The sequence below is a fragment of the Neovison vison genome, chromosome 12 (assembly GCF_020171115.1).
Source record: "Neovison vison isolate M4711 chromosome 12, ASM_NN_V1, whole genome shotgun sequence".
NCBI lineage: Eukaryota > Metazoa > Chordata > Mammalia > Carnivora > Mustelidae > Neogale > Neogale vison.
In genome coordinates this window covers 143678916-143823094 of record NC_058102.1, presented here as the reverse complement: position 1 = coordinate 143823094, position 144179 = coordinate 143678916, and the positions used below count along the sequence as shown (strand labels likewise).

Sequence of the window (144179 nt, the reverse complement as noted above, 5' to 3'; positions counted from 1 at the left end):
AAATAAATAAAATCTTTTAAAAAAAAAAAAGAAAATTAAACATTTTTATCATACAGTCCGTCAATCATGTTCCTTGATATTTACCTAAAGGAACTGAAAACTTGTGTCCACACAAAATCCTGCACACAAATATTTAGAGGAGTTTTATTCATTATTGCCCAAACCTGGAAGCACCCATGATGTCCTTCAGAGGGCGAATGAATAAATAACAAGCTATGGCCCATCCAGACAATGGAATGTACTTCATTACTAAAAACAAATGGACCATCAAGCCTGAAAAGACATTGAGGAACCTTAATTGCATATTACCGAATGGAAGAAGTCCATCTGAAAAGGCTGCACACTTCGTAACTCCAATCATGTGACATCCTGGAAAAGGCAGAACTAGGAAGACCATGAAAAGATTCCAAAGGGTGCCATGGAAGAGAGAGGAAGGGATGAATAGTTGGGGGACAGGGGATTTTTGGAACAATGAGATGGTTAAGTAGGATGTTGTAATGGCAGATACACGTCATTACACATTTGTCCAAACCCACAGAACATGTGACACCAAGAGTGACCCTGATGTACCCTGTGGGCTCTAGGAGAATGCGTACCCTATGCTTTAGAAACTCACGGGTGTTTGTGAACTAGACATCCTAGACAGTGCTGGAGTTGGGAGGTCCAGGCATTCTGATACCTTCTGAGCGCCTTATGGAGGAACGGAAGAGGAGGTCTGGTCCACTACGAACACAGGCAGCCTGGTGTATATATGCTCCACATATTATGGTTCTAAGTAAACTTGCATTTGATAAAATAGTTTCTCTGCTTTGGACAAACCAAACAGGAAAGGGAGAAACTGAAAACCACTTACGGTCTCATCACCTCTCTTTCTGAACCTAAAGTACGTATTTCATTTTTAAGAACAAAGCAAAGGAAGTGCTACTTTACACAGCAGGCAGCCAGGTGGTGGAACTTGTTTCCCTTGGAGGTGTCAGAGATTGAAAATCACCACGGTTCACACACCTCGCTCACATATTTACTGTCTACTCCATGCCAGGGTTACAGTGTCAATAAAATATGCATGATTCTTACTGCATGGAGCTTATATTTTTAAACAGAGATGAAAGAAAATCATACATAAAGCCCACAATTAGCAAAGAAAAGAAGGGATGTCTTCCCACAAAACATCTAAGTCTAGACCATGAACTTCAATCTCCTAGAGGCTGTAACAACCTAGCTCGCTTTTCTTATTGCCCAAAGCACCCAAAACTTTAGAAGGAAAGAATTCTGGCAGTATTTGAATTGGAGCCATCCCTGCACACGATTAAGCTGATCTGGTTTATCTCAAGTTGACCCTTAGCTCCTCTTCCTCCTCCCAGATAGGCTTTGTCCTACTACCTCCTGGTTTAGCTCTTCAAGCCCCCTTGCTGGTGAAGGCAAGATGGATTTTATTGGGCATTTACTCAGTTTGGGTTTCTGGAAGACTGACAAGCTTCAAGCCTCAGAGCAGAAAATCTCTAATGATTTGATTCCAGACACCAGGATTGTCACAACAAGATCATCCAATTCTGAGCTAAGCTCCCAAAGTTAGACCACAGTGTGCACTGACTTCTCTCAAGTCTCCTATGATGGGGACACCCACCCCAGGTCCCCTTGGGGACCGAACACATTAGTATTGCTTGTGAACCTCCTGTAGGGTAGGAGGATTCCATCTCAGGATTCCATCCTCACTGTAAGTTCTATTATGAATCCTTTCCGTGAAGCCTTACCCCACCCCAGCTTCACTGAGTACCACTTCCTCTCCCTGTTAAAGCTGATGGAAACGCCTGGCAAACTTCAGGACTTGAATGAGTTTTTCTGTTCCTCAGTGATCTGATTTGACTCTGATTTGGTTTCTGACAGCAGAGAACACAGCTGAGTCATCACACTGTGCCTAATACAACTGTAGTCCTTGTTTCTGGCCCACGTTCAGATAGGAGGGAAACTGGAGGGGCTTGGGGAGGGGGGGTGTAGAATGGGGAGGGTAGAGAAAATTTTAAGTCTGTCCAGTCATCCCAGAAGGGGGAACAAGGTATAAAATGACCTACTTGCCTTTCTGCCTTCACTTGAAACCACAAACATGGCAGGAGATCGACACCTGCCTTCCCCAGGGACTAGGAGGCTGAGAAGCACTCCTAGGTCCCTACCTGCCCCGCCCCTCCCTGCCAGCCCTCCTTAGCTCCAGCACATCAGCTTGCTCCCCTGGTCAAGGTCGTAGCCACCTGAATCAGTCTTCTCCCCGCTGTTGATACCTTTCCAGTTTGACTGTGGACGCCGGTTTTTCCTGCTTCTCAATTCCTTCCACCCCCAGAGTGGCTGGCCCAACAAGATTCTGAACTGGTACCTGTCCTGACCTGCCTCAGTGGGCTTCCTTATTCAGTCTCTACCTCCTTGTGCCCACATCTGTCCACACTTTGGTCAAACTCCACAGCTCAGATAGGTCCGGATGTGGATAGTGCTGATACATTGGCTTGTTCTCTGACTCTTCTTCAAATTTTTTTTTAAGTTTTCTTTACATTTCATTTCTCATAATCTCTACACCCAACGTGGGTCTTGAACTCAAAACCATGAGATCAATAGTCACATGTTCCTCCGACTGAGCCAGCTAGGCACCCCGCTCTTGCTTCTTTTCTTTAATAGGAGAATATACTGGAGAGGCCCCAGGGACAAGGGGAGGACGAACTCGCCCAGGCCAACAGCCAGTGGACCCCCAGACCTGTAACCGAGCTTAGTCAGGACCCCAAACCACAAGCCTAAATCACTGACCCACAGAACTGAGCTAAATGTATGGTTAGGATTTTAAACCAATTGGGGTTTGGGGTAATACATAACACTAGTTGTGCAATCAGTAATTGCGAATATTCCCCCAACATCGTGTTCAAAGTTTTATTTAAATTTCCTTCTATTTATAAGCTCCTTGGTATTTTTCTGTTTTTATTACTGACTTCTGTGCATTTCATCTCCTTCAAAGCAAGTAAGCCATATCCCCAATCTTTCTCCTTCCCCACCACGCACCAGCATTTTAAAACAAAACAAAACAAAAAAACGGGGTGCCTGGGTGGCTCATTCCGTCAAGCACACTCTTGATTTCCACTCGGGTCGATGGATCGAGCCCTGGGTCTGGGAGTCTGCTTCAGGATTCTCTCTCCCTCTACACCCCTGCCCCTGCTGTCCCTAAAATGAATAAATAAATGTTGAAAAAAATTTTTAAAATTGTAAAGTCTAATACAAGGTTTTGAAAGAATACTCAAAGGACTGCTGGAAGAAATAGCTTAGAAGTAAAAACTGCTTACAGAGGATCAAGTATTTGAGTTTCAAAAATGGGAGTGACAGTGCGGATTGGAACAATCAGGGGATGGAAACGTGTAACCTACAGTCCTAAATAGCTAAAAATCTTGAAACTGAGGAGAATAAAACCAGTTCTTGTGAAATGATTAGAACACAACGCTGTGCTGATTTGCACGATAAAGACTAGTTGTACAACGTGAGTTTGAGGAGGAGAACAGAGGTAGAAGAAGGAGGACAGCTCTTTCCTCAGCAGTGAGGAGGAAGAAGAACGGGGTTCGGGAAGGGGGGGTAGGAACGCTGAGATCAAAGACAAAGAAGCAGGAGTAAGTTTCAGGACCTTGAACATGGCGGGAAAGCCTGCGATCAGGGGGGACGTGCGGGGGGTGGGGGAGACGGTCCCACTAAACACATAGCATGTGTTGGTAAAGACTGAAGAAAGACACTGAGTTTGGGGGGCAGATCTTCTCAGGGAGTTGGTTGTCCCCCCAGTTGCCAGCGAGAGCGGCGGTCACAGTGCTATGCCTTTGAGTCATGAAATCCCATCTTGGGAACTTCTTCCCAAGCCAGTAATTCAAAAGCGGAAAAAAGCTATATCCATAACGATATTTTGTGCTAAGGCAGTCACAGGAGGGAAAAAACTTTCCGTAGAAAATGTCCAGCAACTGACCACTGACAAAGTCTAGCAACCTCAGGGAATCTTCCACAACAACTTTAAAAAGACACATGGAGAGTAGAGATGCCACAATGTGCTTATAATATAGAAACAGAGTATATGTGCTTTATAATTATCGTACAAGTGTTCATAGGGGAGTATACGAGAAGGATATTTAAATAATTGAAACAGATGTGAGTTTGAGACAAATATTTAAACTTCTAAAGTGTTCTATAACTGAGAGGTGAATAAGAGCCATGTCTTGAATTTAGAACAGTTGAGTTATACAGAAGAGGTGACATAATAAAGGTGGGAAATTTTGGCCAAACTGGCCCGGACAGCTCTGAGTTCGTATTTTCGAGTGGCACATAATCCTACGAGCTTGTGTTTGACTTTCCCAACCTCTGTGGCTTTTCTTTTAACTACTTGTTGTTTTTAATGACTCCCTAGACACCCCTAAGACACATTTATAGCTCAGGCCACCCCAGAATCATACCCCTGAGCTGCCATTCCTGGTGATGGCTTCAGAGGCACTGGTTCCAACCTTCTTGTTTGTTTATGGGATTTAATTTAGAACTGCTTCTCAGTTTAGACCACTAGAATTCTCCCTGCTGTCAGAGGGATTTTAATTTTGTGTCTACAATACAGACCCATAAATGTAATGGCTAAAAATAACAAATTCACCTAACAAATATATATTAAATAACACACCATGAACTAGACTGTATTCCTATACTTCTCTCTCAACAAGGCTTTGATATTTTTTTAAGATAGATTTATTTATTTATTTATTTGTGTGAGAGAGAAAGAGAGAGTGTGCATGTGCATATGAGCGGGGGAGGGACAGAGGGAGGGAGAGAATCTCAGGCAGACTCCCCAAATTCACCAAGCTGCTATCCCTTCACCTAAAATGACTTGGACTATATCTTCTCTATATTAATTGCTTTCCTTGTTAATTCATTTGTTCATATAGTAACCAATTATTTTTTGGAGACCTACTGTTTATGCATCTGCCCTGGGGCCAGGTTCTGGGGCTATCACACAACTCCACCGCCTGACGGAGACACAAGTCAAGAGGAAAAGTACGGCGAGTAGGCATGCTGCTGTTCCTGCCTGCCCTCATTCCACGCCCGCACTCTGCTCCTCTGCACCCTGGTCTGCGGCCCCAGAGGCTGACCTGGTGGACTCCATCAACAGGCTCCTGGGCCCTGCCTTCCAGTTGCATTTGGCCAAGGAACAGCAAGACAGTATACTTCAGCTAGTCCTTAAGCTTCGTTTGTCCCCATTGCCTTACGAGACATTGAGATGATCAAGCGAGATCATTTATTTCTTCAGCCATTAGTTTTGAGTGCCTGGTGGGTCATTTCTATGTAGGGCTGGCTTCATGGGCATAGCTGCCGATGGTACTACGCTAAGAACCCCATGCTTAGTTTAACACTTAACTCACTGTCTTGAAAATCTTAAGAATTTTTTTAACAGGGAGCCCCAGGATTTCATTTTGCAAGTATATAGCTGGGTCTGCTCCTATATATGCTCTTCTGAGAGCTGGGGAGACAGCAGTGAATGAAACAGAAACAAACCCTGCCTTACACGGAGCTTACAGTCTCCATCTGTTCATTCATGTCACAAATACTGATTGATCACATCCTACAGGAGAAGAGAATTGCATAAGCAAACAGCTTAGGTGGGAAGACATGTGCATGTTAAAAGAAGGGGTCGAAGGGGCCAAAGGGGTCCCTGAGTGGCTCAGTCCTTGAGCCTGTGTCTTCTGGCTCAGGTCATGATCCCCAGAGTCCTAGGATTGAGTTCCCACAGGGAGCCTGCTTCTCCTTTTCACTCTGCCTGCTGCTCCCCCTACTTGTGCTCTCTCTCTCTGCCAAGTATGTGTGTGTGTGTGTGTGTGTGTATGTATATACATGTATATGTATATATATATATGTGTGTGTATACATGTATGTGTGTGTGTGTGTGTGTGTGTGTGTGTGTGTGTATCCTTAAAAAAGGGAAAAGGGCAAAACAATATGCTGGTATTCCTTTTTTTTTTTTTTTTCTTATGGCATTGTGGAGGACCCCAGTATAATGCTGAATAGAAGCAGTGCTCATAGTCACTCTTGTTTTGTTCCTGATTTTAAAAGGAATGCTTCTATTATTTCTCAGTTTAGGTTTATGGTTTTTACAACCTTTATTCCATTAAAGAAAGTCTTTTTTTATTCTTAATTGAACCAGAGTTTTTTTTTAATTCAAAATTTATGGTAAGTATTATTAAATGCATTTCCTGTAACTATTGAAATCATCTCTGTACGTTTATAGATTTTTTTTTAAAGATTCCAAATATATCTTGAAGATCAGGTTGACAGGATTTGCTGACAGATCAGATGTGAGACAGGAGAGAAGGAAAAGTCAAGTATGAAGCTAAAAGTTTTGGCCTAAGCAAGTGAGTAAATAAAATTGCTATTAATCCAAACAGGGGGAAACTTCAGAGAAAGTTTGATGTTTTTTGGTGGGGTAGGAGGGTTCCAGATCAGAGGCTCGGTTTTGTATGGTGAAATGTGACATGCCTGGAAGACCATAAACTGAGAGACAAAGCTGGTGAATATACACCGTAGTAGAGTTAGAAGCCAGACTCGGGCTGCAGGTGGGAACTTACACATTTGGGAATCATCAGCATTTGAGGGAAAGGAGGAAGGAAATGGAAGGAAACACTCAAGAATGTACAAACCCAAGAGTAAGTACATCTCAGGATCCCTTGCAACACACTGTTCCTTCTTTGTTTGGGAGAATGCGCACACACAGGACATCTACCGTGTGTTGTTATTATCCAGCGCCTCCTGTCGCTCTGGGCTTCAGTGACGTTCCTCACCACACGTGTGAAGTTTTTCCTCTAGCAGTTATTTTATCTGGTAGGTTGCCTTTGGGAGTCTATTGATCTGCAGAATGATATGGAAACTCTGCAATCTGGCAAGCAAGCCTGAGAGAGATCACACACACACACACACACACACACACACCAGTTATACTATATGTAAACTTAAATATATGTTTTTTAAAATGCTCTAGCCTCAAAAGTTCTGCCTTTGAGGTTCTGCAAAGCCACCAATCAGCCGAAAGAGAAGGAATGATCCCTTCAGGTAAAAGGGAAGGTGCTGATGTTATAAAGGGGGTGGTCTAGGACTACGAGCTTCTCCTTCTGAGCCAGAGGAAAAGTCCTCTCATTCCATTGGTTCTTGGATCTAAAGTTATAGCATCAAAACTAAAGCCTAGAAGTCATCTTCAAAAATTGCCCAGTTACTTAGAAACCCATTCATTGTCCTGCCCCCAAGGGACACATTAAGCCACCCTAGACTGAAATGTCAGACTGTCTCCTAGGATTATTGCAAGAGTCAAATAAGGAACAATTTAAGAGCTTGGCGAGTGGAAAGCATTCTTCTCTCCTTTCTCTGTGAATCCAAACTCACCATTCCTATCCTACAGATAAGGAAGCCATGGTCATATAGTAGTTATCAGTAAGGAATCTACTTCTTTAACATTTAGCAGGGAGTCCTGCACAGTTGCCCTGTTGTCCTAGCTTCAACACTACTTTGCTTCCCCTCCAAAATCCGGCAAATTTATTGGATTCCTGATGATATTACCCTTTGACACATACATCTTACTTGTGCACATGCCATCCTTGACTGACTGATGTGTGCCCTTTTTGGACTGAATTATTAAAACCAGGAATGGTTTGACTGCTTCTGATTACTGACACGTGCCAGTTGGTCTGTGGCATTTATCAAGTTCCCGTTAGTCTGGATGAGGATACTTCCGGCACTGATTTAAGCTCCACAAATTCATTTTCCTTATCTAGCTTTAGCTCATCTCCAACAGTCCTAGCTAATAAGCTCCTAATGAGTTTGCCATAGAGTATCTAGCAAAAAGAAATACACAAGAATTAGTGAGTATTTAACAAAGTTACAAGCTATTGAACTTTTAGGAAACAATGTCCGTGGAGTCCAGAGCACTACTGCATGCAGTGCCCTCCTCCAGAAGGGGCTGGGGTGGCAGGAAGTTGCGTTACCCCTGGGGTTGGGGGTCTTATATTCTCCTTCCATTAACCCTAACCACATGCTATGTCTGTGTTTAAGATGACTTCTGATAAATCCAGAGCCCAAAAGAAGAAAGGCATACGTCAATGTGAAATACTTGGGAAGCTGACTCACACACACCCCTGAGAAAACTCAGGCTGATCTTTCCACTTAACTTCAAGGAGCTTTAGAGAGTTTGAGACAAGAGTCTTGCTTTAGAAGTCAGAAGGTATAAGGTGCTACTATCTGTTGGGCAAATCATGTAACCCCTTCATCTTGGGTCCAGCTACCTCTTCAGTAAAATAAGGGTAATAAAACCTTACCTGCTCCCCAAAACAAGGTTTGTTCAGATAAATTCTGCCCAACATCTTGTCTAAGATTGAAAGGTAGGGGCCCCAGAGACTTGACTTGGGTGCTGTCCTAAGTCAAGTACTCACGTCCTTCCTGATTTTGCTCATTTTCAGAGTGGGAGGTCTAAAACTTCCTTCCACCATGACGGGAGGGGTTTGGCGGCATCATGGCGGAGAGCAGAAAGGATGGTTTTCATGCACAACCAGCCAAACTCTTCCAGTTCTGGAAGGGAAATGCTTCCGTGATCAAAACCAAAACTCAACTCTCCCCCTAGGTCTGAACAGAGAAGTGGTAGTTAGGAGAAGCTGTAGCTGCCAGGAAAGAGAATGGATTGAGTAAGCAGGTAGGTGCTGGCACTTTCTTCCCATGGCTCTGCCTTCCTCCAGAAGGACCCTCGGACTCAGATCTTGTCATGCCATCAAAGTTGACAGCCAAAAACATTGTGTTCCTCCTAACATCCACTCTCATTCAATGAGCACTTACTAAGAGCTTGTAGCCCGTAAATCCTGGCTGTGGGATAAAGGTCCTGGGGTAGACTGGGCACAATCCCTGCTCTTAGAAAACTCACAACTAGGGAGAGGAGTAAGCTGGGTAGAGGTAGTCGCAGTAAAATGTGATGTGACATTGTGATAGCACACACAGGATGTGAACGAAGAATCCTGCAGAAAACTTTCACAGAGGAAGTAACTTTTCTACTGTGTCTCAAAGGATGAACCAGAAGGTGCTTTGTACTCCCAGAGGACCTGTGCTTGTCCCTGGCATCGCACTTACCACCCTGTGAGTGTGTGTGGTCATTAATTTACTGGTCTCCTTCACCAGACTGTGAGCTCCTTGAAGGTAAGGACTGTCTTGTTCATAGCCCCCGCACTTTGTCCAGTTCCTGGGAGGTGGGAGGCCGTCCAACCAAAGGTTGATAGATAACTCAATGTGTAAGGAACAAATGCATACATTCCTCTCTTGAACAGCATGGTTATCCAAAATAAAAGAATGAGAGAAAAGCAACTAAAGCAAGATCCAGGGCCCAGCAGCGGGAAGGAGGGTTTGATTTTTCCAGTAACTTGTAATCTTGCTTGAGACCATAGATTGAGGGGTAAGAGCTAGAGGTAAAATACGTACAGATGCAGAGGTAAAACAATGAAGGGAAGGGGATACTTGGAGAGGTGAAGGGATCAGCTCATGGGTGAAGTAGAACTTCGAAACAGAGGCTGAAAACCACTGACTCAGCATAAGAGCAAAGGGGACGGGAACAGAGAAATGCACTGATCAATGTGGAAGACTAGTCTGATAGGATGGCACACAAGGAAGCAGGAATCGAGAAACTCCTGTTTCTCTGCGAAGGAGAAGCACTAACATGTGCTGGGGTAGACAGGTGGTGGTTGGATTAGACGTGCCGACTCAGATCTGGTTCTCAGAATCAGCCCTTATCCTCTGAACAGCTTGAGAAATGTGCCTGTTTCAGGAATCAAGTTGACAGAACGCTTTCCATCAAGTCCTTCCCAAGATGGCGTCTGAAAGGGTCTAAGTGTTCGAAACACGACAATGGTCCCAATCTCAATGTCTTGAGAACCAGCTCTTTGCACCTGCAAATCTGAAAATAAGCTTGGCTGGAAAGAAGCTCTCATGTCCCTTATAGATGAGGTCCTCTCCGATTTTCCTGTAGAATGCCACCGCGTGTATTCACTATCGGTGGTCAATCGGAACAGTTCTTAGACAATATAACATATCATGTGTGTGTGTGCAGTGCACCTTCATGACCTCATGCCAGGCCAATTCCGAACATGGGCTATATGGCAAAGCCCTTAGACTGGGCATTAAGAGGCAAAAAGGCTTTCCTTCACTCTCCCACTTCAGCTTTCAAGAATGACCATTTTTTTCTGCCTGAGTCATTCCGTGTAGGACATACATGAGCTTCCAACAGAGCTGATCATCACGGGCCCCTGGGGGCTGGGGGCTCAGCACAGAAAGGGGAGCAGAGCCAAGAACTGCAGAGTCCTAGAAGTGGGGAGCACATAATTACCAGTCAGCTGCACTGTTGGACCCTCCCTTCCTCACGTCTGCCGAGTCCCACAGGAGCCCCAAGCAGAGTATCTCATAAAGGCATCTGGAAATATTGAAGCCCTAAGAAGGAATTAAAGGTTCTAGATCAGTCCCAAGGTGGGAAAAACCTTCAGCCCACATGAGCCCAAGTAAAGTGTGTTTACTTTTAGGCTGAGAAGGGTATACGATCTCTTTCCTTGCCCTCCAATCCCACACATATTTTTTTAACCTCTGTTGATAACAAGCCAGAGGTGGTTTTGTTTTTGTTTTTAATTCTAAGTTTTGTTAATGTCCCTTCTCAGTTCTTCATCAGTAAGCTCCCCTTCTGCATAAGGGAGCTAAAGATCCTAGTTCATCCTTTCTTTCCTTCTCTCCTTTTGTGTCCACTATGGGCCAGGAACCCTGCCACATTCTCCAGACCACTTCTCTCCATCCCTCTGAAGGTAAATCACCTCTGATTTACCGTACACATTTCGAATCTTTGATGTGCATGGCACTGTGCTAGGTACCAGGAGTGTGTTCATCCTTCATATTTACTGAAATGAGTGGCAGCCTCATACCCCATTCCCTTCCAACAACCTCCCCTCCGCCACCCATGTTTTCTTCATCTGGTAATCCCTATCTCCAAGCACTTTCTAGTCTAGTCTGTGATCAGTGGTTCCAACCCCTTCTTTCGCTGGTAGACATTTGCTCCTGGGAAGTTTGTATCCTGCCCTGAGCTGCCAATCTCTGTGTTTTAAATGTCATCACCAAATACTATTTTTAAACCACAGTTTAATGAATGGGAACTATATTTAGCCTTTTATAAAGCTACATAGTTTACATAAACAGTTCTTACCCTTCTTGGAGTTTTGGATGCTATCATCTTAATAATATTAAAATAATAGTAATATATAATAACGAAAAAAGCAAACAATTATCAGACACGTCTATGTGTCTACCTTCTCAGGTAGTTATGGGATTAAAGAAGTGGGTCTTGTGGGAGAGGTGGAAATTGAACGCTATATTAAATAAATGTTGAGGTGGTGGCATTATTAATCCCATTACAAGAGAGGAACTGAAGACTGACTCTTCTTTCCACAGTCACACAGCCAGACAGGACCAGAACTAGCACTTGAACTCATCTCTCGGCTGCCCGCTTATGCACCTGACCTCTCTGCCACGTTACTCTCGGCTTAGGTTGGGTGGCAGTTTGATCCAACTTCTCTCACCCATCAGTTCTGCCCCTCCACCCCCAAAAGCATCAGCGTGCATTGACTTAAGCCTTAGCACATAGCTGCTGACGCGTATTAGAGATATAATTTTTAGAGCTGAGTGGGACCATATTTTCAATCCAAGTAATTTACAGTATGGGTTTACGTGGTGACAACAGGCGCAACTTCATCTTTAGGAATCCTGAAACCAAACAACCCACATGATGCTCATCTTAAAAGATATAATGCTGTTTGCTCCCGGTGCTGCTGCCCTAGAAAAGATCTCATTACCTTTCCTGAAATTTGTGTGGCCCTCATGGGTCTCACTCTTCCTGTGTTCCCCTTCCCCAATATTAACCCTGACAGTTATCTTCCTAAACACAGCCGGGAGCACACCACAAATCCTACTCAGCCATTAACTCTACATTACAGAAACCCCTCGAAAAATGGCCTCCCCCCAAAAGTCCTATCTTTCCAGTCTTATCCATCTGTACATCCCAACACTCCAGCCCAAGCACACTGTCCTGTTCCATGAACACCCTGGGCTTCTACCCATCTTCTTCTCTCTACAGAGAATGCTTCCCACACCCATGATCTTTGCCTTTCAAAATTCTGCTTGGATGTCAAGATCTTAACAAAACACCCTCCACCATGAAGCTTTCAATACCTTCTTATTCAAATATGATATGTCCTCCTTTGAGCCCCCATATCACTTTGTTGTGAAATTCTCCTGTGACCCTTTTCTTATTAGCCTTGTAACCCTGGGAAAGTCACTCAAGCATGAAGCCAGACTAACACCAACCTTACGTGGCTGTAGAAAGAACTAGATGAGGGTAAAAAGAATTTTGAGTAGTGCCTGGAGTATAGAAAATGCCCAGTCTATGATAGATTTCTGGTGAGTTTTTGTCCCTGATCACTCATACTCACACACACAAACACATACACACAAACACACACACACACACACACACACACACTATAAGCCCTTAAGGACAAGTGCTAAGCCCTATTTATCTCTGTATCCCTAGTAGAAAATTTCACGTGGTATGGCCTCAAAAAGCCTTGGTTGAACTGAAAATACCAACGTCCCATAGGGAGACAGCAATACTTAATACCCAGATAGGAAGATGGTTGGAGAAGAGGAAATAACTCCCCTACTGTGTTGATGCACCTAGCTTTAGTAAACACACTTCTCTGTTTCCTTTGTGAGTAGTTGGTTGGTGACAGACTAGGTACTGTCTTTCCAAACAAAGGCTCTGGCATACATCCAAATGATATGCTAATATAACATTTTAAAAATGTGGTATTTCTCATGGACTTAATTATGTTATTTCTATTTTCTCCATCTGTGTCCAGATCATGGAAGACAGTAGGGAGGCCATACCATAGGTGTTTTTGGTATCCCCAGGCCCTAACATAGAACCTGGTACAAAATTTTTGTTCCAGGAAATGCTTCCTGAATATTGTTGAACCGTATCCTTGCTTTGTTTTGTGGTGAAGCGACTAAAGAGGGAGAAGCAGGAGATCAGTCTTGGCACACGGAGCTCAGCTAAGCCCGACAATTTCTCTACCGCTTCAGTCTTCTTACTACTGCATTATCCTCAGGACAATTTGATCAGGTTTATTTCTGCACAGGCCAGTTAGGGGCGAGGGCTCTTGGGTATCTTGAAGATGTCGGGACTATATTAAGATTTGTAGTGAAGGCTTGACAGAGCGTACTGCAGAAGGTTTTGTGTTCACAAAGTTCTTCTGCTTTGTTAATCAATGTATCAGAAGCTGATGCAAGAAGAGGATATTCAACAACCCATCAAAAATCTTTACTTCTCTGCTTGAGGGAAACCCAGGCATGATGAATATATTTCTCTTGCCTTCTAACTCCTGAAGTTCCTGCCCCCAGGTTCTCACCTGCTGTGTGAAACTTCAAAGTATTTTTCTAAACCAAGACAATTTCTGCTCTAAGAGGATATCCAACATCGCTACTGAGATTTTTTTTCCCACCCACTAGCAAAAGTGGAATTTTTTTTCCCTACCCACTAGAAAAGAATTTTAGGGCCAAAAAAATGAGTTGGATTTCAGCAACAATGCTTAGCCCCTGTGCAGAGGACTGGAGGGGAAGTCATGTTGGAGAACAAGATGCAAGCAGTTTGGACAAGAATATTAAGGAGTAAGTTCATCTCATCTTGCAGCTGCTTACTTGAGAGCTGGGAATAAGAGGGTGATCAAGGATCTGTTCCAGCATCTGGCCAAGCAGTAGGGTCAGTAACAGAGTTAGGGAACACTGAAGAGGGAAGATAATGAGCTTAGATTTGGAAATGTTGACTTCGATGTGCTTCTAGAACACTAGAGTGGAGACACCAAGTGGACAATTGGATGTGCAGTCTGGGGGCCTGGATGGAGAACTGTCTGAGCTGTAAATACACATCGAAGGTCATCCTTGGGAGGAAGAACCCACAGCTTCCAGAATTCTCCAGGAAGAGTACGCATGACAAGGCAAGCTTGACTAAAAGATTTCTGTGAAAGGAGACTGAGAGACTGTAGGGAAGGTGGAGAACCAGCACACATTTGTCCCAAAAGCCAAGAGATCATTCTTTTTAAAAAAAAAAAAAAAAAAAGATTTTATTTATTTGTTTGACAGACAGAGATCACAAGTAGGCAGACAGGCAGGCAGAGAGAGGGAGAGGAGGAAGAAGGCTCCCTGTTGAGCAGAGAGCCTGATGCAGGACTCGATCCCAGGACCCTGAGATCATGACCTGAGCCAAAGGCAGCGGCTTAACCCACTGAGCCACCCACGCGCCCCCAAGAGATCATTCTTAAGGGGGAAGGGACAAGTGACAGAGAGACTGAATGAAAGAGATTTGGAGAAGTTGAGGAAATTATTTAACATTCCATTATTTTAGCTTGAAAATGGGGTGATGTCAAGACAGCATGGTACTGGCATAAAAACAGACACATAGATCAGTGGAACAGAGTGGAGATCCCAGATATGGACCCTCAACTCTATGGTCAAATAATCTTCAACAAAGCAGGAAAAAATATATAGTGGAAAAAAGACAGTCTCTTCAATAAATGGTGCTGGGAAAACTGGGCAGCTATATGTAGAAGAATGAAACTCGACCATTCTCTTACACCGTACACAAAGATCAACTCAAAATGGATAAAAGACCTCAACGTGAGACAGGAATCCATCAGAATCCTAGAGGAGAACATAGGCAATAACCTATTCAATATCAACCACAGCAGCTTCTTTCAAGATATGTCTCCAAAGGCAAAGGAAACAAAAGCGAAAAAGAACTTTTAGGACTTCATCAAGATCAAAATCTTCTGCACAGCAAAGGAAACAGTCAACAAAACAAAGAGGCAACCCATGGAATGGGAGAAGATACTTGCAAATGACAGTACAGACAAAAGGTTGATATCCAGGATCTATAAAGAACTTCTCAAACTCAACACACACAAAACAGATAATCAAGTCAAAAAATGGGCAGAAGACATGAACAGACACTTCTCCAATGAAGACATACAAATGGCTATCAGACACATGAAAAAATGTTCATCATCACTAGCCATCAGGGAGATTCAAATTAAAACCACATTGAGATACCACATTACACCAGTAAGAATGGCCAAAATTAACAAGACAGGAAACAACATGTGTTGGAGGGGATGTGGAGAAAGGGGAACCCTCTTACACTGTTGGTGGGAATGCAAGTTGGTGGAGCCACTTTGGAGAACAGTGTGGAGATTCCTCAAGAAATTAAATAGAGCTTCCCTATGACCCTGCAATTGCACTACTGGGTATTTACCCCAAAGATACAGATGTAGTGAAAAGAAGGGCCATCTGTACCCCAATGTTTATAGCAGCAATGGCCATGGTTGCCAAACTGTGGAAAGAACCAAGATGCCCTTCAACGGATGAATGGATAAGGAAGATGTGGTCCATATACACTATGAAGTATTGTGCCTCCATCAGAAAGGATGAATACCCAACTTTTGTATCAACATGGGTGGAACTGAAAGAGATTATGGTGACTGAAATAAGTCAAACAGAGAGAGTCAATTATCATATGGTTTCACTTATTTGTGGAGCATAACAAATAGCATGGAGGACATAACAAATAGATGGAGAGGAGAAGGGAGTTGAGGGAAATTGGAAGGGGAGGTGAACCATGAGAGAGTATGGACTCTGAAAAACAACCTGAGGGTTTTGAAGGGGCGGGGGGGTGGGAGGTTGGGGGAACCAGGTGGTGGGTATTACGGAGGGCACGGATTGCATGGAGCACTGGGTGTGGTGCATAAACAATGAATTCTGTTACACTGAAAAGAAATTAAAAAAAGAAAATGGGGTAATGATATCCACCCTGGAGGTTTGTCGGGAGAAGTAAATGCAAACACCACACAGAAATGCCCAGTCACAAGACAGCCATGGCAACAGCCCAGCCCTTTGCTTCCTGGTCCAGTGCTCATTTCTCCACATTGTGCCTTTCTCAATCTGGCATTTCATCTGCAATGGAACAGCTACATAAAGAACTGTGCTTTAGCAAACATTTATTAAACATCTATTACTTTCTTTTTATGCACTACACACTATGATACAGAGAACAGGACACAGCTCCTGCTCTGGCTGAGAAAGCCAACAAGTAAACCAACAATCATAACCCACATCAGGATGGAAATCTGGCCAGCTGTTTAGAATAGAAAAAGTAAAAGCATCTATGAGTTTGCCAGTGAAGGTGAACTCAAGGAAATCAGCTAGGATGACTTTCACTGAAGAGCTGAGAGGAAACAGATGAGGGAGAAGACATGGTCCCTTTAGGGATGATAATGTGAAGCACAGGGTATTTAAGGAGCAATTTGGAGGAGGATTTTAGGGAGTTTGCTCTGGTGCAGAGGTCCATTACAAGTTTTTGTACTTGGCAAGTTTTTAAGAAACTCCAACACTGGAAGGCATATCCCAAATGGCTTAAATCAGATTCTGAGCCGATAGCATCCAGGCAAGAATATTTTGTAAATCACTCCAAGTGATGATTTCTTTTTTCTTTTTAAATTTTTATTTATTTATCTGACAGAGAGAGAGAGAGATCACACATAGGCAGAGAGGCAGGCAGAGGAAGAGCAGGAAGCAGGCTCCCTACTGAGCAGAGAGAGCCCAATATGGGGCTTGATCCCAGGATTCTGGGATCATGACCTGAGCCAAAGGTAGACTGAGCTTAACTGACTAAGCCACCTGGGCACCCCTTCTCCAAGTACTGATTTCAGTAGGGCATCCAACATTGAGAACCAGTGGTTTTCAAGGTGTGGTCTCCAGACCAGCCAACCAGCATTGGCATTACCTAGGAATTTAGGAATGAAAATTCTCCGCTCCTTCCCTCCCCACCACTGTGATTGAGTGGGCCCTCAAGTGGTTCAAATGCACTTTAAAGTTAGAAAAACTCTGGCATTAGAGGAATGCCAGAGGGGAACCAATCACCTTTATTCAGGTAATGAGGGAGGCTTGAATCAAGCCGAGGACATGGAGAAGGCACAGAGGAAAGGTCTGCCAGAGATGACCGGGGTTGAGTTTGATGTGGGATCCAGGAGTGAATCCTCAAGAAAAAATTCTTGAGATATTTTCAGGGCAAAAATGGTGATTCTATTAAGGCGCAAGGACAGGAACATGGGCAGAAAGAGTCAGAAAGGGGTCATGAGAAGCCATTGAGTGATTGATAAACTTTTAAGTTGGGGGTAAGGGGTAGATACAAAGGAAGTTTCCAAAAGGATTTTCCTATGTTAAGACTTACAGGATCCTGGAAGCCTGGCTATTGTCAAGCTGAGGTTGTTTTTTCCCTCTAACAAGGCATTAACATTAAGACAGTTGGGAGTCCTGGGGGAATGTCAGCCTCCGCCTGTCTCAAGTATTTGTCAAGGGGCTGCAAGTTGTGATATTTGATTTCATGTACATTTCTTTTGTCTTTGTTCTCCACATCAAGTTGACCCTATTTACTCACGGAAATGAAGATGAGCAGTGACAGAAATTGCCATCAACACAAATAATACCAAATAATTTTTCATTACGCCCTTATAATGATGCAACCATATATTGAGTACTTACCTTGTCCCAGGTGCTCTGCTAAGAATTTATACACCTTATCTCATTTTGACCTTTACAATAAGCCCATGAGAGAGAAACTATTATGGTGAGAATGGTGAGTAAGGGACAGGCGGGGCAGGGTAGGAAGAAATAGGTAGGGGGCTGTGGGATCAGGCTCACAAAATTCCAAAAATGTGGAGGCATAAGGAAACCAGAGATAAGGGAACAAACCAAACCATCTTCCCTGTCAGAGGTGGGGTCTTGTTCCAACAGTTACTTGTGACCAACAAAGGGTTCCTAGACCCTAAAAGGAAGTGAGCCACTGAAGGTGTTATCACTAGTCCTTATCAATGGTAAAATCAATAAAAATGTTAAAAGGATCAAGGTTCCCTGGTCAGCCTTCAATAAAAGACCAACCCTAAAAGCCCTCAGTGGCCTGTCCTAACCCTTCTCCCTCCTGAGAGAGTTTTCTGTAACCTCACTTAATAAACTCTTGACTCACTCTCCTTCGTCAGCAAGATTCATTCGACTCCATGAGACTAGAACCTTGCTCTCCCACTTCACCCTGAAGCCAATCCTGATAGAGCCCTTGGTGCTTTCCCACCAAAAAAAAAAAAAAAAAAGACTGCATTTGTGCCTTGAAGGAGGCTTCACAGACCTGCTTTATGGTACCTGACCCTCTCTCCAACCCCTAGCCAAGTATGAACACAGTAGGAATGCTTCATCTGTCGGGAGAGATTTGGCGGGCCAGGGAGCCTCTCCTTCTGAGACTTGGGGGCAATGTCTCGCTTTCGCAGAGACCTGACATGCAGACTTCCAGGCAGAAGGGCCTTCCATCCTGGAGCAGCAAAGCCCCTTGTGACTTACATGCACCAGGGACTTGAGCACCTTATCTGGACCAGCCAAGGGGTGAACAATAGTCAGGAATGATTTGTTACCACCCTGTACACACCCCCGAGGAAGCCCAGAAATATTTAGGGAAAAAGTTCATAAAAGACTGACTTTTTACAGTCAGCTGGAGCTGATGGCCAATGAGAATCTCGTGTTATTAATGGCAGTGATTTTAAAGTCCCACAGTGACTGAGCCTGAGAATGTTGGTATAATAAGGTAAAACACAACTTTAGTATAAAACTCACATTGTATTTGTGAGTTTTGACAAAAACTTATGATGACATTTGTTGCAGCTCAGGTGCAATTTCTGTGGCTGGCTAGAGCAGCCATATTAAGCCAGTCCCAGCAGGTACAGCTCAGGTCTGACCGCGTGGGAAGTGTCCACCCCCACGGCATTGCACTTATCAGAAAGCCAAGGGCTTGCTACTGGTGTGTAATCACGTCCTCCAAGTCCTATCGCCAAAGTTCTAGTCTTGGGGCCTCAGGCTGCGTTCTTATATATTCCTATCGAGAGTGTAAGTTGATAGACTCTCTATGACGGCAAATCTGGCAACTTTTTTCAAATGATAAAAGTATAGATTCTTTGATCCAGTAATTCCACTCCTAGGAAATTATCTTATAGATAATATGGAAGCATGTGTTTAATAGCAAAAGATTGACCATCAGTCAGAGACTGATTTAATCAATTATGGTACATGAGGAAGCACTATAGCTCTTTAACACTGTAAAAGAGGAGGAAAAATTGTATATGTACAATATAAAAAATTATATATATATAAACTATACTATATATTTATATATATATATAAATATATTTTTATATATTTATATACAGCATTATATATCTATACTTGATACACATACATATGATTTACTTGTTTTCTGCATGAAATATCTCTGGAAGGAAGCACAAGAAATGTGTAAGTTTGGGGGCGCCTGGGTGGCTCAGTGGGTTAAGCCGCTGCCTTCGGCTCAGGTCATGATCTCGGGGTCCTGGGATCGAGTCCCGCATCGGGCTCTCTGCTCTGCAGGGAGCCTGCTTCCTCATCTCTCTCTCTCTCTCTCTCTGCCTGCCTCTCTGCCTACTTGTGATCTCTCTCTCTGTCAAATAAATAAATAAAATCTTTAAAAAAAAAAAAAAAAGAAATGTGTAAGTTTGGTTTCCTCCAGAGGGAAATCTCAGTGGACTCAGGGACAGGGTGAAAGGGACAGTTTTCACTGTGTACCTTTGTGTATCCTGAATCGTGCGAATGAGTTACTTACTATAAACAAATACTTCTAAATTGCATATTATCTTTGCTCATGATGCAACAAGCAACACACCTCTAAATTTGCCAAGAACCTTCCCAGGACTTCTCCTTGCTTCTCTTCTGGTGGGCAGCATCAGAGAAGCCTCCCATGTAGAAAGGAACGTTAGATCCTGAACAAGACCACACCATCTCGCAAAGTTAACCATGACCTCATTTCCTGTCGAGAATGAATAATTCTTCTTCATCCTTCCACTGTCCTTTGACTAAGTGTGAGCTTTGATGTCTAGGAATCTTTGGGTGGCACCCAAGACTGGACAAGGAGCCTCCGGGGACGTCCCCATAGTACCCTGGCCTCCGCTCTTGTGCGCTGTCCTGCCGCTGCCCATTTATCCATCTTCAGCCCAGCCCAGCTCACCTGGCGGGTATTCAGACTCCATGGACCTTAACTTCCATTCCCCTATAATTCTATTAAGAGGACAAACTGGAGTGCGCCTGGGTGGCTCAGTGGGTTAAAGCCTCTGGCTTCAGCTTAGGTCATGATCCCAGGGTCCTGGGATCAAGTCCCGCATCGGGGGTCTCTGCTCAGTGGGGAGCCTGCTTCCTCCTCTCTCTGCCTGCCTCTCCGCCTACTTGTGATCTCTGTCTGTCAGGTAAATAAATAAACTCTTAAAAAAAAAAGAGTACAAATTGGTACAATCACTATAGAGGACAATTAGCAATATTTTTCTGGTATTACAGTATCTTTTAAAATCATAAAAGTAACAGCTCCTCCCAACCAGCAGTTCTTAGACACTTAACCTAACACTAATCTGAGAATTCAAGCATGAATAGGAATTATCCCTTCTTAACAGTAAATGAGCTTGTTCCGAGAGACGCTACTTTGAGCTCTGAGCTCTGAATCATGACTGTCCCACTCCATTTTTAATCTCCAGAAGTCAACACAGCCCCTCACAGCCATAGACATTCAATGAATATTTAAGTGGATAAATGACTGTACCCAAAACGCAGATTTTCTTCATTATATGAAATTTATTTTTAAAAGCCCAGCATGTTCTTCTTCCAAATGGGACAATTAACCAGTCCTATAATTTTGAAATGGCAAAGCAGAGCATCTCTGAAGCACTTCCTTTGTTGAAAACTGATATGTATTTATTACTGACATTTAGCTTTTTCTCCCACCCACTCCCTACTAACAAGTATTTCTGAAGAAAATCCATTTCTGGCTAGATTTATCCTCATTTACATCAAATGCTCTTCAGACTACACTCAGTGGAGGAGTGTTCGATAAAGGTTAGGACAGTGGGAAAGGTGACAACCAAAGAATCAAGTAAATGCAGAGTTTTAATCAACAATTAGTCAGAACGGAGGAAGAGAGAAAGGAACCAGACGCCTATTCCAACAGGCAGCGAAGAACTACCCACCGTGACTGAGAGTTGCAGAGAACACGCGGAAGGGATTTCTTGTCCTTTTAGGCTTGTCCTTCCTAAACTACAGATCCATGGCCACATCCAAGCCAGAAAAAGTCTCAAGGTAGCACTGGAACAGGTGAGCACAATAGGAAGACACTCACTAATACGGTCGGAACCAAAGCATTCCCGGCTTTTCTGACTCATCTGGGAGGATACGCCTTCCTCTCACTTAGCATCATTCTAGAATAAAATCCTTGTAAAGCACTTACCCTGCTAGATACGTGGTGTTGCCTACGAATCTCATAAATGACAGTAGGGACAAATTTGCATTGAAGGGCCCTCTGAGAGCCAGCACCAGCCAGCATCTAACGAAAACTGAACTGAAAATAAAAAAAAGAAAACTGAACTGACCTGAAACCAAAGAGCCTTTCCCCACAGAACACTAGAATAAAACAATTATAGCAAATGCTGGCCCTGAACTTCAATACGTACTGTCTATAATAGCAACAACCTTTTTGCTCTCAGGACACATTCACACTCTAAAGGGAATACCATCAGTATCTGTCATAGTAAACCTTAAAACAGGGAAATTCTAAAAATGTGTATTCATCCATTTAAAAATAATAATAATAAACCCATTACCCCTTAACATAAATAACCATGCTTATGAAAAACAACTATATTATCCAAAACAAAACTAAATTTAGAAAAAAGTGGCATTTTTTACAGGGTTGCAAATCTTAATATTTAAGAGATTTCTTTTATAAACACCAAATCCAATTTCTTTTTCGGAAATGTGATTTGCAAATATTTTCTCCTGGTCTGTGTCTTGTCTTTTCATTCTCTTATTAGTGATCTTGAGATCAGAAGTTTTCAATCTTACTAAAGTTTGACTTAACATTTTTTTTTCTTTTATTGAATCATGATTTGGGCATTGTATCTTAGAAATCTTTGCCTAACTTTTCCAAATTCATAAGAAATTATTTCCTACATTTTCTCCTGGAGTTTTATAGTTTTAGGTTTTACATTTAGAAGTATGATTAATTTTGAGCTGATTTTTTTAAATGGTATAATGTAGTAGTCCTTTGTTGCAAATGGATATCCAGTTTTTCTAGTAGCATTTGTTGAAAAGGTGGTCTATTCTCCATTGAGCTGCATTTGCTCCTTTACTAAATATCCACTGATCATATATGTATGGGTGAATTTCTAGTTCTATTAACCTATATGTCTATCTTTTCTCTAGAATCATATTCCTTTGATTACCATGGCTATATTACTAACACTTGAAATCAATTACAGTGAGTCTTCTAACTTTGCTCTTCATTTTCAAATTTGGTTTGGCAATTCTAACTTCTTAACATTTCATATACATTAGAATTGGCTCACTGATCTCTTAAAAAAAAAATCCTGCTGGGATTTTAATTGGAATTTTGTTGTTCAACTGGTCAATATAAGAAAAATTGACATCTTTACTACCTATAGTCTTCCAATCCATGAACATGGTATATCTGTACATTTATTAAGGCATTATTGAGTTGTATCATCAATGTTTTATAGTTGTCAACATATGCACTTCACATATAATTATTTCTATGTCTAAGTAGCTTTTTAAAAATTTTTGTCGTTGAAAATGGTACTCTTTAATTACTAATTGTTCATTTGCTAATACATAGAAATAATTGACCTTGCATGTTGACCTTGTATCTAATAATTTTACTAAACTAACTTGTTTTCATATAGATTCTCTGGGATTTTTAGTATAGAAATCATGTCAGCTGTGAATGTTGTTTTATTTATTCCCCTTTACTTTCTGCATGTTTTTCTTTCTTTTTTTAAAAGATTTTATTTATTTATTTGACAGACAGAGATCACAAGCAGGCAGAGATGCTTCTCTGCAGAGAGAGAGGGGGAAGCAGGTTCCCCACCGAGGAGGGAGCCCGATGCAGGGCTCAGTCCCAGGACCCTGGATCACGACCTGAGCCAAAGGCAGAGGCTTTAGCCCACTAGCCAACTAGGCATCCCTGTATGTTTTTATTTCTTTACTTTGACTTACTGTGCTTGAATTATTCTAATACAATTTTGAATAAAAAGACTGACAGCAGATATCCTTTGTTCACCATCTTAAAGGAAAGCATTCAGTTTCTCACCATGAAATATAATGTTGACATAGATGGCATTTATTAGGTTGAAGTAGTTCCCTTCTGTTACTAGTTTGCTGAGAGTTTTTAATTATGAAGAAATGCTGAGTTTTGTCAAAGGGTTTTTCTGAATCTATTAAAATGATCTGATGGTTTTTCTTCTTTAGTCTGTTGATATGGTAAATTGATGGATTTTCAAATGTCAAACCAGCCTTTCATTCCTAGGCTAAATTCTACTTGGTCATGATGTAATACCCTTTTAAAAATATTGTTGGATTTGATTTGCTAGTATTTGAAGATTTTTGCCTCTATATTACTAAGGGATATTAGTTTGTAGTTGCCCTTTCTTGTAGGATTTATAGAGTGAATTGGAGGTTTGTTCTCCACAGGGCTGGGACCAGGGTGAGAAATCTAGGTGCAAAAAATTCTGCACCACAAAAAATTAGGAGAGTTATAGAGGAACAACAACAACAACAACAAAAATCAACACATTTTCAAGAGTCAAAGCAATCATTGGAACTAGACGTGCATATAACATGGATGTTGGAACTACTAGAATTTAAAGTAAATGAATAAAATGTTAAGGGCTCTAGGGGAAAAGACAGGTGACATTACATGATCAGATGGGGAACTTTAACAGCGAGATATAGGCTATAAGAACAAACCAAATGGAAATGTAAGAAATACAAAAGCATGGTAACAGTGATGAAGGATGCTTTTCACAGAGCTGAATATAGCCAAGGAGAGAGTTTATTTCCCAGAGTTCAGCATCACTTATAGTTTGCCTCCCTCTCAATTTTCATCTTATTTTCCATTCCTATTTTTGTAGAAAAAAGTATTTTTCCTGCCATCTTGAAAGATAATTTTCCTGGTTGTAGAATTCTGCATTAACAGTTTTCTTCCCCAGTACTTTAAAGATGTCTCCCTGTTGTCTTCTGAGTTACATATTTTGTATAGGACAGCAGAGATGCAGGTAAATGATATCTATGTCTGAAAACACACAGACCTCTGTGCTAATCTTTCATTGGGGTGGAGGGGAGTGAGTACTTTGAGGTAGGGTTTGGGATTTGTTGTTGCTATTACCCTCAGTGTACATGAGCCTCTAATTCCTCTAACATCATCTGTGTCGGGGCAGAAGCTGGATTGTCAGAGTGTTTACCCCTGTCTGCTCCTCCCTCAGTTTCACTTCTTCTTTTGCACCTGCACCTTGGAGAAGACCTCTCTCCACATTCGTGACCTTGCCCAACAGTAGACGTACTGCTTGTTCCTTTACTGCTTGCTAACTTTATAGTGATGGGCACAGGGAAGTGTTCTCTGTTGGTCTGGTCCAGCTTTGGGATTAGATGGGCCTCAGGGCTGGGGTCTGCTCAGTGACTCTGCCTTTCCCTTAGTGATAGGGAACTTCTGTGGAGCTGGACCCAGCACATTTCCCTGCCCTATCCTAACAGTGTAGAGCTTTTGTCCTGTGGGTGCAGTAAAACAAAGGATTTGTGTCTTTCCCATAGTGGTTTCTCCAAGCCTCCATCAAGAAATAGTCTTTCTCCCTATCTCACTCTGCCTGGTCTTTCTCATGATCACCCAGTCAGGCTCAAGAAAGAGTCTATAATCATCTCTCTTTGGAGGTTGCTATGGTCTGAGTTTTTGTGGCACCCCAAAATTCATAGGTTGAAATCCTAACTCCCATGGTTAGACACTGGTAAGTGGGGCCTTTGGAAGGTGCTTAAGTCATGAGAGTGGGGCCCTCATTAACGGGATTAGTGTCTTGACAAAAGAGAGAGACACCAGAGAGCTCCCTCATTTTTTAGACCATGTGAGGATAAAAGTATCAGCTATGAGCCAGATAAAGGGCTCTTACGAGAGTGTGACCATACTGGTACCTTGATCTTGAACTTTCCAGACTCTAGTACTGTGAAAAATAAATGTTTATTGTTTATAAGCCACTGAGTCTGTGGTATCCTGTTAAAGCTGCTGAAACACACACAGATAGAAGTACCTGTTTTTGTTAGATTAGATCTCTATATTCTAAGCAGAAGCTGGAAGTCTTTTAATTTGGATTTAATTTGCATTTTTCTGATGATTAATACTGATGACAACTTTGCCAACCTCATATTACCACTTTTATATCTTGTTTTGTGAAATGTCTATTGAAGGCTTTTGCCAATTTTTACTGGGTTTTGTTTTCACTGTAGAGTTGTAGGCATTGTTTATGTATTCTGGACCTATACCCTTTGTCAAATATATATTTTGCGAATTTTTTTCCAGTCTATGACTTACCTTTTCATTTTCTTAACAATGTCTTTTGAGGGCGCCTAGGTGGCTCAATGGATTAAGCCTCTGCCTTTGCCTCAGGTCACAATCTCAGGGTCCTGGGATCGAGTCCCACATCAGGCTCTCTGCTTGGCGGGGAGCCTGCTTTCCCCCTCTCTCTGTCTGCCTCTCTGCCTACCTGTCATCTCTCTCTCTCTCTCTGTGTCAAATAAATAAATTAAAATCTTTTAAAAAAATATGGCTTTTGAGAAACAGATTTTTTTCTTTTCAGATTTTATTGATTTATTTGAGAGAGTAAAAGAAAGCAGGAGAAGGAAGGTCAGAGGGAGAAGCAGACTCCCCACAGATCCCGATGCAGGACTTGATCTGAGGACTCCGGGATCATGATCTGAGTTGAAGGCAGTCCCTTAACCAACTGAGCTATCCAGGTGCCCATAAGCAGATTTTTTTCAACTTTAATTCAATGTGCCTATTTTTCCATTATGGTTTATGCTTTTTGGTTCCTAAGAAATCTTTGTCCAATATAAGTTCATAAAGATAGTCTCCCATGTTTATTTATAGAAACATCATATTATAAGCTTTTATGTTTAGGTTTATGGGCCATATAAAAATCTTTTTTGTGTGTCTGATGGGAGGTAAGAGTTGAAGTTAATTTTTCTCCAATTATCTAGTTGCTCCAGCACCATGTGCTGAGGAGATCTGCCCTCCCATTGAACTGATTTTGTGTGTTTGTCAAAAATCGGTTGGCCATATATGTGCGGGTTCATTTCTAAACTCTCCCTACTGTGCCATTGATCTAGATTTTGATTCATAACATCTAGTATTACAGCTTTACAGTAGGTCTTGAACCTAGTAGTGTTAAGTTCTTAAACTTTGTTCTTCTTTTCAATATTGTTTTAACTATTCTAGGCCCTTTGCCTTTTCAAAGAAAATCCTTGCTGGGGCTTTTTATTGGATTTGTGCTGATCCTATAAATCCACTTGGGAAGGATTTGTGATTCCCTTAAGTCTACTTCCTAGCTAACACTATAGAAAGAGCCTAAAAACAGTGATCCCCTATAGCCAGAGGTATATCTGGAGTTCTCCACTATAGACATTTTTTTAAAGATTTATTTACTTATTTATTTAAGAGAGAGAATGAGAACATGTATGCAAGCAGGAGGAGGGGCAGAGAGAAGGAATATCCAAGTAGACTCCTACTGAGCACAGTGTCTGAGGCAGGTTTGCTGGACCTCATGACCCTGAGATGATGACCTGAGCTGAAACCAAGAGCTGGACACTTAGCTGCTGAGTCCCCCACACGGTCCCACTAAATATCGTTTCGAAACACCATTCCCCACTAAAAAGAACAGGGCTGCTTGGAACAAGGTTTGATCCCAGTCCTCTGATAGTGAAATTATAAGCCTATAGTATCGTCTTACCAGAAAGTAAGGATGTATTTAAAAAATTAAAAAAAAGAAACTAATAGGGAGATGTCAAAAGACCCAGGAGCTAGCCTGAAGGACTACCATTGGACACAATTTGAATAACTCAAGAATAAAAAAATTAGAGTAATGGATAATAACACCAGGAATTTAAAAAAGAATCTCTAAGTCTGTGCTGATTTGCACATGAGAGTGGAAGAGAGGGAGAAATGAGAAATGAGAGAGAGGGAGAGAGAAAGGTGGGAAGCTGAGGGTGGGGAGTCCTTCTCCACTGAGAAATGCCAGCCAATAAAAGTGGAACAAATTAAAGATTTAGAAAGTCACTGTTTTCATCCTCTATGATAAGATTTATCAGATGGTGTCAGTCAATGCTAAAACCGAGCGAAATGTTACCAGGAAACAAGCTATTCACATGCTCTCAAAATATCAACACAGATTACTTATTGACTAGAAAGAGGGAAAGGGGCTTTACAATCAAGAACACTAGGAAAACCACGTTGACGAAGTGATCAAAAGTCATAGAAGCAGTGATGGAACAAGTTGTTGTCACACACTTCTTTTTTTAAAGATTTTATTTAAGTATTTGACGGAGCTCACAAGTAGGCAGAAAGGCAGGCAGAGAGAGGGGAAGGGAAGCAGGCTTCCTGCTGAGCAGAGAGCCCAATGCGGGACTCCATCCCAGGACCCTGGGATCATGACCTGAGCCGAAGGCAGAGGTTTTAACCCACTGAGACCCCAGGCGCCCCTGTCACACACTTCTTGATGTGATGCTGTAGGAAGGTACATCATGTCATTGATGTGCTATTCTTGTCAGAAGTGTTTAACCTAAATCAAACACGAGGAAACTGATCCAGCATGTGGGGCATTTTACAAGATACGTGGCTTGGATTGTGTAACACACACAATGTTAACAACTGGTTATCTTAGGTAAATTGTATACCAGTGTTCATTGAGCTCTGATTTCTACTTTTCTGGAGATTTAGAAAATTTTCCAAACTAAAAGGTTCAGGTTCAAAGAGAGTGCATAAGAAGTCATTTGGGCAACCCTGCATTTTACACAAGGGATGGTGGTGTTATCCTCGGGGCAGAGCCCTGGACACAATGGCCACGTCTTCAGTAACAAGCTCAAGTGTTTGAAAAACAGCCTGGGAGGGAAGGATGAGCAGTTGTGAATGCACGATGAATTACTGTTGGGGGAAATCTCATTTTCACCTCTGAGCTGGAGCAGGAAGACTCTAGAGAAAAGTGATGTTCTCATTAGCAGCCCAGGTTCGGCTCAGATGGCCACGTGTTGTACACCGCATGGCACCAGCAGTCTCGCTGCAGATGACAGTTCCTGAGCGAGTGCCTGCTGCTTACCAAGATGACTGTTCCAACCTCCCTCTCCCAAGGGGGAGCGGGAAGGGTGTGTGCCGCGCAGCGAGCCATCCGCCTGACACACAGAGTGTGAAATGAAGAGAAGAATGTCGTTATCCCCGGAACAGTGCAAAAGTGAGTCTTGGATGAGCAAAAAGGGAAGTCGACTTTTAAATGTTCAAAAGTGTGGTGGGTAGGGGGAAATGGCAGAATATAAAGTAATATCTATTCTATGACCACAAATCCATGGAACCCGGTTTCTCAGGCTACAAATCCAGGTGCCCGTGTCCTTGTCTGAAGAGCTATTTCTGGGGGTGTCTTATGCGAACTCCTGAAGAGGACTCTTTCTTCTTTCATTTCCAGCCCCCCACCAGGATCACACAGATGTCCTTCCCAAAGCTACTGACGCTGATGGGACCAGAGTGACATCATTCCCCTCAGCTTTCACTGGGGTAAAGGTAAAGGTGTGTTCCACAAAGAGTTAAAAGCTGGTCATTTCTATTCTTCTTGGAGGCTCACCTCCCATTCAATCACCTGACTCCTCAAACTTATCTACAAATGTTTTCCTATAAGAAAGCCATTTATTGGTGCTCCCATCACTGCTCTTCTTGCCTGAGACTCTTGTTAAACTGCACGTTCTGGTTCGTTAGGACTGGGGTGAGAGCTGAGACCCTGCACTTGTCTAGAAAGCTCCTGGGGATGCTGAGGCTGCTGGTCCAGCGACCACACTTTGAGCAGGAGGCTCGCATAGTACTTAGTACTAAGTCCTATTAACTTAGCACCTACGTTCCTCATACTTAGCATGTATCCAGTAAACACACTCGGGGCGGTGGGGGAGGGGTGACTACATCTAGGGATGTTTTGACAATAGTAGAATAAAGCAGAAAATCTTTATCAAAACATCTGCTTTTCTTCCCACTCCCGAGCCTCTTTTATCTTGGAGTAAAAAAGCTGGGGCATTCTTAGGCAGAAGCAGAACTGGCAAAGGCAGGTTTGTAAGAAAACGCCTCACGAATCGAGGGGCTCTCCATTCTGCCTGATGATCCCGCGTCCTAGGCAGGGCGTGATGCCTCTGCTTTTAGCAGTTTCCATCCCCACCTACGGAGCAATTGTCGCTCAAAGTCATAGATTTACCCACTGTTGACTCTTCCCTACTTTCCCTATCTTGAATACATACGTACAAGCAAACTCCTTTTAATTTAAATGGCTCCTTCTGCCTCTATAATGAAAATGAGCTGTTCGAGTTTACATTACCCAAAGCAAACGATCAGTGGTATTCCTGCCTTCTAACCTAGCCTCAGACCTACATAAAGCAAGACACACATTCTTCATCCTTCTTTGACTATTAGAGATAAAATGTCATCTCAATGTGATCTGACTCCCTGCACTTGTCTTTTTGAATAAAGATCTAATGATCTCTCATTTCTATTTCATTTCAATAATACGATCTTCAGTCATAGGCACGTCTAAAACACTCACTCACTCTCAAGGCTAAGTTCTGGTCCCTCCACGCGGTTGAAAAGGCAGCACCATCTGGCTTAGCTACAAAGACGACCCTCAAAAATGTTTGTGGCCGAAGGGCTGAGCTCTCGCAGTAAGCTGTGTGCGACTCCATCTAAGTGACTGAACTAAACTATAAAGTTTCTTGGGCCAAATTGTCTATGATTCTAGAAAAGTTCACAGAAGCAAAAGCACTTAAAATACCTAAAGAATAGAGTGTCTGTTCAGGCCTATGTGATTGACTGTGATGGTGTGTTTGTGTGTGTGTATGTGTGTGTACACTCAATGTTCAGCCTCATTTATGCATATACAAAAAATATACATATATATAATGTGTATATGTCATATACATGCATATAAATTATACACATATATGTTATATATATTGCAACATATACAAGTATTAATTTTTGCTATATGTATACACATATATACATATGCATATGTAAAATTTTGCTAATTCTACCTTGTTCTAGATTTCACACAGGTCTAGGAGTCAAATGGCTTGCATTTCCTCACTCTGCCAGGGATTTCCAGTGTAATCCTCAAGAAGAGTTATACACACCACACACACACACACACACACACACCAGCACCAGCGACAACACTGCACCCACCAGATTTCTGCTTCCATTGGCCCGATCCGTCTTAAGCAGCAGCATTTTCAGACCTGGGGCTTAGAAGACTTGTTGGGTTTGGAGTTTTCCTTCATTTTATTTGTTATGATAGTTATGTTATGATAAGAGCTTGGTTTTAAACAAAATTAGGTACAAAGCCCAGTACAGAAAACAAAAGTCGACTCTGTGGTTAAAGCAGGGAAAGCAATCTGAAACGCTACCTTCCCCGTCACCCTTCACTCTCACGCCCCTCCTGCCCTTTAAGAAGCAGCCCAACATTTCAGCACGCTAGCTGAGCCATCATTTTGTCAAGGCTCTCTTCCACTCCAGGAGACTTTGCTCCTTTTTTCCCATGGGGTGAGGGGGAAGTCTAAGAGCTTCAAAACCAAGAAAATGGTGACCCTCAAAAATTCTTATTCATGAAACCTCTTTCTGTCAGCTGGAATCACACTGAGAAAAGAAAGCTACACCTTCCTCCCTATGAAGCCTTCCAAGGGGAGTGACCATTTCTCTCTTCTGTCTCCTTCGGATGAAACCGCCCCCACTGATTTGGCTCTTGTGCTGTACTTCAGGTCTCTCATCCCCTCATGCCACCTCTTCATTCACATTCCAGTTTATCCACATCACTTTAAATATGTAATACAAAACCCAGTGATTTCTCCACAGATGCGGGTCTTCAGCAGCACTCTCCAACGAGACGAGCGTTGTGGTTTCCACCATCCTGCTCCCCAGAGCTTCCCTCTCTCGGAGTGGACACCAGAACTCGAAGCATTAGTAAGCGTCAGACTGTGCCAGGAAAAATATCCTACCCGTTCAGGATCTCTGGGGGATACCTTGGCAAATATCCATTTTTGTATTCATCATGCAATTCTGGAAACCGAGCTCCATTTTGTTTCTTTGCTCATTGTGGAAGCAGGTTGGTGATGCTTAGATTTTGGTTTTCAGTCTGTGGCGAACACACAGTCCTGAGTCCTTGTCCACTGGTCCCAGCCTCGGTGCTCTTTGTAGAGGATAAGCATTAGGATATGCCATTAAAATGTCTTCCCTCTGTGACAGAGAATTTCCTCCATGCTATCTCCACTCTACCATCCAAACAATCAATATTTGCTGTGTAGAGAACAGTACAGATCTTCACCACAGTATATGAAGGAAATTAATTGCTCTGCAGCCAGATGGGATTTGTTTATGTATGTATGTATTTAAGTTTCTTCCTTCCTTCCTTCCTTCCTTCCTTCTTTCAAGAGATAATTCCTACCAACACACACCTGAATCCCCTGTACAGATGGGTTCTGCTGTCCTGTTGGATTCAGGAGAAGCAGTAAGAGAATGCTGATTTAAGGAACAGTGGTATCTTCATTTTAAGGAGCACAGACCACTACCAGTGAAATAATATTTATATTTATAATATTTAATATAATTATGTATTAGCTACCTATCTGAATCATTTAGTTAACATACCATTATAGTAAGCCCTATATGAGAAAAAATAGATAAAGTAACATACAGCCAAATGGGATCTCTGAGGAAGTGACGGAGAGTTTACCCAACAAAGGTCTCGCTCCCACACATCTATGTAATAGGTGTAGTGCACTAATATCTTTTGATTATTATTTTTCCCCTCACAATCGTATGTTTTTCTTTCCCCATCTCCTATTTAATTGGTTGGACTGGCCTGCTGTCAGTTACTCAGGGGAGGGATGAGACAGGCAGGTAAGTGAGAAGTTTTCTTGGCTTTGATTTCCAAAGACCCAAGCATAAAAGGGAAAAGAAGGGACTTCTAGCATAAAACAAGTGTTTGAGAGAATGACAAATAGTCACAATAAAGGTCTCCGTTACAAAAATGTCACTAGGTTAAGAGCAGGGCATGGGTGGAAGGCAGAGGGGGAGTGGAGGGGGAGGGGTGAGAACAGAAAGGTTAGGGGGATGCAATATGAAAGGGATGGACATGAAGGCAAAGAGCCACCAGCAACCCAGGCTCAGTGCCCGCGGGCCCCGGGCAACCTCCTCCCAGCCCCTAGGGCCACACAGCTGCCTCTCCCACCTCCCCTCTGCTTGCTGGTAGAAACAACATTCTAATCTGAGACTTAGTGTTAAAAAAAAAAAAAAAAAGATTTATTCATTTATTTGAGAAAGAGAGAGAGGGTAGGATAGGGGCAGAGGCAGGGAGAGAATCTTGAGCAGGCTCCCCACTGAGTGCAGAGCCCGACCTGGGGCTTGACCCCAGGACCCTGAGATCATGACCTGAGCTGAAACCAAGAGTCAGATGCTTAACCGACTGAGTCACCAGGCATCCCGAGACTTAGCCATTTTAACCTGATCTAAAAAGTGAAGATTGCCGGACATACCCCGGATTCTTAAAACATGCATCTCAGCCCTTATCTCGATTATATTGGAAAAATATTTGAAGAAAAGAAACTGAATAAAAGTATAAACTTTTTAAAGATTCTTGAAAGATCATTTCAGAAAACTTTCACACTACCCCCAGCGGTGTTGGGAAAATGTTCAGCCTCATTAACACGAAGAAAAGCAAATTAAAACAAACAGGATAAACATTTTTATAATATTCAAAGCTGATAAGGGTAATGAAGAGATGTGTTCCCTCATGCACGGTGACGTTACTGGCTGAAGTTAATAGACTTTTTATTTCAGTTGCCAAGAAGAAATGGAGGAAATTTACATCTTTAAGCACCTTTCTTAGGCTAGGTACTGTGCTAGGTGATAATACACATGACCTCACGTAATGTCACTATATCCAACGGGGTGGGATTGATAAGTAACCACATTTTTAAAGAAGAAAAAAAAAACTAAGTGAAATTAGTTTGAATAATATAGTTTGAATAAGGGAATAGTTTGAATCATACATTTTACCTAACCGAATATATCCAAAATGTTATTTCAACACATAAGATTATAAAAAAATTGATGAGATCTTTACACCGTTCAATACTAAGTCATTGAAACAGAGTGTGTGTTTCACACTCAGAGCCCACCTCGATGGAGATTAAACACGTTTCAAGGGTTTGATAGCCACAGGTGGCTAGGAGTGCCCACACAGGACGGCGCAGAGTTGGAGAGGCCAAATTTTCTCTGAAGGACTGTGATAAGGGGCTTTCCGTATAGACCCGCATTTAGCGCAGCCTTCCAAATCACAGGGAGGACACCCTACAATGGTAAACTATTTTCACCGAGCCATTCGCTTCTCACAAAGACCCAGTTTGGCTCTTGAGGCATTCTAAAGTTCTTTCCATTTCTACATTGATTTATCTATCCCATAGAAAGATTTTTGCGGGCATCTCAGTTCTAAAACTACCTTTGAGAGGCTCCAAGCCCCTCTTGTCTGGTCCCACGTGGATGTTAAAACCAATGCCCCTGACTCCTAGGCCCAGCAGTCACCCCCCGAGGTGCATGTGGCATCCATTTATGTGTTTGTAATTTGATTTTTAGTCCCTTTGTGTCTTGGTGCCAGAAGACGCTCTCCGACCCCCCCTTCCTCCTTGTGAGCTCAGAAATGCATTTTTCAATGATTTTTTTAAAAAGATTTTATTTATTTATTTGACAGAGAGAGAGAGATCACGAGCAGGCAGAGAGGCAGGCAGAGAGAGGAGGAAGCAGGCTCCCTGTTGAGCAGAGAGCCCGATGCGGGGCTCGATCCCAGGACCCGGAGATCATGACCTGAGCGGAAGGCAGAGGATTAACCCACTGAGCCACCCAGGCGCCCCTGATTTTTTTTTTTTTTAAAATCCAGAATTTCTATATGGCCAGAGTTGGAGGTTTGGGGTCATTGTAGTCTGCCTTCCTTACCCGAGTTGTGAGGGCTTCTCTGTCGTACTTTCCGTTCTACCACGAGAGAGGCAGAAAGGAAGAGGGAAGTTGTTAGGAAGGAAATTCTCGCTGTCCTGCTTCTGGCTTCCTGTTTCCATTCATTCATTCGGCACATGGAGCTGGTCCTTGTGATTGGCGGATTCCGTACCGCAGCTTGTTCCCTGTATTATAAATGTTGTAGGCACTTGAAAGAACACGTGCACGATTTTCTGTATATTATGATGTTTGGTCATCCTGAAGAAACTTTCCAGGTGGGAGACACTGACTGCTTTCCTGGGGCTAGGCAGTCCTTCGAGATAGGACACCTGTGGTCTGAAAACTACCCAGTCCTGAACCAGGCCTCTCCATGGGGTCTGTGCACCACAGGAGGCAACGCCCCTCTGCTTCCATCATCCCAGGGCTGGGGGCCAAGTGATCAGGACGCACCTACAGCCCAGAGCCTACTGAGCTGTTCACTATCTTGTCTTTCCTTTCCTGCAGAAACCCCAAAAAAGGCCATGGCTAAACATTTTCCTTGCTCCAGTTTCCTGCCTCCTGACTTCCATGCAGCTTCTCCATGTGGCCTTGTATGGTGGCCGTGTCTCCTATCTGCAGGACCTTTGAGTACAATAAACTTCGCTTTCCTGAGTCCTTCCTGGATCTCCTCCTATAGCTGCACCTGACCGACCAGCTTATAAAAGAAGACAAAACACTTACTTGGGGGGCCTGGTTGGCTCAGTCAGTTAAGCATCTGCCTTCGGTTCAGGTCAGGGTCCCAGGGTCCTGACATTGAGCCCTGAGTATGGCACCCACTCAGCAGGGAGGCTGCTTCTTTCTCTCCCTCTGGCCCTCTCCTTACTTGTGTGTTTTCTCTCTCTCTCAAATAAATAAAATGTTAAAAAATAAACCACTTACTTACTACAACTTACTTGTAACCCCAAAATTAATACCCGTGGGCCTTTCGGGGTCATTCAGGCACATGTGCCTGGGCAGAGGGGTGAAAGGTTTGAGTCCCCCAAAGCACACGTTCCTGTCTCAGGTTGAGCAAGGTGACGCTACCTCCTGCGTCCAGCTCCCCTGCTGCAAAGGCATGCCCTTTTTGCAACATATTTACTGCTGCATGTTAGCACACGTGTGCTTTCTGTTGTTGATTTTGCTGTTTAAAACGGCGCGTATCGTCAGGTGGTCCTATGAGCAGGAGCCCTGCCACGCGCCCTACGGAGAAGATACGTGTTAGATGAAGCCGCAGTCAGACAAGACGTGGCACCATCAGCCCCGTCAGCTCCGAGTCCAGTGTCTGCTCCGAGTCCAGTGTCCGTTCCGAGTCCAGTGTCCGTTCCGAGTCCAGTGTCCGCTCCGAGTCCAGTGTCCGCTCCGAGTCCAGTGTCCGCTCCGAGTCCAGTGTTAACCACGGCCGGCTACAGAGCACACCCTCGCCCAGGGAAACAGATCAGAATTCCCAGCAGACAGGAATATGCTGGGTTTTCTTTCTCATTGATGATGAGATCATTGATGGAGCTTCGTACCTGATGAAACTGCAGGCGTGCAGACGGGTTCTGAAGTGCATCTAGTCAGCAGGGCGGCTGGAAGGGAAGAAGGGGGACAGGTGCACTTATGGCTCTTGGAGGAATGGCGTCTGCTTGGCCACCATCCCCGCGGGCCGTGCTTCCACGCACATGTGGAGGAGCGTGCTGTCCATTCCCCTGCCTTTGGGTCATGTTTCAGAGAGTTCTTATTTCCTTTGTCACTAGAGAAAACGTCTATCCCCTATGTGGATCGGGCGCTATTGATTCCTTAGTGTGCCCACCACGTAAATAGCCCCCCAAGTTTGGGAAGATCGCAGTGGAACAGGCACACAAGTCTATCTGAGAAGGTGCACATCAGCCCCTTCTTGGAGAAAGAGAAAGCTTTCGATTCTTTGTTCCACACGGCCCTGGCCCCCAGGAGATTTGCTCCATGAATCAGCCAGCTACCCAAACTCCATTAGAGAGGGCCATAAACTGTCTGACACATCACCAAGGTGCCTAGATATGGAGACGAGCCAGAACTCTCCCCACCTGCTCCCACTGCTGCTGGTTGCAAGATGGATACAAAGTCCAGTGAAAAGAGTGTGTCACAGATCCACGGAGGGGGTGTTGCCGACAGCTCCTAGCAAGGACTGGACGTTACTGCGGCGTAATGGGCCTGCTAGTATTGCAGAAGTACTCACTATTAGCAATTAAATCTGTCCAGCTTGTTGCAAGAAACAGAGGTCAAAGCCCATCTGCCCTCCCCAACAGATAGAACGATTTTACCAGGTTAAGAGTGGGCTCTTCATTTTTTCTGGGATGCAGGGAAATCAGGGCTCCAGGGAAACATGGTGGTTTTGCATGCTTATATTATAAACTAACAGAAGGGCAAATGAAAATGAAGAATTAATCCAGCAGAATACAGACGAGGAAAAACCCTGGGCAAATAGAAAGCCCAATGTAAGACAGCAGAAAATAATCCCAGTACATCCTTAACTACTATTTGTACAAGCATGTTAAAGGCCCTGTTAAAATACAGGTTATGAGACCAGGTTTTAAAATCTAAATGTGTACCATTGACAAAATAAATGTTGATGCAGAAAAGACTGGAAAAGTGCACCAAGTGAATGTTACCCAATAGAAAACTGGAACAGCCATTTGGAAGTCAAGCAAAGCAGACTTCAAGACAATCAGCGTTATTTGGCTTGAAGGGGTCGAAAGTCATCTGATGAAACAGACATTTGCACGTACAGAATGTATCCCAAAAGAGCAAAAAATGGAGGGACCCGCAAACAGACTGGGACATTAACACACACACACCTGTCAGACACGGAGGAGTCAGGTTAGCTGAGAATCAGGGAAAGTGAGGGGAGGACTGCACAGTGAGGCTCACCATACTGTTGTGCGTCCGTGTAACTCACCATACTGTTGTGTGTCCGTGTAACTCACCACACTGTTGTGCGTCCGTGTAACTCACCATACTGTTGTGCGTCCGTGTAACTCACCATACTGTCGTGTGTCCGTGTAACTCACCATACTGTTGTGCGTCCGTGTAAGCCTGCATCAAGTCCTTACGAATGCCATCTTGACACCAACCTTGTTAGAAAAACAAGGAAGGCTCACGAATCTACATTTCATCAGAGGGAATCGGAAGAGCAGAGAATGCAAACAACCCAAACAAATCTCCACAGGGGAAATCCCCTCCCTGTAAAGCAAGAGTTCTCGCAATTCCAACTCCTTTCCCTGCCTTTTTCTTTGGCTGCCTGGCTCAGAAGTTGAGAGACTAATTGTGTTACTACGGGGAACTGCTCTGAGCCTTCAGAGACACGAGCGTTGTAAACGTGAGCCAGTTCTGTTTGAGCGTGAAGCTGTCCAGCGTGTTCCGCAGGCGCCCTACGTCCCTATCCGACGTCCTGGTGCTGAATCCACGGAAGAGGCCGATGGCTCGCCAGGGCTGGAGAGCAGCACAAGATAACACACAGCCCCTGCGCGGCAGCAGAGGGACAGAAGGGAGACGGCCGTTTGCCAGGAAGGACACCCTGGGTCCTTCTGCTCACCAGTTGGCTTCCTTCTGTCCACTGCTCGCCCCAGGCCTCCATCAGATGCAGCCAGAAGCAGCTGTGCAGTTGTAAAGCAAACACAATGCTCTTGTGGTTTTAATCCCTAAGAAAAGCACCTTGAGGACCAGGGCTGGGCAGACCCCACGTGGGACCCTCCTCCTCCCAGGCCAAGAGCTCCCGGGAGCCATGGGCCAACCCCAGGACCAGCCCAGATGGCCAGGTGGGGACTCATGAGCCCTCCTCTGTCTGCAGAAAGGACAGTGCGCTCAAGGACAGCCACTAGCCCCTGACATAGAGAGGCTCCATGGTCCTGTGGTCCTTCAGACTCAGGTAGAGAGATTTTTTTAGGAAGTTGGGAGGAGACAGGGCAGATGAGCAAAATGAGAAGCTGGTGACTGTGATCTCTCTTTCTAAATCTCATCTTCTAGGGCAGTCGTTCTCAACTGGGGCAGTTTTGTCCCCAGGAGACCTAGCTGGAGACCATTTTGGTTATCACAGCTGGGCAAGGGAGGGTGTGTTCTGGAATGTCATAAGGAAAGGAAAAGGATGATGCTGCTGACGCCCTACGATGGTCAGAACAGCCCCCCATAACATCATCCGGCTCCAAATGTCAGTAGAGCCAAGGCTGCGAACCCCCACTCTAAGGGTAGCAATGTTGGGTATCTTCCCGAGACCACCTCCCCTGGATTCCATAGCTCAAAAAAGGCAGAGAAGGAGTTAAAGACTCAGATTTCTAACTAGGTACCCCTCAACCTACAGAAACTCCATTACTGCCTCATTATCTGAAATGGGGAAAAGAAAATTCCTCCCGAAGATGAATACATGAGGGAGTGAACAGTAAGCAAAAGAGTTTGGATCAGGGGCGCCTGGGTGGCTCAGTGGGTTGAGCCTCTGCCCTCGGCTCAGGTCATGATCCCAGGGTCCCGGGATCGAGCCCCACATCGGGCTCTCTGCTTAGCGGAGAGCCTGCTTCCTCTCTCTCCCCACCTGCCTCTCTGCCTACTTGTGATCTCTGTCTGTCAAATATATAAATGAAATCTTTAAAAAAAAAAAAAAAAGAGTTTGGATCAGATCTCTAGCTCCATGTAGACTGTCATCCCAAGAGAACCCCAGCCCGGCAGCTCCAGAAGGCACAGTGAGGTCCAGTCCTGCGGGTCCACAATGAAGGCTGAGACTCTGGGAGGCATCGCATCCTTCCCTGCAAGGCTTTCCACTTGTTCCCCCAAAGTACCTGCGGGCATGAAGACTTGGGATAGTTCCAGAAGTCCACTTAGTGCTTCGTCTAGATGAATTTCAGGAGGTGAGAATGTCCATGGAGGATGGGGAGCTGTGGTCCGGCCTCGAGGCTGGACACAGTGTGGGTCTTGCATGGCTCTTCCAACTGGTTCAGCCCGAGGCTCAAAGAGCTCTGCCCTCACAAGAGACCCGGATTCTCACCCTGACTCTGTCCTCTGTGTCCTGATCCTGAAAGCAGGGGCTTCTACATCTTCAACATTGTATTTGGCTTCTACATCTTCAACATTCAAATTGAATGAAATTAAAACCCCCTCACCTGGGTGTTGGGTGCCTCCCAGTGTCCTGCCGCAGCACTGGCCGCCTGCCTCCCCTGACCTTGGGCCTCCTCCTCGCTGGTTCCCTCCCTGTCAAACCTCCTTTCAGTCTGGACCTCTGCTCTCCTCTCCTGGTGCCCCTTACCTGTCTTGAGGCTCCAGGATGGAGAGGTGCCTGTGAAAACAGCGTTCTCAACATCTTTAAATTCCTCAGGGCCCTGCCAATACCAGGCACACAGCAGGGGCTCTAAAAATATTGAATGAATGGATGAAAAAAAATGGGTAAAATTCAAATTTCTGATTTTCCATCAGAAGCTCTAGGTACACGGTGCCTGCCCCCTCATGTGCCCTTTGATGAACACAGCCTTACCAGGCTCTGTGTGTAGCGGGAGATAATGCAGCAGGTCAGGACCCACAAGAACCACAAGACAACAGGTGAACTTCAAGTCACCTTCCATACTTTCAAAGCAGGTCCTGCGTCCCTTCCCAAAAGGAGGGGTAGAGAGCTGAGGGCATAGGAAGACTGGAATCAGGAAGAACTAAGATCAGTAATAAAACTCTTCAAAGGAGCTGCTTCTCAATTTAACAGACCGTTTTATTCTTTTTATCAATGAGCAAGTTGCTAGGGCAGGAGGGGAAGTGGGCGGCGATAGGAGGGCCAGTGGGGAGGCGTGTGGGAGGCGTCAAGGATACAGAGTGCCTATCATCTCCATGACGCGGACAGCTGGTCCGGTTGTATTTTAAATGCAATCGCATCCCAGTGTAGACACCACGTCTGGAATTACAATCCACCCCGTGATCTGTCACTTTTATATATAAACACGAGGGAGTGGAGTGGTTTCCATAGAGAGGAAATATCACGGCCCACTTAGGAACAGTACAAGAAGAGAAGGAGCAGTGACCCCAGCAGAGACAGGAGTTCAAGGGGATGTTTCTGGGGCAGACCTCCTGGTCCTGAAGCTGCCGCCTGCCTCGCTGAGGGTTTCGACTCCAGAGCGAAGGCCACTCACAGGTAAGGTTTGGGCTGGGGACTCGTCCATGAAGGATGAATGTACTGGTCCTGGTTAAGCAGGACATGCTGGGGACCAGAGAGGGGTGAGAGACCAAGGCGGCAAGCGCCCCTACTCACAGCCCAGGGAGCAGGGTGCGGAACCCCACAGTGTGCGTCTGAGGTAAGTAGAAGCCCATCCTCCCTTTGCTGGTACAGAGAGACCTGCTTTACAAGGGTAATAGATTGGAGGCAGAACAGGTTCTTGCAAATGTATGTTTCCGAAGAAATGGGGAGGTGCGTGTGAATACAAAGCCGTCATTCCCCACGTTCCTGCCCAGGAGCAGGAGGGTGCTGGCCTGGATTGACCGGTTCCTCTCTGCACACCTGCGGGGCAGGGAATGTCTCCTTCTCGGGCTGTGGCCGCGCGGAGAGGCTCAGTGATTGATTCACCCCGGGGCAGTTGGGGGGGAGAGGGTAGTTTCAAATCCAGGTCCTCTGCCTTCAACACCCAGAGTCCTTTGTCCCTTGCCAAATTGGGGACATTAGAGGAAGGGGACAGACACCCGTAATGACTTGGTGCTGCCTGAGAAGGGGAGGGAACATAAAGATGGATTTTGATGTCTCTGATGTCCAAGTTCTCTGAGAAGTCGTGTTTGCAATTTTCTCCTCAAACATGGCAATCTAGTGGCGATCACACACACACACACACATGCACATACACACACATGCGTGCGCGCACCCCACTTCTGAGAATGGGTTAAATAAGGTGACTCTGAACGCTGCCAGGACACGTTCTCTATATCATGTCTGATTCTCCTTGCTGTTCCTCCCTCTTCGGGGAAAGCAGCCTTTCACGCAGAAACCCTCCTTGGAGGCTCACTTGGAGGGTGAGCTGCTAGCCTTTCTGTGGGGATGTGTGTGACACACATACACACTTCCAGGAGTCCACTGTAAGAAAACAGCTCCTTACTCTGACACGTGTTGACATGCATAAAACTCTAGATTCGGCAGCCACGGTTTTATAAAATGGTTTTTAAATTCAGCTGCTTGACAGTGTTTGCAGACCAAGGGGTAAAACGGGGCGGGGGTGGGGGTGCTTGTAATACGGGGACTCACCCCGCCTTCCTCACCTCCGGAAAATGGGCTGGCACAGGGCGGTGACGCTGTTTGCCTCTGGCTTTACCACCTGTACCTTTCCCCCTTGGAGCACCCTCTCCCTGGGGGTGCTCTGCCCCAGGCTGGCGCAGGTCCCTTGCGGCCTCAGGTCCTCGGGCGGGACTCTGGGACAGCTCTGAGAAGCACCCCGAGACGTCCTTGCTGGAACCCAAAAGAAGGGGAGTTTCAGGTACCCAAACCCGAAAAGCACAGCCGGAGAGCTCTGTCCTCTTCCATCTAACTAGAGGGGAGGCTGGCTTTCACAGCAGGTAGCAGGGACCGCCTAAACCTTTGTGATGGCTCACTAGGGGTGACCGCGAAAGAATCCAGAGAATGTAGGAGGGGAAGCTTGCTCCTGAATCAGACTTGACTGAGGAGCACAGGGCTTCTCTCTGCCCTGGAGACCTTCTTCCCTCCTGCCCTGAAAACCCTAAACTCTCTCCACAACCTCCCTGCCAGCATTAACCCTTTCTCTGGGAACCGGCTTTTTGAGTCTTTAAATCCTTTCCATCTTACAAGCCCTTGAAACTGCTCCAAAGTTCCAGATGCCTCCATGCAGTAAGGCAGCTAAAGCCAAGATTCATCCTATGTTTACACAAAACAACCAGGAACTAGCTGGGTAAATGAGAAAGCCGGTGTCTGGTTATTGAACACAATATTAAAAGACATTAAAAGAAAAGAGTCCATTTTCCCACAGAGATAGTCCATACGCCCCCTGGTCGAATGCTCTCCGGGAATTCTAAGGAGCTCGCCGGAGGACAGGGGGCGCTCACAGGGGCGGTTCTCACGGTGCTGTCCCCGGATCCCCCCTGTCCCTGTCCTCCAGGAGCACGTTAGAGAGGCAGAAGCTCAGGCCTCTTCCCAAACCTACTGACCTGGAAGCCCCCGGGACAGCGCCCTGCAGCCCACGTTTGAACAACCCCCCACGTGGTTCTGAGCGCCTGGAAAAGCTGACAGCAGCTGACCGAGATGGAGTTTAGGGCCGGGGGAGCCTGCCGGGCTGAGGACAGAGAAAACGGGAGAACGGCCAAAACCTAAAAGCCAGAAATACAACACAATAAAGGGATTGGTCTGCAGGGTCAAACGAGTGGGACAAAGTCACCGGCACGTCGAGATGTAGATGTAGAGAGAGACACAGATAAAAAGATGCAGGTGTGGCTTCCGAGACGGTTACACGTGGATTGAATCCTATCCTCATTGGAACTGGAGAGGATTCGTGTGTAAACGGAGAGGAAGTGGCCTCCTTTATTAAGTAGCTGTCTAGAGCAAGCGCATTTTCCACCTCAAGTTCATCTTTCTTTCGTGTAAGCTCTATGAGGCAGTTAGCGCTGTCTCCATCTGTCAGATGAGGAAGTGGAAAGGCACAGAGGTCAAGCACCCTGCCCACGGGGTTGGGCAAAGGACGAGGAGGATTTGAACCTGGGTCCCTGTAACCCCAGAGTCCGTGTTGATTTCTCTGCACAACACCACATGCCCAGACCCGGGGGTAGGAGGGCATGCATTTGGAGCACATAAAGCAAGGATCACCTATTTTTTTTCATAACTGTCGGATAAAATAAACTTGAAATTTTTAAGATGTAAAAACAAATAACAGATGAACAAATCCAGCTGGTTTCTTAAGGGAAAGAAAAAGGAAGGCGGTAGGCACAATGTGGAGTGTCCAGGAAAACTCTAGGCTTCTAAGGAACACCTGCCAGGTCCGTGTGCGGGTGAGGCCTCCCAGGATTCTCCTTTAGAGAGAGAACGGGGCTCGGGTACTTCAGGCTCAGCTCTGGCCCCATCCGTTCACAGCCTGAAGAAGCTGGGACGGCAGTGTGGGTTCATTCCCTCTCTGTTTCTGGGAAATGACCTGCTCCAGGTCATGTTGGCGATGATCTGCAGAGCTGAGGCTAGCCCTCAGCCTCGGACAGCCCGCTGCCCCCCCACCTCTCCCTGTCACCACAGAAAACAGAAGGATCCTGTGCTAGTCCAGCCTTCTTAACGCCCAGAAGGAACCCAGGTTGATTTCTTTATCCAATTTGTTTCGCTTCCTCAAAAACTACCTTATAGGAGCGGCCCCCAAGTTCGACAGCTAACCACACCTTTCTTGCTTTCTTATGTGGGAACCAAGGATGTCTCAGGCAGAAAATAAACTCCAGGTTCAGGTAAAGCAGCCCAAGGGCAACCCTTCACTCTTTGTGCCTCCTGGGAGGGGGTGAGGGGGTCAGCATGTCGGGGTGCCCAGCACAGCCAGCGGTCCTTCCTGGGGGAGGGGAGTTGATGAAATCCCACACCTTTGACCTCACATTTTTTACTCACGCTTCATAGAAGGAGACGGTGAAGTCAATGAACCTTGCATCCTTGGTCCAGAGCTGGAGAGAGTGCAGACAGGACAGACCACAGGGGCTGGGGTGCAGGGCAGGTTTGGTCCTAGTACGCAGGAGGTGAATTCTGTCCACTTCACCATTTGCCTGAGGCCCAGTGACCACACCCAACCCAAATTCAGATGGTCAGCGGGGAGCTGTTGCTGCAAAGGAGGCAGGGCAGAGGGGTGGCAATGACCGCGCTCAAGCCCGTGTCCCTGCTGGGTCAGCACAGTGTCGCAGTGGCCCGACAACCATGATGGCTTCAAACCCGAAGTCCAGGGTGCAGGAGGGACACCGAGCTGGACGTTGTCATGGCCACACATGCTGCCTACACTAAATTTAGGGTTTTTCCTTTTCTTTCTTGCTTTTTTTAAATAAAAGACTAAATGCAAATGGTCGCTAAAGACTATCGTCCTTCCGTGGCTCTGAGCATCGCTGCTGGCCCGGGACCACAGCGCAGCTCCCCTGTGTTTGAAGGCCCCGACCCACTCCCGGAGCGGCACGTCCTCGGACATGGGTGTCCCTGGGTTGGCTCTCAGACCATGTCTCTCTCACTCAGCCAAACAGATAACCAAGAACTTCCACATCATAGGGACAGCCGGTCGTTTCAGGATTGAGGTCGTATCAGTCTTCGACACTAGAACACACAGGTGTTTTTTGTGAAGTACTTAACACCTCTACACAGAGACCAGACTGAATTTCACTTCATAAATTCTGTGGTAAAACCAAACAAATTCAGTGGGTTAAGCCGCTGCCTTCGGCTCAGGTCATGATCTCAGGGTCCTGGGATCGAGTCCCGCATCGGGCTCTCTGCTCAGCGGGGAGCCTGCTTCCTCCTCTCTCTCTCTCTGCCTGCCTCTCTGCCTACTTGTGATCTCTCTCTGTCAAATAAATAAATAAAATCTTAAAAAAAATAAAAATAAAATAAAAATTAAAAAAAAAAATTCACAACTGTTTGCTCCCGAGGAATACTGACAGCCCCGCAGGGGGGCGGGTCTTCCCGACCAGCCTCGGACACACTGACCGGACGGCCTCGGACACACTGACCGGACGGCCCACCACACTGACCGGACAGCCTCGGACACACTGACCGGACGGCCCACCACACTGACCGGACAGCCTCGGACACACTGACCGGACGGCCCACCACACTGACCGGACGGCCCACCACAGTCTTTAAGCAATAGGGATGCACTGCGTCAGCAGCGCTGAGGACAAGAGAACTAAAAGCCATCAACCCCAGTAAGCCACGGAACGCTCCCCCGGCACACTCGCCGTTCATCTCGCAGGGCCGGCAGCGGCCAGCAAAGCTGAACGAAACAGAAGTCATCAATACCAGCCCATCGATGGCGCTCAGACTTCACCGACCATCAGAATCACCTGAAGACTTGATTAAACTCAGATCCCTGGCCCCGGACTTTTGGATCTAGTCATTCTGGGGGCAAGACCTGAGAATTCTTTGCATTTCTAACCAACTTCCCGATGCTGCTGCTGGCCCCGCGTGCCCACTTTGAGAACTGTTGTAGACTATGACCAAAGCCCTCTTGAGTTTTAACCCCTGTCCTCCTGAGCACTGAACCCTTCTCACACCCCTGTTCTCGCCCCCAGGGAGAGATGCTGAAGCCAGCCCACCTCCTGCTGTTGCTGCTGCTGTTCCCAGGGGCCCCCCGGCCGGGCCTCTCCCAGAAGCTGTACAGAGCCAAGTCCTTCTTCAGCTGTATCAACACGGCCCTGTCGGAAGCCAGGAGGAGCTCGCTGGAGGATGTACCACCGCTGAGCAAGAGAGGCTTCCCCTACCTGCCCAGCCAAGACCCCTCCTCAGGAGAGGACGAGGAGAAGGAGGAGGAGGAAGAGGGCAAGAAGAAGAGGACCTTCCCAGGCTCCGGGGGCAGCAGTGGAGCGGGAAGTGCCCGGTACAAATACCTCCCCCCAGCTCAGCTCAAGGGCAGGCCGCACCAGGACAAGGCCAAGAGTGACCGGCACACCAAGTTCACGCTGTCCCTTGATGTCCCCACAAATATCATGAACATCCTCTTCAACATTGCCAAGGCCAAGAACCTGCAGGCCAAGGCAGCTGCCAACGCACTCCTGATGGCACAGATTGGGCGTAAGAAGTAGAAGCAGAGACCAGCAGGAGGGCGGCGGCACACCAGGGACAGGGACGGGGGGCGGGGTGGAGGGCGAGGGGCTGCCCATTCAGCCGGTTTATATTTTGAGGGCTGGGTCCTGTTCTCGAGGCTGCTTCAGTGCTCGGCCCCTCTGCTCCTTCCTGCCTCCAGCCCGGCCCCCTCCTCTGCACACATGCACACAGGGCGTACCGTCCTACCCACACAGACACGAGCCCCTTCATGTCTCTCCCTAGATTCTGCATCTGCTTTCTTCTTCCCTGCTACGAGAGGCAAAATCCCGCTGTCCTGCTCTCCACGCTCTTCCTTCATGGCCCATGCCTGGGGAGAGGGCGGGAAGCACTCCTTCCTGCCCACCCCCATCCACGGCTCACCATCCTGACTTCAGACCCCATCCCTTCCCTCTCTCAACCCCATTAAAACCAATGGCTTCTGCAACCCTTGGGCTGGTTTCAGTTTCTTTTCCTTCAGCCAGTGGCCTTCACGTCTCTGAGCATGGAAAAGGGGAGGCGGACGAGGGAGGTAGCCGCCGAGTCTGTTCCTGGTCTCTCCCGGGGTGGACAGGTTCTTGGAGGTCCTAAGAGGGGTAAGGAAAGGCTTGTAAAAGCCAAGCTGGCAGGACTCTGGCAAACATTGCTTAGGTTAGAGCCATGTGCACGGACTGGTCCGGCCCAGGAGGCCTAGTCGAGGGTCTGCTCTAGAGTGGGCACTGGGTTAGGTGGGGAGGGGGCTTCCAGTTACTCCTCTGTGCTGTCCTGAACTCCGCCACGGCTGGGCATGGGGGCCCATTTCTTAGCCCCTCAGCGATGGCCCAGCCGATGCCGGGCCTGGTGGCAGGGGCCGGTGGTGGGTGAGGCAAGTCCTCTGCTCTCCTTGAGTCTGCACACTGAGTGAGGATCGAAACAAATACCACCGAGGGCTGTATGTGCGACCAGTGGCTAAGCGAGGGCAACCGGCGTAAAGAACTGTATGAGGGATTCGGAGATGAGAAGGTTTAATACGAGTGAAAGTCCAGTAAAAGGGGACACTGGCAAGAACTCGGATGGCCTCTGGCTGCAAAACCCAAGGGCCAGATTCCCAAAGAGGGACTGTGGTTCTACTCCCTCCTGTGGGGGGAGAAGCCGTGAGTAACAGGACAGGAACCTCCACGTGTTGCCATTACTTGACGATAAGTGACGACATGTGGGCAGCCAGTGCCACCACTGCCCCCAGAGGCAAAGTCCAAACCCAGATGCAAAACAGATTAGAAAAATGCTTACGGCTCATACAAAAGACCAAGGGCTTACCAATCAAATGCATAGCTGCTCCACACTGAGGAGAAAAGGACCGTTCCCCCAAACAAGCAAGGACAGGGGCAGATTTTTCTCTCCTCTCTCTCTCACACATATTCAAATGATCTTTACACATGTAAGGAAAGGCTAAACTTCATTCCTCTGAGAACTGCACTCATAGACAATTTCTCACCCATCAGACCAGCGAAAGTCCCCAAGCGTGATGATTAACCTAGACTCCACAGAGGATGATGGGGGGTAATAATGAGTTCACGTTAGTGAAAATTCCCAACACAATCTCTGTTGGATAATTTGTGTTGATTTGAGCTCCCTTGAAAAAAATCATTGAAACTCTCTTTTTAAAAATAAAACAAGGCTCAAAAGCCAAGTGAACCTCCTCCAGTAGACAAGAACAGTGGATGCACGATGGGACCTCAAACGTCCCGCCACATAAGAAGCAAAGGGACCTGCTTTCTGACAGTGGCATGACTTTGGAGCTATAACTAAATAACCAGGGAAAGCTGAGCCCACCCCAAATTCTGTCAGATATTTCATAAAATTCCAAAAAAAACACTTGTTCTGCTTTTGCTTTGTCTTATTGATGAGAGCCTGGTGAATTCACCCCACTGCTCTGTCCCTACACTCTGAAGCTGAACACAACCTAACACGTACGCACACACTCAGGCACACGTACTCATCCACACACACGCACGCACACAATCACCAAGCTCACCTTACAGTCCCGACAAGCCCTTCACGGAGCTCAGCAAAGACACTGCCGTCCTTCCACTCCCGCCCCGACTACCCGAGGCGCGCACTCATTTTCTTCTCTCCTCAGACTTCACAGATTTCCTCCCCGTGTTCCCATCGCAGCTGGAGACCTCGATTTTCATTTCACTAAGAAAATCAGATGCTTCTGAAGCAAAATTTCACAAACCCCAGGCATCACCATCCACACACTCTGCCTTCTACTCTAAGCTGGACGCACCACTCGTGGGCCCCGTGTCATGCCCAAAGTTCCCGTCGCCTTTGGCCACTGTGAGACACTGACCCAACAACGCTTCCTCCTTTCTGCCGCGCATCAGCATTGCCCCCTCCACCGCACCAGTCACAGCAGCACACAAACCCACTTCACTTTTCCTGTGTTGAAAGCAAACCCCCCAAATCCTTTTTTTTTAAGGGTTTTATTTATTTATTCGACAGAGAGAGATCACAAGTAGGCAGAGAGGCAGACAGAGAGAGAGGGAAGCAGGCTCCCTGCTGAGCAGAGAGCCCGATGCGGGGCTTGATCCCAGGACCCTGAGATCATGACCTGAGCCAAAGACAGAGGCTTTAACCCACTGAGCCACCCAGGTACCCCAAACGCCCTGAATCCTTAACTGCCACTCTTTCCACATCGTAGCGGACCACGCAGCTCCTCCTCTGACCATCCACTGCGGGCAGTTATCTCTCGGGACTGTCTCTCACACTTTCTCAGGTTCCCATCCCTACCATTTCTCTGGATGGTCTTTTCTGAGTGTGTGCATTCACACACACACAGGCACGCATGCACACACACACACACACACACACAAATGTCCTTCAGAAGAGCAAAACAATGATAGGAACTGAGGGGTTAGTTAAGCGTTTACTCGTGCCCTCTGGTGTCTGAAGAGAGAAACAACACATGCACATAGAACTAGTAAAAGTCCAATAGTTCAAGACTCAATATAGGATATACACATGAAAATATATATGTAATTCATTAATGAGTATTTTTTTAAGATTTTATTTATTTATTTGACAGACAGAGATCTGTAAGCAGAGAGGCAGGCAGAGAGGGGGAAGCAGGCTCCCTGCTGAGCAGAGAGCCCGATGTGGGGCTCGATCCCAGGACCATGGGATCATGACCTGAGCGGAAGGCAGAGGCTCTAACCCACTGAGCCACCCAGGCGCCCCTCAAATGAATGTTTACTACATTATTTCTACTGCAGTGAGAGATTTCACAGTGTATCCCAAATGCCTCTAATCCTGGGGTGGGCGCCAATGGATACCCGAGAAGCTTCACGGGACAGGTGCACTGGGTTTGAAGGAAGTGTTCTATCACTCAGCCACAGAAGGAAAGAAGAAAGAAGCAGCAAGAAGGAGCAAAGGCAGAGGAGAGGGAAGAACGGGTGCTCGAAGTAGTGAGCTCCCCAGTGTGGATGGAATGCCGGGTGGCACAGGGAAGGATGGGACTGGAAGTTTAAGTTGGAACTAGTGGGGACAGGGCTCTGCACGCCATGAGCAGGGATTTAGACTTCATACTTAAGAAGATGGGAATCATTAAAGCTTTGAGCAAGGGGGCGAAATAACGCAAGCTGTGCTTTGGAATATCATCACAGGTGTGCTGGGTGGGGCAGCGCGACAAAGGGAAAGGCAGAAAAGCCTTTGGACGCTCGTGTGCAGGCCTGAGCTAGCATGGCTTCCACAGGAAGACAAGGAAGCGAACGGATCCTGGAATCATCACCGAAGTAGGATTGTTAAGACCCTGGCTCTGTAGAAAGACAGAAGGCAGTCAAAAATGACAGCATTGTTTAGAATCTGGGATGATGACAGAAATAGACAAGACAGAGCACTCAGGGAAGAGCAGGTTTCTTTGGAGGTATAGTGGTAAGCTTTCCTTGGAAGAAGCTAAATTTAAGTGCAGGCAAGGCCATCGGAGAAGACAGCAGGTAGGCGGAAGTTTCGGTAGAGAACTCCAGAGAGAAGGAACACTTAGCGTCTTCTCAGTCACTCACAGGAAGCGAATGTGGTTGTGGACAAGGTAAGTGAGAGCCAGAGAAAGGCACCAACAGCATCTCCACCAGACATGGTGCAAGAGAAGGCTGCACATGGGTATGTGATGTGAATGGAACTCTTGAAGCCACATCCCAGGGCAGTGATGTTAGTACGTAAGCGCATCGGCCAGGAGGCCGTGAGAGGTGGAGTCCCCGTGCCAGCCAGGTCCACGTGATAAGAAGGTGGTCGCGCTACAGCCTGGCAAAGCTCTCGGTATGACCCTCAACTTGATGCCTTCAGCCAAGGATTTCGTGCAATCACCCTCAGATTATCTACCTGAACCCAACACCCTGACCATGTTAGGCAAAGAGGGTACAGATGGAGGACTAGGGCTGCAAGGTAAACACTACAGCTGAACGAGGCACCTGGAAAATATCTACCATCAGCTCAAGAGCAACACGTAAGGCCAAGCAAGTACCTTGGCAGGGTCTAGTTCACCTGAAGGCTGGTGACTAGTCAGACTAAAATAAACATCATGAATAATAAAAATGTGGCTGATGGCTTTAATGCATTTATAACTACTTCTTCCACTTTAAGTTATAACTTGTTTGAAAGTAGGATAGTTTAATTCCAAAAATGAATTCCTTCAAGTGTGTTTTTTAAACTTCAGATTCTTAGGTCATGCCCCCTCCAATCCCCAGAGCTTCTGTACCTCAAGAATCTACATTTTTTTAAATTTAATTTTTTTATTTTTAAGTAATCTCTACAGCCCCAAGATCAAGCATCACATACGCTACCCACGGAGTCGGCCAGGTGCCCCAAGAATCTGTATTTTTTTTTCCTAAACCTCTCCACTGGTTCCAATGCAGGGTTCTGCTGGCTACACTTTGAGAACATCTCTTCAGGGACAGGGAGCTGAGAGAGATCCTTCTCACCTTCTGACCCACAGGAACACAGATGTAAATTTTTGAAAGACCCAAGAATATTCTTGCTTTTTGTTTGCATAAAAAAAAAAAAACTGAGACTTTAAAGCCTACCTTTGAAAGAAAGAAAGAATGATACTGAAATATTCATTATTTAATCAATGTACAAAACATAGACATGGGGGAAATAACATTAATAATTAACATATGCTCCTTTACACCACAGGAAAGGGAATGGGAAAGCACTGACTTTAGGGTTTCATCATTTTTTGAAGGAGCAAAGAATAAAGCTATCTTTCCATTCTAAGAAAAAAAAAAAGAAAGAAAGAAAGAAACATGGACATGATCCAGAGGCTCAAAGGACCCCAAACCTAGGGGGTCCACAGGCAGCTGGGCTGAACCAACAGACAAGGTACTGACCCATTTGACTGAGAGCTGAGCTTAGGGTCTTGTTTGATTGGGTTTCCAGTTTCTTCCAATCAGGGGGAACCCTACCCTCCAAGAGTACATAACGTCTTGAAAGAAAGCAAGACACTTCAACTTAACACTCATTCTCCTCAGCCACATTTCCATCAGAAACTTTGCCCCATTTCTTCATAATCCTTCTCCAGAGCGGCCAAGTCTTCCCTGGCCTCTGAGAACTCGCCTTCCTCCATGCCTTCCCTGCTGTACCAATGCAGAAACGCCCTCTTGGCATACATGAGGTCGAACTTGTGGTCCAGGCGGGCCCAGGCCTCCACGACGGCCGTGGTGTTGCTCATCATACACACAGCCCGCTGGATCTTGGCCAGGTCCCCTCCTGGCCTCACCACGGGCGGCCGGTTGTTGATGCCCACCTTGAAACCAGTCGGACACCAATCCACAAACTGCACAGAGTTCCTGGACTTCGTGGCTGCGATGGCTGCATTCACATCTTTGGGGACCACGTCCCCTCTGTACAGTAGGCAGCAGGCCATGTACTTCCCCAGCCGAGGGTCGCACTTGACCAGCTGATGGGAGAAGTCAAAGCAAGCAGCGGTGATGTCGGACACAGAGAGCTCCTCATGGTAGGCGTGGTCGGCAGAGATGATGGGGGCCAAGGTTGTCACGGGGAAATGTATTCTTGGATAAGGGACAAGGTTGGTCTGGAATTCAATGAGGTCCACATTCAAGGGCCCCTCAAACCGGAGAGAGGCAGTAATGCAAGATACCGCCTGGCCTATCAGCCTATTAATGCTGGTGTAGGAGGGACGCTCGACACCGAGTTTACGGTGGCAGATGTCATAGATGGCCTCGTTGTCCACCATGAACGTGCAGTCCGAGTGCTCCAGGGTGGTGTGCGTGGTGAGGACGGAGTTGTAAGGCTCCACGACAGCGGTGGAGATCCGGGGGGCTGGATAGACAGAGAACTCCAATTTCGTCTTCCTGCTATATTCTGTCGAGAGCTGCTCCATTAGGAGAGATGTAAACCCTGATCCAGTGCCTCCTCCAAAGCTTCGGAAAATCAGAAATCCCTGAAGTCCACTGCACTGCTCTGCCTGGGGAAGCAAAGGAGAGGTGAGACCTGGGCCACATGAACCCCGCAGTGGCAGTGGGGAGACAAGAATTTCCCCTGGACAAAACTTTCAGAAAGGACGAGTGTGCCCTTATTAATGCCCCAGTAACACACGTGAGTGGTTACCTGTGGGGTAGGGGAAGCACTTTAGAATTTCACTATAAACGGATAAATATTCAACTGTCTTTAGCTGTCCTTCACAAATGTATCAGCTTGTGAGCTACAGTCTTTCTCAGTAACAAACAAAATGGCCAAATATTGAAGCAACCTACGCCTCCCCCCTTCCCCCAGGAAATGAAGTACCTCTCACTTGTACATCCAGTCTACTATGCAGGTGTAAAAGGCATCGTTTGATTAAGGAGAATGCCAGACACCAATATGTGTACTAGACAAAGGATTCTCCAGATGCAGGTCCGTAAAGAAGAGTTCAAGGTCAGGAACTAGAGTAACTAATCTCCTGGTAGGATGTGTCACCTGTTAACTTCACGAATAATGGAGACTACAGGAAAAGGACAGGTGTCAGGATGCTTTGGAAGACTGTGAGAAGGTGAGCCATGTTGAGTGGGCAGATGCAAGACTAGAGGGAGGCTAGTCATTAAAAAGAAGGCCACCCTGCCCTCTGTCACAGCATGGAGGGACCTTAAGGCCATTAGGCCAAGTGAGATAAGTCAGACACAACAGGACAAATACTGTATCATCCCATTCATATAGGTGGAATCAAAAAATGTCCAACTCATAAGAACGGAAAGTACCACAGTATCTTGTGGGGGCTGTGGGTGGGGTGAAGGACACAGACATCCAGCTAGCAGATGAGTCCATTCTGGGGAGCTAACAGACAGCACCGTGGCTCTGGTTAGCAATTCTGTGCTGTAGGCTTCAAAGTTGCCAACAGTGTGGATTTTAAACGTTGTCAACACACACACACACACACACACATACACGTTAACTGCACTGTGGCCATCATTGCGCAATATCTCAATAAAGCAGTGGAAAAACCAAAGTCTTTCCTCATAAATCTAAAAGGAAAGAGAAGATGAGGCTGCAGTAAGCGAAATGGTTTCTTCCATGCATCCTACATCACGAAGTGTCGTCCAAGCCTACACCAAGGTGCCTCCCAGCCTTGAGTGTCTGCGGGAGAGGCCGGGGGCGGTGACCCAGGTGTTGTGTGGAAGGCAGATCCCAGGCACTCAGGTACGGGCCCCCGCTAGGCAGAAAGGGGCCACTTGCCAGCTTTCGGATCCTCTCGAGCACAAGATCGATGATCTCGGACCCCACAGAGTAGTGACCGCGGGCGTAGTTGTTTGCGGCGTCTTCCTTCCCACTGACGAGCTGCTCCGGGTGGAAGAGTGAGCGGCGATGGCCGGCCCGAATCCCATCTGCAGAGGGGACATGAGGTCAGCACGCTCCCTCCATTTGACGGCTAACCCTTTGCCAGTTCAACTGCCAACCCAATGCTGATTTCCCCAGTGTCACGGTAAAGAAAGGGTTTTCAACTGCCGAGCTGGCCTTCCTCAGTCTAGGACAGTATCGTTACTTCCAGACAAATGGAAAGTACATTTTCCCAATGTAGACCCTTTGTTAGTTTCTTAGAGCTGCTGTAACAAATTACAACACACCTGGTGGCTGAAAACAAGAGAAATGGTTTTTTTCGCAGTTCAGGAGGCCAGAAGTCCAAAGTGAAGGTGTTTGCAGGGCTGGTTCCTGCCGCAGGTCTCAGGGAGAAGCGGATTCTCGGCTTGGGGCCGCACACTCGTGCCTACCTCCATCACGCATGCCCACTCCCCTGGACTGGGTCCCCTTTTCCACTCATAAGGACACAGACCGTTGGCGTTATGGCCAACGCGAATCCTGTAGGACCTCAACTTAGAACATCAGTGGCAAAGACCTTATTTCCAAATAAAGGCATATTCTGAAGTTGTAGGTGGACACATTTTTAGGAGACACTCTTCAAACCCATCATACACCCTGTGATGCTCTGGCATTCTAAGGCCAGTATTTCCATCTACAAATCGCCAACTGAGTGCCAGAAAAAGCAGGAAAAAGCAAACTGATCTAAATTATTACTAGTCCGCTTTAAAAGAGGCTTTAACAAAGAAGGTGCGATGGGCTCAGACGCCCTCCCCAACTCGAATGTGGTTCATAAAACCCCAAGTAGCAGGGAAATTGGGGTGAACACGTTGGCAGTCTTCAACACAGCCAAGGGCAACTCCTGCCTGGTTTTCCTCCTTTTAAAAACCTGCTCAGCTTGAGAAAATACCAAACACACGTCCTCAGGCCCAGGTCCTGCTCCCCAGGCTGAGAATTACCCAGATAGCCCAATTCCTACAGAATTACACATCGGTGGGCCAAGCAGGCTCTGGGAACGGTGCCCAGCTTACGGCAGGATGCCATGCGGTGCAGCATTCACAAGCATGTATCTAAGAATCTGTTTCCCAAGTTCACGGTTTCCTTCATCACTCAGCTTTCCAGCAGTTCCTTAGCATCCTTAAATCCCAATGACTTCACCTCACATATAAGGATAATGTTAAGACCTACCCCCTTGAGCTCCTGTGAGGATTACGTGAGATCGTAGAGCACAATGCATGGCCCATATGGCAACAATTATAAACAACAACGACACAACTGGCTTCACGACACGTACTTATGCTAACGCTGTACTGACTCATCACCAGATCCCTACAGATAGCCCTAGAAGCTCACTGCCTGAGAGGAAACACGCTCCATTCCTAAGAACGAGATGGCTCTCTCAGTTCACCTTGCTCTCCTGCCCATAACCACGATTTTCTTTTTTTCATTTTTTTAAAAGATTTTATTTATTTACTTGACAGAGAGAGACACAGCGAGCAAGGGAACACAAGCAGGGGGAGTGGGAGAGGGAGAAGCAGGCTTGCCACTGAGCAGGGAGCCCGATGCAGGGCTCGATCCCAGGACTATGGGATTGTGACCTGAGCCGAAGGCAGACTGAGCCACCCAGGGGCCCCTTTGACCATGAATTTCTAACCACAATTTTGCACACCACCAAATGTTTAAATTTACTAAAACTGATTTAAAGGACACTTAAGTAACATACACACACCAAAAAAGTAACCAAAAGATAAATCAAAAAACCCACCAAAGTGAAGAGCTTTAAAAGATATATTTATAGGGCGCCTGGGTGGCTCAGTGGGTTAAGCCGCTGCCTTCGGCTCAGGTCATGCATGGTCTCAGGGTCCTGGGATCGAGTCCCGCATCGGGCTCTCTGCTCGGCAGGGAGCCTGCTTCCCTCTCTCTCTCTCTCTCTCTCTGCCTGCCTCTCCATCTACTTGTGATCTCTCTGTGTCAAATAAATAAATAAAATCTTTAAAAAATATATATATATATTTATAAACAAGATGTAAGTGGGCATATAATTCTGTGGACTATTTGCTTCTCACTTACAGCTATAAGGCTGAGTTCAGGCAAAGAAGCGAATTTCTGGAATTTTGGAAGGCTGCTTCTTCATGTCAACGTTCAGTGGAGATCTTGAGGGTCACTCATAAATTCTTTCGGTAAAAACCAGTCTTGGAGATCAGTGATCACAGCACTACCATTTAGTGCTACCAGTAGCTCTACGGCCCAAGCTGTCCACTCTCACTTCCCGGCACTGTTTCTACTTTCCTGAATGACATGAGCATCTGACCCAGCATCCTGAACCAGCACCCTCAGGGCGTTCGGTGGTTTTTAAACACGATTATTTGGTGATCCCTGGCTTCCTTGCTTCCAATGCTATCAGCCTCATTCCACTTGAAATCACTCACAACTGCCCCCCCATCCAAAACCTTAAAGTTGCAAAATCCTTTCTCCAACCAAACTTCCTTACTTCCCCCTGCTCCCCCAAGACCCAGCTCAACAGTCTTGCCAGATTCCTGTCCCCATCACTCTCCTACCCACACCCTGTTCCTGTTCAAGGTGCACGCTCCTCCTCGCCTCTGGGAAGCTGCCTATGCTGCTCCCTCGGCTGAAGATGTTTGATGGCTTCCCAGCTGCTCACTCCTTCCTGGGGATACCGCTGCCTCTCATGGACATTTCTATTGCTATTAGGCTGCATTGAAGGACGCTGGCAATTTTTAGGTAAGAAATAACCAACCATGGACAATTTCATACGCCTCAAATGAACACGTGTGTTGGTGTTGCTACGACCACTTACATTTTCTTCTCCACTAGCTTATGCTGCTCTTTTGTTGGAAAAGAATGGCTTTTTATTAGTTGGCAGACCTAGGGTCAACCCAGTTCTCCCCTCAACAGTTCAACAACCTAAGGCCAGTTCCAGGACCTGCCCAAGACTCAGCTTCTTCATCTGTTAACGGAAGATGGCAACAAGGTTTCCTGACTGAATTGCTGGAAGGATTATAGGAAAATACCTGTGTGGTTCCTTGCTAATAAACAGTGGCTGCTGCAGACTGAATGTTCGTGTCTCCCCAGGAGTCACACACTGAAGCCTCCCCGCAGTGTGAGGGTGTTAGGAGGTGGGGCCTTTGGGAGGGGGCGGGGCCAGGGTGGGGCCCTGGTGAATGGGGTTAGTGCCCTTGCAAGGGGCCAGATGTGAGGACACGGTGAGACGGCAGCTGTCGGCACATCGGGAAGAGAGCGCTCATCCGACAGCAGCCAGGCTGCCACGCTGGTCTTGGACTCCCGCCTCCACACTATGAGAAAGAAATTCCCATAGTTTAAGCCCGCAGTCTGCAATATTTTGTTAAAGTGGTCTGAACTCACTAGGACAGTAGGAGGGAAGGGATGGCCGTGTGTTCCTCTCTGTGCTCATCTCTACCTAGCTGGAATGAATGTTCATTGAATTCACTGAAAGATACTAAATTCTTTCTCATCAGCCTCCCCTTTCCACCCCTCCTCCCTTCGCGGTCTGCTCGCACAGCCTGGCCCTGGGATTAGAAGCAGACGCTTGCCGGCCGCCAGGCCCACATCCCTGCTCACCCTGTCCACATACCGTAGGCACCGCTCACCCCAGCTGTGCTCCCCGCCCCTCAGACCCACACTCAGCACACCCTTCGCACTTCCTTGACCCTCGGTCCTCTTCTGCAAATGTGTATTAAACCTCCTGTCCTTTCTCTGAGTTCTCACACAGCATCACCCCGTTACTCCGATCACAGAACTCCTCAATGAGCACCTTCCTCCTGACACAAAATCCTCAGTCTCTAGCTCAGAGAAGGAGAGGCATGACCCACTCTCTCTGTGCTTCGGGTCCCCTCACTCACTCACCCCGAACCCTCCCTCCCCTCCCTCTCTCCTTGTTCTGCCTACAAATATCTTCAGTAGAATTCTACTCTACAAACACAATAAAAACTCACCTTTCCTTCATTCTAGAACCATTTGGGCTGGCTTTGAACGAGACCAGCTACTACCACAGCTTTTGAGTTTTGTCTCTGTACGATGACTTCTCACCGAACCCCTCTGGTTCCCCCATCTTTTACCGGGACCAACCTCTTCACGAGCAAATGGAACTTACCTACTCCCACACACCTAGGACCCCCCTCTGCAATTCCTACCTCATTTATCAATCTCATTATTCAAACAGTGAAATCTGACTGCCATCTCTGAATTCTCTCTAGAACATTCACTGACACATAATCTGTTGCTCTTGTTTTAGATGGAGGTCTCTCAAATCTGTGTTCTCTTCTCCATTCTCCCTCCATACATCACAAAAACCTTGTAACTTTCTCCAGTTTACTCTCTTTCTAGATTAGTACCTGGCACATAGAAATGTTGTATACATTAATGAATAAATCTCTGTGATTAACATTACTGAAGTATAGTTCTCAATCTGTCTTTTCCTTGCTCTTAAATCTTCACTGGCCCCCTATTTGTTATGAGGTTCACACCACACAAATTATTCAAAGAAATCCCATAGCTGGCCTCCACTCCAGTTGACGTCTTCTGTGAGTCTGCTGTATCAACATCTTCTCCCTTTTCAAGCTGAAACAATATGTTTTCCATCCTCTCTCACCTGTGAACTGTTAAACAACTCTTACCCAGCCTTCAAGACTCAGATGGAGTATCACTTCGTCCATAAAGTCCTTTCTGGTCTCTTCCGGAAAGGAAGATGTCCTCACTTCCTTCAGATCCCTACATGTCACCCTCTCTACAAGGCCTTCCTCGGCATCCCTTAGGAAAAAAGCACCCCTCCCCCCACTCACACAACGTTCCCTATCCCTGTGGCCCTGCTTTATTCTTCTCCATGCCACTGAGGACCATCAGGCATCCCACTAGAATGGAGGGTCCATGAAGACTCAGAGTATATACACCTCCAATGTCAAGAATAGTGCCTTGCATGCATGAGGCTCTCTTATTTGTTGAATAGAACAAGTAAAAACAGTGCCTTCTCCTAAAACCTGGAGCTTATGACTCTCTGTTTGGGCCAGTTCCAGATCCTCAAAACTGCCCTCTCTCTATGCTGTTTTCTAGACGACTGGGGAATTTCTTCTGGTCTCTTCCTGCCAGGTATCTCTGCCCTGACATGCTTATTAGCTTCTGATTCCAGATCCTAAGCTGCCTATTTGCCTAGCATCTTCAGATAGGCGCAAGTTAAAACGCCTGCCACAACATTCCAGACACCGAGATGTGGTCTCTCACACTACTTCTTTAGCTACATTCACCAAAGTCCTCTGGGGACATATTCTACTCTGCCCAGGTTTCTAGGATACGAGACTCTAGCTAAAGCTCACAGCTGCAAATCCCCATTTGTCTGAAACAAAAATTCAGATATTCTCTTCAGGCACTTAGAGCTCAAGTCAGAAGACAACATAACTGCCTCTCCTAGCCTCCATGCGAATCTCACCAGTTCCTGAGGCCACCAATATTTCCTTATTTTCATCCTTTCACACCCAGCAAACATGGAAGCGGCACATAGGCATCCTGGCTGAGGCAGTTCTTACCCTCCTCTCGTACTAACACTCCACCTTTTCCTTCCCTTGGCCGTTGATCTACCTGATCAGTTACCTGATCTGACCTGGTTCCGATAAGGAAATGAAATCCAATCCACTGTGTACAGATTGCATTCTCCGAAGATGGCCACAAGAATGTTTTCCATTTCTTGGGTGCTTCTAGAACCTCGCTCTTTCCACATCAAGAAGTGAGGTCCAGGGGCGCCTGGGTGGCTCAGTGGGTTAAGCCGCTGCCTTCGGCTCAGGTCATGATCTCAGGGTCCTGGGATGGAGCCCCGCATCGGGCTCTCTGCTCAGCAGGGAGCCTGCTTCCTCCTCTCTCTCTCTCTGCTTGCCTCTCTGCCTACTTGTGATCTCTCTCTGTCAAATAAATAAATAAATAAAATCTTTAAAAAAAAAAAAGAGGTGAGGTCCACTATTCCTCCCCTGGGGGGATCTCTGTAATGGCTTCAAGCCATCAAACAGCAACAGTGACACACTGGGACTTCCGAGGCTAGATTACAAAAATGCCACGGGCTTCTGCCTTGTGCTCAGGTGAGGCTTCCTCTTGGAACCAAGCTGCTATGCCATGTTTCTGGACAAGATACTACAAAGTCCGCTATTAATAATCATAAAATTGTGCTGATTCCTCAAAGTTAGATTTGTCTGGTTCCTTGCCTCTTCAGAGTCATGGTCAGGTAATGTCAAATTTCAGATTCTTCGTTGGAATCTTCTAGCAACTGGCTTTCAAATCCAAAAAAAGACTTAATCTTCTGCGACAACAGACATGTGGAGAAACTAAAAAGGTTTGAATTTGTTTCATCACACAGAGAAAGAAGGCTAAGCGAGTACTCCCTTTGGGTATGTTTCATGCCGATTGCCTTAAGTGGTCATGAACGAACTTCTAGATCTAAAAAATATCCCCATGATCCTATTCAGACAGATTCACACAACCTGGTGAGCCCATCTCTCGTACTGGATTTGTTTGCTTGGAGTGCGGACCTGGTTATGTACAGTTGAATGCAAGCCTTACATTACCTATAACAGCGGGATCCAGATCCATGAGGAGTGCTCTGGGCACGTGCTTCCCAGCTCTCGTCTCACAAAAGAAGGTATTGAAAGATCCATCCATGTGCTCCATGTTCCCACTTTTCAGCTGATCGTGTCTACTACTGAGAACGCCGTCTGGCTGGATTCCATGTTCCAGGCAATAGAGTTCCCAGCAAGCATCCCCAATCTGGACGCCAGCTTGGCCAATGTGGATGGAAAGGCACTCCCTCTGAAATAAGCCGTAGGAGGTTAGAACCAACAGCCCTTGAAGATCATATGAGCTTAGTCCCTCAGTAATGCTGCTCACAGTCGATAGAAACCAAGCTTGCAGAAGCCAATGACGGAAATGTATGATAAGGCTAATTAAGTGTCTCATGGAAACCAAAACCCAGGGCACAGGTACGCTTTAAGAACAAATGAACCAAGGACTACCATTTTACTAAAAGATTTCTTTCAGCATCATAATTTAAGGACTTACTGAATAACAGGCTAAGCATGTGAGTTAAGAATATATATCCATAATATATTATACATGTATAAAATCAAGCTGCCTCACCCAGAAAAATCTTAGCTAGTTACTGGAAAGGAATAAAACCAAAAATCAATGTATAACCTTGACCTATATTAAAACCCATTACACTTAAAGATGTTACTTTTTCACATCTTGAGGTTTTATATTTACTATGCATATGTGTTCTAAAGAAGAAAGGATATTCTTGACAAAATTTACCAAGGAAACATGTAATAGATTTCACAACCCCAAAATGTAAAAACTCAATACTGCAATAAGCAAACAAGAATAATGGTTCATAAAAAATGATTGATATGTTGTTCTTCATATTAAGGGCTATCAATAGGGCAATTTTACATACATTAATTAAAAAAAAACTTGCAGAGCATCTGGCTGGCTCAGTCGGTAGAGTGTTGATCTCAGGGTTGTAAGTTCAACTTCATGTTGGATAAAGAAATTATTTAAAAATAAAATCTTTTAAAACCCAAACAAACACTTGAGATAGCCAGTAGAGAAATAGGCAGATGACATACACAAATGAATTATTTAAATTAATAATAAATGAATTATTTTTAAACATTGAAAAATGCAAGGATTTAGGCACAAGGGAATTCACAGTATTATTTATAAGAGTGAGAATCAAGAATCAATCTACATTCATTTATTGTTGGGCATTTGAAGAAAAGTTTTGCAACCCTTAAAAGTTTACCCCCCGAATTTTATAACATGGGAAAAGCTTATGATAAAACTGAGGTAAGAGGCATATACGTTGTATAAGTCTATATAAAGTATGACATCAACTACATTAAAAAATAAGCAGAGAAAAAGAACCTTAAAATGCCTCAAATATTAACTATCTTTCTATCTGGGCAGTGACTATTTTTCCTTGTCCGGACTCCAGTGTTTTCCCTCACCCTCATCAGCCTCCACTCCCCCAGCCCACGTTTAAGTCACCATTCACGTCCTTCTTTTTAAAGGCCAACAACTGTTTTGGTCATTTAAACAGACACGAATATGTACTCATCTAAGAGAAGGAAAGAAAAGACCCAGAAAAACCACGAGGGCAGCATTCACACATTTGAATGCTGTGGGGTTTTGACGGCCAGCGGGCATGGGACAGGTCTGTGCAGGGGGGCTCGTGGGCTCCCCTTCCAGCTGTTAGCCTGGTGAGCCCATCAGCAGCCCTGCCCTTGTCTAGGCTGCTCTTCCACTGGACAAGGTCTGGGATCAACCACGAAAAGACCACTAGTCCAGGGAGGGAGGGAGCTCTGGCCGGTCACAGCCCTGCCATCCAACCTGGCATCAACTCTGTTCCTGCTCCACCACATCACGCCCCTGTACTCTGTCTCCCCGATTCACAAGGACTAACAGCCGTCTCTGCTTTATGAGGAATTCAAGTTCACTACTTGAGTAGAACTCCCCCCCCACCCGTGCCTTTTCCATGCAACTACGGGTCTCTCACCACAAAGTCTGGGAACTCAATTCAGGAAGCACCTCACCCAGGATTCCAACCTCTGTCCAGCACAGAAAAAATCAAACAGCGTGCTCCATCATAAACGAGCTTCTAACGTGCTTGTCTGCAAAGCATGGCTTCCTTCCTCCCCCACCTACTGGACTGCAAACGATCTCAGTACAGTACAGCTACTGTCATCAGATCAAAACTCCCTAGATTTAGGTAAAAATGCTGAATGGGGGGGTACATTTCATGGTTTCCCGTCTTTTCAGCCACTTACATGCCGATTTCTCTCACAGCACCCCAGTTTACCGCCCAGGCTATGGCGGGTGCATACGCATCTGCTCCAAGTACCCAGGGAAAAGATAATCACCAACGTGGAAGAGCAGTTGCTGCTCTTTACACAGTCTGTTACCCAAGGGGTTCAGACATAGGCCTGGTATGGTCCTTTTCAAACTTGACAGGAACACTTGGCTCAAGAAGGACCAGTCACGCCCTTCCAGTTTGAGAAGCAGCTGAGTTTATGACTTAACTGTGTCCCAGAGCACGGAAGGCTATTTTCACCTTCTTTTCTTAGCCAGTCCCTCCTTTCCAAACTATCTGTTAAAACATTAGCCACACTAGGGGCGCCTGGGTTGCTCCGTAAAGCCTCTCCCTAAGCTCAGGTTATGATCTCAGGGTCCTGGGATCGAGCCCCGCATCAGGCTCTCTGTTCAGCCCGGAGCCTGCTTCCCCCCTGCCTGCCTGCCTTTCTGCCTACTTGAGCTCTCTCTCTCTGTCAAATAAATAAATAAGATCCTTTTAAAAAATAAATAAATAATAAAACATTAGCCACACAATAAAATGATTGTAAACTGCCCATTCAATATTGATAGTATCAGCTGCTACAATGTTTATCTAAATTACTAGGAAGGCACAATCTTCTAATTAACTTTTTATTTTGAGATAAAATAAGTAGTGATTCATACACATTTTAAGAAAGAAGGAAGATCTCATGTACCCCATACCCATTTTCCACCCCGTTAGTATCTTGCCAGGTGATATTGAAAAATATCATCCCCAGAATACTGAAATTTGGTCAAACAACAGAACGCTTCCATGACCGCAGGGATCCCTCATGTAGGAAGGCATGATTTTTAAGAGCAAAATAACTTCAATATCCTTAAAATGTTGGAGAGAAAGAGTCGAAGGGAGTGACACTATCAGATGAGAAAGCAGTATGAATTTAAAATTCTAAGACACCAAAAACTACAGGGACTAGCACATAAGACATTAAAGGGAGAGTGGGTCTTCAGAGATGATCCCCAAACAGGAATTACTGTAAGTAACTATGTTCATTGTTATCCCCCAAGAACGAAACCCAAGAGAGGACAAGGAGATGGCCATGCACTTTACCCTGTCGTGCATTTATGAGTCTAGCCATGATGACTTGGGTCTGAAGTCCCCAGAAACTCTAAACGCATAGCTAAAGTGGAGCAATTGGTTTCTACAGAAAAATCGCTACAGCAGGTCCAAAACAAGTGTAGAACTAAAGGAAGGAAGGGTTCCTGTTTCACTACTTCGGTTAAAAGCAGAGAACAAACTGCAAATTCACTAAGCTTTTCCTAGAAGCAGCAAAACCACAGGTGAACAGACCAGAGCTTCTCCAACTCTGCCTCACACACAGTTACCAAAAGAAACAAATGTCTCCTTAAAAATTATTTCTCTTGTACGAAGAATGTATTAAGGATGGTTGGGCAGGGAAGAGGACTCAAACACGGTTAGCAAAATTTGCTACAAAACCACAGCAACACTGATAACCACGTCCAAGGACCCCAGCCACTTACCATGCTGATCTGGAGGTGCCCCTGCTGGCCCTCGATAATGACCAAGCTGCAGGCCCAGGTGGACTTTATCACCGGGCAGGAAATGACTCCAGCTGAGGTCTGTGACACCTGCTTCACTTAAAGCAGTACAGCCCCTTCCTGGATTTCCCGTTCTCTGCCCGAAAGCAGCGATGCAGGACCCGAACAGCCTGAGATAACTCTGTGTACAACTATGGGTGATGTCATTAGAGCGTACCCAAATCTACTTCCAACTTAAACCTGTTCTGGTTAAAAATAACAACTGTCTTCTTTCAAAGATCCTCCTCCTGGATTAAGAATGTATTAAGCATGGATGGGGAAAGAGTAGGAATCAAATTCGCTGCAATAGCAAATAGCTTTTTCTAGCGCTTAAGGACTACATGAATATCTTCCCTTTAAATAAGATTCAAACAATTCCTGGGACAGAGAACCAAGAAAGTGTCCTTTTTACCTCTCACCACCTACTCATGTGCCTTGCCTGTGACCACCACTTCCAAATGTATGGGGATTTTCTATGTTTTGCTTATTCCTAATTTTATTATTTGTTCTATTTTAAATTGTGATATTATTATAGATAACATACACTTATACTGTTATTTTTGGTTATTTGAATTAAGATCAGAGAACATACTCTAAATGATTTCTCTCTTTATATATTTGTCAAGACAACCTTCATGTTCTGCTATATGGTCAATTTTTGAAAATGTTCTGTGAATGCTTCAAAAGAATGTATTCTGTAATTTGTTGGATGCAATGTTTTAGATACACATTTCAAACTGATTTACTGTGTAGTCTAAACTTTGAGTATTGATTCCTTTTAGAGATGTGTTAAAATTTCCCATTATTATTGTTGATTTGTTTATTGTTTCTCTCTCTGACAATTTTTGTTTTATATATTCTGAGGTCATGTTAATAAGAACATGTAAATTTTAAATTGTGAGATTTTCTAAGGAATGAAATATTCTATCACTTTAAAATGACTATATCTATGAATGATTTTGTCTTAAATTCTTTATTACTGAATAGTAATATTACTACTTCAATATTATTTTCTTGGTTAGTGTCTGAATGATGTATTTTCTAGCATTTTGCATTCTTAAGAATTTAAAAACCTTTCAGAATTCTCACATTTTTGATGTGTCCTTTGTAAGCTTACATTACAAAAATTATGGAAAATATTTTCTTATTTACCTTTTAGTTGAAGAATTTAGTCCATTACATCTAATGTAATAACTAATAAAGCTGGGTTTAGATATCTTATTTTGTGCTTTTATCTTATATCTGTTTGTCCCCATGTTCTAAGTTATCTGTTGGCATCCTTTCTTTTGTGCCAATGACATGTATTTAAGCAAACATGGCATTATTGTTATTTCATAAAAATCAATGTTTATTTTACCACTTTCTTTGCTTTTCATTCCTTCTGCTACTTTTTTTTCCTTCTGTTTGAAGTAAATCCTTCAGAATTCCTTGAGTGAGGTCATTTGATTACCTTTTTTTCCTTTTGTATCAAATGCCTTTAATTCACCCACCTTCCTGAAAGGTATCTCATCGGGTATGGAATTCTGTGCCAGCATTTCTCCCTGAGTCCACTGGCTTCTGGCCCCCACTCCTGCCTATAAGAAGTTGTCAGTAGAAGAGTTGCTCTCTTTAAGGTCTCTCTGGATGCATTAGAATTTATCTTTGTCTTTGGCTTCTTTAGTTCTACCGTAATTGTCTTTATGTGGATTTCTTTACCTGTCTGGCTTTGGATTTGTTGGTTCTAATGATCTGTAGATTCATGTCTTTCTTAGTTTGAGAGTTCTCAGCCATGATCTTCTTTGAGTATTGCTTTCCTCCCATTTTCTCTTTCCTTTTTATTAGACATTTTTATATACCTTATACGTCTCTGAACATCTCCTATTTGCAATCTCTTTATACCTCTGTGTTACATCCCGCTTAATTTCTCCAGCTATCTTCCCCTTTATCCATTATCTTTTTTGGACTTAACCTAATCTTTTTTTTAAAGTCATGCACTAAGTTGCCAATTGTAATGATTATATTTTTTCACTTTTTGGAAGTTTTTTTTTTAATTTGCTACATCCAGTTTTGTTTTTTGTTTTTGTTTTTTGGGTGATAGACTATTTCCCCAAGATATCTTCCATCTTGTCTTCTATTTGTTTAGACATAGTAACTGTAGATGTTTCCTAATCTAACTGATTATTCCATGAAACAAACATCTTTGCAGGTCTGTTTCCTTTGTCAGTTATTTTTTTCTGATTCATACCAACGCTGGCTTTTTTTCCCCCTTATGTACTTGTTTTTGACTGTGCGCTTCTGGTTTTCTTTGAGAACTCATTTGAAGGGAGTCCTTGAGGTTTGGAATGAACATGTTTCTCCAGAGACGATTTGCATTTACTTTTGCAAGTCATCTAGGGGGTGTTATCTGTTTAAATTGATGCACTGAAGTTTTATTTTTCAGACTATCCAAGTGAAAAGTGATTTTAGGTTACCTTTTGGTCTAGGGCCATCTTGTGGTTATAATTCTGAGAGGCAATCCCTCCCAATGTCCTGCTCTGCTCAACGCCAGAGGAAAAACCTTGCCATCTCTTGGGTGTCGAGTGGCCTTACACTTATTCTATAAGTATTTGAGGAGTTCAAATTTATGGAGGAGGATCTCCTATGAAACTATCTTGGGTTGGGCATTGATTCCTCTACCTTGGGCCCAGTGAGTCCATGAAACTTGATGCTTGCCTGTTTGGCAAGCACCTTTAACACAAGAAGGAGTTTTTGGCCTCCATGTATCTCTCTCATTCCCTCAGGAACTGGCCTTGAAATGCTCTACTGTCTTATTCATCAGCCCTTTTGATATGTTCTTTTGTGTGTTAGTCGGCATTTTTAGTTTCACTTAGTGGTCAAAGGGGTCCAGCTAACTTATCCCATCATATTACTAGAGCTAGAACTCCAATTGCTTATTAAACTTGTTGTGGATGTGTCTCTTGTTAAGGATAGTGAGAGTCTCTGTCTCTCAGTGGGAAAATGTAGTGTGTTCACATTGCTTGTGATTACCAGAGTATATTCTTGCCTTACTTTACATTTTCCATTGACTAGGCTTTTTTTCTTTTCTTACTTTCCTCCAACTTGATAGCCTGACTGAATTTCCTTTGGGCACCACAATATTTTTCTAGTGGTATGTAAGCTGTAGCTCATTTTCCAGTATTTCTGTTACTCTCAAATTTTTAATATGCAAATTTGATTATATTTGTTAATTTATATATTATTTTAATCTTACATATTTTAGTCTTTTAGAAATCTATTACCCACCAAAACATGCATGCACATGTGTGTGCACACCCACACACACACACACATTTACGGTCTTCCCCCTTTGTAAAAAAAATTTTAAAGATTTTAAGTAATCCCTAAGCCCAATGCAGGGCTTGAATTAATAATCCTGAAATCAAGAGTAGTATGTTCCACTGACTGAGCCAGCCAGGCACTCCTCAATCTTTCCCTTTTATGCTATCCTCTCACATCTCTTGCTTCCAAAATTGATATTATCTGGAATTTTGGTGTCACTAAAATAATTTTTTTACACTAGCCATTAAAAATTATTTCGGCATAAGTATAAATTGTACTGGCTTCTTTATATACTACTGCTTCCTGTAACCCACTTAATTCTTTCTCATTGGATTTATTAGTCATGTTGCTGGATTATACATGCAAGTAATTCTTTCAGTTATGTGGATGGTAATTTGATAGGTTCCTGCAGATTCAAAAATGTGTTCACCTTTTCTTCCCCCTTAAATAATAACAATGTGTTTGAATATGGGATTTTAGGTTCCAAACCATATGTCCTCAAACCTCTGAAGATACTGGCCATTATTCCTTTCCATTAAAAAATATTACACTGCTCTGATCCTTTGTTCCTCAGAGATAGGCTTTCTTTGAGAACTTTTATCATTTTTCTCTTTATTTCTTTGAACATGAAAATTTCCATGATGTGGTTCTATGTAATCTTTTTAAAATCACCTCGTTCCGTACTTGGAGGATACTTCTAATACTCAGGTCTTACTCTTTCTTGGGCCTGGCCTTTTGAATTTAGTTATTTTCTCCTCTCCATACTGCCTGTTCTCTCTCCTGGACTCTAGTTAGATAAAAGTTGAAACTTTTAGTGTTGCCCTTTTGACTCTATATTCTTCTTTCATACTTTCCTTTCCCTGGGTCTTTGTATTGTGTTCTTGGAAAATTCTTCAGCTAGAACTTTTGGCCGATTGATTTTTCATCTGCGTTGCTTCTGCTATCGATGTGTCTTTTGGTTTAGTTTTATTTTACAGAATTTTTAAAAGATTTTATTTATTTGAGAGAGAGGGAGGGAGAGAGCGAGCACAAGTAGGTAGGTGGAAGGGCAGAGGGAGAGGGAGAAGCAGACTCCCACAGAACTGGGAACCCAAGTGGGCTCGATCCCAGGACCCTGAGATGGTGACCTGAGCCGAAAGCAGACGCTCAACTGACTGAGCCACCCAGGTGCCCCATTTATTTTTAAGTGACCAGAATTTTAGTGTATTTTCTTTTCATGGTAGAATTGGCATCTCACCTCTCCCTTTGAAGTCTTCTGTTTGTGTTTGTGAAGTCTTCTGTTTCTTTCCTTGGGTTCTAATTCTTCCCCCTTTAGGATTTTGATGTCCCTCTCATTGTGAAGGCTTTCCTTAAATCTTTGAACAGTCATGGTTTTATCTTTTATCCTGTTTTGTCTTAGACCTCTGTTTGCCTGCCTGTGTGTGCTGTTTTCTACAGCCTGTTTCTGGTGATAAAGGTGGAAGGTTGGAATGTACTGCTGGAGTGGCTTCTATCTGTCTTCTGCTTTTGTGTTCCCCATCTTCCCTGGAATAGTCCTGAAGCACTGCTCCATATCTCCAGCTTTGGGTCCCCACTCACTGCTTCAGCCAATGGGCAAGTATACTTCGCAAGCAGAGGAGGGGGGAAGAGGCTAATTGACTCACCTGCTCCAAATGTACCTTCCAATTTAATGATTCCAAATCATTAAAACTCCGTCTGCATCTTTTATCTGTTGATTCTGCATGGGGAGTTCCTTTAATCATGTGTTCTCCAGCAGTTTTCTCCTGAATTTATGAGTTCTACTTGTCACAGAATTTGATTTTCATAAAGTCAGTCCCATCTGTCTCTATCTGCCAATGATCCCCCAAATTTTTAGGGTTCTGGTAGTTCCATATAATAAAGGCAAATAATAAGCCGGTTTCGTTTTATAAAATCAGAATCGTGTTTATTTTGTTGCTGTGTCAAATTTCTCCCATTGGCCCCTGATTATTTTTAGTTTGACACAAGATAAGGGGAAATCAGATGATATAATTAAATCTTTTTTTTTATAGATTTTATTTATTTATTTGTCAGAGAGAGAGGAGAGAGAGCGAGCACAGGCAGACAGAGAGGCAGGCAGAGGCAGAGGGAAAAGCAGGCTCCCTGCCGAGCAAGGAGCCCGATGTGGAACTCGATCCCAGGACTCTGGGATCATGACCTGAGCCGAAGGCAGCCGCTTAACCAACTGAGCCACCCAGGCATCCCAATTATCTCTTTTCTGAACCACTGACACATTTAGCATGTTTCATTATTTTTTTTTAATTCTCAACCTCACTTAGAGCTATGATTACTTAAATTTGCAAAGGAATTAGAACAGAATTAGAAAAGTCTCTTTAGAAATATAACCTAAGAAATGCATCTTAGTATTAGTTTCTTTTCTTTTCTTTTTTTTTTTTTTTAGTAATTTCTTTCTTCCTTGAAACACTAAATCCTAAAGGAATAAAGTTCCCTAAAGTAATAATAATTGGAATTTCAAGTCTGGAGAAGTTTTCTGTTGTGATGGTTAGTTTCATGTATCAACTTGGCTAGCCCATGGTGCTCAGTTATTCAACCAAACACTAATCTGTAACTGAGAAGGCACTTTGTAAATATGGTTAACATAGACAATCATGTGACTTTAAGTAAATATTACCCTTGATAACATGGGTGGGCCTCATCTAATCAGTTGAAAGGCCTTAGAAGCAAAGCAGCAGCAGCAGCTTCAGTTCCTACCCAAGATTTGCCAGCCTTCCAGTCTGTCCTACTGACTTCAGATTTTATAGAGTCCACGTCACATAAATTCCATGAATACACTTCCATACACACACACACATCACACTACTTCATACCTCATATACATATAAATACATAAATCTCTCTTCTACATAAACCTCCATTTTTATATAAATATAGACACATATAAATATTTATTACTAGCTCTATTTCTCTGGTAGAACCCACACGGACACATGGGTTAGCTGTCGTTAGGTCTTTGAAAGAGAGTGGAAAAAAAAACTTGCAAGTATGAAAGTGTGGGGTGTATAGTTAGGATTTCCTTTCTTTACAAAGTTCGTCTCTTTAACAATTTTTCAATATAGGCCAGTCAACTCACTGGCTAAGTGATTGAGGAAAAGTAACCTTCTAAGCAAGAAATTCTTCGGCTCTGAGAAATAATTCTTTCTGGCTGATATTCTGACATTTGTGAAGATATCTTAGCTAATTCTCTGTTGGCAGCCCTGGCTGCCACAGCCAGAATCACTTTCCATTGTCATTCCCACCCCTACTGTGCCCACCTCCCTACCTTCTTCCCTCTCCTCCCACCTCCCTCCTCCCCAACAATTAACAGAATTCTGTACTTTGAATCTTCAATGGCCTCCTCCCCAGACAGTCTAAGCATAAAAGCAATTTGCCTCAATCTACTTCTAATTAATTGTACTTCTCCTGGCCACACATTTTTCTTCCCAAGTTCCATTCCTCTTAAAGCCCCCCGTTGTCATTCCAGTTTCCAATTTAACTGTTTTTCTCCTTGAAATATCCAAAACCAAACCAAGATCGTAAATAGATGATAGACAGGTGCAAAACAATGGCCAGCTTTCCCTTCCCCTACACACAAACACGCATGATAGATTTGAAGAAACGGGAAGCCTGATTTCAAACAGTCTGTCCGGTTGTGCCTAGCAATACTCTTTTGCTGGTCAGATATGACTGGACGGTTTCTCCATCAAATACATTTACCATCAGAGTAGCCTTCCCATTGGTGGTTTAAGACTGCACAGCTTTGATATCTTTAAAAGTCTTTTCATTCTCATTTTTCTGCAAAACATGCGTCTGAGGGCTTGGGGAAAGAACTGAAGTATCCGTGGTGCAGAGGGGTCAGGCAGACTGCTGGAAGTGGCCGAATAAAAGACACTGTGCATTCCCAACATTCTCCCTCTATAACCCCACTTACATACAGCTGGTACGTACTGTACGGCCTTACTGGTTGCTAAAACAAGCATGACAGGTATCATTTGGTAAGCAGTTTTACAAAAAGAATTTGATTTATTTAGAGAATATGAGAGACTAGGTTTTAGAAGTATTGGTTTGTGTACTAATTTATACCAGTCTACTAGCTGTTGAAATAACCTTTGAGAAAGACACCCAAAAGAATATTTGTAAATCTATGTTTGCGTGGAAACCTGCTCCTTAGGGGAGCCTGGCTGGCTCAGTGGGAGGAGCATGTGACTCTTGATCTCAGGGACATGGGTTCAAGCCCCCCTTGGGTATAGAGATTACTTAAATAAATAAACTTGAGGAAAAAAAGAAAGCTCCTTAGACAGCATTTCTGTATGTTTTACTCTAACTGCTGCAAAGCAAAACTTTCTTCTTTAATTTCTGGGGGAGAGTGGGATAAGGGAGGATATCTCAACAGGATTCTTGTAACACAAGAATTTTTCCTCATGTTATAAATGCAATTCAAGTTCAGCATCTCATGATTAAAAAATTATGAAAGACAAGAAAGTAAAAAATTTTCAATATTATAGTCTACTTAGTGAAATTTTAATACATTGATTGCATGCTCTTCTTTTAAGCCTCTTATAATTCATAACTCAGAGTACACTGAATATACCTCTATATTCCATGTTTTATTTCAAAATTACAGTACCTTCCCTACATAAAGTCTACACTTTATAGTTAATTTTTATTGGCTGAAAATACTCTTCCCAGTGGATCAACTATAACTAACCATTTCCCTATCCTTTTTATTTAACTCTCTTTACTTTTCAGAGATTATAAACATCAGGGCCATTAATGATGAATATCTTGACGTCTAGGGGCAACAAAATTTCTGTCCTTCCAGGGCGTCCGGGGGGGGGGGATGCGGGTGAAAATGTCCGAACGCAGATTAACAGGGGAAAGCAAACCTTGTCACAGGTACGCGGGACCCAAACAACTGGCGAAACCTGAGGGCTTCCACCCTGGGTCAGAGGAAGAGGCAACCGCGGGGAAAGGAGCGGAAATGGACGAGGCCAAAGCAGGGCGGGAGTTTCTTCCACGAGCGCTGCTGCGGCAGGAGTCCGCCTCCCGGGGCTTCCTCCTGCCGCCCCGGGCTCTGCCGGTGGAGGGTTTCCTTCTTCGCGGTACCGGGAGCCGCAGCCGCCGCCGCCGCGCTCAGGGGGAACCGCGGGGTCGGGACGCCCCTTCCGCGCCTGGCGTTTTCGCGCGCGCACAGCTCCATCCGGCCCCCGCGCCTCTGCCGCGCAGAAAGTGACCCTTAAAACCAAGGAACGTGCTAGAGAACGACCGTCTTTTGTACCGGAGAAGGTCCCTTACTTGACGTCTGCTTTTTTTTGCTTCCACGGACTTAGAGGATGAAGGGCACCTTCACGCCCTTTGCGCGCGAGGGGCTCTCTCCCCCGAGGACGACTCGCCATCGGGTTTCGCTGGTTTCCTAGAGACGCTCCGAGAGCACATTTCCGTTCCCTGAGGTAACTGGGATCTACCTCACGCGAGGAATTTAGCTCCTCTGTGGCCAACCACCAAATCTCTGTTCAGGTCATCACTTCCGATCTCTCCCCCCGCCCACCCCCGAGCACTAGGACCGACCTCAGGCTCCAGTTCGCCCTGGCCTGTGGCGGAAGTCCGAATCGATGAGCCGTGAGGTAGGAACCGGACCTTGGGACTTCGGGAACCGAGTACAAACGAGACCCAGGGCCGTCCGCTGTAATGCTTTCCGGTGTCCGCTTCCGCGCCCGCGGGGCGGGACCTCACGTTTCCCAGCAACCGCCCGCTGTCTCCCGATTGGCTGGCCGCCGCACGGCCGCCATTTTCAAACCCCGGAAGATGGCGGCGGCGGTGGCGGAGCCCTCCTGACAGGATCTGCTCTCCGGGCAGAAGTGGTCGGGCGCGGTGCCCGTCCCAGCGGGTCTGCCGGGCACCCGGCCACCGCCCCACCCCCAGCCCCCCCGTCCGCTCCATGGAGCCCGAGCTGGCGGCCCAGAAGCAGCCCCGGCCGCGGCGGCGAAGCCGCCGGGCCTCCGGGCTCAACGCGGGCGGCGCCGGGGAACCTTCGGCCGACACCCCCAGGCCTGAGCCGGACGGCCGGTAAGCGCGCGGGGCGGCAGCGACGGGGGGACCCGGGCATCCGCTCCGAGGCCAGCGTGGGAAGGAGGGAGAGGGCAGAGAGGGGAGGGACGCGGGGAGGGGCGAGCTGCTCACCTCCCTCCTCCTCCTCCTCCTCCTCCAGACCTTCCTCGGCCGGGGGCGCGCTCTCTTCACTCACCTCCTCGTTCGCCTCCTCCTGTTCCTCAGGCGGGGACGCGGGCTGCTCACCCTCTTCCTCCTCCCCATCCTCCTCCTCCTCCCGGCCTTAGTCGGGGGCGCGGACCGCTGACCCTCCGCCCTCTCCTCGGGCCCTTCCTCCGGCGGGGCGCGGCTGCTGCAGCTGCGCCGTCCCCCCGCCCCGCGGAGGTGCTGGGCGGTTCTCCCTCCGCGGCGGGGCCGGGGCTCGGCGGGGCGGGTCCTAAATGCACACCCCGAGCCTGAACCGGTCCTGAGCCTGCGGGCGCCGGCAGAGCCGCGGTCTCCGGGGTGGGACGACGTGTACCCGGCACCTGACTTGGAGCCCGGGAGCGAGCGTTCCCGCGGGATGCCCTGCGGACGCCGGAGTCCCTGGGCCCGAGAGCTGGCCACGCCGGTGAGCCGAGCACAGCCGCGTCCACCTGCCGGCGAAGAGCGGGCGGAGGGCGGCCGCGTCTGCGCCAGGAGCGCTGGGAGCGAGTGCTCAGAGCTTCGCCCTCCGTCGCACTGTGGGAGGCGGTCGGCCCTGCCATCTCCGGGCTCTGTGCTCCTCGGTCCCAGGAGACGACAGCAGTGCCCCCGCCCCAGGGCAGTTTGGTCCGCTGATGCCCGTCCCGGGCGCCCGGAGAGCTCTCGGCGTTAGTTAACTGCTGCTGCCGGTGGTTCTCTGAGAATTCCGCAGACGCTCGTCACTTCAGAAGTCCCCGCGGCCCGTCCCACGCCGTCCTCTGCAAATTCATCTTCCAGCCCTACCTGCATGTCCTGTCCGGGTCCCTTCTTGGGAGCCACGACAGCTTACTTTAATCAGGAACGCATTTATAAACCCATCGTTAAGCTACTCGGCAGAAATCTAGGGTTTGGGTTTTTTTTTTTTTTTCCATTAGAAACTGATTTTTTTTTTTTTTTTTAAGTTTAAAGTACTCCTTGTCTTAATATACGTCTGTAAAATCTTGGTACTGATTGCAGCCTCTGTTTAAGAGGTAGTGAAAGAGCAGACGGAAAGAGGTCAACTCAGACTGAGATGAAAGACTGGCCGGGGAAAGTAGAATTTCAGAAATAGCAAACAGGCAGTATTAAATGCATTCCACATTCACTCCCTAATACTGCTGAGCACCTTCCAGGGTTGTCGTAGATACTGGCAATTCTGGTGAAGAAAACAAGTGAGGTCCCTGCTCTCATGAAGCTTAAATTCTGACTGGGGGAGAAAGACAATAATCAAATACATTAAATGTCAGGTGGTCATGCTGTGAAGAGAATTAAGGCCTGGATAGACATAAGGAAAGGGTAGTATTGTTTTTTTTAAAAGAGCTAAAGGAAAGGCCTCTCTGATGATGATGACATTTGAGATCTGAATAAATTAAGGAACTAAGCCATGTGAATATTTGGAGAGAGGGTCAGCAAGCGCAAAGGCCTTGAAGTACAATGTCCTGTGGTATGTTTAAGGAACTGCAGAGAAGCCAGGGTGACCGAGTAGAGTGAAACAAAGGGAAGAAGGGCAGAGGATGAGGTCAGAGAGATGGCTGGGACCCGATCATGTGGTACCTGAGAGACCACTGAAAGGACTTGAAATTTGAATTAGTGGGTTGGGAAGCAAGAGGAAATGATGTGATGTGTATTTACAAGGACCGTGACTGCTATAAACAGACACCAGTTAGGGAGGGTATTGCAGTTGAGACATCATATCACAGTGGGAGATGTGGAAAATATTCATACTTGGGATGTGTTTGAAGACACAGCTGACAGAGTTTGCAGATGGATTAACTGGAATTAAAGGAAAAAGTGGAAGGAGCTCTCTTGAGGTTTTTGGCCTGAGCCCTAGAACAGTGGGTTTTACTCTTCTCAGAAAAGGAAGACTGAGAAAAGTTTGCTTTGGGGTAGGTTATGAGGCTCGTATTAAAGAGTTCATCACCATTTTTTTTTCTTTTTCTTTTTTCTTGTATCAAAGTGTAATCAACATAGAGTGTTATTAGTTTCAGGTGTACAATATGGTGATTGAACAATTCTATACAGTCATTACTCTCTTTTTTGCTTTTTTCTCTTCTTTTAACCTCTTATTGAACTATAAAACTTGAATGAAAGAGTGCACAGATCATTAGTGTTTAGCTTCTTGAATTTCATAAAGCAAACCCACCTGTGTAACAAGATACAAATTTGAGAGCTGTGAGCAAACAGACTTGAAATCATGGAACTGGCAAGTCCTCTAGATAGTGAGTATAAATAAAGAAGAGTTTGAGGACTAACTGCTGATGCACTCCCAACATTTAAAGGTCAGGGTAAAGAGGATACTCAGGGAGCAGCTGGTGAAGTAAGAAAAGAACCAAATAACAGAATCTAGGAGGGCAAATGAAGAGAATATTCCAAGAAAGAGGATATGATAGACTATGTCAAATGTTACTGATAAGGACTACAAAGTCTAAGTTAGGTAAGGAATAAAAAGACCGTTAAATCTGGCAATCATAGACTAGTTAAAGTATTGCATTTAGAATGTTTGCAGGGTTTGAGAAGAGAATGAGGTATGGTTTACTCAGGAAATATGTAAGACACGAGAAATAGAAGATGGATATCCTTACTTTAAAAGAGATTATAATTTTATAGGGAAGAAAGATAAATTAATAATTATAATAAGTTAATAATTATAATTGTGATAAAAGTTATGTAGAGATACACACAGGATGCCATAGATGCAAATAAAAGGGACACTTAAGAAAAGAACAGAAAATAATTTCCTGTTGAAATCCGTGAGTCTTGGAGGACCAGTTCAGAGAGGTGTAAATGGGTGATTTCATATGGGGGAGAAGCATGCTAAAAGGCTGTGAGTGTGAGTTTGAGGTAGCATACCTGGTAGACTGTGACTGGATGCTAATTGTGTAGGTGGAGGACTTAGGGATAGTGATGAAAGATTATGCTAAAGAGATAAGAGCCACATCTGGAATGCCATGAGAGTTTGGGTTTTATCTTCAAGATGATCTTCAAGATCTGCATGCCATGAGAGTTTGGGTTTTATCTTCAAGGTGATGGGGAAATACTGAAAGACAAGCCAATGACATGATCATATTTGCATTCTGCCTTCCTTGAGAAAAATAGGTAACATTTGAGGTCATTACACTCTTTAAGTCTTATAAAAACTATTCCCAAAAAAGTGCTGATGTACATAAAATATCAGATTTGTGGTCCCTTGCAGTCCAATTATGGATACCAAATTAAAAATCCCGAATATAGACAATGACTTTGGTGGGAAGTCAGTCTGCAGTACCCTGGATGAAAAATGATAAGTGTTTGAAACTGAGAGCTGGCAATGATCTTGGAAAACAAATATTGAGTGTGCGTTGTACTTCGAGAAGTTTCCCTGCAAAAGGAAGGCAAGAAATAATGGAGGGAGACAACAGAATTTTGTGGGGCAGGCTCTTCAAGGGATAAACTTGGTACACTTGGGAGATAGGTAGATGGAGAAGTTGAAGAGACCAGAGAGAAGGGATGATTAAGCAAGAAGGCAGAAAAGGATGGAATTCATATTAAGTGTGGAGAGAGAATTTAGCCTGACTAAGAGCTATGGATGGTATACTTATTGTAGGTTTTGGAGAATGGGGTAGGTTGTGAGAAGGAATTTAAGGCTCCCATTTTTTGTGGGTGAGGGTGGAAATGAGGTCTGCTGAGGAAAATGTGGTAACACAGGCAGCATGAGGATAGAAATGAAGTGAGAAGAACTTGGAGACAAACCAAAAAGGGAAGTAATTGATCCATATTCTATTTTCTAGAAAACATAAAATATGACAGGGTGATATCAATTAATAATGGAGCAAGAAATAACTAAGCTGATATCAAATCCGGAAATCACAAGGAGAAAGACTAGTAAATCAGTTAAATATAAAACTTTCTGTAGGTAAACTCACTGTACACTAATTTGAAAAACAGAAGAAAAATGAAAGTATGATTGACTTTTTTTAACAGTGTTCACATACATACAATTTTACCCATTAAAAGGTACTGTGTATTTCTATGTATTCAGGTATGTGCAGCCATCACCACAGTTAATTTTAGACCTTTTTTTTTTTCACCGACCTGTACCCCCAAGACAAATAATACATGTTAATAAAAGAAAAAAAATTTTTTTAATCTTGAAAAGAAACCCCATGCCTTTCAGTTATCCCCTCCCTAATACCCCTCCCTCCTCCTTTATCCCCAGCTCTAATTTACTTTCTGTCTCTGTATTTCCATGTTCTGGATATTTCATATGAATGGAATCCTGTGGCCATTTTTGGTGGGCCATCCTTTGCCCGTTTTTTAAATTGGGTTATGTGTCCTCAAGTCCTTTATCAGATATATGATTTGCAAATATTTTCTCTTATTCTCTGGGTTGTCTTTTTAGTTTCCTGATGTTGTCCCTTGAAGAATAAAAGTTTTTTATTTCAGTGAAGTACAATTTATTTACATTTGTTGCTTTTTCTTCTGGTGTCACATCTAAGAATCCTTTGCCAAATTCAAGGTTGTGAAGGCTTACCCCTAGATTTTCCAGTTTAAGCTCTTTTATTTAGGTCTTTGATCCATGTGAGCTAATTTTTAGATATGATATGAAGTATTGAGGTACTGTTTCTTTTTCTTGTGCCTATCCAGTCATTCCAGCACCATTTGTTGGAAAACCTGTTCTTTCCCCATCAAATGGGCTTGACATGTTGTTAAAAACCAGTTGCCGGGGGGGGGGGCATGATGGCGGGGTACTAGGAAGAGGCGTCTTTTCAGCTGGTACCCCAAAGTGAGCTGATTACCTACCAAAGAACTCCGATCACCCATGAAATCAGCCTGAGATCAGAATTATACACGTCTGGATCTCTACAGGGGCAGAAGACGCCAGTGAGCAGGTAAAGCGGAGCGGGAACGGCGGACTGATATCGGAAGATAAACCAAAGGGGGAGGGAGCCACCAGAGGCGACCGGTGCGAAAGTAATACCCCGAAACGAGCGAGAGTGCCCTGCGTCTGGGGACCAGCATTAACTTGGAGACTGGTTGAAAGCACTCCAAAAGAGCAAAGGATCGCGGGGGCAAATGGTGGGAATCGGGGCGGCTAGGGACAGGGCCTTAAGTCCCCGGTCCCAGACGGCCTCCCCGGCGCGGAGGCAGAGAGAGTGCAGCGGAGAAACCGGCTCCTGGTCCCTAAGCCGCCAGCGCGCCCCAGAGCGCGGGGGTTCCGGCTCCGGTGAGGGGATGGGAGCCGCGCCGGTCTGCAGAACGCGCGCTCGCCCTACCACAAAGCTTGAGATGTGCGCGCACGTCCCTCCAGCTCTCCTGGGTTTCTAAGGCCGGGGGCGCTTCTTGACCCGCACCATTGTTTCAAAGTCTAAGCTGCGCGCTCGAAACTCTTCCCCGGACAGAGGCGCGCAAAAGCCCAGCCTGGGGCTTACGGACCAGCGCCCCGTTCTCAGTGCCCCAGACGCGCGCCCGACCCACAGCCGCCTCTGAAAAGAGGTGCGCGCAAGCCCGGCACTCCCAGCCCGGGCCGGCGGCAAAATCTCAGTGTGCGATCCTGCTTGGAACCTCTCTGGCGGTCAGGAGCTCCCAGACAGCCGCCACTGCCTCGGCTTTGGGGACGAGCAAAAGATCCTGCGCCCCCAGAGTCTTTAACTTGGAACCTGCACTGCCAGCGTCCAAGGGGGAATTTATTCAGCTTCTGCACCCAGACTGAGGCTTCTCTCTGAGACGGAGATCAGGAAGTGTTCCAGGGTGCACCTTGACTGCACCAGAGTTGATACATCCAGCTACATCTGTCCAGTCTTCTCCCACCAAAATGACTAGGAGGAGGAATGCCCAACAGAAGAAAAATAGAGGATGGACCTTCTGCAACAGAGCTAACGGCTATCAACATAGACAATATGTCGGAAAGAGAATTCAGGCTAACAATTATCCAGGCAACAGCTAGGTTGGAGAAAGCCATGGATGACCAAACAGAATCGATTAGGGCCGAACTGAAAGCGACCAGACAGGATGTTCACAATGTTAGGGCGGAGCTTAAAGCTACCAGGGAGGAGGTCCACAATGCTCTCAATGAGTTCCAATCTAATCTAAACTCTCTCAAAGCTAGGGTAACTGAGACAGAAGATAGAATTAGTGATCTGGAAGACAAACAGATAGAGAGAAAGGATCAGGAGGAAGCCTGGAACAAACAGCTTAGATCCCACGAAAGCAGAATTAGGGAAATAAATGATGCCATGAAGCGTTCCAACGTCAGAATTATTGGAATTCCTGAAGGGGAGGAGAAAGAAAGAAGTCTAGAAGATATCGTGGAACAAGTCCTTCATGAAAATTTTCCGAATCTCGCGAATGAAACCAGCGTTCATGTACTAGAGGCTGAACGGTCTCCACCCAAGATTATACACTCCAAAAAAACATCACGACACCTGATAGTCAAATTGAGAAATTATAATTGTAGGTATAATCTCTTGAAAGCTGCCAGGGCAAAGAGGCTCCTTACTTACAGAGGGAAGCCCATCAGAATAACGTCAGACCTGTCCACAGAGACCTGGCAAGCCAGAAGAGGCTGGCAAGATGTATTCAGGGCACTAAATGAGAAGAACATGCAGCCAAGAATACTTTATCCAGCAAGACTGACATTCAAAATGGATGGAGAGATAAAGAGTTTCCAAGACCGGCAAGGCTTAAAAGACTATGCAACCACCAAGCCGACACTGCAGGAAATATTAAGGGGGGTGCTATAAAAGAGGAAAAACCCCAAGAATAGCATTGAACAGAAATATAGAGACATTCTACAGAAAGAAAGACTTCAAAGGTAACTCGAGGTCAATAAAAACGTATCTATCAATAATCACTCTCAATGTGAATGGCCTAAATGCACCCATAAAAACGGCACAGGGTTGCAGATTGGATAAAACGACAGGACCCATCCATATGCTGTCTACAAGAGACCCATTTTGAACCCAAAGATACACGCAGACTGAAAGTGAAGGGGTGGAGAAGCATCTTTCATGCCAATGGGACTCAAAAGAAGGCTGGGGTAGCGATTCTCATATCAGATAAATTAGACTTCAAACTAAAGACTGTAGTCAGAGATACAGAAGGACACTACATAATCCTTAAAGGGACTATCCGCCAAGATGATCTAACAATTGTAAATATCTATGCTCCCAATATGGGAGCAGCCAATTACTTAAGAAAACTGTTAATCAAGATAAAGAGTCATATTGATATGAATACACTAATCGTAGGAGATCTTAACACACCTCTTTCAGAATTAGACAGATCATCGAAGCAGAAAATCAATAAAGAAACAAGAGCATTGAATGACACATTGGACCAGATGGACCTCATAGATATATACAGAACATTCCACCCTAAAACAGCAGAATACTCATTCTTCTCAAGTGCACACGGAACCTTCTCCAGAATAGACCACATACTGGGTCACAAATCAGGACTCAGCCAATACCAAAAGACTGAGATTATTCCCTGCATATTCTCAGATCACAATGCTTTGAAACTGGAGCTCAATCACAAGGAAAAGTTCCGAAGGAACTCAAACACCTGGAAGCTAAAGACCACCTTGCTTAAGAATGCTTGGATCAACCAGGAGATCAAAGAAGAACTGAAACAATTCATGGAAACCAATGAGAATGAAGACACTTCGGTCCAAAACCTATGGGATACAGCAAAGGCGGTCCTAAGGGGAAAATATATAGCCATCCAAGCCTTGCTCAAAAAAATTGAAAAATCCAGAACACACCAGCTGTCTCTACACCTTAAAGAACTGGAGGATCAACAACAAATCAAACCAACTCCACACATAAGAAGGGAAATCATCAAGATTAGAGCTGAGATCAATGAGGGAGAAACCAGAGATACAGTAGAATGTATCAATGAAACTAGAAGCTGGTTTTTTGAAAGAATCAATAAGATCGATAAGCCACTGGCTACACTAATCCGAAAGAAAAGAGAGAAATCCCAAATTCATAAAATTATGAATGAAAAGGGAGAGATCACAACTAACGCCAAGGAAGTAGAAACAATCATCAGAAGTTATTATGAACAGTGATATGCCAATAAGCTTAGCAACCTAGATGAAGTGGATGCATTCCTGGAAAAATATAAACTACCAAAATTGAACCAGGAAGAAATCGACAACCTGAATAGACCGATATCTAATAACGAGATTGAAGCAGTGATCAAAAATCTCCCAAAAAACAAGAGCCTAGGACCTGACGGATTCCCTGGGGAATTCTACCAAACCTTCCAAGAAGAAATAACACCTATTCTCCTGAAGCTGTTTCAAAAAACTGAAGCAGAAGGAAAACTTCCAGACTCTTTCTATGAAGCCAGCATTACCCTGATCCCCAAACCAGGCAAGGACCATACCAAAAAGGAGAATTTCAGACCAATATCACTGATGAATATGGATGCTAAGATTCTCAACAAGATCCTAGCCAACAGGATCCAACAGCATATTAAAAAGATTATCCACCATGATCAGGTGGGATTCATCCCTGGGCTACAAGGATGGTTCAACATTCGTAAATCAATCAATGTGATACAACAAATTAATATGAGAAGAGAGAAGAACCACGTGGTCCTCTCAATTGATGCAGAAAAAGCATTTGACAAAATCCAACATCCGTTCCTGATTAAAACGCTTCAAAGTATAGGGATAGAGGGAACATTCCTGAACCTCATCAAATCTATCTATGAAAGACCCACAGCAAATATCATCCTCAATGGGAAAAAGCTTGCAGCCTTCCCATTGAGATCAGGAACAAGACAAGGATGCCCACTTTCACCACTCTTGTTCAACATAGTATTAGAAGTCCTAGCAACAGCAATCAGACAACAGAGAGAAATAAAAGGTATCCAAATTGGTAATGAAGAAGTCAAACTCTCTCTCTTCGCAGATGACATGATTCTTTATATGGAAAACCCAAAAGACTCCACCCCCAAACTACTAGAACTCATACAGTAATTCAGCAGCGTGGCAGGATACAAAGTCAATGTGCAGAAATCAGTGGCTTTCTTACAGAAAGGGAAATTAGAGAATCGATTCCATTTACTATAGCACCAAGAACCATAAGATACCTGGGAATAAACCTAACTAAAGAGGTAAAGGATCTATACTTGAGGAACTATAGAACACTCATGAAAGAAATTGAAGAAGACACAAAAAGATGGAAGACCATTCCATGCTCTTGGATCGGAAGAATAAACATTGTTAAAATGTCTATACTGCCTAGAGCAATCTATACTTTTAATGCCATTCCGATCAAAATTCCACCGGCATTCTTCAAAGAGCTGGAGCAAATAATCCTAAAATTTGTATGGAATCAGAAGAGACCCCGAATCACTAAGGAAATGTTGAAAAACAAAAATAAAGCTGGCGGCATCACCTTACCTGATTTCAAGCTTTATTACAAAGCTGTGATCACCAAGACAGCATGGTACTGGCATAAAAACAGACACATAGACCAGTGGAACAGAGTAGAGAGCCCTGATATGGACCCTCAACTCTATGGTCAATTAATCTTCGACAAAACAGGAAAAAATATACAGTGGAAAAAAGACAGTCTCTTCAATAAATGGTGCTGGGAAAACTGGACAGCTATATGTAGAAGAATGAAACTCGACCATTCTCTTACACCGTACAAAAAGATCAACTCAAAATGGATAAAAGACCTCAACGTGAGACAGGAATCTATCAGAATCTTAGAGGAGAACATAGGCAGTAATCTCTTTGATATCAGCCACAGCAACTTCTTTCAAGATACGTCTCCAAAGGCAAAGGAAACAAAAGCGAAAATAAACTTCTGGGACTTCACCAAAATCAAAAGCTTCTGCACAGCAAAGGAAACAGTCAAAAAAACAAAGAGGCAACCCATGGAATGGGAGAAGATATTTGCAAATGACAGTACAGACAAAAGGTTGATATCCAGGATCTATAATGAACTCCTCAAACTCAACCCACACGAAACAGACAAACACATCAAAAAATGGGCAGAAGATATGAACAGACAATTCTCCAATCAAGAAATACAAATGGCTATCAGACACATGAAAAAATGCTCATCATCATTAGCCCTCAGGGAGATTCAAATTAAAACCACATTGAGATATCACCTTACACCAGTTAGAATGGCCAAAATTAACAAAACAGGAAACAACATGTGTTGGAGAGGATGTGGAGAAAGGGGAACCCTCTTCCACTGTTGGTGGGAATGCAAGTTGGTGCAGCCTCTTTGGAGAACAGTGTGGAGATTCCTCAAGAAATTAAAAATAGAGCTTCCCTACGACCCTGCAATTGCACTCCTGGGTATTTACCCCAAAGATACAGATGTCGTGAAAAGAACGGCCATCTGTACCCCAATGTTTATAGCAGCAATGGCCACAGTCGCCAAACTATGGAAAGAACCAAGATGCCCTTCAACGGATGAATAGATAAGGAAGATGTGGTCCATATACACTATGGAGTATTATGCCTCCATCAGAAAGGACGAATATCCAACTTTTGTAGCAACATGGACAGGACTGGAAGAGATTATGCTGAGTGAAATCAGTCAAGCAGAGAGAGTCAATTATCACATGGTTTCACTCATTTGTGGAGCATAACCAATAGCATGGAGGACAAGGGGCGTTAGAGAGTAGTAGGGAATTTGGGTAAATTGGAAGGGGAGGTGAACCGTGAGAGACTATGGACTCTGAAAAACAGTCTGAGGGGTTTGAAGTGGCGGGGGGGGGGTGGGAGGTTGGGGTACCAGGTGGTGGGTATTATAGAGGGCACAGCTTGCATGGAGCACTGGGTGTGGTGAAAAAATAATGAATACTGTTTTTCTGAAAATAAATAAATTGGGCAAAAAAAAAAAAAAAAACCAGTTGCCCATAGGTATCTTAGTTTATTTTTGGACTTGTAATTTTCTTCCCTTGATCTGTATGTATATCCTTATGTCAGCACCACACCTTATTGATTATCATTCCTTTGTAGTAAGCTTTGATATCCAGACATACAAGTCCAGCTTTTTTCTTTTTTTCATGATTGTTTTGGCTATTTTGGGATTCTAGCAACTCCATGTGAATTTTATTTTATTTTATTTAAGATTTTATTTATTTATTTGACAGAGAGAAGTCACAAGTAGGTGGAGAGACAGGCAGAGAGAGAATGGGAAGCAGGCTCCCTGCCTAGGAGAGCATGATGCAGGGTTAGATCCCAGGACCCTGAGATGATGACCTGAGCGGAAGGCAGAGGCTTTAACCCACTGAGCCACCCAGGCGCCCCTCCATGTGAATTTTAGTATCAGCCTGTCAATTTTTACAGAAGTCAGCTGGGATTCTGATTGGAATTACACTGAATCAGTTGTGGGGGATATTGTCATCTTAGCAATGTTAAGTGTTCCAGTCTATGAACAAGGAATGTTTTTCCAAAAATTTAGCTCTTTAATTCTTTCAGCAGTATTTTGTAGTTTTCAGAGTATAACTTTTGTACTATTTGTTCAATTTATTCCTAAACTTTTTTTTCTTTCAGATCCTATTACAAATGGAATTTAATTCTTAACTTCATTTATAATTTCATAATTTCAAGTGTATAAAAATACAGTTGATTTTTGTATCCAGCCCTGTTGCTGAACTCATTTATTCTAATAAGTGATAGGGGCTTTTTGGTGAATTCTTTTAAAATTTTCTACATACAACCTTATGTCATCAATGAGTAAAAATAGTTGTATTTTTTCTTTTCCCACCTGGATACCTTAATTCTTTATCTTCTGTAATTGCCCTCACTAGAACCTCCAGTACACTGTTGAATAAATTCCTCAAGACTGGAAATCCTTACTTAGTTTCTGATTTTAGGGCTAAAGCATCCAGTCTTTCACCTTTACTATGATGTTAGCTGTGGGGGTTTATAGATGCCTTTATCAGACTGAGAAGTTCCTTTCTGGTCCTAGTTTTTTGAGTGATTTTATCTTGAGAGTATGTGGGAGTTTGTCAAATGCCTCTCTTCCCCCAACCCCAATTTTGGTCTTTTCAAAATTTACTGATAAAACTAATTAATTACATTAATTTTTAGGTGTTATAACAACTTTGCCTTCCTGATAGAAGTCCTACCTAGTCATGGTGTATAACTTTTATACTGCTAGATTCAGTTTGTTCATATTTTATTTAGGATTTTTTCCATCTACATTCACAAGAGATTGGTCTGTAAGATTTTTCCGGTATCTCTCTGGTTTTGGTATCAGGGTAATACTGGTCTCATGAGTCTTTGGAAGACTTAATGAAGAACTGGTTTTAGGCCTTTTTTTTTTTCTTTTAATTTTATTTACTTACTTGACAGAGAGAACAAGAGAACACAAGCAGGGGGAGCAGTCAAGGAAGAGGAAGAAGCAGGCTCCCTGCCAGGGAGCCCGACCTGGAGGACTCGATCCTAGGACCCCCGGGACCATGATCTGAGCCCAAGGCAGACGCCTAACCATCTGAGCCACCCAGGCGCCCCTTGGTATTAGTTCTGTAAGTGTTAGGTAGGAGTCAGGGATAAAGTCATCTAGACCTGGGCTTTTCTTTGTGGATAGTTTTTTTTGTTTTTTGGTTTTTTTTTAAGATTTTATTTATTTATTTGACAGACAGAGATCACAAGTAGGCAGAGAGGCAGACAGAGAGAGAGGGGGAAGCAGGCTCCCTGCTGAGCAGAGAGCCCAGTGCGGGGCTCGATCCCAGGAGCCTGGGATCATGACCTGAGCCAAAGGCAGAGGCTTGAACCCACTGAGCCACCCAGGCACCCCTCTTTGTGGATAGTTTTTTGATTGCTAGTTTAGTCTCTTTCCTTATTAAAGATGTACTTCTTAAGTCAGTTTCAGTAGTTTGTGTCTTTTAGAAATTTGCTCATTTCATCTAAGTTAATATTGTTGGTATATAATTATTCTTAGTATTCTTTATAATCCTTTTTAGTTTTGTAAGGGAAGTGGTAATGCCACCTCTTTTATTTCTGTTTCTAGTAATTTGGGTCCTATCTGCCTAGACATTTGTCCGTTTTGTTGATCTTTCCAGAGGACCAGCTTTTGGTTTCATTGATTTTTCTCTACTGTTCTTTTATTCTTTCTTTCAATAATTTCTGCTTTAACCTTTATTATTTCTGTCCTTTTGCTTGCATTAGGTTAAGTTTCCCCTCTTTACCCATTGTCTTAAATGGAAAAGTATTTATTTGAAATCTTTTTCTTAATATAGTTATTTATAGCTATAAATTTCCCCTCAAGCACTGCTTTAGTTGTATCCTACAAGTTTTGATATTTTGTGTCTTCATTATTCACTAATCTGAGATTATTTTGTGATTTCCCTTTGCTTTCTTCTTCGCCCCATTGATTGTTTAGGAGTACATTGTTTAACTTCCACATATTTATTACTTACCCAATTTTCTTCCTGTTGTTGATTTCCAATTTCATTCAGCTGTGGTTGAGAACATATTTTGTATTTATATCCTTTTAAATATATTAAATTTATCCCCTTAAATATACTAAATTTTATTCTGTGCCGTAGAATATAGTCTCTCAAGGAGAATGCTTCATATGGATTTGAAAAGAATGTATATTCTTTTGGATATAGTCTATAGGTAGCTGCTAGATCTAAATGGTTTATAGGATTGTTCAAGTTTTGTATTTCCTTGTTGATCTTCTAGTTAATCTACCATTATTGAAGATGAGGTATTGAAACTATTATTGTTGAATTGTCTGTTTTTCCCTTCGTTTCTGTCAGTTTTTGCTTCCTGTATTTTATTTTGTTATTAGATACACATATATTTGTAATTACTATTCTTCCCTGGTGGGTTGAGGCTTTTATTATTATAAAATTGCCCCCCTTATCTCTGGTAACTGTTTTTTGTTTTAAAGTCTAGTTCGTTTGATACTAATTTAGCCAGTCTAGCTTTCTTGTGGTTTGCTCCTTGCATGATCTCTTTTTCTTTTTACTTTCAAGCTATTTGTATCTTTGAAGCTGAAGTATGTCTCCTATAGGTGGCACAGTTGACCCTTGAACAACATGGGTTTGAGCTGCATGGGTCTCCCTAATACATGGATGTTTTACAGTACTGTAAATATATTTTCTTTTCCTTATTTTCTTAATAACATTTTCTCTAGCTTGCTTTATAGTAAGAATGCAGTATAGAACACATGCAACATACAAAATATGTACTGATCTACTGTTTATGTTATAGTTTAGGCTTATTTGTGGTCAACACAAGGCTGTTAGTAATTAAATTTTGCAGGAATGAAAGTTAAACATGGATTTTTGACCTCATAGATGAGGGGTCATGACATCCTCCTAACCCCACGTTGTTCAAAGTTCAATGATATATAGTTGGATTGTGTTTCTTTTTTTTTTAGATTTTATTTATTTATTTGACAGACGGAGATCACAAGTAGGCAGAGAAGCAGGCAGAGAGAGAGAGAGAGGAGGAAGCAGGCTCCCTGCTGAGCAGAGAGCCGGATGCGGATGTGGGGTTCATCCCAGGACCCTGGGACCATGACCTGAGCCTAAGGTAGAGGCTTTAACCCACTGAGCACCCAGGTGCCCCTATGTTTCTTTTTTTAAGGTCCAAGTTAACAGTCTATTTTTTGATTGGGTGATTTACTCCTCTCAACATTTAATGTTAACTATTGATATAGTTTGATTTATGCCTGCTCTTTTACTTTTTGTTTTATATGTAACCTTGGTTTCTCTGTTCGTCCTTTATTGCTTTCTTCTGCATTAAGTGAATGTTTTCTACTTTATGGCATTTTAATTTCTTTATGAATTTTTTTCTCATTTAAACTGATTTTATTGGTGCTCTTTGTTTTTTTGGGTAGATTCAGATTACCATGTAGGCTTCCTTGCTTTTAGCCTGAATACTTCCTTTAATATATGAGACAGGTCTACAAACAGCAGATTTTCTCAGGTTTTGTATCTGATAATGTCTTTAGTTCACTTTCATATTTGAAAGATAGTTTTGTTGGATATAAGATTCTTTGTTGATAGTTTTTTTCTTTGAGCACTTTGACTATGGCATCTCACTGCTTTCTGGTTTTTGTAGTTTCTGCTGATAAGTCAGCCATTAATCTTCTTGGAATTACCTTTAAGTAGCAAGTCATTTTTCTCTTGCTCCTTTTAAAATTGTCTCCTACATTTGACCATTTTTACTGTAGTATGTGTTTGGATCCTCTTGAATTTATCTTACTTAGAGTTCACTGGGCTTTCTGGATGTGTAGGTTATTGTTTTTCTGTAAATTTGAGAAATAAATTCTTCAAATACAGTTTCTGCTCCTTTCTCTCCTCTGGTACTCCCATTACATGAATGTAGAGGAAATTTGGCAGATAAAACAAAATTTTAATAGTGCATATATTTAAGCTGAGCGCTGTATGTATAAGATTTATATCTTAGGAAAATAATGGTACAAGTATATATGGGTGTATGTGCAAGACAATATATTACAACACATTTTTATAGTAAAAAGGTTAGGAAAAATGGAAGGAAATTAAATATGTTATGATACTTTTATGCAGTGAAATTTATTAACTATAATAGTTTTAAGTCTTTTTCCATAATTCATAGGGAGTTTATCTGGTATATTGTATAAGGTATATTTGGGTGTACATTTTCTTTCTGGACCTGTACAGGCTTTTTCTAGGGCAACAGTTCTTGTTTTTGCATTGTCACAACTTCTGTACCCTTTTTAAAATTGCTGAGGACACCAAAGAGCTTGTGTTGATGTGGATTATATTTATTTAAAATGATTAATTTCTTAAATTTCTTTTAGCAGTCAGACCCATTAATAACATATTTGCAAAAACAACATGTTTTTTAAAACAGATTTTTAAAAACAAATTGGTGAGAAGTCTGGAGTTTTTATAAGTTTTGTAGATTTCTAGTATCTAACTTAACAAAAGATAACAGGATTCTTACATTTGCTTCTTGCAGCATATAAAAATGAAGTCTATAGAGAATGAAGTGTATGAGTTTATGCAGAAAATCTACCCTGACACAGATTTTTTAGTTCAAAGTGCATGAGCTCTTTAATAGTCTTTTCAGACAGTTGTGGATATTCTTCTTTGATAATATACCAAAACTTGACAAGTGGTGGTTTCTTAAAGTTTGGCTGCAGTTTGGAATCTGAAATGTTGGAATGAACTCTTCATTCTCTGTTACATTAAAATCCACTATCTTTTAAATTTTTTAATAGGCCTGCTCTACTTACCATGATTTTGTGACATTATGTATTTGTCATTTAGAAAGTATTGGTGTACTGAGTTATGTAGCTCTTCCAAAGGTTGATACATACTGTTACATGTTATCAATAAATCACAGTCATTTATATAATCACCAGTCTCACTTGAAAAGCTTTTAAGTATTGAGATGTCATCCTCACAGTGATGGATACTGTTTTCAAAAATTCTGATTTTCATTTGAAAGCACAAATTTTTATCATTGACAGCAATACTTCATTATAGAGTAAATGCCTGCAAAATACCTAAGTCCAAATAATCATAGTTTGTTAATAGTTCACTCACGTAAAGATAGTCTCTGAAAATGAACAGCTAATTCTGTTCACAAATCCATTGATCACACAATTGCTTTTCCTTAAGACTTTATTACACTGACTATGTGCCCTTATTCAGGAAGGATCTTCCTCTAGCAATTTTTAAATTGTTGGAATGTCTGTTTACATTTCATAACTCATTATTCGGTATTTTTTGAAGTTACCGTGTTTTGTCTTTGGCTTCTTTTAGAGTAGCAAAGAGAATATATAACCCAGTGTATAAATGGAAGGTTTGGTCTTAGTTAATACAGCTTATACATTATAACAAAAAGAGAAGAAGTTGTTTAGGGTGTATTGGTAGATTGAACAATGTAAATGTGGGGGATATAATATTATAAGATGCAAAGTCATAAGCTGAAAGTGAGGTAGGGTTGAGGAGGGCATATTGGAAGAGTAAAGAGAGAAAGGTGTGAAATAATTACTTCCAAGAGTAGGAGAGGAAGTGACAAAGTGACAAGTAATAGCATTGCTGGGCCAAAGTAAAGACCTACCTGAAATTTACAGTCAGGAGTTTAAAGTGAAACTAGTCAGTACAGGGTGTGTGTGTGTATGCACATGCTTATGTACGCATGCATGCCCACCCTTTAATCAGCCTGACGCATAGGTCTGGAGCTCACTTCCACCTATACGCATTACTAATAATTATTCCTGGCCTGCCAAGAAATGGGCTAGATCAGAGAAGAAACTATGCAATAGAAACAGCTAGGATGTACAGATCCAGGAGAGATGACTTACTGTTTTTAAATCTGTACCAAGTTAAATATAGGATTATATACCTGGTTTGCCTCTGCTAAATGTTGATTTTGGGGGGAATATATCATATGTGTGGTGACTGCTGTAGGCTGTGGCAGGGGAGAGAGATAATTAGGGGGGAGAAAGAGTAGAAATAGCTAGAATCCAGCAGAGTGCAAGCTTCTGTATAGGTTCTATAGCAGGTTTCTCAAATCTGCTCTCCCCTTATATCCCTCCCTTTTTGTTCTGGGGTAGCAGGAAGGGATCTTGTCTACTGACAGCCCTAGGCCCTGCCATAGGATTCCGAGCTCAGAAGAAGGCCTGCTTTCCTGGCCTCATTTTCCTGATGCTGAGGCTCTTCTGGCCCCAGTTTTGAGTCACCTGATTGTTTTCTCTGGGAATGTACATTCTTTTAGACTAAGACCCACAACCCAATAAAGTACTAGTATTTAAAGATTTTAGGCTTTACAGTCAGGCTTCCTGGGCTCAGACTCTGGTTCTTGAGACTTAATCTCTTTAAATCTTACCTTATAGTATCTATCTCATAAGGTTGTAAAAATTACCCAAAATAATTTATATAAAGCATTAGAACAGTACCTAGACATAGCAAATGCTCCATGAATATTAGGTATCATTATTTGTATTTTTTGCAGGAAACACTAGAATTATCACATATATACTGTCTATCAAAGAATATTAGCAATTAGCTCTCTTGTCAGCTCTTGTAGATGTGATGTAGTATACTTTTTAACAGCATAGTGCTAGACCAGACTGATTGGGTATAAATCCTGATACTGCTACTGACATCTTTGAGGCCTTGACCAGTTTCATTTATGCGTGCTGCCAGCCTCTTCATTATACCTCATTTATAAGTACTTGCCTTGTAGAGTTGCTGTAAGGATTATGAGTCAATGCATAGAACTCATATAAATATCTAAATGCTTAGAATGGTGCCTGGAACGAAACAGCCGTTCCCTAAATTTCTTGCTGCTGTTATTAACTCTAAGAAACATTGACTTGTTCATTTTAATACCGAGAGGGCCTTAGAATTTAGCACAACTTCTTTTTTAGACGAGAGTGTGAAGCTCTGAAATTTCACAGCTAGATACTAGGAGATGTTTGTCCTGTATTTCCTAACTCCTAATTTAATGTTCTGTTTGCCATGTTTCCTCCACAGAATGTCTCTAAAGGGATGTATTAGTAGCATTAACCAGCAAAACAATTACCATCATTCATCTAACCACATTTAAGGAGATTTTCTATGCAAATACTAAGTTGTTAGATGTAAATGACATTTAAATAATAATGTTTCTGCCCTTTGGGACCTTAGGAGGATCCACTGAATATTATGCACTGCTTGAATAACAGGAGTCTAAGTCCATACTGATCCTTTAAGGATTTTATAACATACTCCTTTTAACAGATTTGAAATAATGCTCCCCATAGTAGAAAGATAATACTGTGAGGCATCTGGGTGGCTCAGTCACTTAAGCCACTGACCCTTCATTTTGCTGAGTTTATGACTCAGGATCCTGAGATCAAGCCACTACCACCACCACCCCTACACTCTGCCCACGCTACCCTGCCAGGCTCTGCACTCATCCGGGAGCCTGTTTGTCTCCACCACCCCCTCCCCCCACTATCATGTGCACGCATGCACTCTCTCTCTTGCCCTCTCTCTCAAATAAATAAAATTTAAAAATTTTTTTAAAAAGATAATACCATGCCTATGATCTACCAGTAGTGAACTCTGTAAATTTTGTTTTTCTAATAAAATTGATGAATTTGTAGAATAATAACCAGGGTTAAAGGCCCAGTCTTAAGCCAGGCTAACTGTAGTATAAACTCAGATCTAAGGATTCCTGTTCCCTGTAAGGGAATGTAACTTTTTGGATAGGCTATTTTTCAAAACGTATTTTAAACCAAATTAGGGCATTTAAACAAATAATTAAGCCAGTTCTTGATAACTCAAGATTGTCAAATTATTAATATTTATGTAGTTGCTAAAAATAAAATGATACCCACATTAGTTCCTAAGGTTATTTGTTCCCACATCAAATGACAACTTGTTAACAGTTTTATTGAGATGCAATTTGCATATGATAACATTTACCCATTTTAAGTGTGCAGTTCAGTGAGTATTAGTAAATTTATACAGTTGTGCAACTATTACCACAATCCACTGAAAGAACATTTCGTCACCAAAAATATTACAAGTTTGTAGGCAGTCATTCCTAGGCAGCCACTTAACCTGCTTTCCATCTGTATATATTTGTATTTCTGGACATCTCATGTAAATGCAATCACAATATATAATCTTGCAGTTCATCCATATTATGGCTTGCATGAATATTTCATTCCTTTTTATTGCTAAATATTCCATTATATGAAATGAATATTCCACATTTTCTGTGTGTATGCTGGCTTACAGCATACATTATAGATGCTCAGCTGTGTTCTAGACTTAGAGATGTTGCAAGATGTATCTGCTATTGGGCTCACCAATAACAAAGTTGAAAAACCCTAGTAGGATAAGGGATAATAGTCTACATGAGTTTGGGCTCCTACAGAACCTTTATAAAGTGGGAGAAGACACAATTTCTTAATAGCAAAGATGCTAAGCAGTCAAAACAGTCCACTACATTGAATGTTTGACCCAAATGAATGAATGGTTTCAGTAACATTTGTCATTGTTTTTTGCCTAATTTGCAAAGAAACTGATAACCTGAGTAGTTAAGTGCCCTGAATATCAACAAATGTTCACTACAGAGAATAGTTTACATTGTTATTTCTACATTCATGGTATTTACAGATTAAAATTTTAAATTTTAGCTGTTTGGGAGTTATGGATAGTAGTTTGTGATTAGGACCAGGCATTAATTTGAGTTGCACTGCTGGTGTGTGGGACCGGCTTCCTTAGCCTAGCAGCACATTTCAGCACTACTCTATTTTCTTGTTTTACCACATAGGAACTAATTCTCCTTATAGATCTGGAGGTATCACACACAGTTTTCAATTATACCGTGCATATTTTAGGTGTCCTATGCCTCAAGTCTTCTTGCTGATGTCAGTAACCTCGTCTGCTATATTGCTATCTTTAGTCCTTCTATTTTGCTTGGTTTTTTGTTTTTGTTTTGTTTTGTTTTTTGCTAAGACTTCATTTATTTATTTGAGAGAGAGATAGCAAGAGAACACAACGTGGGATAGTGGGGGTGGGGGTGAGGGAGAAGCAGGCTCTCTGCGGAGCAGGGAGTCCAGCTCGGGGCTGCATCCCAGGACCCTGGGATCATGACCTGAGCCAAAGGCAGATGCTTAACTGACTGAGTCACCCAGGTGCCCCTTTCGCTTGCTTTTTTAAAACGATTCCTTTGCTAAAGCATTTTGGTTGTTCTTTTGTAAACCCCTAAATATCTACCTTATTATAAGGAAGTATCTTTACATTTTCTACCTTTTTCATTGGAAGAATTATCTCCTTTATGTTGTCCAGCACATTTTCTGAAAATGTTCATTGAGCTACCTTTCTGCTATTTTAATTATTTGCCATGACAGAGGAGGGCAGTGACACAAATCATAATTGAAAACATGATTTGGCTTAAGAATAAATTAACATAATTTTTCTCTTTACCATTGTAATTGTTTTGTTAGACTGTAAGTAGTTAGTGTAAAATCATTTACATTAAAATAAAATCATTACATTGTTTAAAAACACACCAAATGACAGGAAAAGAAGTATGGATGTTAGGCTAAGGAACAGTCACAATGGGGTTAATAGGAAACACAATTTAATACACCAAGCTAGTTTCCACATTTATTAGTTTATTTAATACACCAAGCTAGTTTCTACATGTATTAGTTTATTTTCTGCCTGAAATGTTGTAATTGTTTAAATATATGAAAAAAGGATTGGACAAAAATTATGGAAAAGATGAAGGACTGTCCTTTCTTATAGCACCCTTTAATACCTCTTGAAATGAACTCTGCTTAGTATGTTCTGGAAAGGCCACTTACAATTTTAACGTTTTATGAAATCAAAGTTTTTTTCCCACAAGGATTTAAAATAGCTTTTACATTTGGAGTCTGACCCCTGTGAAAGATGACTGTATGTCTTTCCAAGTTGGCACGATCTTACATGGTTCCTGGGCACAACTTGTTTATTGGGTTCCTTTTTTCCATGGGTATTCAAAATAAGTAGGTACTTGTTATTGAATTGGGAAAAAATAGCATAACTATAAAACTGATTATAGCTTGTACTGGAAAGAATCTTGCCATCTGATTGGAAATATTTTTCCAGTTTGTTGACCTATTTGAAATTCCTAAGAACTATTTTTCTTTCCAGCTTTCAAACATCAAATTCATTCTGAGGTCAGTTTGGTTGATTCTAGGGACTAAAAAAATGAATAACTTTGGTTTTGTGTTCTTAAAACTTAAGGACATATTTACTGAATATTTTAACTGTCACTATGATTACTACTCTGTAATGAATATTTGCACTGGATTAAAAATAATTTATGAGAAATCATAATTGATGCTTCTCAACTCAGTCCCCACTGTTGCTCTTATTAAGCATGTAGTATGTGATAGCACTTAACCTAGAGTCGTGTTTTTAAACAGCATGATCCATGGATACATATGGTATGAAGGTCCTGTTTTTCTTATAATCTTTTAGCATTGTTTATGATACTGTATCTTTGTATTGTTGAGACGTGTAAATTCTAACGCATTTCAGATGTCATGTTGGTTTCACCTAAATTCCTCATTCCAGTGTTTTATCAAAAATCATACTGTTTTCTTCATCGTTACTTTTTCAGCAGTGGCAAGAAAAACCAATTCCTTGAGTTATCTGGCTCCACTGAAGAGGCTCTTGGGGGGAGAAATACGAGCTTTAAGAGTAATAAAAGGCTCAGTGTGCTTTAATCTTTCACAAATAATTATTTAGGAAATGTTTGCTTAATTATCTTAAGATCTTTCTGCTTCTATTTCTAATTATTATTAGTAGAACCATATTTCACTATGCCAGGAACCTTGGTGGAAACTGAGCTGACATACGGAGGAAGAGGGAAAAATCTGCCAGTTTTGTCACTGAGCCCTCTTTTTTTTTTTTTTAAAGATTTTATTTATTTATTTGACACGCAGAAAGAGATCACAAGTGGGCAGAGAGACAGGAAGAGAGGGAGGGGAAGTAGGCTCCCTGCTGAGCAGAGAGAGCCCAATGAGGAGCTCGATCCCAGGACTCTAGGATCATGACCTGAGCTGAAGGCAGAGGCTTAATCCACTGAGCCACCCAGGTGCCCCCATGCGCTCTTTCTAATGTGCTTCTCCTAACTTTGTTGCTATTGCTTCAGCCCCTTGGTGTCTATAGCTGCCTCCTGACCAGTCTTCCCAACCAGTCCTGCTGCCATCCTTCTTGTTACTTAAAATTCCTTAGTGGATTGCTGCTACCATACATATTCAAGATCAAGTCCATACTCTTTATAAGAGTCGTTTATGTAAGGCCTTTTAGCTTGCCCTTCCTTATTTCTCTTGATACCCAGACACAAGGAACTACTTGCAGTTCCCTGAATGTAATTCATTTCACTCCCGCTTAACTTGTGCTGTTCCCTTTGCCCTAAAAGCCTTCCTGGCTCTCATAGGCTTTGCTAATTGCTATGTATCTTTGATTCAGCTTAGTATCACTTAAATATTAATTCTTCTGTGAAGTCTTTTGACATCCTCCTTTTTCTTGTAGCCATCTTCCCTGTGTTCATATCAAAACATAAGCAAACTTCTGCTTTATATTTAGCTTAGAAAACTACCTTATATTTGATTAAGCTTGTAAATTCTTGCAGCTGCAATAGCCATCTGTGGTATTACTGTAACCTAGAATGAACAAAGACCGTGAGGATCAAGGGTGAGAAGTGGAATGAATATACAAGTGGAGAATGGCCTTACAATCCAGAAAGCTGAACAGTAACTTTTTTAACAAACAACCCACAGTGGCTAGGACTTGATTGATAACTGCCAAGTTCCCTAATTTTTATCCTTGCTTCCAACTTTGAACTAATCAGAGCAAGCCAAATATGTACCCCCCTACCACTCACAGAGGATATCCCACCCCTGCTTAGCTCACCTTCAGCTTCCCATGCCAACAGCCTCCAATCAGGGCACACTTGAAACCTTCCCTTTATTCCACTGTGAAGCTTTCACATTCTTCAGCCTGCCTTTGAATCTGCCTGAACCCAAGTGATCAGTGGCTTTTTTTTCTCACTTATTTCTATACAAGGAGGAAACATATTTATTTTACAATTATTTATATCCAAAGAGATTAGTGGTAAGTATAGTTTATAACCTGCATTTCTTGTGCTAACTATATTTTGTGAGTTTTCTTCATGTTTTATAAACATAGAGGTTTATATTTTATAAAGGCAAGGACAGGTTTTTGTTAAAAGGATTCTCTTGAATGGAAAGAGAAATTGAAGAAAAATCTGTCACTTAATAGTAACAAAATCCTAGTCAAATTTTAATCTTACTTGAGATCTTTGTCTCAGATATAATTTTCAAAATTCCTTATTTGGTTAATTAAACCGTAATTTAAAAAAAAAATCAGTACATGGAAGAGATTTAAACAAGAAATTCAAATTAAAGGCATTTGAATTTTATTTATTATGTTGAGCATCCTTTATTCTTGTTTTTAAATGTTAGACAAGAATGCGTAATTTTATTAAATAATTTTTGCATCACTTACTGCTTTATATTTAACTTATTAGTTTAATATACTATATAAGAAATAGATTTCTTACTATTGAACCATGTATATGTTCCTAAAATAACCCTGCTTGGTTTGGTGAATTATTTTTAATATGTCCATTAATTTTATAAAGGCCCTTTCACTTTTGTAAAGATTCTAAAAATGACCAGGGGATAAATCCTGATTTTTTTTTTTTTTTTGCATCCCTTCTTTATATTTCTACAATTGAATGACTAATAAAGTTATTTTAAATAGTTTCGAACCTATGAGAAAGATAGCTTTTTATCTGTCTAGAGCTTTGTTTTACTAAAGTTGCTCTCGGTTAACTTTTTGCTTGAATTTTCTTTTAACAGACATTCCCTTCGGAGAGGTAGCTCCTTCACATTTTTAACACCTGGCCCTCACTGGGACTTCACCTTGGTGAGTACCTGGGTATTTTATGTCAAGACATTGAGAGAATTAATTCCTAGGTTGTCTTTCAGTTTGGTGTACAACTCAGTTGTCTGTACTTCTTGAATATCTTGAGATACAGAGTTTCTGTCGCCATCTTTGGCAGCCTAATTTCTTTTTTCTTCTGCTAACAAGCTAAAAACAAATTTTATTTCAATTAAATATAAAATATTTTGAAAAATAGCAGATCTATTTATTTTTAACCTTATGTAATCCTTTTATTCCTACAGTTTTAAAATTAAAAGAATATATTATGAAATATGAAGCTGTTTTTATGTACATACTCTAACAGCTTGTTTCTTGGTTGAAAAATATAAAAATGATTGCAGATGATATATATGATGAATGAATTATTTTCTGTTATTAATCATCCTAGTATCCTACTCTCATTATTTTTAGAATGAGACTTTTACAGAGGCATCTAACCAGACAATTGGTTCTTTTTGTAATTAAAAACTCATTAGCTGGGGCGCCTGGGTGGCTCAGTGGGTTAAGCCACTGCCTTCGGCTCAGGTCATGATCTCAGGGTCCTGGGATCGAGGCCCGCATCCGGCTCTCTGCTCGGCAGGGAGCCTGCTTCCTCCTCTCTCTCTGCCTGCCTCTCTGCCTGCTTGTGATCTCGCTCTGTCAAATAAATAAATAAAATCTTTAAAAAAAAAAAAAAAAACTCATTAGCTGGGCGCCTGGGTGGCTCAGTGGGTTGAGCCGCTGCCTTCGGCTCAGGTCATGATCTCAGGGTCCTGGGATCGAGTCCCGCATCGGGCTCTCTGCTCGGCAGGGAGCCTGCTTCCCTCTCTCTCTCTGCCTGCCTCTCCATCTACTTGTGATTTCTCTCTGTCAAATAAATAAATAAAATCTTTAAAAAAAAAAAAACTCATTAGCTCATAATACTTGTAAATAATGTATGTACAAATAGAGCATGATTCTTACATTTTCTTATTTGGAGGAAATAGCAAAAATCATTCTGTTTCTAGTTTGCCAAGTTTTACCAGATCGTGTACTGATGGGTTCAGCAATGCATATTTAATTTGCATTCTGTTCTTTTGTATTTAATTTATATCTCTGTTGGGGACTTCTGTTTGAGATTTCTTTGCTCTTACCAGTTACTTATATTCATTGGTCACTTAAGGATTCATACCAAGAGTCTCCTGATTTTAATACAATACTCTATTCTCCTTGAGACTTTTTTTCATCTTGATTTTTTTCCTTTCAAAGTTGACAAGCCTAAACTCAAACAGAAAAAACAGAAAAACTTCAGTAGAGAAGTGTCTCCAAACTTAATTTTGCAAACCTATCAGCAAAAATATTTTGAACACGTACCCTGCTATGTTTAGTTAGGATTTTTATGTATGAACCAGCTTTATTAGCTAATAAGTCAAAGCACGGTACTCACCCCCGGGTGAAGTTCATGATAGTGGATGTAAGTCCGTATTTCAAATAGCCATGACATTTTCACAGTGTGAGGTCAATTTCTGGGAACTGATTGGATCACTGTTGTCTAACCTTATAATGTGGATGATGATGAGTTCATCATCTGAATATTAGTAAACCTTATTTTTAAGGATTAATAAATACATAGATATTGAAGTTCAAACATTTTCCTCCTGCTCTCCAGGGAAGATATCTTGCATGTCCTCTGGGATGGTACATCCCTCTTGGGGAAAACACATTTGTAGAGTTCTCCCATGATAAAAGAAATAGCTCATGGTTCATGTGTTAAAACATTCAGAATGTGATTAAGGAGTACTAAGAGAGAGATTAATAAACTTTCACATACCTAGGTTGAGAAAAAAGAGGACAAAAAGTAAGCATTTGACTCAAGTAATTAAAGAAAGAACAGTAGAATGAACCAAAAAAAATAGATGGAAAAATGAAAATGGATAAAAATAAAATCATTGCCCAGTCATGATAAAATTCTTGGCAAACTGGGAATAGAACAGAACTTTCTTAGCCTGAGATCTGCCACAAACAACATGTTTTTTAATGATAGTATGTTAGAAACATTTCCTTAAAATTTTGGAAAAAAGCCTGTTGTTACCATGTCTATCCAGAATTTTACTGGTGCTTCTAGCCAACATAGTGAGACGGGAGAACAGGTGGTATTCAAATTAGAAAGAAAGAGACAATAGCATTTCATCGCTTAGGGACATTATGACTATCTACATAGACTATCCCAGTGAATATTGATAGCAGCTATTAGAACTAAAAGTTCAAACAAAATTACTGGCTATAAAGTTTATAAAAGGGATTCAATAAAATGTGTATATATATACTGGTAATAAATGTAATTTGTAAAGATGCTTATATTGAAGTAAAAACAATTTTTAAAACTATGAATAAATCTGTGAAAAGAAAAAAAAATCTGTGAAAAGATCTGTGAGATTTTTGTTGGAAAAATTGGAAAGCATTAATAAAGAACATAGACACCAAATTAAATGGAAAGATAGGCGTACAAGGAAAGACTCAATAACCTAAAAATGTTAGTACTTCCTATATTAATTTATAAATTCAGTGTAGTTCTGAAGCCTGGGTGGCTCAGTTGGTTGGACGACTGCCTTCGGCTCAGGTCATGATCCCGGAGTCCCAGGATCGAGTCCCGCATCGGGCTCCCAGCTCCATGGGGAGTCTGCTTCTCCCTCTGACCTCCTCGCTCATGCTCTCTCTCACTGTCTCTCTCTCAAATAAATAAATAAAATCTTTAAAAAAAAAAAAAGAGAGAGAGATCTCATTTTATAATTCAGAAAGAAAGTAGAAAGCCCAGAGCGCGGAAGTATTGTGCAAGTCAGGGAACATTATGACTTTACCTTATTAGCTGTTAAGGCTTACTCCACAGGTACAGTGATTATGGAATCACAGTGTGGATGAAAGTCTAGGTAAACAGACCAGTGCCATAAGATTGAGAACCCAGAAACTGACATATGTATGAGACCTTAATGCATCGTAGACATTAGAAGGAATGGTGCCTGCAACAGTGGTCTTAGCGGTGGGCACAGTTAGCTCTGCCATCTTATACTATATACAAACAAATAAATTCTGGATGGATTGAATATATAGGAAAGGCAAAACTTCAGAATGTTTAAAAGAAAATATAGTAGAATATTTTAAAATCTGTTAAATGTCTTTCTACATATGCAAACACATGTACATAATTTTATATAAATGTGTAAGTATAATCATGAATGAGCTTTTCCCCTCAGTACACTTCTTTTTGTTTGGCAGTTTCCTCCTTTCCTCTCTCCTCCCCTATCAATCCTTCCATCCCAGCCTCCACTCTAACCTGTGTCAGCAGTACCATACCTGTTCCTCTGTTTTGCTCATATAATTATTTACACACACACACACATACACACACACAGAGAGACTCACAAATAAGATACACATAAATGCAGGATCTTTGCTTTGTTTTTTTCAGAATTAGGATCATATTACTCTTATTTTTCTAGATCTTCTGGATATGACCTTAAGATCAATAAGGGTTTCTTGTCACCTCATTTTTAGTTTTTTCCAATCCTGATTTATATTTTTCTTTCAAGTCTTCTATCATTTTCCTAATGTCTTTAGCTAACTTTGGAATAGTATGTCATAGTTTTGCTCTGCTTCTTTGAGCATTTCATTCCAAAGTACTTTCATTCCCTATAGGGATATTATTCTTCCCCTTTTCCCTTTTTTCTTCGAGTCATTTGTGTAGGATTTGACTTGGAGAATTTTCTCTTCATTTTAATGTGAATTTAGTTTTTCTGAATTTTACAAAGAGGCCTGGTTCAGATAACTTTTCTAACTTAACAGAGCTCCCTCTCTTTTTATGGTTCCTTGCTTCTGCGATTTCCAGGCTCCATCAATTCCCCACTTCCATCTGGACTCTGTCTTTCCTTTTCTCCAGTGTCCCTGTCCTGCTCCATTCTGATTCCACTACCACCAGTTTCTCCTTGGAGTGGAGTTAGGTCCTGGAAGGGAATCCTAGCTGGTCAGTTTTGAGAGTTCACAAGAGCTAGACTATGTCCCAGGTAATCTGAAAAGTTATATTGAGTTGTGAGTGGGTGATGTGTTACTTAAGAATTCTTCTTCAATAGTGATGAAGGACAGAAATGAGATTGTATACATTTTCACCACTACGGGCACCAGAAGGGCTGAGTGAGCATGATGAATGGTAACTCGGAGTTATGTTGTCTTCCCAGTAGATAAATCCTGCTTCTGGCAACAAGTCTTAATTTACTTTGGGCCATGAGAAAAGGGTATTTTTTTTCTAGTGAAGACCCTCCCCCTCCTTAGGATAAATAATATGATTTTTAAAAAACTCGTCGCCTTTATGTTTAAAACATATTTTACTTTTTCTCTAATAAGTACAGTTAGCCCTTGACTTACTAAGATTTCTCTTCTGAAAAAACTTTACATAAAGTTTTCTGATAGGGTGAAACTTGGCAGCATGAGATGATTCAGGCCAGGGGGACGATTTAAACAGTAAATATGCTAGAGATAATTTATGATCATCCCTCAAAAATAATTTTTTTTCAAAAATAATTATGAATAGAGCTTCACTTTTTTAAAGTGATTTTTCTGGTTTTATGGAGTCTCTGTTTAATGAAGTAACATGCATTCCTTCTATATAAGAATGAAATCTTTTTTTTCATATAGAAAAGAAAGCGGAGAGCGAAAGATGATGATGTCATAAGCCTTAACAGCCTTGATTTAAAGGTAAGCCTTTCTTCCTGTCAAAGAAAAGCATTTAAAAATATGCAGATAATATTTTATTTTTGTGCTATAAGGATGATGAATGCTAATTTTAAAAAATTTTTAAGTTCAAAACTAAATAATATGGACTCTTACAGATATCTTTTTTCTGTTGTACTTTGTTAAGAATGAGGTAAAAGCCTCCCCAAGAACAGTGTTGGGCTTTAACTAGTGATCTCACACTCAAATGTCTGAAGAGACCAGGCCTACCGTGTATGCAAGGAGGAAGGAAGCGAGGGACCGTGGTGGAAAAAAGAAACATACCCTCCTGCAAGAGGCAGCTGCTACTGTGCTCTAGCTCACGGCTGCTTGTAGGACTGTCAAAATCTGGATTTTTATGTGAAAGCTCCCAATCTTTATATGTTGGACCATGCAAACCAAACAGCTCGTCTGTAGGTCAGAAGTGTCTGTGTTTCCAATGTGTGACCTGTGACAAACCAAAATCCAGTGCACACTTAAAAAATGATTATGTATCCTTTATGTAAAATTGTATTTAAGTCCCAAAACTTGGTATCTGTGGAATTACTTAGTCCATTTTTGTCAACTGGCAAACTTGACAGAACCATCTTGGTTTTAAGGAACCTTTTTAAAGATTGTTACATAAAGGTTATACATTTTTTAAGTGAGATTTTAAAAATGTTTGACATCATGTCTAATGATGGCAATTTTTATAGGTTTGCCCATCAACATATTACCAAATCCAGCAAGCCAGATTTGCAGGGGAGAGGGTGGCATGTGTACATATGTAATATGTTTATGGGAGAACTCTGTTTTAAGTGTTAAGGCTTTTCGCAAAACAGTTTTAGTTACATTTAAAAATCCTGTATTCAAAGAAAGGAAAAAAAATGAAATTACAGCCCTGGGTATTTTTAGGTATGCTTCAAATCAGATCACATACAGAAATAGACAGTATTTATAGTTTGCCACAATAAAATCCATGGTCAAATCTACTGAAAAATAATCCTCCTTTTGTTTATCCCAACTTCACCAGTTCCCATCATGTGATCAAGTTATTGTCATTTTATCTCTCTGTTTGCCGCCTCTGCCCTAGATTATTTTGAAGAAAATCCTTTATGTTGTATCATGTTATCTGTATCATTAGATTGAGTGTTCACACTTCCTTGATTTGTCTTACACCTTTTTTGTTTTGGTTTTGTTCGTTTTGTCTGTTTGAATTGGAATTCATATAAGGTCCATACATTGTGATTATCTTTCTTCACTGTCTTTTAATTTGTAGGTTCTCTCTCTAGCTTTTCTTTTTTTTTTTTTTTTTTTTTAAGAGTTTTTTGTCGTTGAAGAAGTAAGCATGTGTAGAGCCCTTCACATCCTGCATATTCACAATTGCATGCATCTCTCTGGTATCATTTCTTCTGTTCCTCTCTTCGCTTTATTCCTGATAAACTAGTAGATCTAGAGATTGTTTTGGGCAAAATTAATTCTCATTGCCTAGAATTCTTTTATCATTGAGGGTTGCAAGGTGGTAACATTGTGCCTTTATCAGTCATTTTTATTAACTAGATTACTTCTGTAAAAAGAAAACTTCCCTTGCGGTGTCCGAGTGGCTCAATTGGTTACGCATCTGCCTTTGGCTTGGGTCATGATCCCAGGGGGCTGGGATGGAGCCCCGCGTCGAGCTCCATGTTAGGCTCCCTGCTCAGTCGGGAGCCTGCTTCTCTCTCTTCCTCTCTCCACCCCCCCACCCCGCTCATGCATGCTCTCTCTCAAATAAATAAATAAAATCTTAAAAAAAAAAAGAAAACTTTCCTCACCAACCATCTGGTTACTACAAGATACTTAAACTAAAGGTAGAACAAGTGCCTGCTTCCTTTTATCAGTTTTCAAGTGATGTGTTTTATTCATTAAAATTCTCTAAAAGTAATTTGTGATTTTTTTCTTTTTAATGTGATTATGAACATACGAATATTAGCACATTTGTAGTGTTTTAATCCACTTCCATTATTATGCTTACAGTGCTCAAATTCCCCTATCTTTGGCGTCAGAATGGTGCCAATGTCGTCATTTCCCCAGTTTCATTTATAATTGACATTTAACATAATGTAAATGTAAGGAAAGCAATGTATCGATTTCCTATATCCTTTAACATGAGCCTCACTTTATATCTAGAAGCTAAATGGCCTCCCTTTCTTCCAGGATGACAAGCTCTTCCAGGCCCACTTGTATATTTTGTTGATGTTTCTGCTCCATACCTGGAAAGAGCCCTATTTCTAAAAACCCTGCTTTCCTTAGGAAATGGTAGAGGCTTAAACCTGAGCATTATGAACAGTCCTTGCTGCTGTATTGATTCTTGTTTCTGTGCCTTTTTAATGGACAAATCTAGGAAATGTATATCACTTTTTCAGATATAATAAATTTTGAGTTTGTACTGATATTTCAGATTTGAGGCTATAGTGTTTTTTACTCAGTTGCATTAATCTTCCTGTCTAGATCTCTCCAGCCACACCAAAAATCTAGGTCTTGGGACACTGACATAACTATTCACTTGATTTACTCACAGTTCAAAGACAACAGTCTGCATTACTGCAGATTGTTACTGCTACTATATTAATATAAATGAGACAATTATTGAAAACATTGTATGTTTTATTTTTCAGGTTTTTTGTTTTTTGCATATTAGTTACAGTATGTACAGCTTACTATGTTAAATTATTGAACTAGTACTTTTTTTTTTTTTGAGAGAGTGAGTGTGAGTGGGGAGGGACAGAAGAAGAGAGAAAGAGAGAGAATCCTCAAGCAGACTCCCCAATGAGTGTGGAGCCCAACATGGGGCTCAATCCCAGGACCCTGAAGTCAGAACCTGAGCCAAAACCAAGAGTTGGATGCTTAACTAACTGCACCACCCAGGTGCCCCTGAACTAGTACTTTTCTGTGTGTAATTATGGCAACAATTTACTTGTTCCTTTTTATTTTCAATTTTTAAGAACTACTTTTTAAACTTAATTTTTCTTAAAATCATGTAACAAAACTGTATGGAATTTCAAAGTCAGGTCTACAGGATTCTTATTTCTATTCCTGGATCTTCTACCCTACTTCTTTCTTCCATAAAAAATCCTTTTTTTTTGTTTTTTAAATTTTATGGTTTATTCTTTCACTTTTTAAAAATAGAAGCAATTGCATGTATATTTGTGTATCCCACTCTCTTGGCTAAACAGTAGAATGCTATCTTTATTATATGCTCTATTTTATTCTTTCCTTATTTGTTTTGCTTGTGTGTTTTGCTTTGGTATGTCTTTCCATATTTAGGAAGGTTCATGTTTTTGTTCTCTTGGATATTTTTGCCTTCAGTTTCCCCTTTTTAGCTATTGTAAATTGGTTCATTCCTATGAGCATTATTATAATCAACTGACACCTCTTCCTCTTCCCCCTCCTCTCCTTCTCCCCTGTTAATAAACTAAAGTAATAATCCCTTTATTCTAAATTAATACCTTTAAAGTATTAAGTGCTTATTTTACTTTTCATATACATTGACCATTTTCCATTTCTTGAATGTAGTTTTACTGTATCTACAAAATCATCACAGATTGTGCTGTGTACCCATTTTTAGGCTTTAGTTCTGCAGATAAGTGTATATTGAATGCTGAGCACCAGTTCTAGGTTTTTGGTTTTCTGAAACTCCTTTTCTAGCGAAGGGTCAGTTAGCTATCAACCCATGTCTGACCTGCTCAGTGACTTCCATATATTGTTAATGGTTGCTTTTAAAAACACTCCAGTGGCAGAGGTTAAGTAGCAGTGACAAGGACCACCTGACCTACAGAGACTGAAATATTTACTATTTGGCCTTTTATAGAGAGTTTGCCAACCCCTGCTCTAGACTTTAGTAAATTCAGATGACTTGTTCTCGTAGTTTTTGTCATTTTTTTCTATTCCATTGTTTTCTGTCCCCTTCCTGATTTTTACTTAGTTTGGATTTTTTAATCTTTTATATTTATCACTTTCTCTCAAAATATTTTCTCTTTATCTTTTTTTTAGAAGGCTCCCTGCCCAGCATGGAGCCCAGTGCGGGGCTTAGACTCATGACCCCGAGATCACAACCTGAGCTGAGATCAAGAGTCAGATGAGCCCCCAGGCTTGTCTTCAAGCTTGTCTTCCCTTTTGTGTTCTTTTTTCTCCTAATTCAGCAGGCATATTTTTTTTTATTCTAAAATAATTCTTACATTTTTAGTTCTTTTTTTGGTTCTTTTAAAACTTCTTCTAGTTTCTTCTTTTAGTTCTTCTTTTAGTTCTCTCACCTCATTGCAAATCTTCCTTTCTCTACCTTTCTCTAATTTCTGAGTTTTATGTTCTTTCATAGCTTCTATAATTTCCTAATTTATTTTATGCTTAGAGACATTATTCTACTTCACATTTTCTGTATTCTTATAATAGTTTTAAAGGGGATTCAAGATTATTTTCTGTTGCTCATTTTTTAAGTGCAGTAAATTTTCCTGTCTTAAAGATAAGATGGAGGAGTGAGCCGTTGTAGCCTGTCTTCACCTTCATGGCTCCAGGGCTCCCTCTTCTGTTGTCTTCACAAAGTGGTTTATAACAATACAGCCTCATGCTTTCTGAGATCTTTCTTTTTTGCCCCCCTTCTTTATCTGAGTTTTTTTCTTGTCTTTGCTTCTGTTGCTCTGTTCCACTCAATTTGGAATAAGATTGCTAAATAGATGCAAAACAAATTAATACCCTCATCTCCATCTCTACCTACAAAATGTATATACGCTGCCCTCAGTTTTCTGCAGTTAACATCTGCCCTTACAGAGTCACAAAACACGGTCAGTAACAAATGGTGAATCAGACAAGAGGCGCGGCCCTAGAAGATGAGATCATCCACGGAGAGAGCATGCAGGCATCCTTCATTGCTGACTTCAAGTTTTGGATATTGTGTTTTATTGCTAATTCTTTCCTTAATTTTGCCACCTTTCTAATTTTGATTTATGCTCTTTTATAAGCTAGTCTTGGAATATTGTAGTTTTTTTGTGAGCATGTTTTTCTACCATGCTTTTATTTTTTGTAGGGATATTACCTTTTCCCTTATAACTTTTTTCTTATGAAAACTTCATATGGGATTTGACTGTGATTCTTTTCTATTGGTCATTACCACATGAAAGTGGCTTTAGAAAGGGGGAGTGAGTCAGGAAAGCTTTTCTAGCTTTATAACTTTAAACTTCCTCTTCTCTTGTCTTAAACAAATAATAAAAGTAGATACACTTTGAGTTCTCCAGGACCTGTTTTCCTCCTCAACTTTTATCGGAACTTTCTCTTTTCCTGGATGTCTGTCATGTCTATTCCACTTGACTTGAATCTGTTCCCAGAACTTAAACCACAGTGTAGGGCTTTGTCTTGGAAGGGAGCTTTGAAAGTCCTAAATTCATGTGTTCCAACCATGAACCCCTTACTGCTACCCTTTAGTAGATAAAACCCTTCCCAGTTTTAATAGCCATGGTCACAATGACCCGCCTTACTCTGCAGCTGCAGCACATAGCTGTCCGTAGTTTCCAGATTCTTCTCTAGTCAGATGTGGCAGATATTTTATTTTTCTCCTTTCTCTTCTGATGCTATATAAGTCTTAGAGTTGTTGGTAGTTTATCCACATTAACTTGTATTTTGGGGTTCATGGGGATGTGTACCTTGTCACATAGTGCTAGACATACTGACCTTGGGGTTTTGGTTTTGCTGTCCTTGTTGTGTGTGTTTTCATGGAAGGATTTGGAAAAATTGTAAAAACTATGTCGCTGCCATCACCTTAGTCTCAGAATTATGACTCCTGCATTTTATTCTCAATGGTGAAAAGCAAATTTAGCTTTCTTCTGAAACCAATATAATTTTAGCAGATTTTATTGACATTGAATTTACTGGACTTATTTGAATTGCTATAATTTTTAGCATAGATTGTATATTATGCACTGATACTAATACTCATCAACGAGCCAAAGATAAACTTTTTATTGTCCTTCAAAATTTGTCAGGTTCGGGGCAGTGGTTATACATTTGCATATACTATTGCTATGTTCTTCAAACTGTGGAGTTATACTCAAGAAAAAAATCTTTATAAAAGTTTGGTTACAGGGCATCTGGGTGGCTCAGTCATTAAGTGTCTGTGTTCAGCTCAGGTCATGATCCCAGGGTGCTGGGATCAAGGCCCACATTGGGCTCCCTGCTCAGCAGGAGGTCTGCTTCTCCCTCTCCCACTTCCCCTGCTTGTGTTCCCTCTCTCTCTGTGTCTTTCTGTCAAATAAATAAAATCTTTTAAAAAAAAAAAAAAAGGTTACATTAACCAGACCTACCTGTATGTCATGATACAGTCTCCATTTCTTCCAGACCTAAGGAATTATGTACAACTATGATAAGAATGAATTTGAAATAATAATTTACTGAATATCATCTTTGTTTACTCAAAACTTCACTAAGTCTAAATTCTTTTACTCCTTTTTTTTTTTTTTTTTTAAATTCCACAAACATTTTGTGGGGCACCCACAATGATTCAGGTCCTATTCTTAACCTTAGAGATAAGACTATGTCCAAGCCAGAAATGAGACCCTCTGACAAAATCATACCTTCATAGTTATACAAGTATGATAGTGTTAGGAAGAGGAACAGGAGGGAGAAATAGAAGATTTGGGGAGGTTTTGATTTGGAGTTGAGTTTTTATGGAAGTGAACATGAACCCCAGATAGAGAAGCGGCGTCTACAAATGGCAAGAATTAAAATGAGTTATGTATGTGTCAGGAACGATAAATTCTTTAGAAAGAGTCAAATATATTAGGAAGAACTAAGAAATGAAGTAGTACAGGGGGTTAATTGGCCACTTAGTTTGAAGGCTGGAAATGATTGGCTGAAGAGTTTATTGACCTATGAAAATCAACAGAAAGGATATTCTGGATTCTTGAACTGATTTTCCACAGTTATAGTCCTCCCATCTCTGTAGAAAGTACTGGTTAGTGAGGACCTGGTAGAGTGTCTGGAAGCCTGGAAGGGGAGTGAGGACTGTGGAGATGAAAAGAGCATTCCTAAGGTTTCATCTTCATCAGTTTTTTCTTCTTAATGATCTTTCTTTGGAGAGCCCCTTCATTCACTCACCAGATTCAGCTTGTGTAACTGATGACTCCCTTCCCTAATCTGAATCTTGAAGCCAGATCACAGTCTGATTTTCACATCCCTTTATTCGGTTGCTTACAAGTTACAGCTTTGTAACTGGCCTCCCTGCCTGTAGCCTCTTTATGATGCCATATTGATTTTCTTTGATCTTTTTTTTAAGAGGTGGGGGCATGTGCCTGTGCGTGCAAGTGGGGGAGGGGCAGAGGGAGGGCAAGAGAATCTCAAGCAGACTCCGTGCCCTGGGTGGAGCCCAATATGGACTCGATCTCATGACCTGAGCCAAGTCAAGAGTCCAGATGTTCACCCGACTGACCCACACCCAGTCCCTCCTCCTTGGTCTTGCTTAAATTCTTTCAGTAGCTATTCATTGCTTTAAAGATAAGACCCAAATGTTACTTAACATATAATCCCCATTATGATGAGCTCCCACTCCATCTCTCCAAAATATCGCTCTCAGTCATATCCTGTTTCCTTTCCCTTATACATCCTCACTTGGTTTAATGGCCTGGAGATTTCCTACCTATTCCCGCTCATTATATCCAGGAACCCTTTCCAGAGTCTTACCCCCTCCCTGAATCCCACCCCTACCAACCAAGCCTGGTTACCCCTCCCATAATCCCTCTAGGTAGGGAAAATTGAATAGCAGGAACAGTTTAGGATTTCATGAGGAAAAAAGAAGTCAGCAGTGAAGTTGTGATGATAACGGTAGCATTAAGCTATATTTATGTCTTGAAAATAATTACTCAACTCTGGCTATAAGTCAGAGTAACCTGGAGAGTTTTTAAGGGAGGAAATGTGCTGCTAGGCCCTATCCCAGACTATATGAATGTGAGGAGATGGGGGAAAGCGGATAGGTGCCTTTGGGACCTAGGAACATCTGAGTTTTGTTTTTATTGTTTTAAGTTGTCCCAGCAATACTTAGGTATAGCCAGAACTTGACCATTAAGTTAGAATGTGACATTCTTAAAGTTGTCCCTCTCCCCAAAAACATACCCTGAAATGGATACTCTGCCAACTCACCCAGCCCTGTGTTTTGTATGGCCTTTCATCTAAATATAACAGTTATTATGTAATATGCTAAATATAATCGGTTTGTATGGTCTTTTGAGGCTCTTGTTGGGAGCCATTGCTTTATTTACCTTTGTGGTTCAATCCTCTAGCCACCTGGCCTGACACATAATAGGTGCTCAGTAAATATTTAATGAATAAACAGATAAAGTAATAATGGGTCATATGATTCAAATAAGACTTTGGACTTAGGTAAACATATAACATGAGCATTGCATTATATATTTTGATTTTGGATATCTTACATTAAGAATTTAATACTGATGTTAAGGATTTCTCATGTAGGGGAATCATTGGCTCCTTTATTGTGAAGTTGTGGTTGCTTTTTATCAAATTTGTCTCCAAGTAAAATTTTAGCACTATCTTTTATCAGGTTGCCTTACTATTATATTATGTATAAAATTACTCATCTTAAAAGGAACATGACATTTGTCTCCCAAAGGTGTTTCTCATCTCTGTTTGTTAGCAACCATAACCTTGCTCTTTTCTTCTGATAGTAGAGTCCAAAGTGACTTTTTACTTTGTTCATGTAAAATAATACTGAGATGAGTAAGACTGAGTCATATTTTTATGACCAGACTTCTTTAACTCTGTTAGTACTCAAAACACAAACCAGAACACTTCAAAAGAAATGTGTGTACGTGTGTGTGTGTGTTTGTGTGTGTATATATGTGGCTTTTTCTTTTTCAGAATGTTCAGATTTGGGGATTTCATTTTCTTATAAGTTAAGTAGTATATTGAAGTGTTATACTCTGAGTATTGGTGTACTATGTAAATTTTAGATTAAACACAATAATGAGTTATGTATGTTATTCCTTATAAATGATTTTTAAAACATTTGTGATTATTTAGGATTATAATAAACTTTTGTTAGTTCCTGGATTCATAAAATCTCACTTTTGACAAACACACCTCTTAGACCATGACAGGATATTGATAATTTTTCTGAGGCACAGATTTGAATAATTTGAAGCTAGATGGCATGCTAAAGCTAGTGACTTACTTAACTTCTTACTTTTTTTAAAGGTTTATTTATTTGATAGCGCAAGGTGGAGGGGCAGAGGGAGAGCGTATTTAAGCAGACTCTGCACCGAGTATGGAGCTTGACTCGGGGAGGAGCTTGACTCCGGGATCTATCTCACAACCTTGAGATCATGACCTGAGCAGAAACCAAGAGCCAGAGGTTTAACCTACTGTGCCACCTAGGCACCCCTAGTTGCTTACCTTATGAATTACTGCCCCCATCTTGAATTTTGATGTAACCTATGATCTCTGCTGGTGCCCTGTAAGATAGTAGAATAAAACATTGTTTCTCTGTGACATAGGTCAAAAAAATAAAGCCACCTGCTGGTACAGGTGATGAAAGTTAAGAGGAACAGAGGATAGATATAAGAAAATAGTTCTTCTTAGCCAAAAATATAAAAGTTAAACATAAAACAGTTACTCCTGATAATGCTCTGAGAAGCTACTGAAGTATCCAGAGCTGTTTATCGTTAAGGTTAATCATTCCCAGATCACTGTGAATCATTCCTGCTGCTCTGTGCATGTAAATGCTTGTGTCTGCTTTTTAATTATAAAAGTAATACAAGAATACATTGTCTTTGTTCAAAATTAAACTTTTTTTTAAGTTTCCTTGTATTGCCTTCATCCTCTGAAGTTACTAGTTATTATTTGATGTGTTCCAGATTCCCTTCTGTTTATTTACATAATTCCACACAATGTGTGTAATGGTGACCTGTATATGATCATACTGTACATGTGCTACAGCTTGCTTTTTTTCTCTTTATCTCTTATCAATACCATATAAGGCTACCTCATTCTTTTTAGATTGCCGTATCATATTCCATAGTGTAAAGTACCATGATCTACTTAACCAGTCCTTGAAGAATGGCCCTTTAATATATTTTCCTTTTTTTCACATTAAAAATAATGCTGCATTGTGTTTTCTCCTTCTGTACAAAGGAACCTCTAATGCAGATATCAAGAAATGGAAATGTTGGGTTGCAAGTTTCAGTTTTGATAATGTTCACTTGCCTTCCAATAGTTTTACAAATTTATACTTCTCCATCAGTTTATGATAATGTGTCTTTACATCCTTCTCAACCCTGAATTTTTGTAATCTTTTAACTTTTTGCCAATTGTGATAGACAACCAGACAGAAAATTAATAAGGGAATAGAGGACTTGAACACCACCATAAACCATTTGGACCTAATAGACATCTACAGAAAACTATCCAATAAGAGCAGAATATACATTTTTCTCAAGTGCACATAGAACATTCTTCAGAATAGAACATATAAAGCCTTAATCAGTTTGAAAAGATTGAAATTATATAAAGTATTTTTGTAGTCACAATGGAATAAAACTAGAAAGAACAGAAGGAAAACTGAAAAATTCATAATTCTGTAGAAATTAACACAGTTTTGAATAACCAGTGGGTCAAAGAAGACATCACAAAGAAAATTGGGAAGTGCTTTGAGACAAATGAAAATGAAAACCTAATATACCAAACTAGTGGGATGAAGCAACAAACTAAGAGGGAAATTTATAGCTATAAACTCTTACATTAAAAAGGAGAAAGATCTTGGAGCACCTGGGTGGCTCAGTTAGTTAAGCATCCAATTCTAGATTTCGGCTCAGGTCATGATTTCAGGGTTGTGAATTCAGACTCTGCTGGGTATGGAGCCTGTTTAAGATTCTCTCTCCCTCTCCCCTGAACTCCTACTTATGGGCTCACTTGCTCGCTCTCTCAAAAAAAAAAAAAAAAAAGACTTCAAATCAGCAACCTCATGTCATGCTTTAAGTCACTACAAAAAGACAAATAAGTTACATTCAAGCTAGCAGAAGGAAGGAAATAGTAAAGATTCGTGTGGGTTTTAATTAAAAAGGGAATAGAATAATGGAGAAAAATCAATGAAACTAAAATATGGTTCTTTGAAAAGATAAAACCAATGAATCTTGAGGTAAATTGACTAAAAAAATAAGAGGAGACTCAGATTACTGAAGTCAGAAATGAAAGTGGAGACATTGCTACCAATTTACAGAAATAAAAAGGATGATAAGAGAGAACTGTGAACAATTATACAATAACAGATTGTATAACCTAGATGAAGAGGATAGATTTCTAGAAACCTACCAAGACTGAATCACAGAAATCATCTGAATAGACCTATAACTGTAAAGAGATTGAATGAGTAATCAAAACACCTCCCAGAAGAGAAAAGCTGCAGACCAGATGGCTTCATTGGTGAATTCTACCAAACATTTAAAGGAGAATTAATGCCAGTCCTTCTCAAATTCTTGGAAAACACTGAAGAGGAGGGAACAGTTCTTAACTCCCTCTATGAAGCCAGCAATACCCTGATACCAAAGCCAAAGATACTACAAGAAAACTATAGACCAATATCCCTTGTAAGTGTTCTTCAAGACAATACCAGCGAAGTGGATTCAGCATATTATTAGGATTATACACTAAGACCAAGTGAGATTGATTCCTGGCATGCGAGGATGCTTCAACAAATGAAAACCAATTAATGTAGTTTTTAAAGTCCACATTAACAGAATTAAGGAGGAGAAAAACCTCATGATCATTTCAATTGATACAGAAAAAGTATTAGACAAAATCCAACACCCTTTCATGACTGATTAAAAAAAAAAAAAAACCAACAAACTAGGAACAGAAAGAAACTCCCTTATGGATAAACAAGATGTGATATATACATACAATAGAATATTCAGTTTTAAAGAGGAATTGAATTCTGATACATGCTACAGCATGGATGAACCCTGAAAACATTATGCTAAACAAAATAAGCCAGACACAAAAGGACAAATATTCTATAAGTTTGCTTATATGAAGTACCTAGAATAGTCAAATTCGTAGAGATAGGACATAGAATAGTGGTTACCAGGGGTTGGGGAGGGGGGAAATGGGGAGTTACAGTTTAATGTGCACAGGGTTTCTGTTTGGGAAGAAAGAGGACAGAAGCAAATCATGGTGGTGATGATCGCACAATGATGTGAGTGAATGCACTTAATGCTTCTGAGCCCCCGCTACTGCACGATACCCTTAAAAATGATTAAAATTGGGGGTGCCTGAATAGCTCAGTGAGTTAAACACCTTCGGCTCAGGTCGTGATCCCATGGTCCTGGAATAAAGCCCCGTGTCCAGCTCCATGCTCAGGAGGGACTCTGCTTGTACTCCCTCTGCCCCTCCCTCCACTCATACTCTCTTCTGCCCACTCTCTCTCTCAAGTAAATAAAATTTTTTTGGAAAACGATTAAAATGGTCAATTTTATATATATTTCATCACAATTTTTTAAATGGGGGAAAGGGAAAAATAATTTAAGTTCCTTATGTTGTATGGCTCATAGCCTCTGATTTATTATGTATATTGCAGTGTTTGGAATTTTTTTTAGTCTCTTGTTTTTGTTTTGTTTTTTGATGCAACCATTTATTTAATATTTTTATAGTTTGAGAGTTTTCCTTAAATTTTCTATTCATCTGGTTTGGCATTTTTTAGACCCTCTAACTGTAAAGAATTATATTTATTTCAGAAATGCCTTGTGAAATTTTCTCAGGTTTAGATTATTTTCATCCTCTTACTCTCTAGTTGTTGCTTCTAGAACTTGGGAAGATTTTGGAAAATCTGGAATTATTTTATATGTTTATTATCTCTTTTTTAAATTCTTTCCATCTCTATAATATTGTATGCTATTCTTTGGGAGAATTCCTCCATTTCCTAGCTTGCTAATTCCTCATTAATATCTATTTTACATTTCTGTATTGTCAATAAATAAAATTTTGACAATTTTTTTACTTCCAAGATCTCTAATTTTTTGTTTTGTTTTTCCATAAGAATCTTTATTTTCATTAATGTATTTTCCTCTGTTACCTTTCTGAGAATATGACTTCTATTTCTTTGAACATATCCTTCTGTTCAGTCTGTATAACCATAAATTAAATTACGCTAGGGCCAGTAAAGATTGTTCGGAAGTTGCAGACTTTTGGACATAACCAGTTGTAAGCCTCTGTTTTCTGTATTTAATGATAAAATTTTAATCTCGGATTTTATTCACAGCATTTTTTTCTCCTCAGCATATTCAGTCTTCATTCATTTGTTTATTATATTATTGAGCTCCTTCTGTGTGCTAGACACTCAGAGAACAAAACAGTCTTTGCACTCATGAAGCTTACATTCTAGTGGAGGCATTGTCTCTCTCTCTGCAGATTATATCTCTCTGCAACCCTAGAAATCTGTAGAGGAGATATGTATTCTGTTTATTGCATGCATCTCCTTCCCATCTTTTTGAGACCCAGACTCCAAGGGAGAAAGGAGAAACAGGGTCATGTCTCTTCACCTGACTGGATGAGATTACAATCCTTTTCATTTTGGTTTGTAACTTCTGTTCTGTCTCATCCTCTTTGGGATCAGTGAGAAGGAATAATGGCTCCATCAAATCCTGCTAATGAGGGATCCATTCCTGTGAAGTTCCTGAGGCATCGGTGGTCCATCGCTAGATTAGCCACAACTTCTGGATGCTGTCTTGCCAGTAGGATACCATGCACCTTCCAGTTCATGCTGTTCTTTGGCCACCTGGATGCATCCCAGCAAGACCCTGTCGTCACTCTCACCTCTATTCTTTGTCCTAGAGGAACCAGGAACTCATGTGGGGTCAGTGCCATGTTGGCCCTCTGTCCTCTTGAAAGTCCACAAGGGAAGGAGAGCTTGGAGAGAGGAGAGAATAGTCTCTTTCCAGGGAAACTGCAGGACCATACCAACAGCTTTCTTTCTCATTCCTTTTCTGATGAAGTGGAGATGCTGTGGTGGGCATGAATTGTTCATTCCCTGATCAGGCTCTGAGGCATGAATCCTGCAGGGAAGCCATAATTGAAACACATTCTCCTACTCCTGCACCACCCATAACAGGTTTTACTCACCCTGAGCCAGTGGCTAGTGCCACTTGCTTATGCCTTCTCAAATTAGAAATACGGGTGTCTTGGGGTGCCTGCGTGGCTCAGTCAGTCAGGCATCTGACTTCAGCTCGGTCATGATCTTGGGGTCCTGGGATTGAGCCCTGCATTGGGCTCCCTGCTAGTGGAAAGTATACCTCTCCCTCTCCTTCTGCCCCTCCCCCCCACTCGTGTTCTCTCTCTCACTCACTCAAATAAATAAAATCTTTAAAGACAGGGGTGGGGGGAGAGTGCATCCTCACAGGCAGAGGAACAGCATCTCCTCTCCTGGCCCCGTCCTCCATTGGTCCAGATTCCCTGTAGGGTGCATTGAAGAGGCCCTAGAACAGAAGGAGTGATCTGTAGTGCAACTAATGAAGGGGTAGGGGTAGAGAATATGAGAAGGAGGATGCAAATGCTGGTTGACTCTGTACACTCTGTACTGCAGAGATGTGCTCATATACTCCTTTAAATCCCATCTGTCACAGGGGCCTCTAGATCGTGGCCAGCTGCCATCTCTGCGAGTTCTAATAGAGAGAGCAAGCCACAGTGTCTGCTGCTGCACAGAGCATAACTGATGAACATCTTCCTCCACCACCACTGGAAGAGATTTCCTTCACCCTTGGCCAGCACTTCAGTGGGTCTGACTTGCTTGCCCCACCTTTGTCCTTGAGGGGTCTGAGCCCCTAGTTTGCTTATATTTTTTGAGTCTTGGTGGCTACAGAGAGCCAGGTTGTACCTGGGAAACACCACATCTGGGAGTGCTGATGTGAAGGACCAATTCTTCCACCCCTTGATTCCTAGTTTGATGGCTCTTGAGGACACAGGACCATATATAGGCTGTTTCACATGTATTATGTTCTGAAGGACAGAGTTCCAACACTGCAGAATTTTAACCCTGAGCTGCTGCAGTACCTGAATCTTCAATAAACAATGCCATTGTTCCGTTATGCTGTCCGCTTCTGGAAACAGGGAATATGGGAGAACCAATGGATCAAGTGATTATCTTTCCATTGTTGTAACTCCTTTGCTACAGAGTGCGTCCTGAAGTCTGAGGCAGTATTGTGTAGGATCTGATGCAAGTAGTGCAGACACTGTACAAGCCCTTCGGTGATGGTGCCAGCAGGGCCCAAAGATACAGAAAGACATTCAGTGTCCAGCGGAGATGGCTGTTGCAGCAGGGGTGAATCCCTGCACGCTGTACAAGTAGGGTCTGATGTAATCAACTAGCCACCAGCTCTGCCCAGGAAACAACTGTATGGCCAGATTTCAGCATCATTTCCCAACTACTGGCAGGTGGGGCATTCTTTAGGGGCAGAGGTTAGGTCAGTCTCGGTAAAAGAGGGCCCCTGCTGGAGAATCTGCACATACCCTTCATACCTGTGCTTCGGCCAGTCTTTGTGGGCCTCTTCTAGAGTGCTGTCATGGTCTAGGAGAGAGAATTGTCAATATGCATAGGATAAATCACTGTTTTTACCTGGTGCCTACAAGGCACCTAGTACCTTTGTACTCTTGATAACAGGAGACAAAGATCCTCCCACGTTGTGCACAATCCATAGGTCCATTTATATGCCTCTTTTCCAAAATTTCTCTCAGTCTTTTTTTTTTTTTTTTTAAATCTCGCTCCTTCCAAGCCCCTGAGCAATTAGCCAAGCTATTCACCACTTCTCAGGAACCTGTATATATCTGTACTTCATGCCCTTTCTCCCTCCATATAAATTGGATGACTGCCTGCAGCTCTGCCTGCTGGAAGTGTTTCCCTGTACCAGTGTCCTTCAGGATGACCCCTAAATGGCACTGTAGTACAGTAGGGGGGTCCGCAGTAGTGTTCCTAACAATTTACCCAGAAACTAGGGAAAGTTTTTCTCCTCTATCAGTTGGTTACCAAGAACCACCACCAAATGAAGAATTGAAGGGCTAATATCAGGGTACTGGGATAGCTGGGGACACCTACTTATGTAATTTACTTATGCCCTTTGGTCTTGTTTAGGCTTAATTCCAAATAGGCCATTTCCACCATATAATAGGTTGCCACTGTACCTCCCCAAACCTGTAACTTGGTAGGCTTGACTGTGGTTCATTTTGGACACCTCTGATTGCATTAGTCTCATGATGTCCCGTGGACAGATCCTCAGTCTTCACTAGGGCTGCTATAGCACTCCAGGAGCTGCTGTTCACAAAGCAGGCTGTTTCCTACCATGGAAAGCCTAGCCTAGCTTCAGAACCCTAGGGACCTGCATTGCACTTCTTTTCCTAGCTTTGCCAGAGACATCACATGGCCTCTTTGTCTACCATAGAGCTCTCAAGCTTTAGCAGATATGCTGGGTCACGTGTTCTGAGCAGCAGGACCGGCTTGTACCACAGCCTAGACCTGCTACAGAGACTTCTTCTGCTCTGGATTCCACTCAAAACTGCAATTCAGATGACTCCATTAATGGGTCAGAGCAGAATTTTCAAATACAGGTAAAGTCTTACCTACTGCTGTGCCCCTTCCTAGTGCTAGGGAATGCAGGTACAGCTTGTTCTTTAGCTTGGAGGAGAGATCTCAGAAAGCCATAGGCCATAGGCCATTGGACCTATTAAAACTTTTCTATTGTGACAGCCCCAGAATTTTCATGGCATGCATTTGACTTCCTGGGGTGTCCAGAATACTTGCCATTTCCTGCTCACCAAGTCCTGTTTGACTGATGTCATCAGTTTACTGGACTAACATGATGTTTTGCGGATCACAAGGCCCTTTAGGACTCTGACAGAGGAGAAAAGTTAACAGGCTCAGGATATGAAATAGAAACTGCTCTCCTTCCCACAATATAAGCTAACTACTTTTGATCTTCTTCACTAATGGGAATTGAAAAGAAAATACAGGCCATATCAAGAGCCGTATACCAAATGCTAGAGGATGTCTTGATCTGTTCCAATAAAGGATCTACGTCTTGCCCAACAACTGAGATTACCACTTAAATTTACAGTAGTCCACTGTTAGCGGTCACAGTCCATCTCATTGTGGGAGTCCTGCAGATTAATTGAATGGAAATGAAGTGGAGACTCCCTACTGCCTGCTGTAATTTTGATGACTATCTCTGTGTCTTCCCTTGGTATGCAATACTTCTTCTATTTATTATCTTGACTTCAGTGTAGGGGATAGAATTTCAGGGGCTCCCACTTGGCCCTTCCTGCAATAATGATTCTGAGAACATTATGAAAGTTACCAGCTGCTTTTTCAAAGCTTTTAAAGCAATTAACAGAAGGCAGCCAACTCTACAACCTTTGCAGTTACTGTTACCCCCCCCATGTTGTTCATGTGCCACAACCCCTGTAGGAGCCATTGCTTCATTCCATCCATACCGATCAATAACTACAGACCTTACCACCATTTTTCCAATGAGGGACCCAGTTCCAGAATCTCATTCTGTGTGTCTAGTGTCCAGGGCCAGTCTCCGTTTCAGTGTCCTAGCCAGGTTCCTTCTAGAAATCAGCCTGAGACATGAGCTCATTGACAATCTGTTTTGAGGTATGGTCCCAGGGATGGGGAATTGAAACAGAAGGAGGCAGCTAATACCAAGTATCTGCATTGAAGCTGGTCACCATTGTGGGCACCAGGCTTATTTTTGCCGGAATCTTCAGAAGAACCATGTAAGATACACTGCAGAACTGTCTTGTGAAGGGACTGAGGAGGGAGCTTTTATCCACCAGCAACTGTGCTCCATTAGTCAATGACTACCCCATGGTACCTGTGTAAATGGCACATTCCAGTACTCAGGGAGCCCAGAGTGGGCAGCAAGAGCGACCTAGAACAGCCGATTGCTGGAGCCATGACTGATGTAAAAGTGGGCTGAGGAAACATGGGTACAGGACACAGGACCGTTAGTCTTCAGATTTGAGCCTTAGCTGAGGTTCAACCTCCTTTCATGAGAAAAATCCCACTCAACATCCCGTTACACAAGCCTAAGTGATCTTACATTACACTGGAAGTTATTTGCTACGCTATGTCCTTGAGATAAAAGTCACCACTAAGAGCACTGATACCGCCTTTTTTTTTTTTTTTTTTTTTTTTTTTTGCAATTTGTATTATTGCGAAAGGGACCAGGGTTTTGATAATAACAAACTTCTTAGCCCATCAGGAATTCTGTTTATAGTCATGTTAATAGTATAAAGATCTGAACTGATCTTTTTCCAAACCCAGCTCTTAGTAAAGCTTGGAGACAATCAAATTTTTAATCCAAATAATTTTTTAAAACTCAAATCTATATGTAACTATATTACCAACTTCTCTCATGTTCATTTAGTCCAAGTAACTGCCTTTTTGTTGTTTTGTTTTAAAGATTTATTTGGGTGGGGGAGGTGCAGAGAGGATGTGGGGCTCCATCTCCCAACCAGGAGATCATGACCTAAGCCAAAATCAAAAGTTGACCCACTGAGCTACCTCGGCGCCCCACCTTTTTGTTGTTTTTAACCAGTTCCTAAATATTTTGGAACTTGGTTTTTTAAAAGTTTCTTTTGGTTCATGTTTGAATCAGTGCTTCCTTCTTTAGTAAGATTTAAAATTCTCTTTTAAACTGAGTTGTTTTTAGTGAAATACATAGTAATTTGTAATCTTAAATTCTAGAGGTGTTTGTTTGTTTGTTTGTTTGTTCTTAGATTTGTTCATTTATTTGAGATAGAACTCAAGCAGGGAGAGGGAGAAACAGATCCCCTGCTGAGAGGGAGCCCTCTTTGGGGCTTTATCCCAGGACCTTGGGATCATGACGTGAGCTGAAGGCAGACACGTAATAGACTGAGCCACCCAGGCACCCCAAATTCTAGAGTTTTGAAGTGGAACTTAGTTTTCTTGTATTTAGAAAAAGCCCTTAAAATATTTCTTGTGAACTGTAGCAACTTTCATACACTTCTATGCTTTTAAAACATGTTTAATTTAGTAATATGAAACCTGAGAGCTACACAAGGGCTGAGGAAACGATGTTGTCTGTACTGTCATCCATGTTTCTCGACAGATCAGGATTGTTGGTATAGCCATCTACATAAGATCCTTACAAACAGAGTTACAAAGTTGAGAGAAAGCAGGTTGGGAATTGCATTTCAAAATATCACCTGCAGAGGTCAGCAGAGAGCTTAGACTTTGTTTTCTCTTTCCGTAATAGGGCTTTCCTCGCCTAATTTCCAATTACTTATTATTCCGGGCAAAAGTAAATAAAAACAAGCAGTATCCAGACCAGAAAAAGTAATGATTATTCTTCAACTCTAGTTTATCTGAATTCCAGAATTCTGATTTCACCTTAAAAAGAGGAGAAAAGGTAAGTAGCCTTTCTCTATAGAAGGGAAACAATGTTCTCTCTCTTTACCTTCTTCATATTTTAGGAAAGAAAGCATCAAAGGCTCCATACAAGCAGAAGAACAGAGGTTATAACTATAACTGGTCTTTGGAAACCTGTATTTTTACCAAAAACTGGTATCTTTTACAGACTTAATTATTCCCAGAAAACCCAGTTTCTAAGTTTATAAATTCTAGATTTTCTATGCAAAGATACTTAACCAATCTGTGCTTCAGTTATGCAATTAGTAATATTTGTAAGTCATGCCTTAATAAGCTGTGAATAACATTAAACAATTGAAATAGGACCGCCTCTAAAACTGAAGCAGCTGGAACCATTTTATAAACTTTTTACTTACTTGCCTTGTTATAAAAAGGCTATAGGGCACATAATCTCTCAACTTTTTTATGATTTCCTTCTCTGCAAAGTGTTCCCATTTATTTCACAAACACTAGCTGGGACCAGGAGACCCATCTCACAGAAGGCCGGCCGGCCGGCCCTGACTGAGCACCGAGTGTGCACCGAGTGTGCACCGAGTGTGCTGATGGCAGTGCATTTCCCATCTGACCTGGAAGGTGTGCTGTATCAGGAGCTGGCAGACCAGACTCAAGCCTGTCCAGCCACTGATTAACTCTGCAGCTTTGGACATGTTTCTTGCCCTGAGTCCCGGCTTCCTCCATCTGTAAGATGGTACTAATAACACACACTTCATAAAGCTGGCCAAGTAACATGCATGAAGCTCCTAGCACAGGGACAGGACACTGTTTTCCTTTCCTTTTTTCACTGGTGTTCTTCAGTTTCCTCCTAAGAAAACAGAGGAGGAGAAGTTAATGACCTCCAAGGACCCGTTCAGCTCTGGTTTTATGGAGCGTTGTTGGCGTCCCAGGCTCATCACTCAGGTGCTCATTGAACATCCTCTGTTCGTCGTTGCTTTGTAAGATGCTGTCTGCCATTGTCTCAGTTATATTTGGAAGACAACCCTGAACATGCAAAATGAGATGAAGATTGTAGGGTTGGTGAATTGGGATTTTTGTGCTGTGACTATCACCATTAAATCCTTTGTGGCTCCTGTAGGCTTTCAGTTTTTACATTTTCCTCAGCTAAAGGAGAGAAATGAGAGAAATCCCTTCTTACTATCTTGGCCGTACCTCTTTCAGAACTAAATAGAAAAATGGGCACCTGAGTGGCTCAGTGGGTTAAGCTGCTGCCTTCGGCTCAGGTCATGATCTCAGGGTCCTGGGATCGAGGCCCGCATCGGGCTCTCTGCTCGGCGGGGAGCCTGCTTCCTCCTCTCTCTCTGCCTGCCTCTCTGCCTGCTTGTGATCTCTCTCTGTCAAATAAATAAGTAAAATCTTTAAAAAAAAAAAAAAGAAAAACACTGGAAAGAGATGTCAGGTAATAGACCCATGAGATCACCCTAGCAGCTTCTTCCCTACTCTCCCTGAGTGTAAGGACTGTATTCCCTTATGAAACTCAGTGGCCATCAGGTATGGGCCTCACTTGCATCATGTTAAGCCAGTGAAACTGAACCAGACTCATGGGTTCTAGCCTTGCCTCTTTGAGGGCTTGAGCAGGTCCATGTTCTTACCTATAAATTATGAATCCGGGAACGGGCTCTGACGATCGCCGAGCTCCTTCCACTTCACCGCTGTGTAGTACTGGCTTCTCCACACCGTCAGCGGGCCTTAAAGCCAAACATAGCTACCTGTGTGTGACAAGCATGGGCAGGTAATAAAGGATAGATGATGAGATATAGCCAATCACCATTATTTTTTTTTAAATATCTCAGAACAAAAAGATGAATTATTATCATCTTGACTACAAAATACATTGGTATTTATAGAAGAGCAGCATAATGCTTCCTATAAAAAGTTATACCGTCCTGCAGACCTTAGTAAATTGTTTTTTATAGATTATTTGTCATTCTAAATAGTCTGTGCTCCCTATTTATTCTGCTTGGTATACCTTCTGTCTTTAGTCCACTGAACTAGCACACTCCAGGGCCTCATTAAACTTGTAATCACTAAGTCCATGCATCTTTTCTTACCCTTCTTAACCTTTTTGCTGTAATTAACACCTTTCCTTCCTTTGGCATCTTGCTATGTTGCTTTTCTGCTGACTATTCCTTTTGCATAAGTCTTTTTTCCCTTGGCATCTCTCCAAAGTTAGATCTTTAGACCCTTGTTCTTTTTGTCCAGATTTTCTCTCCCAAGCATCTCATTCACTCCTAGCTCCCACTCTGATCCCCGTGTATGTGACTCCCCAGTCCAAATCTGCCCTCTGGCCTCTTTCAAGTCTTTGTCCAGCATTTCCAAGTACTAGCCCAGTATTTTCATTTTCATGTTCTTCCACCACGTCAGTAGATCTAAAAATGAAACTCAGAATTTTCTTTCAAAGCTCATTCTTCCTTATTTCTTTATGTGCATTAATAGTTCTCCTCCTAACTTTAAAATTGTGGGTCTCTTTGACTTTTCAGTGTGTGGCCCCTTGCATGTATCCTTTTCCTTTCCCACTGTCCCTACCTTAGGGTAACTTCTTGATAATTGATTGTGATTTTTGTATTATGTTCCCAGTCATTTTTCAAACCATCTGATAGATCAGCCTACACATAACATAACTTCTGTTATCTCTCACCTGCTCAATAAAATCCTCTGCTCATCTGTCTTCACCCACAGCCCATGACTGCAATGTGTGAGCTCACTCCTTCACGCTCTTCTGGGAAATCCGTGCACTTTTCCCTTACTTGGGCCTCCAAAGAACATAACATGGCCTTCCAGCACCAGTCAAATAGCGTCTTATAATGTCTTCTGTCGCATGTTTCCCAACCCCATCTCTGCTCAGAAGACTGCTGGAAGCGGCTTCTCCTGAACGCCTGTGGCACTTGTAGCTAGCTGTACGACTTACGTGGGAAGTTTCAAAAGCTGTCTGTTATGAGTTATCTCTTTGTGTAGCCTACTTTTACTTAATGGTCTATTAGCACTTTAGGAGCAAATATGAAATCTATTTTTAAATCATCTACAATATCTAGAAGAGTGCCTTCTCCATAGATTTGTCAGATTTTTCTGATCCTAGTAAATCCTGAGAACAGAAACTTTTTTGCAAATTACTGGCATTGTATCATCCATAGTAGTGTATATAGTTAAGATAAAATCCTACCTTCCAAGATAGGATACAGTGCATTCTGTTGAGGAAGAAAGTCTGCTTCTCAGCAGGCCTATCAAATCAGCGTAAGTGGTGTTTTTCCAGAGAAGAGGAGCCTGTCCAGAGACAGTCCAGAGACTGTCATTAATGTGTAACCTGAGGTAAGTTACTTCACGTCTGTGGACCTCATTTCTCTACCAGTAAAGTGCAAGTTACGTTTTTAAAAAGGCCTTTTGACTCTTTGAGGACGCTATCAAGATTAGTCATTTCAGAATAGAGCAGGATTCCGTTATTAGAAATCGCCTTTTTGTATTTATGGTGTAAAACATGTGTCGCACAGAAAGCACGCTTCTGAGGCACACAGGGAAGGTTTGTGCCCCTGCGTCTGGGCAGCGCTGATGTTGAAATCTGGGGTAGCGCGGCTCTTGCCCCGCAGCCCTGGGGAGAGCCGCCTGACCAACCGGGCGACCTGACCTGCGCCCGCGGTGCCCACCGGCCGCTCCCAAGGACAGAGGCAAGGCCTGGCTGCTCTCGCGGTGGGGAATGGGCTCGCACTAGAAGCTCCTTGAATCATCCGGCTTTTCTTTGGTGCACACACTCACTGGACTTGACTTACAGCTTTCTTCCTGGAAGTTGTCAAGTTTCCGCCACTGGATCTCTTTCTAAGTGATAGGGTCTGAGAAAAAGACCCGTCTGTGGCGAGCGCTAGAGCAGATAACGTAGATCAGCAATTAGTTCCCTTCCGGAATGCTGCCGCCACCGGGAAGGCCTTGACGTTAACCTAAGGTTCCCTCGAGCCTTGAGTTGCTGCAGAAATTGCCAATCTCTTGGAATCTCTTAGAGCCGCCTGCAGGAGAAAAGGGGGCGGCGGAGGGGGCCGTGTCCGTCACGCTGCGTCACGTGTGCACAGGCTCCGCCCCCAGCCCCGCCCCCGGAGCCCCGAGGTCTGGGCGGATCGCGCGGCTGCGGCAGAGCGGAGGCGGATGGCTGCCCGGGAGCCGGGGCCGCGGAGGGGCAGCCTGTGCGCCGGTGCTGCCGCGCTGTAGGGCGGCTCAGCTCCCAGCGACTGAGGGCTTGCGGGGCACTGAGGGAAGCATGGTGGCTCATGACGAGGTTGGAGGTCTGCTGCCCATCAAGAGGACCATACGCGTCCTGGACGTTAACAATCAGTCCTTCAGAGAGCAGGAGGTGAGTCCGAAGGAGGCTTTCGGGCACTTCGCAGGTTTCCCCCGGCGTATTAACAGGGTGATCTTAAACGTAACCTCTGGTCTTCGTGTGAAGATGGAGGGCTTGGATTTCTGTGCGGGTTTGAGCGGGTCTGGCTCCGTGGTACAGGTTTAGGGATTACGGTATGGGTAGGTTTCCACACAGCAAAGCTTGAGTGCACACAGACTTATACAGAAAGGACAGGATTTTCAATGTGTATGCTGCTAAATTTGGTTAAATTGGTCACATTTCTGATGCTTAACACTTTGTTCTTTTTAACTTGCGCTTCTATTACCTGGTCTGCGGAACTGTGTTTCGGGGTAGAAGGAAAATAAGGAAACCTTCAGTGCAAGTTTCACACCAGTGAACAGATGGAAACTAAAATGCTGTCTGACCTCGTCCTTGTTTTTATTTTTCTTTCCATATCTAATAAGTTTATGTGTGCAACTTTTTTTTTTTTTTTAAAGGAAAAAGTTAAAATACTTAAACCATGAAACCATTATTTCGGTTACTTCTCCCCTTCCTGCTTTAATTGTCTGAAGTCATGGTTTTAAAAGTATTTATGAACACTTAGGAAAATAAGTCAAGTGATTTTTGTGCCATTTTATTTAATTTTGACAGTTGATCTCATACTATATGGATCCTCTTATTTTTACTGCTTACTCTATGGTATATAGGACATTATCACCTAGAGGACAATTGGTGTTCCTGCGTTCAGTCAACTATATCCTTATCTTGATTGTGGTAATAGTCTTGTGGTTATATACTTGTATCCAGACTTACCTAATGGTACATTTTCAGTATGTGCAGTCTGTCCTGTGCCTCAGCCAGCCAAGTATCGTCCGTACACACATCTTCTGGTAGTTCCAGTGCTGCCATCTTTAGGAGTTATGCTTTCATTTGGTAGAGTTTAGCTTTGGGTTTTTTGTTTTGTTTTGTTTTGTTTTGTTTTTCCCGTTTGGTTTTTACTTTTATGTTTCAGTTTTCTCAAATGTGTAAGCATTTCCTTTGAGTAGGGCAAATCATTATATGGTCATCAGTGTAAATACTGAAACTGATCATCTTTTGGACCATCAAGAACTAGTCTTTTTTGGTTGGTATTGGGCACCAGCCATGTTTCTGGCATATATTTATTCCAAAGATTTAAAACACAGGAATGTTATTAGGTTCTTAGTACTAGCAATAACAGCCTTTAAATAAATGACTAAATCTGACTATTTCTAAGTAGAAAGCAAAGAAATCCTATGTAATTTTAACTTTTATCCTTTTATAAATATTTTTTCTTTTCTTTTTTCTTATTTTAAAGTTCTTGCCAATGAGAGATTATGCATCCAATAACCCAAACAAATAAACCCAGATATATACTGGTTTTTTTGTTCTTGTTTTTAACTATGATTTTTTTTTTTTTTTTAAGTAAACTCTATGCCCATTGTGGGGCTCAAACTCATAACCCCAGGGTCAAGAGTCTCATGTTCTACTGACTGAGCCCCTATTTTTTTGTTTGTTTGTTCTTAAGTGTTGATTTGGTTGACTATAGAAGAGACCCTCCTAGTCTCTTTCATGACGTTAGTAGAAAGAAACTTTTTATTTTAAAAAAAAAAAAAAACTGCATTCACAAGTTTTCCATGTTTTTGTTTTTATGTGCAAGGTACATCCTAGTAAAAGACTTAAAATGCATCTTAACAATGTTCTGTTTACAACTGGATTAGCAAAATAAATTGGTTAAAAAGTCGGTCTAAAAACAGATTCGCTAAAATAATTCATGTGATTGCCTGGCTGAACTAGATAATCTGGTTAAAACCTCGCCAAAATAAACAACATAAATCTATGTTCAAGGTATTGGGGTGTTTTTCCATCTCTGTGAACTTTGGCCCTGATGGAAGATTGGCTATAGGAGAAAGTTCTTGTGTATGGAAATCTTGTTGGTATTCCTTGTTTATTCTCATAGATGTTCAGAGTGTCTTTTGAGGAGAGTATGTAGTTTCACCATCTGCACTGGCGCTTTTTAAGCTTTTTGTATTTACCACGACACTGTTAATAGCACTGCAGACTGGTAATGACAGCAGCAGCAAAACCTCGTAAGCCTTATTTTTGTGATGGTGGAACAGGTAGACTCCTGCCCCTCTCTGCCTTCCTCACCCCGAAACACTGTGCCTGCATCCTGTGTGTGCAAAGTGGCAAATGTGGGTGTAATATCAGTTCTCAAAAAATTCTGTCTTTGAAATAGTTTTGTGACCAGTGCTAATTTTTAGGTTCTTAATAACCAAACCAAGATCATTTGGACGGTTCATCTGGATCTCTAAAGAAAAACTCCTTTTGGTTGTAGCTTACATAGGTGGAATCCTAACCTGTATTTTTTTTTTTGAAGATTTTATTTATTTATTTGACAGAAATCACAAGTAGGCAGAGACACAGGCAGAGAGGAGGCAGAGAGGAGGAAGCAGGCCCCCTGCCGAGCACAGAGCCGGATGTGGGGCTCTGTCCCAGGACCCTGAGATCATGACCTGAGCCTAAGGCAGAGGATTAACCCACTGAGCCACCCAGGCACCCCCCTAACCTGTATTTTAAAAGAAATTTTTGTTCCGTCCTTTAAGGTGACCCTATAATATAATAGGTGACTGCCTAATCTGTGTCACTTCGCTACAGAAGTTTCTTCTGTGTGATATTTTTTCTCAAATACTGTATGTGTATCCTAAGGTTAGAGGTGAACCATCTTCAGCTTTACATTTCAATCATACTTTTTAAGTTATTGAAATTTTTCATACTCTTGAAATATATATTCTAAAAGTTTGTGTTGTGTCTCCTAAACATTCCTCACATATGTCCTTTTAGGGAGGGAGTGGGTCCTTTACTTTTGGATCCCCCAAAAACATGTGTGAAAAGTACAGAGGTAGCTACCCCGCCCCCCATTCCTGATTTAGTACTGCTCTTACTTACTTACTTACCAGGGCATTTGAAGAGTCTTGTGCTCTAGTGACTGAGCTAGCCTGGAACTCTTACCAAGACAGTTGAGATCAGATGAACTAAGACTGCCGTGTCCTTTGTGAAGATGGGAGATAGATGGCTTTCTGAAGAACTGTAGAACATACTTAACTACCAAATACTGCTCACCATAAATAGCCCACCACCCTAAATGGACTGCATATTAATTTCAGAAAGATGTTTTAGATATATTTAACATTTAACTTTTTTTTTACTCTTAACTTTTTATTATTTATTAACATTTTATTGTTTATATAATTGTTATATAATAACTAACATTCAATTAAATCTTAATTCTGTAGTCTTAACTTTAAATACCACATAATTTTGAGTTACCAGGAAATAAGTAGTTGAACAGTAACTGATCGTATAAAGATAAGAATTTTTTATCATTAACCTGATTTTAACAAAATAAAATAGGCCCAAAACTCTTGTCCTCCCATTCAAACTAACTTTTCTTTCCAAGTTCACTGGGAAGAGCACATTTCCAAAAATGTGTTAAGTTGAAATGACTGATCTTGTGACTTATTAGGAAGTCAAATTTGTTAAGTTTTAAACAGGGAAGAGGAATTAACCCGTGTTTCCAAAAAGTAGAACAGAACCTTCTGACAACTGCTTTGTTTCTAGTTAGCATTGGCATATCTTACTTTTTGAGGAGGTAATTATATCTCTGCTCAAACAGAAGACTCTTTGTACTGTCTTTACTAAATAGAAAGGAATGCCTTCTGCCGGACCTTCTGCCCATGCATGTGTCACTTCAGTCTTGCACAGATGTGTGTTGTAAAGGCATCCGCACATGTCCTTGGCCACACAGTGTGTCATTTTACTACATATCTTGAAGGCTTCTTTTTTAGTTCATTTAACATTTGCACATTAGTGGTTTTATATTCAAAGTTTTACTTTGGGGTTAATTACTTTGTTGGGTGAGAGTTGGTCTATAACTCTACCTCTTAGGGCCTTCAAAGACCAGCTCAGGTCTTTGGAGCTGGTCTTTGAAGGCCTTATCTGCCCAGTCTCCTTACTTAGTAAGTCACATTCCCTTCTGATATGAATGTGTACCTTTAGGAGTTATAATAGGCCTTGCGTCATTGAAGATTCAAATCATTGAAGGTTCTTTCCAGAGAATTTTAACTCTTTCTGCCATTTTATTCTTAAATTAGTAGTAAGAGGACTATTTTTACTCCCATTTTCTCACCCCTTAGTTTTTTATATGACATTAGTCATATCAAAGAATTTTTAGAAGAAAAGTTTTCATCTGTCATTTTTAAACGGTAATTTTTACATTTATTTTTATTTTATCTTTTTAATTATATATCCTTCTGAATTATCATCAGAATTATTTTGTCAAGTGTGCCACAGTTGTCAAAAGCACCAAATACAAATAAATATATTCCTTAGACATATAAAAGGACAGACCTGATGTTCTTTATTTCAGTAGCTGTAGGAGTCACCTAATGCTGTCCCTCCATTTCCCTAGCAGTAAAATTAAAATAATGTGATCTGTAAAGTTTTGAGATTCTTGAATGATTAAGTGATGTGTTTACTAAAGTATTATTTTTGAGACAATATGTGTAGAATAACTATTTCTTCTCAGCTTGTATTTGTTTTTCCTTGAAGTTAACAAATTAAATATTTGAAAGAGAACCTAATTATTCATAAATCCCAGTGTTTATGTAGTAAGTGGAAATATTTTTAAGAATGTTAGTAATAGCAGAAACTTAATGTGTTCTAGGCATTGTTCAGGCCACTTAAACATATCTTACTTAATCTTCACAACAACTATATAAGAGAAGGTCTGATATTAATCCCATTTCACATATGAGAAGACTGAGGCCCAGGACATTCCCTAGCAAGTGCTAGAACCAGGATTTGGGCCCAGTCGGTCTGATCCAGACCCTGAGTTCTCTCCTAACCCTGTCCTGCCTCTGCTTGCGTACATCCCGCGACAGGGATGCTCTTCCTTCCGAGTTGGCCCGTTCCAGCAGCAGATAGGTTCATTTAAAAGCGATTCTCTAACTGAAGTACTTAAGAATGAAATGATATGATGTCTGGGATTGGCTTTAAAATAGGTGATGCAATTCTCACACCAAAAACTGCTGAAGCCGAGGGATAAGTACTGGGAACCATGATGCTGTTACTTTTCACATTTGTGTGTGTTTGAAATTTTTCATAATAATCAGGTACTTTTTAAAAGTGACTATTATTAAACTAAAAAGTTCTGTAGAATTCTGGAATCTAGTGTCTTTGTTTTCATTTTAGTTTTTCTTTTATGCAGTGATAATATTTGTTCTGTTCTCAAAGTGATACTTAGCTGGCCTTTCTCATACCATTAGTTTTTTTAATAGTTTACTGGTTACTCAATAGTGTTCTTAGTATTTTAACAATAAAGGACAACATTCATTTTCAGAGTTTCATGTTTCTCTATTTTATAATGTACAAATATTGGTTTTTGAGAGTGTTCAACTTTGTCCAAACTTGTTTGAAGCCATTACACCTAAACACACATTTAGTGTAATCTGTTTTTGTTTTTACAGGAGCCAAGCAATAAAAGAGTTCGACCTCTCGCTCGGGTCACATCCTTGGCAAATTTGATCTCTCCTGTAAGAAATGGAGCAGTCCGGCGCTTTGGTCAGACAATTCAGGTAAGCAAGGGATGGGGCTGAGAGGTGAGTAATGTAGTAAGGGGACTTTCTACAGAAGCCTAAAATTTGTATTTTTCTTTGAGTTGTTCAAACAGTTTTACACTGTTACATTTGAACATAAAGTTTTGGGGTTTTTTTTAACATGCTAGTAAGGAATATTTTTACAAGAATGGTATTTATATAACTCCATTATATTACGTTACATCTTATATCAAAGCAGTCTTAGGTAGTTTTTATTCCCAGAAATGTGATTTTTGGCTGATAAATATTTTAGAATAGTAGATTGAAGCTTGAGAAATTCTCAGAACTTTGTTTTTAATTTGTCTATTTTTTTTAAGAAAAAGGAATAATTACTATATCCTTTAACTCTCTCTTTTGTTCACCTCTTTTTCTTTCTTTTCTTTCTTTTCCTTCTTTTGTTTTTTTTTTGTTTTGTTTTGTTTTTAATTTTAAGTCATTTACCCTTCGTGGTGACAGCAGATCCCCGGCTTCTGCCCAGAAGTTATCAAGCAGATCAACAGTCCCAACACCTGCCAAAAGGAGAAGCAGCGTCCTGTGGTCAGAGATGTTAGACGTCAATATGAAAGAGTCTTTAACTACCAAAGAAATCAAACGACAAGAGGTAAGCTGGCATTCAGTAGCAAGGCTGTATTTATTGGCTTATACTTAAAAAAAATCGTCCCTGTGTTTTAAACATGTGTTTTGTCAGAAGAATAGCAAACTAATGCTTAAGGCAGAAATCAGCTGTGCTTTAATACCTCAGTCATGACCCATCACCCACGCTGGGCAGCAGCGCTCTGAGCAGTGGTGGTCATTAAAGTTAACTCTAATGGAGTGAAGTTGTAAGACATGATGGCAGCCTCTTAGTTGAGATTCCATTCTGAATGATAGTTTTCACACGGAGTCACTTTAAAACATCAGTTAAATAATGATAAATAGCCATTGCCTATAATTTTTCTTTCTCAAAAGAAGCAATGACCTATAATGTTTGCTGGATTTTTTTTTTTCCTCTTTAGGCGATATATGAAATGTCCCGAGGTGAACAGGATTTAATTGAGGATCTCAAACTTGCGAGGAAGGTCAGTAAATAACTTTTTATCACATGCCCTAGTTGTAAAAAATTATATTTCACAAATTACAAACTTCTTATATGGCTTCAAATCTCTTCAAATATGAGTATCAGTAAGAGAATGTGTTTGAGTAGTTTCTTTTATGTATCACAAATAGAATCCACGCGTAGCTTTTATATAGTTAGTCATGTTTGCGTTCAAGGAAGGTCTCTCATCATGTTTTATTTGCTTGATTTCTTTGGTGACATACTTCTCCCCTTCTGATAGGCCTACCATGACCCTATGTTAAAGCTGTCTATTATGTCAGAAGAGGAACTCACCCATATATTTGGTGATTTGGATGCTTACATACCTCTCCACGAAGGTAAAAGATGCTATTTAATTTTCATTCATATCTGAACAGCATTAACGGAGGTGGTTGTTGTGGTGGTGGTGGTTGTTTAGAGAGAGCAAACTGGGTGGGGTGGGAAGGGGCAGAGGAAGAGGGAGAGAGAGAATCTCAAGCAGGTTCCAGGCCCAGGACAGAGCCCGACATGGGGCTTTTTCTCATGACCCTGAGATCATGACATGATCTGAAATCAAGAGCCAGATGCTTATGCAGCTGAGCTACCCAGGCGCCCCAACACAAGTTGTTTTAAATATAAACTTCTGACTTATTAGTGCTGAATTATTTATTTTCCTAAATAAATAAATACATATTTATTTTTTATTTATTTATTTATTTTCCTAAATAAATAAATACATATTTATTTATTTTCCTAAATAAATTTGTTATTGAGATTTCTGCCCTTTTTGCATTTCAGACTTACTGGCAAGAATAGGAGAAGCAACCAAACCTGGTGGAACAGTAGAGCAAATCGGTCACATTCTTGTGAACTGGGTATGTAGTGCATTGCTTACACAAAATGGTTTTTTACATATATGCCAAGTAAACACTGTGAGAAGTTATGGTGTTTACTTAAAAAAATACTTTACGAATGATATGATTTTATTTGTTTTAAAAATATGTCCCTCTTTGGACACAATTCCCGTGTTAATCTGTTTTGTTCCATTAACATTTGAGTTAATAGCTAGTGCTATTCTAGGAGGGACCACTGGGGATTCAGTGATGACAGACGTCTCTACATTTATAATCTAGAGAAAGGATCGTCAAGTACATACACAGTCTCAAGGGTGGTGATGTCCCTGGTAGAGGAACTCAGATGCCCTGAGAATAGAAAAGACTAGCATCAACTGAGGCTGCGAGAAAGTAGAAGTCATGGGTCTTCAGTTGGATTTAGTCACATTATAGGGAAATTAGAAAAGGACCTTCCGATGTTGCTTCAGAACACACTACCCTACCCAGTTACCACGTGCAGGGAGATTTTCGCAGCTTACTTAAACTTTGAGAATGAGCTGTAAATTCTGTTTGTTGTTTTCACAAAACATGTGTCACACCATGTTTTCTCTTGCTCTTCTTCAGTTGCCAGGCTTGAATGCTTACAAAGGCTACTGTAGTAACCAGCTGGCGGCCAAAGCTCTTCTTGATCAGAAGAAACAAGATCCCCGAGTCCAAGACTTCCTCCAGCGATGCCTGGAGTCTCCTTTCAGCCGAAAACTTGATCTTTGGAGCTTCCTAGATATTCCCCGGAGTCGTTTGGTCAAATACCCTTTACTGTTAAAAGAAATTCTTAGACACACTCCAAAAGACCACCCTGATGTTCAGCCTCTGGAGGAAGCTGTAAGTCCAGTAAATGATTCATATGTTTTTCAAGGTTATATATATTAGCTGGCCTTAGAAAGGGATACAGCGACACTCTCAAATCTTAGGCATTGGGCAGCGTGGTGAAACGTTCTCTTGGTTTTTTAAGTACCCAATGCAGTAATGCACTAAGCAATAAAGAGACCAGACGTACTGTATACTTGTATTTTAATCAAAAGACTCGATGCTAATATCTGCTCTCTTCCACTAGCTAGCTGTATAACTTTGGGCAAATCATCTAATTTAGCTGAGGCTGTTTTTTCATCTGTAAAATGAAGGGACTGACTGAATTACCAGATTTCTAGAGTCCCTTCAAGCTTTTCAGTCATTTTAATAGAATGTTTTAGCCCTGCAGGGAAACAGAGTAAAGTTAATATGCTGAAAATGCTTCATTGATTTCTTGATTTCTAGATATTGATAATACAAGGAGTTCTCTCTGATATCAACTTGAAGAAAGGTGAATCAGAGTGCCAGTACTACATTCACAAGCTGGAGTATCTAGATGAAAAGCAGAAGGATCCTAGAATTGAAGCGAGCAAAGTATTACTCTGCCACGGGGAGCTGAAGAATAAAAGTGGACACGTGAGCATATTTTCATACTCACTAATCCGAAGCTGTTCCTTTCATCCTTCTGCCTTGTTCATTTTTTTCTGCCTCAGTCATGGAGCAGGCTTTAAAATAAATTCATCAGACAGTGAAAGAAGGATACCGGCTTTTGTTTTATGTTAACAGCTTTCATAAAGCAAACTTTGGTTTCTTTTGTGACAGAATGACTTAAATGTCTTGGTGCAGAGCATTTTGTACTTTATTTTTTAGTGTTGAATCATAAATCAACTTGTTTGGCTAGGAGTTCCTTTCTAAATAAATTACTAGTTTTATAATAAAAAAGCATATCCTTCAGAAAATTTTTCAAAGAGTATATAGTGATGGAAGTAGCTTTTAGCACTACTAAACAAATTTCTACAGTAGATTGAATGAAAGCAAACTAATTTTTTAAATATTAATTATAAAAGTACCTGCTAGAATAAAATGTAAGCATGGAAATTTTTTTTTACGATTTATTTATTTATTTGAGACAGAGAGCACCCAGCTGGGGGAGGGGCAGAGAGAGAGGGAGAGAGAATCCCAAGCAGATTCCATGCCCTGCGTGGAGCCTGACATGGGGCTCGATCTCATGACCCTGAGATCACGACCTGAGCTAAAACCAAGAGTCAGACACTTAACTGACTGAGCCACCCAGGCGCCCCAGTGGAATGGTTTTTTTTCTCATTAGGTGCTTTTCAGAAAGAAGCCCAGTTATTTGGGTTTGGGGTTTTTGGGGTTTCTTTTAAGTTTTTATTTTAATTCCAGTTTGTTAACATACAGGGTAGTACTAAGTTCAAGTGTACAATATAGTGATTCAACAATTCCATACATCTGCAGTGCTCCTCACAAGTGCTCTCCTTCATCCCCATTACCTGTTTGCCCCTAGAGACCCAATTTAGAAGTTGAGGTTCTTTTTGGAAAAAGTTGAAACCTGACATCTCTGATTTCTATCATGAAGCCTAATTGTTCTATAAAGCTTACATTTCTGTGGGACAAAAAGAACCATTAACATTTACCAGCTTGCATTTTTTTAATCCTTATTTTGTTAGAAAACTGGTCTACGATACTGGTGTTTCCAGGTGTGTTACTACTGGTAGGTCTTTGTGGTGCATGGAGTTTACTCAGTTTTAAGTAAAGGTGAATCCTTAATCTAATGTTATGTACTGATAAAAATAAGTTTTATATCATCTGAGATCAGAAAAGTTCTCCAAGTAGAACATGCGTAGCCTTGAAATCACGGTCTTTATGGGGTCATTTGTAAGGATGGATTTCACTCACTTAAAATCACAAAGTTTCACATTTAGGATGTATTTGTTTCTTGTTTCTCTAGAAACTTTACATATTCCTGTTTCAAGACATCTTGGTTTTGACTCGGCCTGTTACACGAAATGAGCGTCACTTCTACCAGGTTTATCGGCAGCCAATCCCTGTCCAAGAGCTGGTCTTGGAAGACCTGCAGGATGGAGATGTGAGGATGGGAGGGTCCTTCCGAGGGGCTTTCAGCAACTCAGATAAAGGTAAAAATACAAGCTTTAAGGTAGTTTTACATAAACAGAAACTCAGAATGTAAATGAATTTAGCTTTAATCTTTAAGAATTCTGTCCTTACACAAAAAGTTGTTAATGAAATGGATTTCATTGTCCCGTACCTACCTGTTCCGCCCCTGGAACAGTTGTCAGGTGCTTTGCTGCTCTGACCCCCGCAGGCGCATCGCATGAGTGACTGGTGGGCTTTACTGGATGTGTCTGCCTAAGGGGCGGGCCTGGCATAGGAACACCACCGCCCATATTAAGACTGTAGGCTGACTTGACTTTTCAGTAAGCTTTTCAAAAAGTCTTTTTGACATTTTTTATTCTTCTAGCTAAAAATATCTTCAGAGTTCGCTTCCAAGACCCCTCCCCGGGCCAGTCACACACTCTGCAGGCCAATGACGTGTTCCACAAGCAGCAGTGGTTCAACTGCATCCGCGCCGCCATTGCTCCTTTCCAGCAGGCCGCTGGCCCAGCCGAGCCGCAGGGCTTGCCGGAGCTCCACGAGGAGGGCGAGGAGAACAGCCCCTCTGCTGGCAACGTCCGAGCCCAGAGAAGGGTGTCCACGGCATCTAGTGTGACTCAGGTCCAAGGCGCTGGAGACGCTTCAGAGAGCGGCTGCCCAGTGCACACAGCAGAGGACGTGAAGAGTGCAGAAGTTCCCCAAACGCAGCCCGGCTTCCGAAAGGCGAGACACAGAGCCCAGTTCAACGGCAGACGGAAAGAGACTCTGGTGTAAAGGAAGTTCTGTGTAGTCGCTGGTGGAGAGACTGTTTATTTATAAATGTGTACAGTTTGTTTTTTCTTATAATGTGAGCATGGGAGCACTGCAGGACTGCTTAATACCAGTCTTAACATTTGTTATGTTTTTGGTTGGTTTGGGTGGTTGTTCCTTTTTTTTTTTTTTAATGGCAGCTAAAGATACGTGCAGTTTGCTATTAAACTGTAGCCTTTTTTTTTTTTTTAAAGATGTTTTCCCCAGATTATTTAGAACATGCAAACCTGGTATTTTTAATCAAATGAAATATTTATGAAATGGATTTTCTCCTTATCCTGCGTTCATCATGATTCTCTAATACCAGCCAATTGTGATATTTACAATATTTGCCAAAAACCAAAGTTTTGCAAATACTGGGATTTTACCAGTGTTTCTCTGATAAACTTTGTTTGCAGATTTGAAATTGTAGCATTGGCACCTAAAATCTTCCTGCAGTGTATGTTTATGATATTTCAGAACTTACACTGAAACATAAAGTCCTTGGAGAACAAAGCATAAAACTCATCAAGTTTTCCGTTTTATCAACTGGAATGCCTTATATTTGTTTTTCACTGCACATTCCTCATTTTTCATCCATTTAACCTGCCAATTATTTAATTTTTTTAATCTGTAAAGTAGTTTTTAGTGTCTGCTTTTATTTTTTTACTTTGATGCCTTTGCCTTTTCAAATTGGCATGTCTTTATTTTTCTTCTTTGATTAAAAATGTGTGTGTATGTATGTGTGTGTATATATATATATATATGTGTGTGTATATATATATATATATCTTTTTTTTTAATCATATTAACTTTACCAAGTGAAACCAAGCCATACTGTTTTTGAGCCAATTAAGAACATTGCAATTTTTAAAGTGTAGCCCGTCAGAGTGGTGAATACACGGGAAATGACTCCCATGTATTTGGGACTACCGAAAGAAAAACGCCGTAAGGTTTTTGTTGGAAGTTTCAGAGGGGAGGCAGTTGACTGATAGTAAGTTTAGAAAAACTGTACACACAAAAAAAGAGGGCCTAAGAGAGTGAGTAGTTTTGTCTTAAAGTAAAAATGTCTGGTTGCACCAGAACATGAAAGGAGATAGTAAAAGCTAAACTTGAGGGTCTGTAGTAAGTCGTAGAAGGCTTGGGGGAAGTGACTTTTATTTGCCTTGGTTTATGGGTTTGAAAGGAAACATGAAATGTGTTGAAAATTTGACCATATTAGATCAGTTTTGGTGGATTTATTCACAAGAGGGGAAAAAAGACTAATGAATCTTTTCCTGTAAAGTGTTTCTGTTCAAATGAGGCATAGTATTTAAGGAAGGAAAACTAAAGCCCTGTGTCATGGCAGATCTATATTGGTGATCCACTCAAGTAAATGTTGACTATTACGTGAACTCTGTCTGGCCAGTGGAAATGAAAATTGAAAAAGACTGTAAATAGATAATCCAATGATTTCTCTGTATAAATGAATTATACAATTAAAAAAAAAATCACACACATAATCACCTTAAGTTTTCTTGGCTGGACGGGTGGGTATTGGGGGACATTTGCCAGGATGTGCTAGTTCAGTAGAAGAGGTACTGGCAAGCCTCACAAAAGTTTTTAAAAATCATAAACAAATCCTTGAAATTCACTGATAGTAAGGGAAAGACTGAATTATGAGGACAAGTTTTGTGAATTTCTTACACCATTTAGAAAATAGTATACTCAGAAATTGCTATTGGATTGCAGACCGCTGAACATGTACCCACATTCTAGGTAATATTAGTAAAGCTAATAGCAAAGCATCCTGATTAATTTCAGATTTTAATTTAAGTATCTCCGGTTTCTAAGTTTGGAAATGCAAAGTCAAAAGTAGAGGTTACATCAACCGTTGTGATCTGAAGAGTCAGAAAGCAAGATTTCTGATCATTTCTAGAGATTTTATATAGAATATTCCTTCCAAAATTACCTTGATCAGCTTCTGAAGTTACAGAAACAAGTTTAAGTGCTATTAGTGAATGATTTTTTTTTTTTTAATCAAAAGCTCTATTTTCTTTTGGTTCATACAAGGGAGAAAATAATTATATGGAAACTGAATAATTACATGGAATGAACACTTCATAAATTGCATCTATATTTGAGAGCATTTGATGATCCGGCTAGTAGTTTTCAAACCAATATGGGCATCAGAATCACCAGGGGTGCTTTAAAAAAAAAAAAAAATGTAAGTGGGCCTACCCCTAACTCTTCCTGCAAATACCCATTTCACTGATTCAGGATCCCGGGGAGAAGGTGGTAGGAGTTGAGGGCTGATCATTTGTATTTGAGAACACTGTAAACCCTCCCTCCTAGTAACTCCTTGGGTCAGCACTTCTAATCATGGATCCAGCCAATAGCCATTACGTCCATGATACACAGGATCGGTTTCTATTTACTGACTTCTCAGTTTGCCTTAAAACTACTCAGGCTCTGTTGAAGTAAGTCTGATTTTTCTTTTCTTTTCCAACTTCATTCAGTGAGTGTGCTTATATATTTTGAGCAAAGTTAGTCTCTGCTTGGGAAGGTCTTTTTTTTTTTTTTTTTTAAGATTTTTATTTATTAATTTGACAGAGAGAGATCACAAGTAGGCAGAGAGGCAGGCAGAGAGAGGAGGAAGCAGGCTCCCTGCTGAGCAGAGAGCCCGATGCGGGACTCGATCCCAGGACCCTGAGATCATGACCTGAGCCGAAGGCAGCGGCTTAACCCACTGAGCCACCCAGGCGCCCGGGAAGGTCTTTTTAAACTCAGGGTGTGTGCACGCAAGGTGGTACAGAAAAGCTAAGGCATCCACCTGCATTAACTCGGGCAGTCCATGGGAAGCTAGTGTCGTTTGGTCACCCTGGAATCTGTTGAGACAGACATTTCCTCGACCGATTCAGGTGACCAATCACTTCCGTGCAGCTCGGTCTACTTTCTGTTTATGCTTTTCTCAATATGCAGATCTCCCACAGTACTTGGTTATTCAGTGTGTATATATATATATAACTGTAATATTACTAAATTAATTTTGCAAACATCAAATGTCTGGTTGAGGAAGACTTCCATCTGCCAATCTTGGTAACTGAGATGCAGGCAAAGCGGACATCTTACAGTTTGTCTTCATCATACTCATCAGTTACAATTCCTGCCTGTCCTTAGAGATGAAACCGGCCTTCATTGTGCTCAGAAGTCCAAGGGATTCAAGGTACATGATACCTCAGTCTCCTTGGGCTTTTCTCAAGCAGCATTCAAGAACACCTATGAAAGAGTAAGCGTCTCTTTGTCCATTGAGCCTGATTCCCCTGAGGGAAGTGTCCTATCTAAGAAAATCTCCCTCACTTCAGAGGACTCCAGAGTCTCCTAGATCCAAAGGAATTTTGATTGTTGCCTGCATATTTGAACAACTCCAGAACCAGCCGCAAGTCTGAGGATGTCTTAGATGTAAGTGGTTCCTCGGGTCCACTCAGATATGTGATCTGAGTTAGACCCTGAGTATTTTGAGACTCCAATACAAACTGTGGGCCCTCTTCCCCCCCAAAAATGTATGTGTGTGTGTGTGTATACACATCCACACAAATTAGAAGGTTTCAGGGATATTCCCCAAACCTATCTATGGGTCTTGAGTTAAGCTTTGCTCAAGTCTGTCCTGACCCGGACTTTGTTAAGGGAAAGATGGTATGGATTCTCACTTTGGAAAATCCAGAAAATAGAATTAAAAAATTGCCTCAGGGGAATAAAAAGACTAAAGACTAGGAGAAAATATTTTTGAAAGCCCCATCTGATACAGAACTATTAGCCAAAATACACCAAACCCACAACCACAAAAACTTCAAACTTGGCAATAAGAAAATGAACAAACTAGTTAGACACTTCACGGAAGAAGATACACAGGGGACGGGCCCAAGAAAAGATACTCCCCATCATGTAGCATCAGGGAAGCACACGTTCAAACAAGATTTTGCTCCAGCGTGTTGGAATGCTGAGGCCCAGGTCGCTGGCAACCCCAAACACCCGTTCTGCGCCACCGGGAACGCAAAATAGTGGGGCTATTTGGAAGACCTTTTGGCCATCTCCTACTAAAGTACAAACTACAACCCACCATATGGCCCCACAGTCATGTTCTGGTGTTTACCCAAAGACGTTGAAGACAACGTTCACACAGAAACTTGCACGTGGATTCTTACAGCAGCTTTATTCATAATTGCCGGAACTTTGAAATAGCCGAAATGCTTTTCTTGGTGATGAATAAGTAAACTATGGTGCATTTAGGCCTGAATAAGATATTCCAGCACTAAAAAGAGATGAGCTATCAAGCCCCGAAAAGACAGGGAGGGATCTTCCAATGCATGTTACGAAGGGAAAAAAGCGAATCTGAAAAGGCTCCACACTATAGGATTCCAGCTTTATGACATTCTGGAAAAGGTACAACTACAGAGACAGCAGCCGTCCGTGGTTGCCAGGGGGTGGGGGTTGGGGACAGGGTTTTTAGGGCAGTGTGTGAGATACTGTAAGGGTAGAGACATGTCATCGGGTATTTGTCCAAACCGATAGAATGTGCAACACCAGGAGTGAGCTCTAATGTCAGCTGTGGACTGTGGGTGATGGGACAAGGTAGGCTCACTGACCGCTGCCCCGCTCTGGTGGGGGATGTTGCTGGTAGGGGAGATGGGGGCGTATGAAAGCAGAGAGTAATGGGAAATCCACACTTCCCGCCCAATTTAGTTGTGGACCTAAAGGTGTACTTAAAAAGTCTATTTTTGAAAAAAGAGAAATCACCTGGGCCCAGAAAAAAATGTGCGGTTAGGAATATATACCTTTCAAGTCCTATCTACAGAGACCAAAATTGGAATACTACTGTAGACGTTCTAAGACATCGGATTTAAATGCTCAGCAAAGAGAAAAGTGACCTGTGTGTCTGGATGTCTGGGCCACAAGCCTTTGATCTCAAACCACACCTGCTTAGAGAAATTCTATGTCTAGAGGCCAGGATCCCAGTCAGGTTCCAACACCAGGCCCGGCCACCCAGAGCAGGGCACCTCCAGCCCCAGAAGAGTCAGGATCTCGGGCATAAAGGTGTGTGAAGCCAGTCCTCCACTCACAGGGGAAAAGGCAAGGCAGGCAGAAGGTACCAGAGTCAGCAGCAACACCCCAGCCTGGTGGGGAGGGGAGCTCCCAACTCGGTTTGTCCTACCCCAGTTGAGTCGGATTGGAGCTGGACTCTGTTTCTGGCTAACCTGGGGTCCACCAACGTGGGGCAGAGGCCCTGCCTTTGCACCTCTCCCTTCCCTCCTCTACCTTTGGTGGGCAAAGAAAGCAGGGCCTGTCCTCCAGCTACCACGACCCCCACACAAAGGCTTCATACGACCCTGGCCCTCACCCCAGAGGGTTGAGGGCGAGATGGGGGCCCAGGCTGCACCCCTGCAGTTGGCCGGTTGGACGTACTCTCTTCCTCCAGGCCCCCTCCCTGCAGTTCCAACTACTACTGTGGGTTGAACATGACTTGACAGGTCGGCGCCAGGCCTCCCTCCACTCCCGGAAACCGCTCCAGGGCTGGAAGAGTGTTCTCTGACATCACCTCCCTTTGCCAACCATCAAGCATTGACCTTGTGTGTCTTCTCCCAGGCAGACTCCTCCCCAGCCCCCAGCACACCCTGCCTGCGCCTGCCTGTGTGTGTTGCCTTCTTCTTGGGGGATTTCCAGGTGTGAGCTCAGCCCTCAGCTTCCACCCAACTGCCCAAGAAACGTGGGATCTCTGATGACTGGGGGAGGGACGGAGCATGCCAAGGGGGACTGTGAGCAGGGAGGAGGGGCAGGGCAGGTGACAAGCCCATCAACTCGGAAGATACGGGGGTGCCAGGCATCGGGTGGAGCTGGAGCCCCCCACCCCCCGGCCTCCCCTGTTCTCTGTCCTGTCTCAGATGCTCCCGTGCAGTCCCTCTGGAGGGACAGCACATGAGGGAGGGGCGTAGCCCAAAGTCTCTGCCCCAAAGGAATACGTACTCTGAGACAGATGGCAATGAAGCCGACCATAGGGCAGACCTCAC

General features: G+C 42.3%; 3 protein-coding genes across 5 annotated transcripts; 2 read left to right on the top strand and 1 right to left on the bottom strand.

The window, feature by feature from the left end:
* Positions 1-40172: 40172 nt before the first annotated feature.
* UCN3 (urocortin 3) lies at positions 40173-46476 on the top strand. Of its 2 annotated transcripts, none has more exons than XM_044227536.1 (2): positions 40173-40454; positions 45542-46476. In XM_044227536.1, exon 2 carries the CDS (start codon positions 45548-45550, stop codon positions 46049-46051), a length of 504 nt encoding a protein of 167 aa, XP_044083471.1. In that variant the 5' UTR covers positions 40173-40454; positions 45542-45547; the 3' UTR covers positions 46052-46476. The 2 variants fall into 2 exon arrangements, with proteins under 2 accessions (XP_044083471.1, XP_044083470.1); XM_044227535.1 differs by lacking the exon at positions 40173-40454 and adding an exon at positions 43652-43732.
* Positions 46477-51128: 4652 nt separating this feature from the next.
* On the bottom strand, positions 51129-64275 carry TUBAL3 (tubulin alpha like 3). The gene is given in 5 exon segments (XM_044227549.1): positions 51129-51570; positions 51572-52509; positions 53754-53902; positions 60458-60698; positions 64260-64275. Coding segments are annotated over 5 exon segments (1368 nt in total). The 5' UTR covers positions 64263-64275; the 3' UTR covers positions 51129-51533.
* Positions 64276-73551: 9276 nt separating this feature from the next.
* NET1 (neuroepithelial cell transforming 1) lies at positions 73552-139637 on the top strand. 2 transcript variants are annotated; one of them, XM_044227547.1, is made up of 12 exons: positions 73552-73694; positions 98234-98300; positions 102963-103022; positions 132349-132456; positions 132911-133078; positions 133473-133535; positions 133794-133890; positions 134330-134406; positions 134989-135246; positions 135679-135849; positions 137183-137369; positions 137714-139637. In XM_044227547.1, the coding sequence occupies exons 1-12, from the start codon at positions 73567-73569 to the stop codon at positions 138118-138120; spliced, it is 1791 nt and encodes a 596-aa protein (XP_044083482.1). In that variant the 5' UTR covers positions 73552-73566; the 3' UTR covers positions 138121-139637. The 2 variants fall into 2 exon arrangements, with proteins under 2 accessions (XP_044083482.1, XP_044083483.1); XM_044227548.1 differs by lacking the exons at positions 73552-73694; positions 98234-98300; positions 102963-103022 and adding an exon at positions 126613-126814.
* The last annotated feature ends 4542 nt before the right edge of the window (positions 139638-144179 follow it).

What these genes read in the sequence shown, in the direction of transcription:
- UCN3 (XM_044227535.1), top strand. Translation starts at nt 43,685, where the DNA reads ATGTGGGAACCAAGGATGTCTCAGGCAGAAAATAAACTCCAGGTTCAG. An exon ending in AAAATAAACTCCAGGTTCAG is followed by an intron (nt 43,733 to 45,541) that starts GTAAAGCAGCCC and finishes TCTCGCCCCCAG; the next exon opens with GGAGAGATGCTGAAGCCAGC.
- NET1 (XM_044227547.1), top strand. Translation starts at nt 73,567, where the DNA reads ATGGAGCCCGAGCTGGCGGCCCAGAAGCAGCCCCGGCCGCGGCGGCGA. An exon ending in AGGCCTGAGCCGGACGGCCG is followed by an intron (nt 73,695 to 98,233) that starts GTAAGCGCGCGG and finishes TTCTTTTAACAG; the next exon opens with ACATTCCCTTCGGAGAGGTA. An exon ending in TTAACAGCCTTGATTTAAAG is followed by an intron (nt 103,023 to 132,348) that starts GTAAGCCTTTCT and finishes TTGTTTTTACAG; the next exon opens with GAGCCAAGCAATAAAAGAGT.